Raw genomic sequence first — 144,115 nt, 5'->3', positions numbered from 1 at the left:
ACAGTGCACCAGGAGTGCCAGGGCTTGTAAATACAAATGCTGCTAGTGGGCCTGCAGCGCTGGTTGTGCCACCCACAGAAGCAGCCTTAAAATGTGTCTAGGGTCTGCCATTGCAGAGCCTGCGTGCAGTCTGGTACTGTCATGCTGGCTGGGCAAGTGCACCCACTTGCCAGCCCCTAAACCTTCCCTTTTCTTCATATCAGACACCCCTATGGTAGGCCCAAGGGCAGGGTGCATTGTAAGTGTAAGGTAGGACATGCTCTGATGTGTGTGGCATGTCCTAATAGTGAATTACAGCCATTTAAATTTTTCACTATTGCCGGGGGATCACAGTGGAAGACACTATGCACACATTCTCACTCTACGCCGATGATGTCCTGATATATTTGCGGGATCCAGCTGGAGCGATGCCGGTATTGTTGACGGCACTGTTGGGTTCATAGGGGCGTCTGGCATCCCAGTGAATGCCCAGAACTCACAGATATTGCTGCTTGTGGATCTGGAGGTGGTGAACCCCGAGTTGCTCCAGGAGCTTGTCCTGCAGTGAAGTCAAGAGGGCACCCACTACCTGGGGATCAGGATAACCACTGAGAAACAACGATTCCTGGACATAAACTTTGGTAGGGTGGTCACCGGGCTGCATGCCTCGGTCCAGTTCTGGAGCGATCCCTCCTTAACACTGATCGGAAAAACGGCCATTGTAAAAATGGTGGTGCTGCCTTTACACCTTGCAGGGTGTGCGCTTTAGGAGATCCGTCGACGATACTTTAGGGAACTGGATAGTATCATCATAGATCTTTTATGGTCCACGGAAGGGCATAGGACTCCCCATGTTAAAGCAAACCTGGGACCGGGGGGCGTTGAGCTCCCTAACCTGGAGCGGTATTATATGGCAGCCCATCTCCAGCGCGTGGTCCACTGGTTCGACGAGGAGGACAACTGGGAGCCGAGGTTGTTGGGTGACCCAGGTGGAAGCTAAAAACGTCCGGAGCTCCTCATGTGTAGGCATGGATCCCGAAGACGTATCGATTTCTGTTTCGACAGGTTTTACGAATCTGGGAACGGGTAGCCACAAAGGTCCCACGCAGGGCCCCTTATGCACAGGATTTGGCGATCGAGATGCTTAAACCATTTGCGGACACAGAAAACATCATGTTGATGTGGAAGGGAAAAGAGAGGGGATGGGATGTGTTGGGTGACGTATACCTGGGGCGATAGTTTATTACCCGAGACGACGAGATTGATTAATTTGCACTATGCACTGGTCAATACCTACAATATATTGTCTACAGCCCACGAGATCTGGCCCTGTTTCGTTGATGAACCCATTGACCTTCACCAACCCTCACAAACACTGAACAGGCTATTAGATAAGACCAGGGGTCGGAGACTTATAGGGCCCCTGTATAGCACAATGTGAGAAGATTCCCTGGTAATAACCCCAAAGGCGCAAAATGGATGGGCAGAAGGGTTGGGAGATGAATTGACACCACGTGACTGGAGTAAGATACATGAGGGGACACACACGTGATTTCAAATGCACACTTTAAACTCACACAGTATAACTTTGTGCACCAATTGTGCCTCACCCCCAAGACCCTGCCTGCCACCGACGCTTCGCGATCGGACAGGTGCCCGCGCTGAGGAGCACCAGACACCAACTTCTTATATATTGTATGGATCTGTACAGATATAACACCCTTCTCGATGGATGTGCTGCAGAATAAAACAAGCATTGAAAATGCAATAGGTCTCGCCTTTGATTACGTTAAAGCCCTTTGTTGGTATTGTATAGCAAAGCAAATGGCTTTAACTTAATCAAAGGTGAGACCTATTGCATTTTCAATGCTTGTTCTGAACTGCAATTCCTCTTATGAAAATGCGAAATAGTCTCCAGTTGAATTCCTTTTCTGGTTGATGGAGTGAAAGCGAGCAGCTTTGCAGCAGCGACTAGATCTTGTGGCCAGAGCGATCGGTTTTGCTTGTAAGCATAAACAAGTCGGAGTATGTGCATCTTCACTCCGTTGTGATTTTCAGTTTTGGAAAGGAAAGACTCATTACGCCTCCAAGGCAATACATATTTTTGAGTTCCTGAGCAACTGGGTGGGGCTGAAGACGACTGGTGCAGGGTCTGTCTGGTTAGTGGGGGCTGCCCAATTGGAATGTGGTGACGTCATTGTGACGGAAGCTGAGTACCTGGGTCCCATGGCAGCCTCTCCCTGCGTACAGAGGATTAAAGATGGCATCTACCATACTGCAGAATGATCTGATGCTTTATGCTGTGCTGAAGGAATATAAAATCGATATTATATAATATTGTCGTAATGTATCCCATATATCAATACTACTTTAATAGAAACCCCTTGTAAATACGCTGGGCCTATGCACATCCTAAGAATCGGGCCTGAACTGAACAAACACCATCTTGGTTTCATTTCCCGGGGCCTCTTTCTTTAATTAGGAAAACACGTGACATACAGATGAGAGGAGAGCCTGAAAGGTCGGCCTGGGCTATGAACAGACCATTGATTCTAACTTAGGAAACTCAAGGTCGCATCTGCCTTTCTTGTAGGATGAGCACATTCTTGCAGGCGCCATGCCTGTACTCCCATGCACCAGAATGAAAGGGAGGCACCTTTACTGACCTACCCCCGGAATAACTTTAGCTGAGTTTCGAATCAATCAGTTGTGCCTTATATGGGTTTTCCTGCTGGCCTCACGAGAAGTGGTACTTTTCCATGTACGGGTTTCCATGAGGTATGCTGAAAGTATATATGCACTGTTTTGAATGTAATCCAGCAGTCTCCTCTGCACACCTTTGAGAGCTGGGGTGAGAGGGAGGCTCCCCTATATAGGGCGCTTTTGCAAAATAAACGATTGAACCTTCTCCATTGCCGGCTGACTTATTCTTGGTAAATAAGGTAATGGGCTATTGGTAAGTATAGCTCTATGGTATAATTTTTGGTACTTCAGTTGGCGACTCCGCCGGGACTCCGCGATAGGGTTGTCCCCTCCTGTAAGCAGGAGAAGAGGGACGGGGAGGGGTTCTGGTCGAGGGGGTGGACTGAAAAAGGATCCTGATTGAGAAACCAGTTTGTGGTAGAAAAGGAAAATTCCACTCTTCGGCCCAGTGACCTTCCCAGCTGCTAAATAACCCTTCGCCGGAGTCCTTCGGGCTTAACCCGGGAACAGCTGACCGTGTTGGTCTATAAAAGAAGTCAGCAGTGGAGAACGCACAATCAGACCTGAGTGCACCAGGTGAGTGAATTGTATTGTAAGTCCTTTGTGGATTTTGGAACGAGCACTTTTGAGAAGTGGCTCAGAAGAACAGTTAACTGAGTATGGAATGTAGTGGTTAGTGAACCACAGGGAATCTGGGGGTCTGACGTGGCAGAGGTGTGACTGCACGGGCAGATGCTCCACAGACTTGTTTGGTGATTAGTTGAGACAACATCGGACGCCTTAGTGTTGCACGGGGGGTGCTCACTCGGCCGAATCCTCTTCGGAAAGACCCGCAGGAGCAACTGGGTAAGCGCGGGGTCTGGGGTTGCGCCCATAACGCCCGGCCCAACCAGCACAGGACTGCGGGATAGTCTGTAAGAGGGTTCGTGGTGCGCCTGTCTGACGATCCCAGGGCAGTCTTTGGACTGTCTCTTTTGTGAATTCTTTTAGTGGTCTGGAATCCAGGATGATCGATTCCCCGAACAGGAGTCGACGGGCTCTGTTCGAGTATGAGACATGTCGTATGGAATTGTGAATTCATGACCGGAGTTTTATCGATCGAAACTTATGCACATTAAGTATGTTACATGAATAGAATCGTTTTGAGTTGAACGATGAAAGAGTGTGTGGTGAGTGGACGTGTCCATGAGTGCGACTTCAGTCGGAATGGTATGATTTGTTGAATTCATAAAAATGTCGTGTTTCAGTAAATTGTGCTTTGGATGCTGCCACCAGTGAAGTGGACGGCTGGAAGAAAGACAGCCTGCTCCTCCGGAGGGCAGTCCTAGTTTTGACATGTATATTAAACACGGTATTTCTCCCATTTTGTTTAATACACTGTGGAATAAATACACTAAAGACAATGAAGAATTACAATGGCCTTTAACAGGGTCTTTTGATGAAAGAAAAATTAATTATCTACAGAATAAATTGTTTTTAAGGAGGAGCCGTCAGACTATGTTTGACTCCTTGACCTTATGGTTAAAGGAGGCAAAGCGACGGCGAATACGAGAAGAAAAATTGGGAAAGATTAAAGCAGAACAGACTGTAACCCAAAAAGAGGCAGCGTATGAGAAGGAAAAAGTAGAGAAGAATATTGAGCAATTGGATAGACAGTTTCGATTACAAACAGATAAATGTTACATGACCCGAACCGAGGCAGAGGACGAAATAGAGGAACTATTAGAGGCTCGCCCTCCGCCTCCATATGCCCCCCAGGGTTTGTACCCGGCGGTCCCAGTTGACCAGACAGGAAGGGCGGGAGCAGCGGCGCCTACAGTTGCTACTGCCCCGGTGGCCGTGCACCCGCCTGCTCCGTTGCCCGCTCCTCCTACCCTTCGTTCAACTACCTCAGATTTGATTACTTTATTACCTGGGTCAGTTGTCGCCTCTCCCTTGTCCACAGTACTTTTGACACCCCCAGCTAGAGGAACGATGGTCACCCCTATGGGGATGACCGCTGCCTCCTCAGATGTCACTCCACAACGCCCTATGGAAGGAATGGAAGGTCGACGAGTTTTTACTCGATCGTCCTTAGGAAATGAAGAAAGACGGGCTATAGTGATTCAGGCATCCCAATGGATGCGGAATCCGATTAATACCCTGGAGGACATTTGGAGTACTATGAAAGATTTTGAACCAGTTACACAACAACTAGCATTTGAAGATATGGCAATTAGACTGATTTTCTTATGGGAGCAATGTTTTCAGGAAGCACTGCCCCCCCAGGTATTGTGTGATATCAAAGATCGAGCTTTTAAGTTTGAATTACAGGTTGAAGAAGTATTTCAAAATGTTGAAACATTGATACAATATCGAGATCGAATGAATAGGAGATGCCCGGATGTGGGGGCACAGTACCCTATGAGAGAAGTGCACCCTCTTTTTCATCCAGAGATTCCCGAAGTGTTAGATGGAGGGGGCCAAATAACCAGAGCACGTGTAGAGGCACAGTTTCAAGAGCAGTGGGTCTATACCCCTTGGAAGCGAAGCAAGGTTCTTACTTTAAAAGCCCAACTTCCTGACCCGCGGAAAAACCCCACGCTTATTATAAAGACCTGACAGAAGCCGCGGATTCAGCTGTTATGACTTTAGCTGACATCAAGTTATTTTTCGGTCTTTTGATCCCAGTAGATATATGGAAACAGGTGCATGATTCAGATCATGCTGCCGAACTGGGTGGGACCTGGGACCAAATAAGGACATGGGACAAAGATCGAAAACCGGGCGACAAGCCTAAAGACGAGATTTTAGCTATACCCGCTCGAATTATTACTTATATGCAAACCCTTATTCCTCCACGAAAGGTGGAATGGGATAAGGTAACAGCCTGCAACCAAAAGAAGGATGGAAATGTCTCTGATTTCTTTACTCGGTTTGAAAAAGTGTTTATCGACTTCAGTGGACAAGATTTGTCCACAGAAGGTGGCATACGGCTATTTGTAAACAGATTTGTCACTAATTTGTTACCAGAAATAAAGACGCGTTTACAGGCTGCCGAAAGTACTTGGACCACTTCAATCCCTTCAGTTATTCTTAGTATGGCCCAGTATTATGAACATCGAGAAAATGCAAGCAAGGATAAGTCGAATAAAAAGGTTAAGGAGTTGAAAACCCGAGTACTGCTACAGCAAGTCAGCAGAGGGCAAAATGGTAGAAGGGGGGAAGGGGCCCTTTCCCTAGAGGAGCAATGATGAGAGGAGGAGGAGGTCAGGGTCATCCTGTAAGGATTAACCAGTGTTCCAATTGTAGACAGGAGGGACACTGGCGAGCCCAGTGTCCATTATTAAATGGACGGGGTGGTTTTAGTCGAGGACGGGGAAGAGGAGGTACTGATCGGAATAGTATGAGACGTGGTGACAGGTCCGGCGATGAGCCAGGAAAGAACTATTTTGATGATTTTCAAGGAAGGCAATACTATAATGAGGATTATCGGGAAGACGGCTATGATGGACACAATTATGCATGAGACAGCCACGGACAGAGCAGGGACCATATATCAGTACCAGTTGACCAGCAGGGGCCTTATGTACAGGGGCAATTGATGGGGACATCTGAGAAGTTTTTGGTGGATACTGGAGCAATGAATAGTTCTGTTGCTCATACACTGGTCCCAAGGGCTGCTCTGTCTGGGCAAAATAACTTATCGGTGGGATTTTCAGGAATTCCCGTGGTAAGCCCCGTTTCAAAGCCACTACCCTTTACTATTGACCCTGTTACTGTGGACTCACCATTCTTGCTTACTTCTAGTTGTGGCGAAAATTTGTTAGGATTGGATATACTAAAGAAATTGCATGCTCGTATTTATTGTTCTCCTGATGGTGTGTATCAAACATTGCAGCCTCCTATTGAACGTATGTCACAATGTTTAGTGAAAGATGCACCTCTCCCTCCTGAGTTTTCAGATATACCCCAGACTCTTTGGGCAAAGGGAGACACGGATGTCGGATTGTTGAGAATACCCCCTGTATCTATAACTTTAAAACCAAATGTGTATCTACCACGTATTCCTCAATATCGAATTTCGCCCGAAGGTGAGCAGGCTTTATTACATGTCATCCGTGATTTAATTAAGAAAGGAGTGGTAGAAGAAACGGCTGCAAACATCTGTAACAGCCCCATTTTACCGATTTTGAAAAAGGCCCCTCTAGATGGTGACCCTGATTATAAAAATACTTATCGCTTTGTGATTGACCTTAGAGAGGTTAATAAAATAGTGATTCCTCAATACCCTGTGGTCCCGGATATCACTGCCATTTTGACTATGATTCCCCCTACTGCACAGTATTTCTCAGTGATAGATTTGAAGAATGCTTTCTTTAGTATCCCGATCCATCCTGACAGCCGTCATATCTACGGATTCTCATTATCTGGCCGAAGTTTCAGATTCTGCCGCGCACCTCAAGGCTATACTGAGAATCCTAGTATTTACAGCCAAGCTCTAAAAGCAGTGTTAGATGAGTTAGTCCTCCCTCCTGGTAATGTTCTTGTCAAATATGTGGATGACATTCTGGTGGCATCTGATACAGCAGCCGGTTGTAAAGAGGCCACTGTTAAACTGTTGCACCATTTGGCAGCTAATGGTAATAAAGTGTCCTTGTCCAAATTTCAGTATTGTCGACAGGAAGTGACCTATCTTGGTCATTTACTGTTGAAAGCGGGGAGAAGACTAACTCCTGAACGGATAACTGTTATCACTAACATGTCTGTTCTCCGTACTCAGCGTGATGTTCGTGCTTTTCTAGGCATAACCTCTTACTGTCGCCAATGGATTCCTAATTTTTCTCTTCTGGCTAAACCTTTGTTGCATTTGGTTACCAAAGATGTGCATGAACCCTTGCCCTGGAAGGATGAATGTCAGGATGCTTTTAATTCATTAAAATCATCTCTTTGCTCTGCACCCGTTTTGGGTACTCCGGACTACCGAAAACCTTTTGTACTTTACCTGCATGAGGTGGACGGTTGTTCTCTTTCAGTGTTAACCCAGGATTTTGGCGGAAAGCAACAACCGTGTGCATATTTTTCGGCAGTATTGGATAATGTTGCCAGGACCCTTCCTAGCTGTTTGAGGGCCGCTGCTGTGCGGCTGTGGCAGTGGCCATTCGACAATCGGAGGGGATTGTTTTAAATACTGATCTCACAGTGATGGTACCGCACACTGTGGACATATTATTGAACCGAATAAATACTCAGCACCTCACGAGTGCACGATTGACTGGTTATGAATTAACTCTATTTGCACCCCACATTAAAATTAAAAGATGTGCCACTCTGAATCCAGCCACGTTACTACCCCTCCCTTCGAGTGAACAAAAGGACGATGTCCATGATTGTATATTTCGGACTGAAGAAGAAACGAAGGGACATGTAGACCTCACTGACTCTCCTTTATCTGACCCACAAGGGGAGTTGTATGTGGATGGCTCTTGTTTCAAGTTACCAGATGGCACGACAACAGCTGCTTATGCTATAACCACCCTTAGAACAGTGGTAAAGACCGCTCGGGTTTCTCAACATTCAGCGCAAGCAGCTGAACTAATAGCATTATTAAGAACATGTGAATTGAGCAAAGGTTTAAGAGTAAACATTTTTACAGACAGCCAGTACGCCTTTGGCGTGGCCCATAGTTTCGGGCGGCTGTGGAGGGAACGAGGATTTCTTACCTCCCATGGTCAAAGAATCATTGACACTACAGGAGAGGGAAATGCCTTTGCCGATCAAGTAGCGAAAGAAACAGCACAAACTAAAACGTCCACAATGTTCCCCAGTGTAGCAACCCGATGGGTGGCGGAGACTACAATATTTGATAATACTATTGAAAGTGTTAGAGAATTGCAGAAAGAAGCCACCCCTGATGAATTATTAAAATGGGAGCAGGAAATAGGGCGGTTAGACAAAAATGATTGCTGGATTGACTTGACTGACAGACAGAGATGGCTATTGCCTAATGACCTGGTGTACGCAGTAGTAGTGATGGCCCATGGCACTGCCCACATTGGAGCAAAAGGTATTTGTGCATTATTGGACCCAGTATGGAATAACCTGAATATGTCCAAGACTGCTGCTCATGTGGTTAAATACTGCATGGTCTGTTTACAGCATAATCCCGGTGGGAGAGAGACAGTTCTTAGTGGATGATTATATTCAATTTGATCGAGTAAACAATCTTAAGTATGTATTCGTGGTGGTCTGTGCGTTTAGCAAATGGGTTGAAGCATACCCCACCAAGGATAATACTGCCTTAGCCACTGCGAAAGCCCTGATTAAGGAGTTTCTGCCTCAATTTGGTTTGCCCCGAATTATATGGACAGACAATGGGGTACATTTCAATGCAGAACTCGTTAAATATATTTGTAAAGGGTTGCAAATAAAACAGAAATTTCATGCAGCGCGACACCCGCAAGCTGCAGGACTGGTCGAGAAATATAATGGCATATTGAATTTAAAGATGACAAAGATACAGGAGAGTACGGGTTTGAGTTGGCCTGATGCGCTGCCCCTAGCATTAATGTCAATAAGAGTAACCCCCCATTCTTGGGCTGGGCTGTCACCTTATGAAGTCGTTTTTGGGCGGCCAGCCAATGTGTGGGGTGTCCCAAGGCCTAGATCTTTCCGTGATCTTGATTATCCTATGATGACAGATTATCTGTACGCTTTAACTAAAGATCTGCGTTCCATTCATCAACAGGTGTCAGCAGTACTGCAGCCGCTGCCGGAGGGTCCCGGACATCGTTTGGAACCAGGACAATGGGTCCTTGTGCGAAATTACCAACGGAAATCGAGTCTAGAACCGAGGTGGGGCCGCCCTTACCAGATCCTTTTGGCCACCCGAACAGCAGTGAAAGTAGATGGGAAAAAGCACTGGATACACGTTTCGCATTTAAAGAAACTCCCCCTACCGCTTCTTTCTGATCAGCAGAACCGAGGCGGGGTTCTGACAGAAGAGGTAGAACGAAGGTTGAGCTTTGTGCCTTTCTCGGATGCCATTGAAATTGGGCAAGAGGAAGGATTGTTGATGTCGCAAGGAGACAAATCAGCCTCAGTTTCTGAAACTCGTGGTAAGGCTGATCCCCCTGAGGCTTCTGAAAAACGTGTTGCACCAAATGTCCCTGCTGCTGTGTTGTTCCATGACCAAGAGCAACCTGGCCATCTTCGATACAATTTACGGCCCCGAAAACAACGCGGTACCCCAGTTTTGGATTGTAGGAGACAGGGAAAGACTTGAGTTGTAGGGTCGTAGAAAGTTTTTTTCTGGGGTATTGAGGAAGACACTGGACTGAACCCGTTGAGAGCTTGGAACTGACACATTGCTCTGTTCAAAAAGAAAGACTGTGTTACATAAAGGGCCTAAATTGCAACGGTGAAATTACAGTGAAGATTGTTTCTGTGGATGAATGATAAGAGCCTGCCTGTGAGGCTCTAGACGGACACAGGGAGAAGAAACCCTCTGGCAGTTGGCTTGCACCCTTTTCCCGAGTTTAGTTTGGACTTTTAGTTAGAATGTATCCCTTTGCCCGATTTGCCCTTGAAGACAAGAGACCTCTTGCTCCCAGACCTTTTCTCGAAAATGTCCCCATGCTTTCCGGTTGGGCTACCAGAGTGAAGATAGCCTTTGTAATAACTATTGCAGTAATAATGATAATATTAATGAGTGTGTTTATCTATTTGGAATTAATACCCTATGCATAAGGTATTAGGTACCACCACAGCCCCACCTGAGCATTTCTTTTATACCTTGCCTCCTCATAAAGAGAGACATCGAGAAACCTATGCGAAAAATGTGTTCATAGAAATGTTGCATGAAGCTCATAGCACTACGAATAAGACAAATTGTTGGATATGTGGCCTTTTGCCATCTGTAATGCATCACCATGATTTATTCATTTATTTGCCATTATCACACTTGGCGAGCTGTGAAGCCTGGTTTCAGTTACTATCTCTCATGTATTTACATTATGTAGCTGATCCCAAAAGATATACTGAAAAAAACTATGAAGCTGTTTTAAAGTACTTAGAACAACATCAGGGATTTGATGCCCAGGGGACCAAAGGGGAGGGATCTTTAGATCCAGAGGCCTGTATGAATATGTATACCACTTATGAAAATGCTACTTGGCTAAAAGAAGAAATGCTGGATTTTGAACAATTTAACTCCACGCAATATTTTCAGCATTTCCAGGATCGTAATGTTACTGATGATAAGGCAATGCCAGTTCCTATTCTGAATAGTACTGCTTCTTTTTGTATACAAGGACAAGGTCATGTTAAAGTAGGAAATAGTAGATGCAATTACACCTACACTTTGCATACCCACAGCACCCCGCCTTTAATTACTCCACCTAATGTGTATTTTGTATGTGGTGAGAACGCCTATACGTGGCTCCCCAGAGGTTGGGCAGGGCGATGTTACCTGTCCTTCCTTTACCCCCCGGTGTATATAGCCCCTTCTAATTATCACAAGACACACCAGTTAACTAAACGAAGTTCAGACCCTTACCGAATTAGCAGAAGCATTGATACTGAAGGCACTGATCAGACTGACACAGCTTCTCAGCAGTTTGTAGATATAGCAAAGGGTCTCTTTCCGCTATGGGGTCCTATTTTTACTAGTAGTGATGTTAGACGTCTCTCTAGAGTAGTGGAAAATGTAGTTCAAACCACTACTGGGATTTTAACTAACCTAACTGTAGAGCTTCAGGCTACGAGGCTTGTATCGCTTCAAAATCGGATGGTGCTTGATGTCATCCTAGCTGATCGAGGAGGAGCATGCCGCGTGATTGGCAGCTCCTGCTGTGTATATATTCCAGATTATGCTCCAACCATACATTTGGCCATTCAGAAATTACATCGATTAGCTGCGGAAGTCCATGCTGACACTGGTACTTGGTCTTTAACCGGGTGGTTCTGGGACCTCCTCTCCACTTGGGGCTGGAAAATTTTCATGATTCTGGCTGGTGCACTTGGAGTGGTGTTTGTTTGTTGCCTGTGCCTTCGTTGTGGGCCGGAATGCTGCTCCTATTGTGCTACCAAGCTCACTTCCTCATTGACAGTTTCAAGACAGGCAAAAATTGAAAAGCAGTTAGTGCAAAAGGAGGTTGCTGACCTCATGCAAATAGATGAAGGTGTGTTCTTAGATCAGGAGACATGTTATATTATGTATTAGCTACATCACGCCAAAAGGGCGCTCTGAAGGAATATAAAATCGATATTATATAATATTGTCGTAATGTATCCCATATATCAATACTACTTTAATAGAAACCCCTTACCTGAACTGAACAAACCTGAACCTGAACTGAACAAACACCATCTTGGTTTCATTTCCCGGGGCCTCTTTCTTTAATTAGGAAAACACGTGACATACAGATGAGAGGAGAGCCTGAAAGGTCGGCCTGGGCTATGAACAGACCATTGATTCTAACTTAGGAAACTCAAGGTCGCATCTGCCTTTCTTGTACGATGAGCACATTCTTGCAGGCGCCATGCCTGTACTCCCATGCACCAGAATGAAAGGGAGGCACCGTTACTGACCTACCCCCGGACTAACTTGAGCTGAGTTTCGAATCAATCAGTTGTGCCTTATATGGGTTTTCCTGCTGGCCTCACGAGAAGTGGTATTTTTCCATGTACGGGGTTTCCATGAGGTATGCTGAAAGTATATATGCACTGTTTTGTATGTAATCCAGCAGTCTCCTCTGCACACCTTTGAGAGCTGTGGCGAGAGGGAAGCTCCCCTAAATAGGGCGCTTTTGCAAAATAAACGATTGAACCTTCTCCATTGCCGGCTGACTTATTCTTGGTAAATAAGGCATATGGGCTATTGGTAAGTATAGCTCTATGGTATAATTTTTGGTACTTCAGTGCAACCATACAACAAGCATCCTAACTGCATGGCCACAAGAGATTGGGCATGGTTATGTCTCTAGTTAAAATCTAAAGTACCTTGAAGCTGCAGATGTCTTTGGTGGCTGCTACTTTACTGTATGTTACAGGAGAGAACTCCTGGCGTCTCTTGTTTTCCTCGCTTTTTATTGTGGTACTGAAAATTCTGGACCCGTATTATAAACATCGTCGTACCATAACGATCTTGGTATCAGCGGACCGAGAATGACTAGTATATCATGCACAAGCATTTTCGTCATAGTCGAGTGACGAAATCACCCTGTAATCATAGTTTTCGTCCTGAACCCTCGGGTTCCATTTTGTGGGTTGCCCTCACATAGGCCGATGACTAAGGCCAAAAACGATCCTGAAGGACACATACACCTTTGCTGACTTCTGTGTGACCCGGGCAAGCTGACTCCACTGCCTGAAGCCAAACCTGTTCGGTCAGTTCCTCTCCCAGTGGCCGAATGAGATTAGTATCAAGGCACAACATATCATAAACCTTTCATTGCACACAAACCATGCCTAATCTTACACACACCTGTCCCTGTTTCTTTCTTTATGACTTGCTTTACGAGGAGGAGGTGCCCGTTTTTATTGAGGGTCCGTCGATATCTGATGAAAATACTGGGCCTTGCCGGGAAATTGATTGTGGGCTGGTCAAACTGAAATATGGGCTTGTCATCATGACTCTGCTTTTTCTTTGTAGTGACAATATGTGAATGGTCAATTGTAAAATAAGGAATGTTTGCCTAAAGCATAATATTTTGTATAAAAAGGGAAGGCTGGCTTTGTAAGATTGAGCAGTCTCCTGAGAATATACACCGTGTTGTACTTCTAGGATACCTGTTACTGGCTGCAGCCAATAAATTCGATCTTTGACTTCACCTAGAAGACTCTGTGTTTCTGTAGTCTGAAACAGGAAGGACTCGAAGTCTTAGGGTGTGTTCCCTGGCACCGCTGGGTTCTGAAAAACCCAGTACTTAAGTTGGCGCCCAACGTTGGGCGATTTCAGCGGTACCGGTCCAAGCCAGAGGTTCGTGAGGTGCTTCGTGTGAAAACTCTGGAGGAAGGCCAACCACTTCATCGAACCCTGCATGTCGACGTGGTCCAAAAGTCTTTGCTGCGAGGTTCCCCGCTTCCTGACGGCTACAAAGGACTGCTGCCCTGACTATCGTCCTGTTTTGGACCCTTGATGATTGGTAGAGCGAAACGATAGACGAGTCTTCTGTTGACGTCATCGATACCTCAGTTAAGTATGAGTGGAGCGTCTCCCAGTCCTTAGTTTGGTTCTTAGTTTGGGTATCCCCTTGGGATCTTTGATTTGGAACTTGCAAGTACCAAAGCCGAGGGACTCGTGTATTCACGAGACTATCGTATTCGATAATCCTTTGAAGTTTGAAGCTAGACTAGTGAGCGAAGATGCCTGGTCTTAGCAGACTTGGAAATTTGTTTTGTCTTGGTTGTAATAGGGATTCCCGATTGGAGGATTCGTGTCCGGTTCCTCCAATTGGAACTCCAACCTATGAGCTCTACGTGAAGCACGGCGTGGGCCCTATCACGTACAATGAAATATGGGTTAGGTACACAAGGAAAGACGGTGTCCTAAAGTGGACCCAATATGGTAGTTTTGACATCGAAGTTCTGGATAATCTAGAAGTTAGACTTTTTAAGAAGAAAGCCCGGCCGGCGATGTTTGACTCTTGGCGAAAGGAAGCCAAACAGAAGGAAATTAAATTAGCAAAGAAAAATAAAAGGGAAAAGGGTATTTCGATAATGCAAGCTGCTATACAGTTAAAGATAACGAAGAAGAACAGATGAGTGAGCAGTTGCATAGGCAACGTAAAATGGTAATCGATAAATGCTACCCTGCTTTTCCGCTTCTCCAGCAAGATGCAGCGAAGGAACTTGAGAAAGACCCTTTAATGTCTCATTTATTGAGTTCGCCACCCCCTTATGCGCAGAGTGCTACAGCACCTCCGCAACCTCTAGTTGTGCAACCCCAGGTTGTTGTGCCTCCTGCTCCTCCACAACCGCCAGCACCTCTCCAGCTGGCTCCTACTCTTCCGGTCCAGCCTTCTCAAGGGCCACTGAATCTGTCTGCTACCTGCTCCGCTACCTGTTCCGCCTTCAACCCCTGTACCTTCTTCACCTTCACGCTTTTTCTCCCATCCTGTCGACTTCTCCTTCTGTTCGACAGAGAATGACTGACACTGTTGCTAGTCTTATATTTCCTCTCTTTGGGTCATCTGGTGTGACCCCTGGTTCGGAGCGTAAACAGTCGCGTAGTCAACTGCCTGATTCTCGAGAAAGAGAAATGTTTGACCGTATGGCGCGTAAATGGGTTACCGATCCCACAAGATATGAGTTAGAGTCTGTTATGGATGTCTTCCGACAATGGGAAGCACCGAAGCAGAGATATGTTTTTGAGAAAATGTGTGTTTTTCTTTGTGAGGAATTGGAGGACAATGACTTGGAATCCAATCCGCCTGAGTTGTGCCATGTACGGTTCGAGTTTGCGAAAGGAACGATTGTGGGTTCCGACGTTGAAAAAGCAGTTGCGATGTTGTTGTCGTTTAGGAGTGAGTCTCCTACTCAGTCGTTATTTGAACCTGACTCCTCTGTTAGGAAGAAAGTACGACAGTACCCAATGAGTGAGGTTCCTCCGGTATGGAAGGAAGAAATACCTGCTGGTGCAAATAATAACCCCCCAGCTATACCAGCGCATTTTCAGCGTGTTTGGGTACATGTTCCATGGAAACGAGCTGAAGTATTAGCCCTTAAGCAGACTTTACCTGACCCCCGTAAAAATCCTGCAGGGTATTACAAGGAATTATCACAGACTGCAGGCTCATGCATTATGAATTTAGCTGATATAGACATGTTGTTTGGAAATGTTGTTCCACAGCCTTTATGGGGAAAGATTCGTCATGCGGATCTTGATCAGGAGTTAGATGACTCATGGGCTAATATTAGTGCTGCAGATGGCCGACAAGTCGGTGGTCCTAAACCCGAGCCTTTAGTAGCAACCTTCCTGGTAGGATTATTAATTACATGAAGACTTTAATGCCTGCGATGCGTGTGAATTGGGACAAGTTGTCTGCGTGTAAGCAGAAGAAAGATGAAACAGTGTCTGATTTCTTCACCAGGTTTGAAGAAACGTTTATCGACCACAGTGGTCAAGATATGAGTACAGAAGGTGGTCAACGGTTGTTCGTTGACAAATTTGTGCATAATTTGTTTCCCGAGTTATGTAAGAAATTAAAAGATTCAGAAAGTTCCTGGGCCGTTTCCTCTTCAGCACAAATATTGGCTACTGCACAGTACTACGAAAATAGAGATAAAGATGAGAAGGATAGAGCAGACAAGAAAACTAAAGAGTTAAAAACAAAAGTGCTTTTACAGCAGGCGTATCCGCCTCGTGGTGGTCAGAATAACTATCAGCAACCTCAGCAATTTCAGAGAAACTCGCAAAGGTTCGAGCCTTCTCAACCACGTTTTCCTGTAGGTCCTAATCAATGTGCATATTGCAAAGAAGAGGGTCATTTTAAAAGTAGCTGCCCTGCTTTGTTGCAACGTATGAATGGTATCCCTAGCGCGAGAGGTCGAGGCATTTCTCAAGCCCCTAGGGGTAGAGAGTGTGGAAATTTTCCCCAGAACGCGCGTCCTTTTCCCCCTCAAAATTCAATGAATAGCTTTGACCAGCAGAATAACGCGTCTGGTAGGACGACTCAGTACTATGCTGATGACTACTACGCAGAAGATGAAAATATGGAAGGTAATGATTGCTAGGACAGCCATAGACGAATAGAGGGAGTTGTTTCAGTTCCAGTAGATCAGAGTGGACCTTATGTTGAGGTGATTACATCAGGTGTGTCAGAGCCTTTTCTGTTGGATACTGGTGCTACAAAGAGTTCTATTATGCACTCCAAACTCCCTGGCGCACCTTTGTCTGGCGAAACAAATGTTTCAGTAGGTTTTTCTGGCGCCCCGCTTAGGAACCCAATTTCTAGTCCTATGTCCCTTTCTGTGGGACCTTGTGAATTCGAAGCACCCCTTATTCTGACGACAGGTTGTGGTGAAAACTTGTTGGGATTAGATCTATTGAAAAGATTGTATGCGACTTTGTATTGTTCTCCTTCGGGAGTACAACTTACACTGGGTAAGAAAGTGGTCTCTCCAATGTATTTGTCGAAGGATAAGCTTCCGACAGAATTGTCGTTTCTTCCTGATATTCTTTGGGCTACTGGTCCTAATGATGTGGGTCTCTTGGAGATACCGCCATATGTTGTGACATTGAAAGCCAATGTTAAAATGCCACGTATTCCCCAATATAAAAGTTCTAGTGAAGGTGAAAAAGCGTTGCTAGTGATCATTTACGATTTGATTGAAAAAGATGTGATTGAAGAGACAAGAGGCAATGTTTGCAATAGTCCTGTTCTGCCTGTTTTGAAGCGTACTGATCCTTCCCAGCCACCTGTTTACAGGTTTGTGATTGATCTTAGAGAGGTGAACAAAATCGTTGTGCCACAATTTCCAGTTGTCCCTGATATAACTGCCCTATTGACTATGGTTCCAGGTTCCGCAACCTGGTTCTCGGTGTTTGACTTGAAGAATGCTTTCTTCAGCATCCCGATTGCCGAGGAGAGTAGGGATATTTTTGGCTTCAGTTTAGGAGGCCGAAGCTTCCGCTTCAAACGCGCTCCCCAAGGCTACTGTGAAAGTCCATCGATATATAGTCAGGCTTTAAAGACACAGCTTGATACGATTCTTTTACCTGATGGCGCTACCCTTATTCAGTACGTTGATGATTTGCTTGTTGCTGCAGATACTGAGGAAATATGTAAAGAAGCCACGTTGTCATTGTTGCGTCATTTGTCTGAATTACATTACAAAGTGTCTCTTTCCAAATTGCAATATTGTCGACAAGAAGTGACCTACTTAGGTCATCTCTAGTTGAAGGAGGGAAGGAAACTGACCCCAGAAAGAATTCAGGCAATAGCGAAATTGAGTGTGCCAAGGACACAGAGAGAAGTGCGTGCTTTCTTGGGTATTACATCATATTGCAGACAATGGATACCGAATTTTTCTTTGCTGGCCAAACCTTTGGTGGCATTAACCTGTAAAGATACACCGAATCCTCTTCCGTGGTCTGAAGAGTGTCAGAAAAGTTTTTCCAAATTGCCCCATGCATTATGTTTGGCTCCTGTGTTGGGTACCCCCGACTACAGTAAGCCCTTTACATTGTATGTCCATGAGAAAGAAGGTTGTGCATTATCGGTGCTGACACAGTTGTTCGGAAATAAGCAGCGTCCATGCACGTATTTTTCGTCAACTTTGGACCCGGTAGCTAAAGCGTTGCCGAGTTGCTTAAGAGCCACAGCGGCAGCAGCTGTTTCTATCCGTCAGTCTGCTGGGTTAGTGATGAATAATACATTGGTTGTGATGGTTCCACATGCAGTGGACACATTGTTAAACAGGACCAAGACACAGCACTTAACTAGTGCTCGATTGTCAGGTTATGAGTTGACACTTTTAGCGAGTCATGTACACATAAAGAGATGCAACACGTTGAATCCAGCTACGTTATTGCCAATTGTAGCAGAGACAGATGTTTCTGAACAGCATGATTGTTTTCTCAGAACAGAAGAAGAAACGAAAGGGAGAGTAGATCTTCAGGACACTCCTCTTGCAAAGTGTGATGTACCTTATGGGTGGATGTTTCATGCTTCAAGCTTCCGAATGGAGATACGACTACAGCATATGCTGTTACAACTTTGCATACGATTGTTGAGGCTGCACGTATCCCACATAATTCAGCTCAAGCAGCAGAGCTGATTGCACTTACGAGAGCGTGTGTGTTGTCGAAAGGAATGATAGTGACCATATATACCGACAGCCAGTATGCATTTGGTGTGGCTCACAGTTTTGGACGATTGTGGAAAGAACGTGGGTTTCTGACTTCGCATGGAGCTAAGATACAGCATGGTCAGTTGGTGAATGAGCTTCTTGAGTCACTTACTTTGCCCTTGCAAGTTGCGATAGTGAAATGTAGTGCACACAAAAAGGTTACTGATGATGTTGGTCGTGGCAATGTATTTGCTGATGAAGTCGCAAAAGAAACAGCAAGGGATGTGATGAGTCGAATGTATGTTGCAGGCCCTGCAAGATGGGTTGGTGACGTTGGAATGTGTGAAGACACGATAGAGAGTGTGAAGTCTATTCAAGCTGAGGCTACAGAGAAAGAGGTGGGTGTGTGGAGAGAGAGTAAGGGTAAAATGGATGCAAATGGTTGTTGGGTTGAATTGTCAGAGCATCAGCGATGGTTGTTACCCGATGCGTATGTGCTTGCAGTGGTTACAATGGCCCATGGAATGGCTCACATCAGTGTGAAAGGGATTTGTACGTTGTTGGCTCCGGTATGGCAAAATGCTGGAATTCCTAAGTGTGCGGAGAATGTGGTCAAGAATTGCATGGTGTGTCTGAAATACAATCCTGGTAGGGGAACCCCAACTCCAGCTGGTCATTTTGCGCCTCCAACGTATACGTTCGAGGCTTTGCAGCTAGATTTCATCCACATGGAAAGGTGCAACAATTTGAAATACGTGCTCGTTGTTGTTTGTGCCTTTTCGAGATGGGTAGAAGCATATCCCCTAAAAAACAACACTGCCTTATCCACAGCTAAAGCCCTTGTCAAAGAATTCTTCCCTAGGTTCGGTTTGCCGAGAATGGTCTGGAGTGATAATGGGAGTGAATTCGTGGGTCGAGTGATGAAGAAAGTATGTGAAGGGCTAGGTATCCAACAAAAATTCCACGCTGCAAATCACCCCCAATCAGCTGGACTAGTAGAATGCTACAATGGCACACTAAAACTAAAATTGGCCAATATTCAAGCGAGCTCTGGTCTTAAATGGCCTGACGCTCTGCCTTTAGCACTCCTATCAACAAGAATGACTGTGCATTCGCGAGTGGGACTTAGTCCTTATGAAATCGTGTTCGGCCGTCCGGCCAACATATGGGGAGTGCCAAGGCCAACAAAATTCAGTGAGATCGAACACCCTGTACTGCTTGACTATTTGTATGATTTGACGGCTAAATTGCGTGTTTTACACCAACAGGTTCACGATACTCTGCCTCAGGTCTCTGAAGCTCCAGGACATCCTATCGATCCTGGATCCTGGGTGCTGGTCAAGAATTTTCAGCGGACAAAGAATGACCAGCCCCGCTGGATCGGCCCCCACCTAGTCCTTCTCTCAACAAGATCAGCCGTTCGAGTGGAAGGAAAGAAAAACTGGATCCACGGCGTGCATTGCAAGAGGGTCCCTTTGCCTCTGCCGTACGACCGGTGGGTCCAGGAGGGTGTCGCTAACTAAGAGACTGAAACTGTGCCTCGTTTTCTGCCTTTCAGCGATGCACGTGTGAAAGGAACAATTTCTGAACGAGAAAGTGACAATCTTTTGCAGGAAGCTGTGCCACCGTCAATCCGATTGGACACTACAGAGCCTGAACTCCTGTTCCAAGACCAGACATTACCTGGAAAAAGACGCTATAACCTGAGGCCGAGAACTATGGACTAATAAAAATGTTCCTTTTCTTCGCTATTTTCAAAAGTGCAGCTCTCTCTCATCTGAGAAACTTTTTTATTTTTGTTTTTCGAACCACCATCCGGGTTCAGCTGTAGGGTCGCGGTTGCCCAAGTCTTTGGGGTGCAGCCGAAGACGTTAGGTCGACGGTTCTGGTTGGTCTGAGGGAGTTGCCCTGGACTGACAGAAGCATTCCTTAGCATAGAACACCCTACCATCGCGAGCAGCAATTAGAGAGGATGGAGTTTTTCGAGATGGAGAGACCTGCCAAACAGATGAGATTTAAAGCTAAAATTTGCAGAATGATGACCAAGAAACGTTTTTTGATATTATGCATTTTTATGTTGTTCAGTGTAATGATGTTTTTAATAGGATATGTTTTATTCTCGTTTCAAGTGACACTTGCACCCACTACACAGCCCATACCTCCTCCTACTGTTTCCTCGCATTCTTTCCACCCTTTTCCTGAACATGAGTCCGTTAGGAGATTAGAGTTTATTAATAACTCCTTCGTTCAGCATTTGCACCAACACCAATTAGTAATGAACACGATTGACTGTTGGGTGTGTGGTCTTATGCCTCATACAACGGACAAAGGTATCCCCTATCTGGTCCTGCCTTTCAGCCAAAATGGTTCTGTGTGGGCATACAGAACAATGTTCATCTACGCACATGAAGTCTACCCCCTACGTTCTGTGAAAGATAATCCTAAGAATAGTGCTCTAGTTAAGGGTATAGTAGATATGATTAGGGAAGATACTTTCTATGAGACTATCCCAAGAGATGAGACACTAGCATACATTGGATGGAACGTGACCGGATATGGAGTTACTCTGAGCGAAAAACAGCGAGCTAAGAGATCCTCCCCGATTTGGATTGTACCCCATCAGGCTCACCTATGTCTGCAAGGTACTGGCAAGAATCCCAGGGCTCAGTTAGGGTAGAGCATCTGCACTGAGACATATGTTTTTGCGTCCCAAACTTCCCCTTCGTTCTTAGCAGCTAAGGGTACCTATTTCGTCTGCCATGATAGAGCCTATACATGGTTGCCCCCTGATTTTTCTGGCACATGTTTTGTTTCGTTCCTGTTGCCTCCCACCTACCCAGCTGCAGCAGATTACCATAAGACAAGGATAGTTAGAGGTGTCCTCAGTAAAGAAGACACTGCAGGACAAGAATTTGGAGACTTTGTAAAGGGTTTTCTGCCGTTTTGGGGACCCATGGTTAAGAGCAGAAACATAAGGCAATTGACGAGGGTGGTTGAATCCACCGTAGTTGAAACTGCCGGTGCCCTTAGTAACTTGACTGCTGAGCTCCAGTCGGATCGTCTTATGACCCTTCAGAACAGGGTTGAGTTAGACGTCATCCTTGCAGACCGAGGTGGGGTATGTAGAGTGATCCAATCGAGTTGCTGTATTTTCATCCCAGACAACGCTCCAACAGTGTACCAGGCCATCTCCAAACTACATAAGATCTCTGAATCTATTCATGTGGATAAAGGAGATTGGTCGTTACTGGGGTGGTTCTGGGAACTGATATCCGCCTGGGGATGGAAGATTCTGATGGTCATTGGGATGATCTTAGCCATTCTTTTCCTGTTCTGTCTGTGCGTACAGTGTGCTCCTGCAATATGTGGCCTCTGTGCTACATCGTGTATAAGGAAACCTGTATCGAGGGACGAGGTAAGTAATAGGATGAAGCTACAGCAACATCTCAATGACTTTATGAATAGAGACCTGGACTCAGATTAGCATGAGTATAGGTTATTGCCTATGTAAGGGCAAAAGGAGGGTCTGTGGTACTGAAAATTCTGGACCCGTATTATAAACATCGTCGTACCGTAACGATCTTGGTATCAGCGGACCGAGAATGACTAGTATATCATGCACAAGCATTTTCGTCATAGTCGAGTGACGAAATCACCCTGTAATCATAGTTTTCGTCCTGAACCCTCGGGTTCCATTCTGTGTACGACAGCCATTTTGTGGGTTGCCCTCACATAAGCCGATGACTAAGGCCAAAAACGATCCTGGAGGACACATACACCTTTGCTGACTTCTGTGTGACCCGGGCAAGCTGACTCCACTGCCTGAAGCCAAACCTGTTCGGTCAGTTCCTCTCCCAGTGGCCGAATGAGATTAGTATCAAGGCACAACATGCCATAAACCTTTCATTGCACACAAACCATGCCTAATCTTACACACACCTGTCCCTGTTTCTTTCTTTATGACTTGCTTTACGAGGAGGAGGTGCCCGTTTTTATTGAGGGTCCGTCGATATCTGATGAAAATACTGGGCCTTGCCGGGAAATTGATTGTGGGCTGGTCAAACTGAAATATGGGCTTGTCATCATGACTCTGCTTTTTCTTTGTAGTGACAATATGTGAATGGTCAATTGTAAAATAAGGAATGTTTGCCTAAAGCATAATATTTTGTATAAAAAGGGAAGGCTGGCTTTGTAAGATTGAGCAGTCTCCTGAGAATATACACCGTGTTGTACTTCTAGGATACCTGTTACTGGCTGCAGCCAATAAATTCGATCTTTGACTTCACCTAGAAGACTCTGTGTTTCTGTAGTCTAGAACAGGAAGGACTCGAAGTCTTAGGGTGTACACCTGGCACCGCTGGGTTCTGAAAAACCCAGTACTTCAGTATGTCTTCTGATTTGTAACCTTAGTCACTTGAGAGGCATTCTAAGTTTGTGTGGGTTCCAGTACTTGAAGCTGGTGTTAAGCACATCTAATCTGTGCTTCTGCACAAGAATCTGGGTCACAAGTTCTAATCATGTCGTCAAAAAAAAGAAGAAGGAAAAAAAAGAGAACCTGATAGAAGGATTTTCTTTTACCCTAAATCTTCTTCATTTGAGCATTTACACAGAAAAACCAAGGAGGCAGGCGATGGACTTTTGAACAGCTTGATCCAGGGAGTGTTCCTTTAATTGGGTTTAATGAAACTGTTATGAGCTGTGACAAGCAATATTGAGCATATATTTCACTAATGATTGAAAAAAATCTCCTTCAAAGTAGAAAGAACAGAGAACCAGCTCCCGGCGATAGAGCAGTCGTAGGGCTTGGACCTCCCGTTCATGCGCAGCCGCCCCGCTCTCACACTTTGTGCCCCGTGCATCGTCCCGCCCAAAGTTACCCAGTCATTCATTCATTCATCAGAAACTGGAACTTTCCGGCCGCCGAAAAACTTCCTGCAACCCGCCCACAGCCCAACTTAAACCCGCAGCGCTTTATCTGCCACAGAGAGTGCTGCCCCTACACAGCATGCTTCTAAAGAAGCTTTTAGTGTCCCCCTTACCGTAGAATCGGACCTGGTTCCAGCCTCTAATCGAACTGATGAACCCCAAAGCCACCTTCTCTGACCACTTCCTCCTTCACGGGCCCGCCCTTTTCCCCTACACCCCCTGCACTGCTGGCCACAGCCCTCCACCCTTCCAAGCGGTCACTCCCCCCTCATCTTTTTTGTGCGCGAGACAGTCGTCTGATGAATGAACGCTGTGGTGGGAAAGACTGACCCTCATAGTAACAGCCTGGGAGGGCTCACCCCACTGGATTCCACAACTAATTAAAACAAGAAGTGGGTATTTCAGGGTCTGCTTCTGTGTCATGATTACTTTCTCCATGTTTGTGTGAATTCCCAACACCCACCTTTCAGCTGACTGGACCGATCAAAGATGTAATGAAGTAAATGGAACACCTACTCTTACAATGCTTAGTCACCTGAGTCTTGAAAGGTTGCTAATTACCTTTCCTCCTTGTTCCGGGCCTATCACGAAATACGTGCTGGCTCTGAAAATGCTATTCCTACCTTCATTTTTTACTAGTTTCCTGCAGTGCGCACACATGAGCTCTGGAGCACGCACCGCCATAAGAAACCATGTGTCTTCGTAGGCACAGGAGGCGCACTAATGCGCACAGAGGGAGGCCTAACACGGACGGACGGCGAGAGCGCACTCTTTAAAAGCAATAAAAAACAGCCTGAATACTGCTGCAAGTAAAAGATCCAATCCCAGTGGGCGGGATCAAAAGGAGACAAGGCGGCAACAAGGAGGGACTAAGAAGCCTCTTTACAATCAGAAGCCAGCGTTTTGCATGGGAGATGATGATACCCAATTAAAAAGATGGGCAGGGCTTCAATGCCACCTCCGAGAGCTTCAGAATCAGTATTGATTCCAAGAAGCCCTCGTATGAGGAGAGCAGCGCATGCGCGCTGCTTTCGACAGCCGAGACCTAAAAATGGCCCCTGGCTGGGAGATTGAGGGCCCTCCCTGCGCCGTATTACTGGGCCTCCTCGCTACCCCCGCAAATAAGAAACGGAGCCGCAGTTTCTTGACATTAGGGCTAGTGCTGGCCAAAAGACAGCTAGCCATTAAATGGATTCATGTGCACTCACCTGGATACAAGGGATGGCTGCGAGATATGTCTGAATGGGCAGTGGCTGAAGAGGTTAGGATGGAACATGTCAGGTGGGACGAACGAGTAGAGGATGACCTTATGGCATGGAGACAGATGCTTATAGATCTGCGCGAGGATGAAATGCATCGGACGTAGGAAATGGGAAGGCATGATGAGAGGTAGGTGTGCGCGACGGATCACTGACATAATATCGAATACACAAATATAGAATTACCAAAATATCGAAGAAAAAATATAGAATGCAAAAATATCGAATTCCTATCTACAAACAGGTAAGTACAAAAATATCGAACCAAAAATATAGTTTTAAAAAATATAGTTATTCAAAATATATATTTTTTTTAAATGTCTTAAAAGTAATTTAAAATTAATGAAATAATAAATATAACATTTACTATTCCCACTCCAGTGAGTGCAACAGTAGGGAAAGCGTTGGATAGCGTAGGGGTAAAAATTACTATTCGATATTAAATTACTTACCTTCAATTCGACATTTTTCACCACTATATTTTGTCCATTCTATATTTTGACTTCGATATTTTGGTAATTCTATATTTTGAATTCGATATTTTGTCTTGTTACCGTGAGCGACATATATATTGACTTCACGATTGCTAAGGGCTATTTCAGCTCTCATCAAGAAGTTAAAGTGTAAGGTTGCAAAACAGGACAAATGCAAAGTAAGTCATTTATAAGTATTCCTTTAAGAAACAGGTTTTGTTTATAACCATGCATCGGCTGCACCGGGGGCGGGAGGAGCTGGGGATGTGTTTATAGCAATTATCAAAGAGTCTTCTGTATACTTTACTGTAAGATGTATAGCGAATTTGATCCCTGATGACACTAAATAACTAAGAAAAATATATTTTAATAAAAACAAAAACAGGATAAAAACAACACAAACTAATGAGCAGGGCCACTGGATTGATGCAGCGAGAGAAGGCAAATGATGCAACGCAACACAACGCATTTTGTGATACTATGGCATCTTGTTGGCATTTTTACAGCAGTTAAGGCTGTCTGGATAAAGGGTGCACCTCACCAGTGCCAGTTTAGGACCCAAATACAGCAATAAGCAGCAGACACGAGACCGGTCAACCTGTGCGAGGGGCCTTCAGCTGTGCGGCCACACGTTGCTGCGTGTTTAGTAACTTTTGATCCATCTGAGCTACAATGTTTATTTGTTAAAATCTGCAGATGATGCAGAAGATGAAGGACTGTAGGACATGGGGCAAAACCTTAATATGCAAAAAGTGCTGCAGCCCAAATGTGCACCATTCCAGTGGCCCTGCTAACGAGTGACCACTCACCAGGACCAGTGTCACCGAGAGGCGAGTTAAGGCAGCTGCCTTGAGGTGGTGCAACAGTCGGTCACTGCGCGAACCATCATTCACTTGGGATTATTTGTTTCACATTCGAAGGAGGCGACTGAGTCCAAATATTCAAATATCATTAGATTCAGAGGCAGAACCAATCAGAAGGAAGTCTCCAAGGGAACATGTTGTTGGGATTCCCACATTCACTCCATGGGCAGGAAATCATGGTGCCAAGGGCTTGTGTGACCACTCAGTGCAAATAAAGAAGTGTAAAATACTGTGCAGATGCAGGGATGGTTCATATTCATGGTGAGCTCACTGAAAAAACACAGCTAAACACTGAGGGGCAGATTTACAAGCCCCTTGCGCCTCTTTTACGCCACCGTTGCGTCACTTTGGTGACGCAGCGGCGGCGCAAATCCAGCACCATGGTGCAGGGTATTTACAACGTGACGCCGTCACGTTGTAAAGCCCTGCGCCACAAGAAGACGTTCCTGCGCAGGGGGGGGGGGGGGGGGGGGGGGGGGGTTCCGGTGCAGGAACGCCTCCTAAAAGTGGTCGAGTGTATCTACAAGATTTCACTCAGCCACTTTTGCGGCCATGCTGTGTCAAAACCCTGTGAATGCTTGAAGCAGGCATAAGGATTGACGCAGCATGTTAGAGATAGGGCACCCCCGAGCCTTGCTGGAGCAACTCCAGCAATGCACAGCATTTCCACCGGGGATGCGTCACGCATCTGCCCATCCGAGCGCCACGGTGCACTGCATTGTAAAGGCGGTGCATCAGTGGTGGCGCACGTGTGGGCAGATACGTCACAACTCTTCTGGCGCATCTCTGCGCCAGAAGTCGTAAATCTGCCCCTGACTATTTGAGACAAAAGCACAGAAATTCACCAGCTGTGGATATCAGCGCATACACACCCGCCGTAACGCACACTGACGGCCATGCTGTTCTCGATACCTCATGTTTGTGTTTCTATACCACTGGACAATTGGTGCGTTGAGCAAAGTGGAAGCGCATCTAATCCACTGAGGACACTGAACACCTGCTCCACATAATGATTGGCACATCGAGCTAGGCGTGGCTTTATTTATTGTGTTATTATTAATATTTTTGAGTTGGACCTGCCCTTTTTACGTTCCTGTCCTCAACCTTTTTGCCTTCTTACTCCTATTTTTCGAACCCTCTTTTTGTTGGCTTATGACTCTGGGCACTTTACCACTGCTGATCAGTGCTAAAGTGCATATGCGCTCTCCTAAACACCTGTTTGGTATATTTGATTTACATCTAAGTGCCTTGTAAAGTGCCGTGCCAACAGGGCCTGTAAATTAAATGCTATTAGTGGGTCTGCAGCACTCCTCGTGCCACCCACTGACAGAGCCTTTCAAACCTGCCTCCGGCCTCTCACTGCAGGGCCTGCAGGCGCAGTTTACTGCCACTTTAACTTGGAATTTAAAACTACCTGCCAAGCTTTAAACTCCTCTCTCATTACACATATCTCACCTCTAAGGTAGGCTCTAGCTAGTCCTATGGGTGGGGTAGTGTATAAGTAAAAGGTAGGACATTTGCCTTCATGCAGGGCAGAGTAACAAACAGCTAAGTTGTTTTCTCACTACTGTGAGACCTACGTCTCTCATACGGTAGAATCTGGAATTCCCTTATATGCGTTTAAGTGGTAATTCCTGATCTGAAAGGAGTAGTGTTGCCTTGTTTGGAATGTTTAGACTGGTAGTGATACATTCTGCTTACTGGTGTAGTTGGAGTTTACATTAATATTTTAGGAATGCCTCTTCTAGAATGTGGACATCTCTCTGTGCTTATGACTGTGCTTTGCAGCCTGACTCCAATACATGTCTGAGCTAGGGATATAGCTACACTTTGTACATACTTTCCAGACTGCCCACAACAGAGGAAGGGTTGGGTGCGACAGGGTCACATCTGCATTTGTGTGTATACTGATAGTCTTCCTGGGCTGGGAAAGAGAAAAGCCTGATGTACGTACATTTCTATAGGCTGTAAATCAATCAATCAGGGGAATTGTAAGTGCGTTACTCACCCGAGAGGGACTCAAGGGGCTGAGGGTGGGAGGGGAGGGGGGTCCGCAGATCTGTTAGTTGAAGAGCCAGGTCTTGAGGTCCTTCCTAAAGGTGTTCAGGAAGGGGGCGCGTCTGATGTCTGCCGGTAGTTCGTTCCAGGTTTTGGCTGCAATGTGAGAGAAGGGTCGTCCACCTGCTCTGGCTCTGTGGCTGTGCGGGGTTTCAGCTAGTGCGAGGTTGGAAGATCGGAGGTTCCTTTTGGGTACTTGGGAGTTGATTCTGTCATTGAGGTATTTGGGTCCGTTGTGTAGGCATTTGTAAGCGTGAGTGAGGATTTTGAAGGTGACTCTTTTCTCCACGGGTAGCCAGTGGAGTATTCGTAGGTGTTGGCTGGCATGTTCGTGCCGGGGGATGCCAAGGGCGAGTCTGGTGGCAGAGTTTTGTATTGTCTGGAGTTTGCGGAGTAGGGACTTGTTTATGCCAGCATAGAGCGTGCTCAATAGTCCAGTCTGCTGGTGATGAGTGCATGGGTGACTGTCTTCCTTGACTCAGGGGGAATCCATTTGAAGGTCTTGCGGAGGATGCAGAGGATGTTGAAACAGTTGGATGTAATAGTGTTGACCTGACGGTTCATGGTGAGTGATGAGTCGAGTACGATGCCAAGGTTTTTAGCGTGGTCTGAATTGGTTGGTGGGCTTCCGAGGGCAGTCGGCCACCAGGTAATGTCCCAAGCTGAGGGGGTGGTTCCAAGGATGAGGACTTCTGTCTTCTCGGCGTTGAGCTTCAGGCAGCTGTTGGTCATCCACACTCTAATGTCTTGCATTCCTTTCTGGAAGTTGAGTATGGCGATGGTGGGGTCTTTGGTGAGGGAGAGGATGAGCTGGGTGTCGTCGACATAGGAAACGATGCTGAGGCTGTGTTGTCGTATGATGGCTGCGAGGGCGGCCATGTAGATGTCGAAGATGGTCGGGCTAAGTGATGACCCATGGGGGACTCCGCAGGTAAGTTTTGTGGGATCGGAGAGAAAGGGTGGTAGTCTGACCCTTTGGCTTCTTCCGTTGAGGAACGATCGGATCCACTCCAAGGCTATTCCTAGTATGCCGGCGTTGTGTAGTCTGATGACTAGTGTGCAGTGGGAGATAGTGTCGAAAGCTGCTGATAGGTCAAGTAGAATGATGGCTGTGGAGTGGCCTTGGTCCATGAGGGTGCAGATGTCGTCTGTGGCGGTGAGCAGGGCAGTCTCGGTGCTGTGGTTGCATCGGAATCCGAATTTGGATGGGTCGAGGATGGCGTTCTCTTCGATGAATCGAGTCAGTTTCCTGGTGACTGTTTTCACATAGGCTGTGTACTCCCTTTACACAAAGGGTTGATTTACCCCCTACTGATCGTTTGGAGCCAGGGATGGGATGAAAGGGAGTGTTGTGCACTTCTAAGGTTTCTTTTAAAGTCACCTCCTGAACAAAGACAGTTTTAAGTGTAAGTACAGGGACTCTTACCCCATCATTTTAGACACTGTGTGGAGTTGTAACAAGATGCCGATGGCTCTACATACTGCACCAGAGGACTGCTGTGCTGCCAGGAGGAACCGCCATTTTGGACAACTTGCATTGCTGTGCTGATCTGCTGCCTGCTAAGTTGCTGAAGGGACTGCCACTCTGCCAAGTGACTCTGTGTGCTGGCCTGCCTGCCTACTGCCCCAACTGCTCCCCAGTTGTTCTGCAGGGTCTGAGTGGTTTTCTCCCATCCTGTTTTTGTTATAAGTTTATTTCTTGCGTGTGTTTTCAATTCCTTGATGACATCAGCCAATGGTGAACGCTACTTAAGGCTATAGGATGAGCATGTGGCTGATCCTTTGGTGTTTGAAAAGTCCAAGCGTGGTGAGCCATGCCGCAGGTTCCCTTGATAGTGCAACGGAGTGCTTTTCCTTTTTATGAAAGGAGGGGCAAGGAGCGCATGTGGAGCGTCACTCAACTTAAAAAGAAGCGAGCGTGCCTTGAGCTGATGTGCTCACTACTGCCGCACTGTCTTACCTATACTAACCTTCCTGTTTTTCCTTGCACAGTCTGGGGCCGAAAACCGAAAAAGACTTACCAGGACTTTCTCTGCCCCCTAGTCAGATCCTTTGGTCTGCAGTTTGGTTTACCCCCGCCGCCGCCACAGTTGGACATCGCGAGCGGCCGCCGAGAGGGGGAAATTACATCACCCACAAGCCCTGAGGACCACGCCCACCCCATCACGTGCCCAGTGCTGCTCAAAAGACCGCAAGCACTGCGGCAGAGCGGGTTCCTGTTTTTCATTGCACAGTCTGGGGCCGAAAACCGAAAAAGACTTACCAGGACTTTCTCTGCGCCCTAATCAGATCCTTTGGTCTGCAGTTTGGTTTCCCCCCGCCGCCGCCGCAGTTGGACATTTCTAAAACCAAGTTTCCCTTAAAAGAACTATGAGGGTTAATTGCCATGTACTTGGTTTTGCTGGTGTTTATCTCGAGGCCTTTTGCATCACAGTACGAGTGAAAAGTATTAAGCAAAGTTTGTAGCCCTCTCGGCGTTTGGGATATCAAGATGGTGTCATCCGCAAATAGTAAAGCTGACACTGTTTCACCCCCCAATTTAGGTGAATCATTTTTACACTTGCTTAGGAAAGTGGGCATATCATTATCGAACAGGGAAAAAAGGGTTGGGGCAAGGACACAGCCTTGGCGTACCCCCCTTTTTTTGGTATTGCTTTGGTGAGTTCGCCACCTGGATCCCAACTCACTTTCGCAAAGTTGGTATGGTGGAGTCTTTGTACCTGCTCCAAGATGTTTTTTGGTAGTCCCTGCTTAGCAAGCGCTTTCCACAGCAAGTGTCAGGGGACGAGATCGAATGCGGCTCTAAGGTCAACGAATGCCACATACAAATGGCCCTTCCGCAAATTAACATCCTTCGCGGGCAGCTCAATTTTGACCGGAAAGACCACTGGAGGACTTGCTGTGCCCATACCCTAGGGGCCCCTTCTTTTTCTCCACTGCTATCATCATAGTGAGCTCTCTAAAAGGGGCCCACGTGGTGTTGAGTTAGGAACATGCATTGAAATTACTGTACTACTACAAATAGGCGTTCAAGTGCAGGACTAACTTTCCTTTGTACTCGTTACCATATAAACACACTTGCTTTTGTGCCACATTGTACTTCCACAGGGAACCAGCATATGTTTTCACATTATGTTCTTTTCCTGGGATTTAGTCTGAATACCACCAATAATGTAATCCTACTATTAGGAGTGCAGGGCTTCTTGTACCCAGGTGCACCGTTTTGTCACTGGGGTACTGTTTCATTGTACTACTGAAGTGCTGCGCCCTATTCTAATCCCATTACCTGCCGAGTGTTTATGGGTGTGTGATGATTCACACCGAGTCCTTTGCCTTACCAGCACCGTGATTCCTGATCTTGTTTTTTTAACGTAGAAAGCATACAGGGGTTCTGGAATCTATGTTTCCTTGTTGTTACTGATGTGCTTGTGGGGAAAGTTGGTGATTTATGTGTCTCCCGAAATAACTGCTGCATTTCAGGTCCTGATATTACAATGTATGTTGCTTCGATTCTTGCATTGACAGGGTAGCGAGTACTGTTTCGGTAATTGCATGATATGCACAGTACTTATGATTCATGTCGTTTTGATCTTGTGCAATGTACAATATATAATGTATTTCTATATAATTCTGTGTGGAGTCTCTTTTGTGGTGTATTCATTGTGTTTCTGCGTGAGTGTGTTGTACAAACGCTTTACACATTGTCTCTGCTGATAACACTGACTGCTCTGCACCAAGCTGCCAGAGGGTGAGCACAGGTTATTCTTGGTGTTTAAATTACTTGCCCTGACTAGAGTGGCGGGATCTGCCTGGCTGAGGTGCACACCCTAGCCAACAAACAACCCCATTTCTAACATTGTTATTATTTATTTTTTGATTTGTGGATCGCACTTTGGGACTGCAAAACCAGTGCAATTGTCACACTTAAGTACCACAAACCAAGGGAAAGTTTGGTCATGTGTTTCCTGCATGGCTTATTTTAGTTTTCCCTTTGTTAGTCTAACTGTGCACGTTGTAGGACTAATTTTCCTTTGTACTCGTTACCATACAAACACTTGCTTTTGTGCCACGTGGTACTTCCACAGGAAACCTACATATGTGTTCACATTCTGTTCTTTTCCTGGGATGAAGCCTGAACACCACCAATAAGGTCAAACAACAATATCCCTTGTTATTCTTTCTGGCCAGGCACTAGCACGTAGACATGAGATAAGAATGCAGCCGTTATGTATTTGCACACGTCTTGTCCTATAGAAGAACACATAAGCCAAAAACAAACATGGAATGAGAATAATCAGACAAGAGCTCTGCGTCTGCTGTGAGGAACAGCGTCCATCTGTGAATGCTGAGGGACGGGGTCCGCCACTAATTCCAGAGATCTTTGATATACATTCATTTAGCTTCAGTAGCAGGAGAGGGGGGCTTAGGCTACCCTGTCCTATTAAATGACAGCGCTTTTCATGTTATGCAGATTATTAACCATGCTAACAGTTTGTTTAGTATGCATTCGTTTTCCATTTGTGGCCCGTACACTGCATTTCAGAGCACAAAAGTTTAAATAAATATTCTAAACTTCCTTTGTATCTCTTGTTTATCTTATTGTGGACAAGTACAAGAGAAAGGGTGTGTCCTGTTACAGCGATCCCTGAGAGGGTGGAGAATGTTGTGTTCTTGGGGTGCCCGTTCACTTGTTTCTCTGGTGTGTTTAGGAGGGCAAGTGAGGCACTATAGCTAGTCGGACTCATTGATACCGAGATGGGACGGCGACTCAGTCCCTGCATGCTGATGTATGATGGTTCCAAGCAGAGCTCCGTTCCAGAGCAGAATCCCTGCCACATGGCGCTCAATGTGGGATTTTGGACCCAAAACATAATCCGATAAATTCATGTCTTCGTAAAGGAGAGAAAGATGCTGTTTCACTGCAGACAGTGTCGAATGTTCCAACCATTGTTGACATAACTTTCACACCGAATAGGTAGTAACAATACCAGAATGTGTTGACTGAAAGTATCCGGGATCAGGTCTGCTGGATTTAAACCCTGGCGTGGAATTAAGAAAACAAGCATGACAACCATTTAAAGTCAACGGGCCACAATAACCACCCGCCAGGACTTGACAACAAAGAACCAAATGTACCTTTCTGCACCAGGCTAGTTAATTGTTCTCTGTGCAATTTGCCAGACTCTGCCGATTATCAAAACAGGCAACAGAGGGCATGGTTGGAACATTTCTTTCTTTCACTTTAGCCAATCCCAGACAAGTAGGTGGCTGGATTGTTTAATTCAGGGAAATCATTTGTGTGAGTATTAAACAGGCTGAAAATAAGGTTTCCGTGATCCTGAACATGCCAGGATTTCATACTTCAAATCAATCAGACCCCCCAGGATATAGCGGCATGGATTAGCAAATTTAGCGGCACAAAAATGGAAATTTAGCGGCACAAATATGGAAATTTAGCGGCATTTTATTTGGCCATTTTTCCTACAACAAACACAGATATCTTGTTTTTTTTTGTTATTTAACAACATGAAGCTATGTATATTTGGTTTATTTACAATGTAGACACTTTGTTTCCCTCGAAAAGCAAAAGACTGCCCGCAAGATCGCAGACATCCACAACCGCTTCAACGCCACGACCGCCCCAACAAACACTGAGACCTCCGCCCCCACGACCACCACCAGCACCAAACGCATACTCTCCTGGACCAACATCAACGACGACGACGACACCATCACGATCATGTACACCATCCACTCCGGATCTCCGTCAGACCCATGCCCACACCACATCTTTACGAAAGCCAGCACAGCCATCGCACCCCATCTTCGGAAAGTCATCAACACCTCCTTCGAGACAGCAACCTTCCTGGAGAGCCGGAAGCATGCCGAGATCAACGCCTTACTCAAGAAACCCAAGGCGGACCCCAAGGACCTCAAGAGCTTCCGGCCCATCTCCCTGCTCCTGTTCCCGGCAAAGGTCATCGAGAAGACTGTCAACGAACAACTGACCTGCTACCTCGAGGAGAACAGCATCCTGGACCCTTCCCAGTCTGGGTTACGCAGCAACAACAGCACTGAAACTGCACACAGGAGGCAGAAACAAGGATAGCAGGGCTGAAATCAATATTGTGCTTCTTACCATCACGGCCTCAAGCCCTCCGGGCAGGAAACCCATCTGCAAACCAATTCCACCTCATACTCAACAACCTGGAGACAGCACCTGGCGCTAGCATTTACTTACCTGGGTGGGAACAAGCAAATTATGGGGATGTGCGGTATACCCAAGGAAGAAAGTGTAAGTAAAAGTCTGGGCACCTGGAGAGCAGATGAGGGAGTTGTGGGTGGGATACATCAGGTGTGTTCGTCGCCCACTGACAAGACAGGGCTCGGGGCATTTTGCTGCATGTTTGCAGCTTCGTGGGCCGACATACATAGCTGCCAAGGTTTCAGATTGCATATGTGTGACATTTTCATAATTTTACTATAAATATGAGTGACATTCAACGACTATGAGTGACACTTTCTCGGGAGCAAAATAAAGCAATGACCACAAGGAAAACATATAAATATCAGAAATTACACCAACTTGAGCAACAAGAAACTTTAGGAATATCTTAAAACTGCTGTAAACCACTAGAAATGGAAGGGCAAAAACTAAATAAGAAGCAGTAACTCACAGCTAATTCTCATAAAATAGAGTTTTGAGAATAAACGTGGCTCATATTCTTATGGGAAAACTGTCACTCAATAAAAGCTGCTCTTGCCCCAGCCCTCCATCATTCACCAGAGCTATCTTGACATTTGTGTTAGTTGCATGAAAACTCCTGGGCAAACGAAGAATTCAGCTCCACTAACGTTGGTTTTAACTTCATGTTATTGAAACGGATCTCATGATATGTGTGCTTCTCTAATCACTGCAGCAAGGCTGACACAAAAAGTGTTTTTGGCCGGGACAGTCTGGGTGGGTGGCCCATGGGCTGCAGCTACAGTGTGGTGATAGGGGCCTGACGCGCCGGCCTGCAGGCCTACTTGTGATTTTCTTAGCCTTGTAACCTTCTGCAACAGGCCGTTTCAATGACGGTGCTCAGAAAAAGGCTTTTTATGTTTTCACTCGTTGCTGTCCGCCCGCTTCCAGATTCACCTTCACTCCCTTGCGCCATTAATTATTCAAGTCTAATGCCCCTAAATACGTAAATAAATGTGCAGCCCAGCCCGTGGCCTTTATTGAGCAGGCTTAACTGTAGATAACAGACACGACCCTATGATGAATTAAAAAATATTATCCAAAAAGAATGATAAATACCTGTTCATGAGCAAGCCGCCACTGTATGAAGGGCCAGCCGCCACGACTTCTCTGGCCCCAGACCCCGATGCAGGGACCCGCGGGTGGCAGCACACAGAGTCGGCTGGGTGAGGTCACTCTGAGGCACCAACGAATCAGGGCACAACGACTAACAGTGTGACTGAGCGAGCAGCACGCAACTCTTTAGCTGCCTAACCTCGGAGTTAATCCCATGAACTGGATTACAACCATTAGACCCCCAGGATATAGCGGCTTTTGTAAAAATGCCGCGATTTTTACTAAAGTGCCGATTTCGCGGGCACTTTGGTAAAAGTCGCGGCATTTTTAAAAAAAGTGCCGATTTCGCGGCAAATCGCGAAATCGCGATATCCTGGAGGGTCTGATCAATGGTGTACTTACAGTAATCATAGCCTTCAACGACCAACTGACTGACAAAGGCAGCAGTATATATAACCTTAGTGAGATTAAGCATATATTTCTTTGGTGGAATTGGAGTTAATTTAAAATAACATGACATGGGGTCTGAAGGGTCATATCCCGTGAAATGTATATGCTTTTCTTTTTGGAACTCTCTGGAGGGGGAGTTAGACAATGTTTCCATTGTGTATAATTAAAACAGGAACGCTACCTGTTCTATGTAGAAAATGGTGTCCATAATGATAATAATAATAATAATATAATAATACTGTGATTTATTAAGCGCGACAGCTACCCCTAATACAGGGGTGTCCCGGCGCTAGAAACACTAGGTAAATGAAGCGTCAAAGGCAAGAGTGCATATTTTCAGGTCTAAAAAGCTGCTGTCCTGAAGAGCCATGTCTTCAGGGATTTTTTAAAACAGGCTTCTGACTTGGCACTTCGCAAGGAGGCTGAGAGGGTGTTCCACAATACGGCTGTTTTGACCATGAATGCTCTTCCACCCAGCCGTGATTTCTCAAAACGCGGAGTCTGAAGCCAGTTGAAGGAGTTAGAACGCAACACCCGGTTTTGTTTGTAGGGGCGAAGTCTTTCCTTCAGATACTTCGGGCAGTTTCCGTTCAGAGCCCGATAGGCCGTTGTCATGGCCTTAAATATGATTCTTTTTTCCACTGGTAGCCAGAGGAGTTTGTATAAATGCGGAGACACATGTTGTCGGAATGGGATCCGGCAAACCAGTCTCGCAGCCGCATTTTGAATCATCTGAAGGCGATGGATTGCACATTTAGGGAGGGCAAGGTACAACTCATTAGCATAATCTAACCTTGATGTGACTGTAGCGTGTACAACTGTTTTGCGGCAATCTTCCAGTAAAAAATTCAAGATTTTCCAGAGATTTTTTAACTTACTAAAACAGGTCGCAGAGACTTGTTGTATTTGGGCTGAGAAGGTCAGATTTGCTTCCCATTTCACTCCTAGGTTTCGGAAAGAGGTGGTCGGGGATGGTGGGGTGCCCATTTCTGCTGGCCACCAAAGTTCTGACTCGGGCACATTTCCTTGCCAAAAAAACAGAACCTCTGTTTTTTCCGCGTTTAGCTTTAGTTTATTAGAATTTATCCACATAGCTATATCGCGAAAGCACCCCTCAACATTTTTTAAACCATCCACCGTCTGCTCTTTAAAGGAGAAAACCAGCTGGGTGTCGGCAGCATATGAAATAGCTTTCACCCCCCAGTTGGCAATCAGGGAAAACAGAGGAGCTAGGTAGAGGTTAAAAAGTAAAGGACTCAGTGCTGAGCCTTGGGGTACCCCACACCAGAGTTGTTTCGGTCGGGATTCATATGGCGTGAGGGCGACTTTCTGAGTGCGTCCTCTCAAATAAGAGGTCAGCCATGAAAAAACATTTCCCTCCAATCCGACTTCTTTTAGGCGCTCACCAAGGAGGGTGTGGTCCACGGTATCAAAAGCTGCCAACAGATCCAGGAGCACCAGCAACGCCGGTGCTCCTGAATCCAGTGACCACCTAATCGACTCTGCCACCTCCAACAGAGCAGTCTCTGTACTAAATCCTGCTCGAAAGCCAGATTGAGTATTGTGCAAAATCCCATTCTGCTCAATGAAACTCGTCAATTGGCGTCGGACCAGTTTTTCCATCATTTTTCCTGGAGCGGGTAGTAGCGAAATAGCTTGCAGGTTTTTTAGATCGCCCGGGGTTTTTTTCTTCAATGGGAGCAGTGTCGCATGCTTCCATTTATGTGGAATGATGCCAGTTTTCGAAGAGGAGTTCCAAATATGTCAGAACCCATCCACCAATGAGGATGCTAGCACCTTCCATAATTTGGACGGGCGTGGATCATCTGGGGCTCCTGAATGGCATCTCTGAAATTCAATTAGAGCATCCTGTGGCAGAATTGGTGAGAATTCGCTGAGCCTAGGTATCTCCCCACGGAGCGGAGATTTGTCCTCTTTCAAAGTAGCCTCTGAGTCCCGAAATGACTCGTAGACCTTTACGATTTTGCTGTTGAAATAGTTCGCAATCTTATCGCACAGGGCTGGGGATGAGGTTACTTCTGTCTCCAGTGTCCTGGGCTTAAAAAAGGATTGAACAACCTTAAAGATCTCGCTGCTCGACCGCTTAGCATTTCGGATGCTTGACGCAATATAATTTCGTCTAGCTGTTTTTAACTCCTTATGAAACACTTTTAAGGCTTCTTTATAATTTGCCTTCATTTTCTCACAATAACCCGCCCTCCATTTGCGTTCCAACTTTTTGCACCTGCTCCTATGTTCCCGAAGGGCTTTAGAGAACCATGAGCCAGTGGGGGATAATCTATTTGATTTCCCTACTCTGCCTGGGGCTACCAACTCCACTGCCGAAGCAATCCAATGGTGTAATGAGACTGCATCGGCATCTGGATTGGCTGAAAGGCAGGGAGGGTTGTCTAGCAAAATGGGGCTTAGTGTTGTTTCAGTTAAATTATTCCAATTTCTTTTAAGCGTAAGGCGTGTTCCTTTAGCTTGCCCTGAGTTTGGTAAAGAAATAGAAAAAGGGACCAAATAATGATCCGACCATGTCAGGGGGACGGACGTCTCCATGACAATGACGGGACAATTGGAGAAAACTAAGTCCAAGGTATTCCCCGCTACATGTGTGGGGCAGGAGACCCATTGTTGAGGTTGGCCGCAGCTAATAATGTAGTTAACTGCGATGCCTGCGGACAACTTAGTATTACCAAAAGGGGGTTATACCCAAAAGTCACTGGGACCTGGGTGCTAGAATGTACATATAAAGAGGGGTCCCAGGAAATAAAAATTCAATTTCCCAATGTGCTACAAGGCATAAAGAGTCGTCGACGTTTCGACCCCAAAAAAAACGTCGACGACTCTACTCATTTTATCATCCGGCACTATCCCTGATTTAATTATTGAAGACTGTGACCGTTGAATGATGTGTTTAGTAATGTTATTGTAACTTGGGCTCAAAGAAGTTTTAGCTTTTCGTTATACACAGTTTATGCCTTGTAGCACATTGGGAAATTGAATTTTGCTTGCCTGAATCCTTTCACTCTTTTTATCTTGCACCCCTTACTTTTTCACTCCTTCTCTATTTATTGGGGCTTTGTTTGCTATAAAATGTATAGTTTGTAATTGAAATGAATAGCACATTGCTATTAATTGACAATGTCTGCGTTGATTAAAATGATGAATTCCTTTCTAAAATGATCTGATTAACAGTATTGTGTGCTTTGATGACACATTTTTATTTCCTGGGACCCCTCTTTATATGTACATGCGGACAACTTAGATCATTCACATGCAGATTAAAATCTCCCAGGGCCAGAAAATTAGAGTACATAATTGATTTTTGAACAATTAAATTACAGATTGTATGAAGGGCGAGCACTGCACTATCAGGTGGCCAGTAAATAAGAATCCCCCCCAAGTGCAGACGTGGGGGTCGGTTGTAGACAGAAATTTAAACCTTCTATGCCCTGAGCAAAAACAGGAGCCGAGGACACCAACTCCCGTGTGTCTCTGAAAATAATGGCCACCCCGCCTCCCCTTTTACCTCCTTCTCTGTTAACATGGCACATTTTAAAGCCTGGAGGGATGGCTAATGTAGTTGTTGTCACAGTGTCCATATTAAGCCAAGTTTCCATCAGTAACAGAACATCCCAAGTGCCTTCAATTAAAATTGACCAAACATCATCAGTATGTTTGGTTAGTGATCTACAATTTATGAGACAGGCCTCGATTATAGCACTGCCTACCGCTACTTGGTCTCGGGAGCATGCCTGCTTTTTCCTAGACGTCATAGTATGGGCTAGAGACTGCCCGCATTCCCTGCACCTGTATGGGAGTGGGGTAGTGGCTAGATTAATCTGGTGTGGAATCAAGCAGCCAGGACCGTGGAGAATCAGTAGCTCATCTCGCGTCCAACAATGAGACTCACCACTCCTATTTTTGGGAGCATGGCCGGCGCCGGCCGCGATCCGGTCACGGACAGGCGCAGACGGGCTTGCCTTAGGTGCAGCTTCGGTGCGCCAGCGGCGCGGCCGGCAAGACATCCGCCTAATGAACCCCCTGGCAGGAAGTGTGTCAGCCAGTGTGGGCGGAGTCACGTCTGTCCCTCCGCTCAATCGGCACTGTTTGCCGTGGCGGACCGGGGACGGCGACACCCTGAGTGTAAATAGCAGCTTTTAGAGATACTAAGAACAATGTAAGTCTATTTCAAACTAAAAACAATATAAAAAACAGCAGTTTTCACGTTTTGGTAAAAAATGTGGGGATGCGGGGATGTGCAAAATGCAAACAACAAAGTGCAAGCTGAGCTGAGAACCAGCAATTAAAATAAAAAACAAGCAGCAAAAGCCTTGCTGCGCGTAATCACCCAGTAATGATGGTAGCAGAACCTCTCTGCGTAATTGGCAGAGTTACGGTATAGATCTTCTGATTCAAAAACAGTAATACTTTAATGCAGAAACCATAGTATTTACAGTATTAACACCCTAATCACCCGACTATAACCCTGGAACTATTACATCACCCATAGAAACTTTGAACACATAAGGTATATGCAGGATTTCCATCAGACCGAATATATCGAAAGGAAGTTTATCCCAAACAATTTCATCTGTCACTGAAAGGGCTGAAATATTTACGAGGGACAAGTCTCTTTTCAGTTTATGCGATGAAGAATGGGGGGGCCAACAACCCATCCACCAGTATTATAGCAGAATGTTCCGGGAGGTAATGCACAAGATCTGATGGCTTGTCAACTACACCAGAAGGTCTCCCATGCAACTCATATTAAAGGTCACCTTCTTGACCCAATTTTTTCTAGTTTGAGGGAACTAAAAGGGAAAGCCCCTGTCCCCATACCACGGTCAGACCATTTTGTAATCTGGTTTGTCCGGGCCCCACCTACCCCCGTTTCACACACCCAGTCAACACGAATACAAATCCCTCCCTGGCCCAAACTTCCCAGGAGGGGTGGATTCAGGAACTGGAAAACTCCAAACCTAACCTGGATCTCAATCAAGTCACGGATTATCAAAGGTTCACACACTGGATTGAGGAGTCACTGAACACAGTGCTCCCAAAGAAATCAATCCAGAAGAAAGTGGGACGTAATAAGTCTGCATGGTTCTCCCCTAAGCTACATAACCTAAAACAACAATGCAAAAGACTGGAAAGGATCTGGAGGAAAGATTTCTCACACGTTAAGAAACAGGAATACAGGGCGGTCATTGGAATATACAAGGCAAAAATAAAACAAGCCCAGGCCACCTACTATGAGGAACAAACTACAGCAGCTGCCAACTCCTCTAGAGAGATTTTTCTCATTGCCAAAAAGCTTCTCAAAGTCCCTAATCCTCCAGGGGCACCCAATCCTTCGGGACACCGCTGTAACGAACTTGAGGAATTCTTTGCCACTAAAGTTCCTAATATTCTTAAGCATCTTCCGTAAAGAGACAATGACACAACCGAGATTACGGTCGCAGGCCAGCATGGAAATAAACTCCATCTGGAGACCTATATCCCATTGACTCAGGAGTCATTTCTAGCCACCTTAGTTACAGTCAAATCTGGATCACCACTGGACCCTGCACCACCTAACATTTTGAAACTGTTAGCATCTACAGTTGCTCCTATCATTATTAGCCTGATTAATGCCTCCTCCGCATCAGGTATAGTCGCCCCTGAGTGGAAAAGGGCAATCATAAAAAAACATAGACCCTGTTGACTTGGGCAATTATCGCCCTATTTCGCTCCTTCCGAGAATAAGCAAAATCGCAGAGAAACATGTTAATCACACGCTCTCTGCGTTCCTTGAGTCCCATAACCTAATCCACCCCACACAAACTGGGTTCCACCCTCGTCAATGCACTGAGACCGCCTTATTAGCTGTGGTGGGGGAAGCAAGAAACATTCTTGATTCAGGAGGCACGTTGGCCATAATACTCCTTGATCTAAGCGCGGCCTTCGATCCGGTGAATCATTGTATCCTGGCTCATTGTCTCAGCAGCATAGGAGTGTCCGGCAAGGCCTTATATGGCTCCAATCCTTCCTGGAAGACAGGCGTTTCCAGGTTTTTGAAGGTGACACCTTTTTACAACCTATCCCCCTTAGTTGTGTAGTCCCCCAGGGCTCATCCCTGAGCCCAACCCTTTATAATGTCTATATGTCCCCATTGGCGGATATTATTTCCCCCTTTGGGATTCATATAGTAACATATGCCGATGACACACAGCTGGTCGTGCATTGAGCCTGGCCGACCATACGCCCTCTGATCTCCACTCTTGCCTTGAGGAAGTCACCAAGTGGAAGAGTTTGTCCCATTTAAAACTAAATGGGGATAAAACCTAGCTCATGCTTCTTGGCAACCAGCTAAATTTCAAATCAAGTACCATGTGGTCTGTCTATATGGGCCAGCTACCATCCCCGAAAACGGAGAAAAAAAGCTTGCCGTCTAGTGAGATCAAGACCTTACTTTTAAAGTCCAAGCCAGGAAGTCCGCTGCTTCATGTTATGGCATGTTAAGAATGATTCGCAAAGTGTTGCCCTTCTTACCGGACCTGGCGCTCATTCTCTCCAGGATTTATTATGGCAACGCCCTCTACCTGGGCACCCCAAAGGCAGTGACCACTAAACTGCAGATCGTACAAAATTCCGCTGCAAGACTGCTCACGGGAACCCAAAATCGCTGTTCTGCAAAGCAGGCACTACGCGCCCTTCATTGGCTACCGGTGCAGTAGATAATTAATTTTAAAGCCTTTTGCGTGGCCCATAAGTCTCTAGGAGGGACTGGACCGCCCATCATTAAATCCATGATTTGCCCTAACAAGGCCAGCAGAAGACTCAGTTCAGACGAGCTTTACCTAGCAGTGGTACCTTGGATTAAGAAGGCCAAAAGTGGTGGACGGCGTTTTTCATATAATGCCGCGAAACTCTGGAACAGCCTTCCGCTGCATCTTCGTAGGGACTCCAACCATCTCTCATTCCGGAAACAGCTAAAGACCTGGCTCTTTCCATAGAGGTCCTGCTCGACTCTAGTAACCACTACAGCGCTGGGATGCTCCTGGGTAGCCATGTGCTATACAAAAACCTTTCCATTCCAATGGCCATTAATCAGTAGGAAAAAAACCTGTCACAAATCCAATCCACATGAACAAGAAAACCAAGAAAAGCATGATCCAGGCATATATCCAAGGAGGAACTAGATAAGTGTATTTTAACCATGAAATAAAAACACAAATCCATGCTAGAGGCAGATCCAAAACAGAAGAACTGTCACAAGAAAAATCATCTTGATCTATATAGTACCCGAAGGTACTCAGCCAAAAACAAGAGGTTGGGACTCAGCAGTACGACTGGAAAAAGCCGACTTGGGTGGACTTGGGTGGATTATTATAAATGGCATCTGTTGTAATGGATGCAATAGTAGAAACAGGCAGTGTCTGGGAAGTTGGTGACGGAGGACTCGGCCTCCCCCTCCCGCAGCCTGGGAATATCCACATTGGTGGTGCTCACAGGCTGTAAAGAGAAGTCTTGAAGGAAACAACTTCCATGGCAAACTATGAAGAATCTGACACACGGTGTAGTTTGACGTGTTCAATGGAGACAAAGTGCCTGGCCTTATAACCCAGGAGAGGTGGAAAAATCACTGGTTGTGCACCTTGAACGTCAAGGACTGGAACAGGAGCAAGGTACGTTGGGTTGAATTACTTTTTTGATAGCCACCTTGTCTTGAACTTGATCTCCGATTTTTGGAAGCCAGCCGGAAACCGGAATTTGATCCGCAGAACTGGAAGAGTGAGACTCAGACAAGTGTTTGTGAGATTGAGCTTCATGGAATGTTTGCAGTTCCCGTAAGACAGCACAATGGTAATCTACATCAAAGGTTGCAGCGGCCGACATAACGTCTGGACAATCAAGGTCCGGAACATACATCCTGATGCCAAAAAGCACTTTGTATGTGGTCGCCCACCCAGAGATCTTTTACGGAGGTTATTTAATGCTGGTTCAACCAACCACATACTGTACCTAATACCCTAGTCGCTAAGGATTGCTTTAAGTCACAGTTCATTCTCTCTACAACAGAAATACACTCAGGTCTATATGGAGAAGAAAAATGTACGTGCACATCAATGGACTTCATCAAATCATGGTATGCTTTAGAAGCGAATGCAGACCTTGGTCCGAGTGGAATGTGTAACAGGCCTATGTCCCGATGAAGACTCAAAAGTATTTAATAACAGTTTGAGTGCCAGCCGAGTGCAGTCACCAAACCCAGAGGAATCAAGAATCGACTGCAACCAAAATATATTTGAATGTAGTATCAGACAATGACCCAAGTAAATGCAGCCAAAAGGCTGGTTAGAAATAAACAGATGTGTCTGTGGTGGATGAGACACAGTGGTACTTTTGATTTGTTGAGAGATGTCACAAGTTAAAAAGAATATTCTTGTTTTTTGGTGTAAACCTTGTCACCAAAAGCGTTGAACTAAGAGCAAAATAGTGGCAGTACACTGGCATTAGCGGAAGCCGATTCGTGTGCTGCCACAATTAAATCATGTCTGAAATCAGCGTTGGGAATCACATGATCACCGACACCTGGAATAGTGACGAAAGGAACAGTCTGGTGATTTAAATGATCGGAATACTTAGATGGAAGGCCCTTCAGCAAAGCAATGACTTATTCAAAAGCAGTCACGGCAGCCAAGATAACAATATTGATACGGGATTTAGAGTGTGTTACTGCTGCTATTTTAGGTGTGGTTACTGCAAGTTTGGCAGCTTTATCAGCCAATGACTCAATGTATGTATAACATGAGCCAGTGGCCACTTATCCTTAAGATCAAAGCAGTGTGTGCTTCATTTTGCTACCCTTGGAGTCCTTAAAACCATTTTGTTAGAAAAAAAGTGAGCTCTCATTAAAGGAATGTACACTATAATATGAATCACAGACAACAAGGGTGGGGAATTCGGGATCCATATTTTCAAGTGCAAAAAGTAAAGCCTTCAATTCAGCAAACTGCGCCGTACAGTCCCAAAGGGTCTCTGTTCACTCAGTTTGTGGGTGAAAGTCGGCATCGGACATCGCGCCAACAACAATGGCACATGGGGCAGAATATTGCTGGTTGGAACCTATAGCAGGTTGAGCAGAACCATCAGTATAAATGATGGATTTATAACGAACAAGGGGCCGAATCGAAGAAGGCAAAGGATATAAATGTTTATATTTCAAAAATTCTTGTGTTTGCAAAGAAGGTTGAAAGACGAAGTCTACAGTTACGGCTGTTAAGGACGTAGCCCATTGTATCCATCCGGGATGGAGGGCTTTCATAGAAAAAGACTTTCTCTGAACCATGACTCTCCCTTGGGATTCACAGTTCCAAATTCCTTGACCACGAACCCTTGCATGGTGGGTGATACATGGGTTTTTGAGGTTTTGCCCTGGGTTTGGTTTGCAGTGCAGTGCAGTGCAGGAAGTTCCCATTGTTCAAGTATGAAACCTTCACCTAATGCTTCATACCTCCCACTTGAGGGTGTTTTAGACAATATTGAAAGTGAAAAGTGGAGATTGGCAGAGTTATGTAGACATGGATTATCCAATCTGAGGATGCTAGTTCTGCCACAGAATAAATTAATCTATCTAGCTTCTCAATGTGTAACATTGTGTATTTAGCATCTTCTTGTGCCATAGTCATCTGTTGTTCTGAAAGGTGGTATGGTGAAAACAGATCCGATATATTAATATATTGCCATGCCATGTGGGACTGATCATGTTGTAACTCAGACTAGTCTAGCTGAAGCACATCTATTGTGGATGAGACAATGTTACCCAGGGATTGCATTCTATTTTTTTTTTTTTACATATTTGTATTGCAGAGTCAGAAACAAGACCTCAGAATGGGCCAACCAGTACACTTACGGCATCATACAAAGCTGAACAAAGGTATGGTACACAGCCATTTAGCCCACATCCCAGAGGCTGGGCGGCGCGCCAAGTCTTCTGTTTCCGAGAGGGTGCCTCAGTGCACGCCCTTTCTGGGCGTCCGGTTAGCTTCACATGTAGTATCTGCTTTTACCCCCCCTAAAGCCCCACCCCCCACACACCACCAAGCTAACACAGATTGCTCCTAGGGACGCCATGAACAACTCTCACCCGCACCAATACCGTTCCCCCCCGTCATTCCCGAGAATTCTTCCCGGATCCCCTCAGCAGTAAATCCCGGTTGCCTATCCGCGGTCTACTGGAGCCCCTTGCTTCGTTGACCCACCCTACGCCCTATCCGCTGGGTCTCGTAATCCGTGCCGCGGTGCCTAGCTATTCCCTTTAACACCCCCCCCCCTCAACTGCTGTTGATGCGGGCACCCACGGTCCGTACTAATGCTGGAGCACGCCACCCATCAGGAGTTACTTACAATCATTTAGCCTACATGGAACCCTATACAATCACAGTTCCTCCTCCACATCCTCAATCAAATAGTCACGCAATGCCTGGACCACCATCTCCCAGGCTCTCGCCATGTCCAAGCATTTCTCATTGCCAGTTCTAGTAGCTTGCCGCATTCTGATAATACTTTCACAACCTGACCATTTCAGCAGCTCATTCATCCATCTCCTTACCGATGGGCCTTCCTTGGACTTCCAGTGCCAAGTTATCTCCCTCTGAGCCAATATGAGTCCCAGGTCAATAAATTTACTCGTGCTTTTTGTCTTCTTAGTATGAGGGAACCAGAGCAGCCGACATGCCGCCATGTCAAAGTCCACTTCCCTGTCTGTGACCGCATTCAGGAGTTCCCCCACTGCCGGCCAATATGCCCCTAATTTCGGACAACCCCATAACAGGTGATCCAGGTCAGCCTCGGGTGCCAAGCATCTCGGGCACACTGCGTCAGACACTTGAAAGTACCGTTTTATCCTCTCCGGGGTCAGGTACGCCCTATGTACAATAAAGAAGTGCACCTGCTGAAATCGTGCATTCCTCGTACCCTTCCATGTCCGTCGCAACACCTGGCTCCAGACTGTGTCCGGAATGGGCTTGCCCAAACTGTCCTCCCATCGCGACTTCAGCGTTAGCAGTGGTATCAGTCCCTCATTCAGCATTCTAGTGTGAAGGCAAGTCACCGCTTTAACAGTGCCCGCGGCCATCACCACATATTGGCACGCCAAGGTCACCTCCGGCTCGGCCAGCCCTTCCCTCCAATGCTTTTGCATCGCCGCCACCACCGCCGCATGCAGTAGAAACGTCCCATCAGGCAGACCAAACTGCTCCTGTAACGTCTGATAGGGGACCAACGTCCCATCAATATACAGGTCCCCCACCATCTGAAAGCCCAAGTCCTCCCATTCCAATAGCTGGGACCAATCGCCCCCGTGCGGCAGCGCGGTCAGCATCCCCAACGGCATCTCTGGTGCATACGGCCGTTCCCTCTTCGCTCTTTTCAAGCTTCTATTCCAACATAATTTAAGCGTCCTTTCTTCTATCGTGAGATCCCTCGTTTCCAGTTTCTGCTGCATAATAATATATGACAAGACATATCTCTGGATACCAATCCCACGGTCACATTCAGGACCCCTGAATTCTCTAGCAACATTCTGTGTCAATATCTGCAGTCGTGCCGCCAGGTAATATAGTTCAAAGTCGGGGACTACCATCCCCCCTTCAACCTTAGGTCTAGTCAGGGTACCCAGTGCCACCCTACGCCTTCGATGACCCCAAAGGAAGCCAGTCACCAACATCTTCAGTTCCCTAAAGACCCGCTGCGGGATCCATATTGGCAGTGTTCGGAAATAGTAGAGCAGCCGCGGGAGTGCCACCATCTTCAATAATGCCACTCGGCCCAACACCGACAGAGGGAGGGAGGCCCAGAAATCCATGCAACCTTTCAGCGCGCGAATGCAGCGCCCCACGTTCCCCTCTAAGAGGTCCGCAGCCGCATGGTAAATGCGCACATCCAAGTAGGTAAAGCAGGAGGGTTCCCATACCACCTCTCTCGTTAGTGGGGGGCAGGGCGCACCCGCCCGCAATGGGAATACACAGGTCTTGGTCCAGTTTACCCTAAGGCCCGACAACTGCCCGAATCTAGCCAGCATATCCACTGCCCCTTCTAGGGACTGCCCAGGGTCTGCTAAGTACAATAACAGATCATCAGCATACAATGATATGTAATGCAAGTCCGGCCCGTGCCCGATCCCCTGTACACTGCACCCGATCGAGCCTGTGCTGCCAGCGGTTCCATCGCCAACGCGAACAACAGGGGGGATAAGGAGCAGCCCTGTCTCATACCCCTACAAACAGGGTAAGCCGAAGACACAATCGGTCCCAGACGCACCCGCGCCCTCGCCGCCGAGTAGAGCACCTTTGTCCACTTCCTGAACCCCTCCCCGACTCCGAATTTCAGCAACACCCTATCCAGGTATTCCCATTCGAGGCTGTCAAAGGCTTTTTCGACATCGACCGCTAACACCACAGGGTCAGGAGCCGACGCCCCCACACCATCCAAAACTCGGATCAGACGACGTATATTCATCGAAGTATTCCTAGTCGGGATGAATCCCGCTTGGTCTCTATGCACAAGCGTGGTCATGTGAGGCAGCAACTTGGTGGCCAGGATGCGACTTAAGATCTTATAATCCACCGTCAACATAGACAGGGGTCGGTAAGACTTCACATCCAACGCATCCCTGCCTGGCTTCAGCAGAGGCACTACCAACAGCCTCCCTCATGTACTCCGGCAAACACCCTAGCTGTTTCGCCTCCGAGTATACCACCAATAGTTTGGGCGCTAGTACATCAACAAATTTGGCATAAAATTCTATCGGTAAGCCGTCCACCCCCGGTGTTTTATTCCGAGCCATCTGTTTAATAGCTATTCTGATCTCAGCTAGCGTTAGGGGTCCCCCCAGTTCCTCCGCAACCTCGACGTCCAGCCCCGGCAGTGGGATCGAGTCCAAACCCAGGGATTGCATTCTAGATAATATGGTGGTCATACCGTTGTCCACTACTGCCAGAGCATGTTCTACATTAGCCCTGTCAATCCACACAGCCTTTCAGCAGCTTCTTCTTGAGATAGTTTCCATACCTGGCTATAGACAGCATATAGGAAGCATTTTTGATGGGGTTTCCGAGGACCTAATAGAAAGTCTCACAATTCCAGGTCATCAGATAAAGGGGACAAGTGCTGTTTTACCTGGGACAGTGGTGAGGCTTTTAGCCAATTAAGGTACAACTTCCAGACACTAAGTCGTTACCACTCCTGAATGTTCATTTTGCACATAACGCATGTCAGGCCTACGGGAAGTAAATCCCCGATTTTACCTAGTAATCTGTCATGACATTTTTGTCGAATGACTATACGAACCATCCCTTCCAATTAGTATCTGATGAGTTATGTCTACTCTTACGCAGCATGGTATCAATAGTGTGTTCATCGTATGATGAAATTTGCTGCCAGTTGTCTAATCCTGTAAGAATGGGAAACCATGGTGTGTTCAAGTATTTTATCTTGGCTAGGCCAAGACACGTGGTTTGTTGCACAGTTTTGTTCAGGAAAAACTTCTGCTGTGGTATTAAACAGGCCCTAAATAAAGCCTCAGTTCCCTGAACCAGCCAATCTTTAGTCCCCCAAATAGATTTTACATCTACTGTGTCCCTCCAAAAGTCGGTACAGAGAGTTGGGAAAGAAAGCAAGCAGAATATATCAGCTTAGCATCAGTTAACATATTTTTCTTTGCAGGTGATGGTGCAAGCCTCTAACAGAATAAGGCTGGGTCAGATGTGTTATAAGCAGAAAAAGAATCAAACTTTTGTGCAAACTCGTTTGACCTACCTTTCAGTGGTGCAGGGCAATGTTCCCATTGAGTAAAATTAAAGATCTCATGAGGTGTACTAGCTTTATGCAGAAAATGGTGACCGTAGTGTTGATAACAGAACTTTTCCTCAAAATTAACTGTACCATCATACAACTCATCAGAATGCTCAAGAACTTCTAACATTTGATATACAGTAAAAATGTTCAAATCTTCAGAAATGGTGCTAGGGGTGACAATGTCATTCAATTACATTATAAATAAATGTCGAATTTATAACAGTTCAGTGGGACCTTACACATCAAAAGATAACTTGTCCCATAAAATCCCATCTAGAACTAGAACAGCTGAAATGTTCATCAGGGTCAAGTGTTCATGATATGATGATGTATGTGGCTTTAGAACCAAGTTTACGGTGTGTACTGCAGAGCTTTCTGGGACAAAGGGCCATATGTAACAAAAAGTCATTTTGCGATTCTCAAATAGAGATTTTTTGCGAATCGCTATTTGAGAATCGCAATATGCTATGTATGTAGGATTTGCAATAAATTTTGCGAATCCTACATATTCCTTCATTGTGAATCGCAAATTGCAATTCGCAATTAAGGAATACCTCCCCATTCATTCCTATGGGCCTAGAGACCCTTAGGAATGACTGGGAAGACATTCTCAATTTGCGATTAGCAATTAGCGAATCGCAAATTGAGAATGCAATTTCAAGGGTGCAGGGGAATCAAAAGGACACCCTGTTGCACCCCTGAAATAAGCATGGGTACACCTGTGGCGCACATACATGCCCTATGGACATGTATGTGCTTCACATCGCACTTTGAAAAATGCAAAAAAGTGCATTTTTTAAAGAAATCTCAAATTACCACCAACTTGAAGTAGGTGGTAATTTGCGATTCCTTAAGGCCAAAATGCACTTTTTTGGTGCTTCTTACATTGCATTTAAGGAATCGCAAAATTTGTGATTCCTTAAACGCAATCGCAAAATATGGAATCCCAAATTTTGCGATTCCTTATTTTGCCTTAATACATACCATTTGGCAAAATTGCATTTGCCGAAATTCTGCGAATTTTGGCGTTTGCGAATGCAATTTTGCTTGATACATATGTCCCAAAGTGTCCATTGAAAAGCAAGTGTTCCATCAGGTCATCGTCTGTTAAGTATAAGTAATCGACATATGATAATGCCTGATCATCAAAGTTCTCAAATAATTATGTGACTGGCTGAACACAGCCCGGGGCAATTCTATTAACCCTGGGGAAATCGGCAGAAGTGTTCAGAGAGCCTGGCCCCGTGAAGGCAGTCAAATATCTGCTTCCAGGTGCTATGTTTTGGCAAAAGAATTCATTTGAGATATCAAGGGTTGTTTTGTATTATTTCTGCACAATGTCATTCAATGATGCAACACTTTGTGAGTAGCTGGGTTCAAATGTCTAATCTAATACTAGACAATATGATTGATCTGGTTTCATTACTGGAAACAGAGGATTATTAATTGAAGAGGTGCAACTTCCAATCATACCCTGATACTCAAGTTGTCTTAGGATTTCCCTAACTTGTTCATGTACTTCCTTTTTAATAGGGTATTGTCTTTGAGGTTGTGGGGTTGTCTTCAATGGTATATCATGATAAGGTGAACCATCATCCCACCCCACACGGTTGCCGTAGCTACACAGGAGCTAGTTCTAAAGCCCACTCCCTGGCGTATGAGTGTTTTTATTGATTCTAGAACGAGGTCGGAGAAAGCTGGTAAAATTACTGTTTCCCCCTTAGGGCAATCCATCACGAAGTCAGGTGGCCAATCTCATTCGGTCAGCAAAATGCAATAACCCTGAGTGGGTTCCTCCCAAAAGAGGGCATTTATAAATATGGATACGTCCCCTTCCAACCGAAGCTGGATTTTGGATAACCGATACAGGATGCTTTCCCTGGTATTGTATTGTATTGTATGGCATATTTGTCTAGCGCAAAACTGTCACCCAAAGGGTATCCTGGCTGGTATCAGGGGGTTCCACCATGATATATTCACTCAGCGACACTCCCACCGGACAATCTATCAGGTTCTGGCAAACTATTGTGACTTCTGCCGTGCTGTCCAGCATTGTCAATGTCCACTCTACGTTCAGAAGCAGAGTCCTCAAAGTCTGGGGCATGCCTGAGCTTAAGTATGGCTACCTCCTTCTTTTCAAATTTAGGTTTCGATATTTTAAGTTTCTCTTTCTTCAGATGAGCATTGTGGGTCCTTTCTTTGTTTCACATACTCTTCGGAGCACCCTCTGACCGTCCTCCTCTCTCAGAGTGTATGTTGGATGCATCCTGAAAGGAAGGTGTATCAGTATCCTGATAGTTGTCAGATGATTTAAAATGATCACGGTTACGTAAGTCGTAACGTTTTTTATTATGTTCCTGTGTAAGAGACTGTTGGACCTCTTGGCTGGGTCATCCCTGAACTTTTTGCCTTCCTCCAATATTCTCTCTGACCTGTTTTTGTTGGTTTAATGACTCTGGGCACTTTACCACTGCTGACCAGTGCTAAAGTGCATATGCTCTCCCTGTGCAAAATGTATATGTGATTGATTTCTATGAATGGCTCATTGGATTTACTGTCAGTCCCCAGTAAAGTGCACCAGGAGTGCCAGGGCTTGTAAATGCCAATGCTGCTAGTGGGCCTGCAGCGCTGGTTGCGCCACCCACAGAAGCGTATTTGGGCTGCATTCTACTCCCGTTCTATGACCGATGTGCATAGATACACGAGAGTGAATACTTCTTTGATTCCTCTTGACCGCAACTTACGCTGTGGTATTGGCGAGATTCTTCCTTTTCAAAAATAAGATTGTTGGATCGCCATAACTTTTTCCGGAAACCATATTGAAAACTCATTGGATAGCTTTCCACATCGATACGCTAGACTTCTGGGCGTTCGTCCTGATATTCACGACTTGCGAATGAATTCAAATTTACATATCTACCGAATCTACCGAGGAGTTTTTTCTACTTAAAATAATAGGAGCGGTAAAGAACCGATCGCTTCCACTCAAAAGGCGCTAATTTATGCACGTAAGGCTATCATCAAACTGATCAAGATTACGCTGGTCTTTTATACAGTACACATATGACTTCTGTCCTGAAGATGGTCTCACAAAGCATCATTTAAGAGACCGAAACGTCGACTTTCACCTCATCTATTTCTTGTTTTATTTCATATTGATTTTAGATAGGTGTATTTAGGTTTTGTTGAGTCTCTCCACAATTAATTTGTTTTGTACCTGCAAACCTAAATATCTCTGAATGAATTTCACCTGTATACCAAAGCTCTGACCATTGAACTTTTGATAAATTCTCTTTTTTCAATACACCTTTGTGTTCGTCCTTCATGTTTCATGTGTTATATTCTTTGTTGGTTCAATTAATGTTGATGAATTAAGTTCACATTGGATTTTTTAGTTAATCCTATTAAGTCAGTTTTGAATTACTAAGTATTACTCAAACAAATTCCCTTGACGGCACATTTACCCTTCTACCCACAGAAGCAGCCTTTTAAAAATGTCTAGGGTCTGCCACTGCAGAACCTGCGTGCAGTCTGGTACTGTCATGCTGGCTGGGCAAGTGCACACACTTGCCAGCCCCTAAACCTTCCCTTAACTTCATATTAGTCACCCCTATGGTAGGCCCAAGGGCAGGGTGCATTGTAAGTGTAAGGTAGGACATGCTCTGATGTGTGTGGCATGTTCTAATAGTGATTTACAGCCAAATTCGTTTCTCACTATTGTAAGGCTACCTGTTCTCTTAGGCCAGATGGGCTGATGGAATTATTACACTCTATAATCCCAGCAGGCTCAGGGAGCATGGTAGAAAGTAAAGTTTAGTATGCCTAAATTCAGAATAATAAAATACTTCTTTTAGTAAAGTTTATTTTAATATCCTGCGTTTGCAAATGCTACTTTTAGAAAGCTAGCATTTGCTTGCCTAACCATTTCCGCCCGCCTCTGCTAGTATGTGTATCTGACTGTCTGGGATATGTGAGTGACAGGGCTGGGGGATGACAGGTGGTGAATACGAGGATTACACCTTGGTGGGGGGTGGGAGTGCCCCATGACTCTTAATAGGGCTGTGCTCTGCCACCACAATGCTGGCTCCGCCCCCTGGGGAGCGACTGATGACTCAGCCGGCACCTGGCCCAGGAACGGCGAAGCACTGTCATCAAGCTACTCCTGGCTGCCCCTGTCCACACAATGCTGGCTCCACCTCCTGTGGAGCGTCTGATGTGCCTGCCCCTCACACTGAAAGCAGAAGCCAGAAGTACACCCAAAAGTGCTCAGAGACTGAATGAAGTTATGCAGAGGCCCCCCTGGCCTGTGAGAACAAAGGAAATACAGTATAAAAGTAGGTGCCCTGCTCCTTGTAAATCAGAATCCTGTTTCCCACAACGAACCTCTTCCCAACTAGAAGGAGAAGACGACACTGGAAGGACTGGCCTGCTGCTTGCCTTGCTGAGGAAGGAGAGGAAAAGACTTTGAAAAGACTTTGCTGACTTGTGCTTTGAAACATTCTCCAAGGGCTTGATTGAGCTTGCCCCCTGAACTGAACCCCAGGACCAGTGGGTTCTCTTGTGCTTTGGCTCGTCCCCTGCCTGAGGCCGAGTATTTCCTCCCGCCGGAGGTGAAGCCTGCCCCCTCTCGCCCTCTCCTAGGGCCGTGGTACCCGGGAGCCAGCCTGCCCTCTTGCCCTTGAGAGCCTCGCTCCACTCGGAGTCGCTCTCTGCCCCAGGGCTAAGGCCGTCCGCTCCTCTACCCCCGCCTGCTTCACAGAGCGCCTGAGCGCGATTTCAGCCCCTCCCGCCGGATTCCCGGGGACGCGAGCAGCCTGCAGCTTGGACGGACGCCCGTGCATTCCATTGCACCCGGCCGCCCCGCTTTGCTCTGCCCCCAGGAGAGGCCGTGCCGCACTGTGAAGGGAGCCCCCCCTCTGTACCGTCTGTACTGAGGGCTCCCGTGCTGCGCTTTGCCTCCCGGAGATCCTCCGCCCTAAGAAGGGACCCTCTTGCACTGACCGGACCAAGTCGCGCTGCTCGTGCCGACTCTGCCCAAACACCGAAGGAAAAGAAGCATTCCTGAAGACAACACCGGGCTGGGGGCCCGCACCGTATTATTTCCCCTTTGTCTCGCCTCAACCGCTCCGTGTGGCCGTAAGTCGACTGTGCGCATTCAGCTCCAAACGCTTCACCTGACCGGAGCCTAGATCAGCTGGGCGCCTCCGAGACCTCCCTGACTATCTGGACGGCCCGCGTGGGAAGTGGTAGTCGGGGCGCATCAGGGCTGAGAAGAGATCCGTGCCCCTCGAGGCTGACAAGTGGTGCGCCTCCCTCTCCCCTGCCGAAGCCGGACGCCGCGTTGGTCCGCTCACGCGGGAAGCGTGAGACGTGGTAGGGCCCGGGGTTTTCTTGCGAGTGAAGCCAGAAGGAGCGCTACGAAGCGCACCGGAGGCTAAAGGCTGGTCTGAGGTCCCCCGTACTTTTGCAAAAGGTGCTTTGGAAGTAGCTGGGACAAAGAGAACTATTTTTGAAAGTAACTGGAACTGAGAGAACTGTTTTAGTAGCGAATTAACAAGGAACTCTTTTTAATTCTGAACGGTAACAGAAGAAAAGCTTGCCTATTTACAACCTGTGGCCCAACAAAAACGTTATTGGTCTTGTAATAAGTCTGAACTGCTCATATATATATATTTTTACATAAAGGAACGTATTTTTATATATTCACAGCCTGGTGTCCATTTGTGGGGGGATTGGTACATTTTACTGTGTGTGTTATTACAAATGCTTAACTCCATAACGCCTGAAGAATAGCCTTGGCTGCTCACGCCACGCACCTAGAGGGTGAGCAAGGGTAATTCTAAGGGGTCATCCTTCGCCCTGACTTAGAGGAGAGGGTCCCTGCTTGTCACAAGTGAATACTTGCGCCAGCCAGAGACCCCCAATTCTAACAGAGACCCACCCCATGATTTTTTTATTTTATTATCCCACCTCTTTGTCGAAGAGTCGGGTGCTTGCTTACAGTTTTCCTTTTCAGAATTACTCACCTGTGGTTTCCTTGGCCTGGCTACCAAATTATCTCTACCCAGTGTAGCATAGGTTTGTTCAATAATTTTAAGAAATTCACACTCCTGTTGAGCAGGAGGCAAATCCCTTAGGCGTTGGCATATAGCTAAGGATCCTGCTTCCCCTTTAATATTACTCAACATTATGGCAGATACTGCGGCAAAATTGCCTATCAGTTTCATCCCTAAGTCCAGGGCAGGTGCTGTCCCACGCTCATTCTGTACCTGTAGCCAAACCTCAGGTAGAGCCACCAAAGAAGGATTACCATGTGTTCTGGTATAAACTGCAGCAAAGTGGCACAATCTTCTATTGAGTATCCAACCCCATTGGCAAGCAAATTGTTAATATGCTATGCTTTTGCTGCGGGCCCATATGGGGAAATACTGCTTCAGGCTGGTTTGTTTTTTTGTGCAATCAAAAAAGGAATTGGTTTCCTTTCGGTGGGAATCTTTCCCATCACTGCATTTAATGTTTGAGGGCCGATGCCTGGTGTAGCTAATTGTGGTGTATAAAATATTATGAAAGCTGGTTGAATAAATAACTTGTAGGTTTATTAGCAGAATATAATATTGGAGCACAGCACGTCCGTTATCTTCAGGTTTCCAAACTAACTGTTAAGTATGGAACTTGGAACCTAGGATGTAAGATGCAGGCACGCATCCCACATTCCAGGTGCCAGATGCACACAGGTTAATGCACATGTAATTAATGGAATGTAACACATCTCACCCCTAAACAAAAGAACATTAAACAAAAGAACATTAATCCAAATACCTGCTAGGAACTACCTTTTGTCTATTGCAAGCTTTCACTCTGGAAGCAACAGATAAGTCACCTTGAACCAATTTCTGCGAGTACTTTGAGGAATCAATATTTGGTCCACCTTGGCCATTCCCAGGAGCAGCAATAGGAGAATTTTGTACATTGCTTAAATCTTTACATCTTGCCACTCTACGAACATTCCATACTCTACCATCTTGCGTGACCACACTACTTTTAAAAACTTTGACCACTTTGATGGGAGGAAAGAACTTGGAAAAACCTTTAACAAGAAAACCAGGTTTTTTAATTCGCACCCATTCCCCTACCACAAAATCATTTACCTTGGATTTCATCCTGGAATCAAACAGAGTCATCATTTTTTGTTGTTTGTCTTCCACACGTTTGGCCACACACGCAAGATCCACCCCAGAATTATGTCCTTGGTCAAGTTTTTTTATCCACCAAGGGCATATAACAGATGACGGTTCTCTTCCTTTAAGAAGTTTGAAGGGACTGACACCAGTGACAGAGTGAGGTGTGATGCGATATGTCCATAACCTTTTCCTTACAACATCCAGCCATCTATCATCCGAGACATGCATACCACTTATACAATCCTTAAGGACACGATTAAAACATTCAACTTGACCATTTTCTCTGGGTTCATACAAGGATGTAGTGTAGTGCTTAATACCACAACCGCTAAAAAATCTTTCAACATCAGCAGAAATAAGTTGAGCACCATTGTCCGTAACGCAGGTCTCTGGAGCACCTTCCCTCGCAAACACCTCTTTTAAGAAAAGAATAACAGCTTGAGAAGAAGCTGTACTAACAAATTTCACCTCGGGCCACTTTGAGTGGTAATCCACTAGTACCAAAGCATAACGAGCATTGCAGGGTAACTGTTTGAAAGGGCCAGATATGTCAAATGCCACTTTCTGCCAAGGAAATTCTGGCCAACTCACAGGCTTGAGGGGAGCGGAATTCAAATGAAGCATTTTATCACTATTGACACAGTGCGAACAATCCCTTACTAGCCTGTCGACCATCTTGTCAACACCCGGCCACCAGAAATTTTCTCTAATAAGACGTTTCATTGAAGACATTCCAATGTGACCCTGATGAGAGAGTAGTAAAAAAAATTTTTTGTAGTGACTGGGGAGGAATAAGTTTGCCAGCTTTAAATAACAGACCACTAAACTCTTCAATCTCAGTAGACACCTGACCATACGAAGCTAAGTCAGCTGAGATACTTCTATTAGCTGGCCATCCTTTTCTTACAAACTCAAAAATTTGTTGACAAACCAGATCCTTACTCAATTCAGCAAACCATTCTTCTTCACTCAAAATAAGGAATTCCTCAGAAACACAATCACCTACAGAAGCTACCACGTCAACTTCATCATCCACACTATGAACATTGTCACAGGGAAATCTCGACAAAGTCAGCTGTGACATTGTTTTTACCAGGAACATATACAATGTCAAAGTCATATTCTTGAAGACGTGAGGACAAACGAGCTATACGCGCTGTAGAGTTCCATCCGCCCCCAGGAGACAGGATCCCTACCAAAGGCTTATGATCGGTCCTTAGTGTAAACCGATTTCCCCACACATAATTCCTGAAGTGCTCAACAGCCCAAATACAGGCAAGAAGCTCCTTTTCTATGACTGAGTATCTTCTTTCCATAGGAGACAAAGTCCTTGAAGAGAACGCGACACACCATTCATCCTTACCAGAAGACTGACTCAAAACTCCACCAATGCCATATAAACTAGCATCAACGGTAATGATGCATTTCCTATTAACACAGTAAGATTTTAAAGTAGGTGCACTAACAATCTCCTCCTTAATTTGCTTAAAAGCTTGTTCTTGTCTCTCCGTCCAAATAAATTCAACAGAATTCCTTGTTAACTCCCTAAGAGGTTCCATTTTACTAGCAAAATCCTGAATAAACTTGCTATAGTATTCACATAATCCCGCAAATGAGAGTAATTTTTCTTTATTATCCGGAGAGGGAGCTTTCACAATAGCATCCACAAGATTTTTTTTTGGCACAACACCTTCTCCAGAAAGAGAATGTCCTAAGTACTCTACAGTTTTGCAAAAAAACTTACACTTACTGGCCTTAATAGTCAAACCATATTTCTCCAACTTGGAACACACTTCATTAAGATGAATATCATGTTCAGCAACATTCTTAGAAAATACCAGTATGTCATCCTGGAAACACTTAACGAAAACACCTAGATCCTTAAATATGTGATACATGGCCCTTTGAAAGACCGAAGCGGCCGAGGCCAATCCGAAAGGCATTCTTTTAAACTGAAACAACCCATGAGGAGTTATAAAAGCTGTAAACTGCTTTGAGTCTTCCGTGAGTTCGATCTGATGATACGCAGATCGCAGATCTAGCGTAGAAAACACACATGCGCCATCCAACATACACAACATTTCATTTATATTAGGTAACGGGTGACAGTCTGTAACCAAACACCTGTTCAGAGCCCTCAGGTCCACACACAACCTAATAGTTTTGTCAGGTTTAATTGCCAAAACAATAGGCGAAACCCACTCTGAGGACTCTACCTCCTCAATGACACCATCCTTCACCATAGTATCCAACATAACCCTAAGTTCCTCTCTAACACTAATAGGAACACCCCTTAATTTTTGTTTAACAGGGACTGCATTGGGTTTGACTTTAATTCTATGAGTAAAACCCCATAACTTTCCAAGTTTGTCAGAAAAAACTTTAGGGAAAGAGTCAGAAATTCTTTTAGACATAGATAAAACATCACATTCTCCATCTGATATTGCAAGAACAGATACTGGATCTTTTAATCTGGGATTCAACGTAATTCCTAACTTCGCTTGATCCCTCCATCCTAATACATTCACACCTTCCCATGCAACATACATTTTGATAATAGCAGCTTTACTTTTTATCGTAATGAGAACCTCCTTGAATCCTATAACATTTATTTCTGATTTGCTAAAATTGTAAGCAATGATATCTGGTTCACTTAATGAATTTAGATCAATCAAATCTCCAAATGACTCTAGACAATAATCACGAGTGATTATAGTCCATGGTGAACAAGAATCCACCATGAGTTCAAGGACTTTACCCAAAATGTTTACAAAACTTTTAGGAGATGGTAAGTTATCAGCTTGTGTCACATCGAATGGAGTTTGTACAGAAACTACAATCCCAGGTTCTACAGAAACTACAATTCCAGATTCCTTAAAACCAGAATCACCATCCTTCCCTTCTTCATTAACATAGGATACATTCCCACTGTAACGTTTAGGACTCGTAAAAGAAGGCTTTTTATACTCGTTAAAAGATCTGTTAGGAGTTTTACACATTTTAGAAAAGCGTCCAGATCTTCCGCATTTATTACATTGTCTGTTGATAGCAGGACACTGTGGAAAGGAGGCAATATGATCGGGATTCCCACATCTGAAACAATAAAATTGCTTTCCCTTGTTATCATATTTATTAGGGCCCTGAGTCTTTGCTCCTTGTGTATTAACAACACAAACTTCACTGCTAGAAGTAGAAGGAGCAGTATTAGCCGAAACCTTATCTAAAGATTTGATCCACCTATCTGATTGTTCCAGAGCTTTAGCTGTACTTATAGCTGTTTCTAAACTAGGATCCCCCAAAATCCACAACTGTTCCTGTACCTTTTTGTTTTTCACATGTACAACAATTTGATCTCTAATCATCTCATCAGTTATCAGACCAAAATTGCAATGTAAAGAAAATGCACGTAAAGCAGTTAGGAAATCGTCAAAACACTCACTTTCATCCTGTACTCTAGTATAGAATTTAAACCTATTTAAAGCAACACTGGTTACAGGTTTGAATCTACCCTCTATCCTTTGTACCGCTTCATCATACACAATGTCACCCCCAGACCTGACATGAGGTAAAGTTCTAAAAACAAGTTGTCCTTCTGACCCGAGACAATGTAAAAATATATATTTTTTTCTCTCTGCTGACATTCTTTCTCCATCCATAGCTTTAAGGTATGTAAAAAATTCTTCTTTCCATCTCGTCCATGGAATTGGAGGGTCTCCTTTTGTTTGCAAAAACTTGGATGGAGGATCGAATTGCATGTTTATTGGTTAAAATCTTAGCTTATAGTATGGATATCGTCAAAGTTTAAAAAAATGAATTAATATAAATTGAACTGTATGTATTGGTATAAATAGCACTGTAAATTGAAATTATTAAAGTAGAGGGAGTTCTTTCAAAATTACTCCAGTGCAAAATTATAGCATATAGATCCACAAAATGAGTCACGTAAAAGAGTTGAGATCCAAAATGCCAGAAATTTTCCTCAAATGAATATTCCAGTTATAAATCTTAAATGCCTTTAAGTAAATAGTTTCTCGGCGTGTGACACTTTCCACAGCACAGTACCTTTTGTTTGATGCGCACCTCACGCGCTCCACAGCACAATACTTTTAATTTGATGCGTACCGCATACACTTCAATCCGGCTTCACCATCTCCGGTAACTCTGAGATGATTGTTACCATGGAGATCCAAAATGGCGTTGTCGCGTAGTGCGCAATGGCAGAGACGCGCGATGCGTATTGAAACGTGAAGAAAGCGTCGTCAGGGACAATGACGCGTGTCGTCACAGGCAATGACGTTCCGTCTCGAGCGTTTCAAGTCTTACCCGTCTCGAGCTCTCAACAGCGCTAAAAGGGGTAAAGTACTTTAAAATCCATAACTTTGGTTTACTTTTACCTCTCACCGCTGGAGTTAAACGTCCCTTGAGAGTAAGACTCCGCCTGGCTTGCGAAGGTAAAATGGGTCCTTTTCAATCCTTTTTTCCGTTTTGGGTTCGTGAATATTTTCCGTTTCTGCTTCTGTGCTCCTATAAACGTGGCAGAAGTAGTACGATGTCCTCGTCGCCAATATAAAATATTATGAAAGCTGGTTGAATAAATAACTTGTAGGTTTATTAGCAGAATATAATATTGGAGCACAGCACGTCCGTTATCTTCAGGTTTCCAAACTAACTGTTAAGTATGGAACTTGGAACCTAGGATGTAAGATGCAGGCACGCATCCCACATTCCAGGTGCCAGATCCACACAGGTTAATGCACACTTAATGTTTGAGGGCCAATGCCTGGTGTAGCTAATTGTGGTGCTATTGCTTTAACAGTCTGCGTAGGAGTGTGTTAATGTTCACATCACAAATTGTGTAAGACTTCTATATATTGTTACTAGATTATTATATAATCCCCGTATCTGGCCTGCAGTCAGACGATCAACATTTGGATGTGGAGTGTATCCAGCTAGGACTGGTCATTTCGCCCCCTCATTGCTAGGCGGGCCCAGTCTCACATTTTGTACACAATGGGGATGGGTGCCTTGAAGCCAGCTGGTATGTTCTTGGTAAGTTAGAGTTATTTCTACCTACTCGTAAGGAAGGTATTCATTCTGGGTGTCGCCTACTTCATATTTGTGAAATAACCACGCATCATCATCTACAGCAGGGAATTTTACCCAGGAGTAAAATAACTCCATTCTAAATGCCTTGTGTGCCTCTGCCACTAAGGTAACATGTCCATCATCCGGTGTGAGGCCATGCTGAAGTCATTTCTGAGTGACTGTATGTCTGCAGTTCTAAGACATTTTCTGTGACATGTTTTATATAAAAAATGTATTACAGAGTTCGGCTAACACAGCAGTACCAATATCATTTCAAGCTTGAATTAACCAACAGCCAATACGTAGGATATACCTACTCAGTAGAGGAGACTGTTCCCTACCACCACAGATTTCACTGGTTCTTAAAGGTGTGCAGGGATCTCGGAGGAAGCACGACTGAACAACTCCCAGCTTTCCCTGAGGCGTGTCGGGTGAGCTCACAGTACAACTCATAGGGCCGTGAGGTTACAGCTAGTATCATAGTTCTCCCCATGGTACCCAGCTTCCCTGAGGCGTGTCGGGTGAGCTCACAGTACAACTCATGGGGTGGTGAGGTTACAGCTAGTGTGATAGTTCACCCCATGGTACCCAGCTTCCCTGAGGTGTGCCAGGTGAGCTCAGAGTACAGCTCATGGGGTGGTGAGGTTACAGCTAATGTGATAGTTCTCCCCATGGTACCCAGCTTCCCTTAGGCGTGTTGGGTGAGCTCACAGTACAACTCATGGGGCGGTGAGGTTACAGCTAGTGTCATAGTTCACCCCATGGTACCCAGCTTCCCTGAGGTGTGCCGGGTGAGCTCACAGTACAAATCATGGGGTGGTGAGGTTACAGCTAGTGTCATAGTTCACCCCATGGTACCCAGCTTCCCTGAGGCGTGTCGGGTGAGCTCACAGTAAAACTCATGGGGCGGTGAGGTTACAGCTAGTGTCATAGTTCACCCCATGGTACCCAACTTCTCCGAGGCGTGTCGGGTGAGCTCACAGTACAACTCATGGGGCGGTGAGGTAACAGCTAGTGTCATAGTTCACCCCATGGTACCAGCTTCCCTGAGGCGTGTTGGGTGAGCTCACAGTACAACTCATGGGGTGGTGAGGTTACAGCTAGTGTGATAGTTCACCCCATGGTACCCCGCTTCCCTGAGGCGTGTTGGGTGAGCTCACAGTACAACTCATGGGGTGGTGTGGTTACAGCTCGTGTGATAGTTCACCCCATGGTACCCAGCTTACCTGAGGCATGTCGGGTGAGCTCACAGTACAACTCATGGGGTGGTGAGGTTACAGCTAGTGTCATAGTTCACCCCATGGTACCCAGCTTCCCTGAGGTGTGCCGGGTGAGCTCACAGTACAAATCATGGGGTGGTGAGGTTACAGCTAGTGTCATAGTTCACCCCATGGTACCCAACTTCTCCGAGGCGTGTCGGGTGAGCTCACAGTACAACTCATGGGATGGGGAGGTTACAGCTAGTGTCATAGTTCACCCCATGGTACCCAGCTTCCCTGAGGCGTGTCGGGTGAGCTCACAGTACAACTCGTGAGGTTACAGCTAGTGTGATAGTTCACCCCATGGTACATTGCTTCCCTGAGGCGTGTTGGGTGAGCTCACAGCTCATCGGGTGGTGAGGTTACAGCCGGTGTGATAGTTCACCCCATGATACCCTGCTTCCCTGAGGCGTGTCGGGTGAGCTCACAGTAGAAATCATGGGGTGGTGAGGTTACAGCTAGTGTCATAGTTCACCCCATGGTACCCAGCTTCCCTGAGGTGTGCCGGATGAGCTCACAGTAGAAATCATGGGGTGGTGAGGTTACAGCTAGTGTGATAGTTCACCCCATGGTACCCTGCTTCCCTGAGGCGTGTCGGGTGAGCTCACAGTAAAACTCATGGGGTGGTGAAGGTACAGCTAGTGTGATAGTTCACCCCATGGTACCCTGCCTCCCTGAGGCGTGTCGGGTGAGCTCACAGTACAACTCATGGGGCGGTGAGGTAACAGCTAGTGTCCTAGTTCACCCCATGGTACCCAGCTTCCCTGAGGCATGTCGGGTGAGCTCACAGTACAACTCATGGGGTGGTGAGGTTACAGCTCGTGTGATAGTTCACCCCATGGTACCCTGCTTCCCTGAGGCGTGTCGGGTGAACTCACAGTACAACTCATCGGGTGGTGAGGTTACAGCTAGTGTCATAGTTCACCCCATGGTACCCTGCTTCCCTGAGGCGTGTCGGGTGAGCTCACAGTACAACTCATGGGGAGGGGAGGTTACAGCTAGTGTCATAGTTCACCCCATGGTACCCAGCTTCCCGGAGGCGTGTCGGGTGAGCTCACAGTACAACTCATGGGGTGGTGAGGTTACAGCTAGTGTGATAGTTCACCCCATGGTACTCAGCTTCCCTGAGGCGTGTCGGGTGAGCTCACAGTACAACTCATGGGGTGGTGAGGTTACAGCTAGTGTCATAGTTCACCCCATGGTATCCAGCTTCCCTGAGGCGTGTCGGGTGAGCTCACAGTACAGCTCATGGGGTGGTGAGGTTACAGCTAATGTGATAGTTCACCCCATGGTACCCAGCTTCCCGGAGGCGTGTTGGGTGAGCTCACAGTACAACTCGTGAGGTTACAGCTAGTGTGATAGTTCACCCCATGGTACATTGCTTCCCTGAGGCGTGTCGGGTGAGCTCACAGCACAACTCATGGGGCGGTGAGGTTACAGCTAATGTCATAGTTCACCCCATGGTACCAGCTTCCCTGAGGTGTGCCGGGTGAGCTCACAGTACAAATCATGGGGTGGTGAGGTTACAGCTAGTGTGATAGTTCACCCCATGGTACCCAGCTTCCCTGAGGCGTGTTGGGTGAGCTCACAGTACAACTCATGGGGTGGTGAGGTTACAGCTCGTGTGATAGTTCACCCCATGGTACCCAGCTTACCTGAGGCATGTCGGGTGAGCTCACAGTACAACTCATGGGGTGGTGAGGTTACAGATAGTGTCATAGTTCACCCCATGGTACCCAGCTTCCCTGAGGCGTGTCGGGTGAGCTCACAGTACAACTCATGGGGTGGTGAGGTTACAGCTCGTGTAATAGTTCACCCCATGGTACCCAGCTTCCCTGAGGCGTGTCGGGTGAGCTCACAGTACAACTCATGGGGCGGTGAGGTTACAGCTAGTGTGATAGTTCACCCCATGGTACCCTGCTTCCCTGAGGCGTGTCGGGTGAGCTCACAGTACAACTCATGGGGCGGTGAGGTTACAGCTAGTGTGATAGTTCACCCCATGGTACCCTGCTTCCCTGAGGCGTGTCGGGTGAGCTCACAGTACAACTCGTGAGGTTACAGCTAGTGTGATAGTTCACCCCATGGTACATTGCTTCCCTGAGGCGTGTCGGGTGAGCTCACAGCACAACTCATGGGGCGGTGAGGTTACAGCTAGTGTCATAGTTCACCCCATGGTACCCAGCTTCCCTGAGGTGTGCCGGTTGAGCTCACAGTACAAATCATGGGGTGGAAAGGTTACAGCTAGTGTGATAGTTCACCCCATGGTACCCTGCTTCCCTGAGGCGTGTCGGGTGAGCTCACAGTACAACTCATGGGGTGGTGAGGTTACAGCCAGTGTGATAGTTCACCCCAAGGTATCCAGCTTCCCTGAGGCATGTCGGGTGAGCTCATAGCACAGCTCATGGGGTGGTGAGGTTGCAGCTGGTGTGATAGTTCACCCCAAGGTACCCAGCTTCCCTGAAGCGTGTCGGGTGAGCTCAAAGTACAACTCATGGGGCGGGGAGGTTACAGCTAGTGTGATAGTTCACCCCATGGTACCCTGCTTCCCTGAGGCGTGTCGGGTGAGCTCACAGTAAAACTCATGGGGTGGTGAAGGTACAGCTAGTGTGATAGTTCACCCCATGGTACCCTGCTTCCCTGAGGCGTGTCGGATGAGCTCACAGTACAACTCATTGGGTGGTGAGGTTACAGCTAGTGTGATAGTTCACCCCATGGTACCCTGCCTCCCTGAGGCGTGTCGGGTGAGCTCACAGTACAACTCATGGGGCGGTGAGGTAACAGCTAGTGTCCTAGTTCACCCCATGGTACCCAGCTTCCCTGAGGCGTGTCGGGTGAGCTCACAGTACAACTCATGGGGTGGTGAGGTTACAGCTAGTGTGATAGTTCACCCCATGGTACCCTGCTTCCCTGAGGCGTGCCGGGTGAACTCACAGTACAACTCATCGGGTGGTGAGGTTACAGCTAGTGTCATAGTTCACCCCATGGTACCCTGCTTCCCTGAGGCGTGTCGGGTGAGCTCACAGTAAAACTCATTGGGTGGTGAGGTTACAGCAAGTGTCATAGTTCACCCCATGGTACCCAACTTCTCCGAGGCGTGTCGGGTGAGCTCACAGTACAACTCATGGGGCGGTGAGGTAACAGCTAGTGTCCTAGTTCACCCCATGGTACCCAGCTTCCCGGAGGCGTGTCGGGTGAGCTCACAGTACAGCTCATGGGGTGGTGAGGTTACAGCTAGTGTGATAGTTCACCCCATGGTACTCAGCTTCCCTGAGGCGTGTTGGGTGAGCTCACAGTACAACTCATGGGGTGGTGAAGTTACAGCTAGTGTCATAGTTCACCCCATGGTACCCAGCTTCCCTGAGGCGTGTCGGGTGAGCTCACAGCACAACTCATAGGGCGGTGAGGTTACAGCTCGTGTGATAGTTCACCCCATGGTACAGGGCTTCTGTGAGGCGTGCTGGGAGAGATCACAGTACAGCTCATGAGATGGGAAGATTACAGGTAGTGTGAATGTTAACCCCATGATACACAGCTTCCCTGAGGCTTGTCAGGTGAGCTTACAGCACACAGCTTAAGAGATGGGGTGAGTACAGATACTGTGGAAGGTTACCCTCGATTGCCACCTCTTCAATGCAGGAATATTAGGTGACAAGGTTTAGGAACTCTGTAAACCATTCGCTGGGCGTCGATATGAGTGATAAATAAATGACATTCATTAGGTGTCTGTGTGCTGGATAAATCGGTTACTCATTGCAGATCACACTGCCTGGACTCTCACCCTTCAATCCCTTCCCAGCTCAGATAACACACGGACAGCGAGCAGTGATTAGACTCTCGTTTATTACACATCCAGGTACAATATTCATATAAGTTAATTCCTTGTGCATATGTATCTATGAACCGTGAGAGACACCCACTGCCATTGCAGTCCACACACTGGAGTGGAGAGCGAAGTTGGATGCCCACCACCATCTTAAATAAACTAAAATCTCCGACCATATCCAACAAAGTCCAAATGAGCCCTGACGCGGCACAATGAGTAGAGCACCCCCTTCAGGTCCGGTGCCGCCCCTACATGCCCACAGGTGCTCGCGCCAGAACGCGCGACTACCTCCGCTTGCCCGGACCGCTCTTGCTCACTTTGCTGGCACTGCTACTCGACTTGCTGGAGGACTTGGAAGTGAAGAGCTTGGTCATGAATTCAGACACATCCGGGAGTTCAGGGTTCGAATTCAACATGTTCATCGATTGCTCCATTTCCTAGAAAAGGTACAAGAAAAATCATTACAATATTGCACAAGAAGCCAAGAAAACAGTCCATTAGGAAGGACTAGCGGCTCATCCCAATTAAGGCACCTCGTTAAAGTCAAGTCGTACTCTCCACTTTAAGCGCACCCTTCAGAGTCCCCGAGCCACGATTAGTGGACTCGCTACAGCCACATCACACGTTTCAAGCCATGATGGACTCTTCCGTTGTCGGGCCCATCGAAGCTGCTCACGCCTTGCCACACAGACCCTACACGTTGCATGTGTGAGTCTTAGACAGTTACTTCACCATTTTTGTCCTGGGCCACTGAATTTATTCCCATTACATCCCCCCCCCACCCCCCAACATTCCTTGTGATGACATTCCATTCCATTGTAAATTATTGTAGTGTTACTCCTGAGCTTCTCCCCTTAGTAGTCTCTAGAAGTAGTAGCTGTGTAACAAAGAAACCCACAAGCTGCAGAGCTACAAAGAGAAGCAGATCTCCAAACACAAAACGCAGAACACTTGTCCCCTGAGTAAGAGTCTCCGTGTTGCATGAATGTGTTTATGTGACACACCGTTGAGTGCCCCCATGGCATGGTTAGGTGGTTGGTGGGTGCTCTCGTGGGGCAGTAGACAGTGTGACTCAACCGGTCTCTTTATTCAAACTGACGTCAGAGGCTCCATATGAAATTCTAGAACACAAATCCCCATGAGCTGCCTGTGCATTTCTTGCTCCTGCCTTCAACTATTTGTGAGTTCCCACCCTCATTCTCCAGGGATTGTGGGGTGTCTCCATGTTTATGGCAGCTCCTGGGAGGAGGAGGGATGTGAATTCTGACATGCTTTCTCCTTGGGACTGAAATTCTTATATTGCGCCCATACGTTGGTGTGTCAGTGCCCACTGGTGAGTGACTGGGCTTCCTGTGCACTGAGAGGAAATGGAGCATATCATATGGTGTGGTTGGCCGACCTCACTGTATAGTAAACTTACCAACCCCTTTAGGCCCAGTAAGTTTCTTCAGTAAAATCCTCAGTTCAACACTGGGCAGCTGACACTGAGAAGCCAGGTTTACACAGAGGAACAGGTGTAAAGTAATCAAACAGCACCAAAGCAACTGAAGAAGAAATCAACAGGATACCAAAGAAATCCGAAACCGATTTATAAAATAGACTGTTTCCATGTAGATGGAATACCTGATTCCTGCAGTGAAGCATTTAGGAGGTCAGTGATCACCGAGAGTGAAGAAGAGCTCAACTGTTTTAATACTGAAACGGGTAGTGGATCATTTGGAGATCCGGATTTAATATTGTTTAAAAGTATTAAGTAACGGCCAAGTCGCAAGAGTGGTCGGGGAGTGCAGATTTTCCTGCCTGAATTATGGGTGAATCAGCTAAACCGAGGGAAAGTTGCGATGGAGAGGTCGCGGAAGCATGTCTGGTCTATTAAAGGACAATGTCTTGGTAAATTTTATCAACGTTTTGAACGAAAAAAAGAGACCAAGGCCTCACAGTTCGGTTTAGTCAATGTGGGAGGCTTTGCTTGAGTTCTGGAGCCTGCAAGTTCCTTAACAGTATTACAAAGAGCCTTGGAGCAGTTAGCAGCTTCTTCAATGGTAGTAGAAACAAAATCTGCTCATGCTAGTTTACATAGTTTGTGGTAGTGTTTTAAAGCATTTTTATAAACAGATTTGGATACGAAGTGTAGTTCTTTCTCCACTTTCTCTCCAAGATTTTACAGTTAGCTTTTTTACTTTTCAAAGCTTGATTGAACCATGGGGCAGGTGGTCGATGATTATCATTTTTTTTTATTTCTGAGGGGTAGACAAGTGTTTATGGCGTCGAAAAAACAGTTTTGCACGGATGATGATAGCTGGTTTACTTGTTGGGAGGGAGAAGGTTTGTGGAAGTCCAGAAAGCTATTAAGGGCCATAAAATCTAATTTTTTTCAATTTCTAATTTGTGGCACCGGCATGTTGGTAATGGATGATAGATGTGCTGGGAATGTTACGTAGAATTTGATAAGATAATGATCGGACCAGCTTGTTGGGAGGGCCTGAGAGCAAGATATCTCTGCTAAGTTGGAAAAAAATGGGGTCTAAGAACTGCCCTGCTACATGTGTCGGACCAGAGTTTAGTAATTGAAGATTCAAGGAGGCCAGATCTGAGATAAGATTTAAGCTGTTTTTACATGCTGTATTTTCTAAATGGAGATATAAGTCTCCAATAAGGGAGAAGTTGGCTGTTTTTGTAGCATATGGAGCTATGAGTTCAGTAAAAGTTGAGATCCAAGCTGAGGAGGGGTTTGGGGGGCCGGTAAACGAGTATACCAGAATAGGAGAACTTAGGGCAAAGAGTTCATTTGAAAAGAGCGGCCTCACAGTTTGGGAAAGGGAGATGTTCAAAATCGAATTTAAAATCCTTCTTAAAAATAACCGCTATCCCAGCACCTGTTTTCGAGTCGCGATCCTTCCTCACTATGCCGTAATTACCAGGTGGTGCTGCTGCAACATCTGGACCTGAACTCTCATGGAGCCAGGTCTCTGTAAGAAAGATCGCATCAGGTTGGTTGTTCAATAGTAGGTCGAAAATGTCCGATTTATGTTTGGGTAAAGAACGACAATTAATACTGATGAAAGTAAGAGATTTATTTTGTGGCGTTGATGGGTTTGGACTAGGAAGTGGGTAAACAATCTTAGCTTCCAGACTGGGAGTAAAACGAGAACCATAGTTCACGCAGAATTTGTAATTTTCTATGCAGTGTACTCTAGTACAATTGTACCAGGTGTATGGAAAGTCCTTAGTTGCTCAGAGGTATATTTAAGTCTGCTAGCTAGTGCCATGGTTTCCAGTCACTGGTTGTGAGAAAGCCCTGGATGTCTGAAAAAGGGAGCAGGGTTTCTGGCCCTGGGCCCGGACCAGGCGCAGACTTTAGCCTCTTTAGCTGCTCAGGATTTCCAGTGACCGTTTCCGGATTTACACAGGGCTTGTCCTGCAGACAGCTTTCAGCTCTCTTGAGAAGATGTGCTAACTACTCATAGGAAAGGACACAACAGAGGCCAGTCTCTTGAGGAGGAGTTACCTCTCCCATGCAGGAAGCCACACAAGTCTCATCCCAAAAGGCGAGCTCCAAGCAAAGCAGACTTTGAGGAGCAAATGGAGAACACATGGGAGAGGGGCTGCTCTGGTTAGGTAGGAACACAAAAAGATGGACGGAATGCTGAACATTGCCAAACATTCACCCCAGTCATAGGTTAGGGTTAAATCCATTGTTCTTTAGCTCACTTCGCCACCCCAATTTGGACCTGGCCATATGCAAATCAGTCTTGAACCAGCTCCCCCATAGGATCGGTGCAGCCAAACGGCCAAGCCAGATCCTCCCTGGACCAGGCACCAGCCTCCTGGTACTGGTTTTGGGATATCACACCTCATCGGCCAGGCTAGCTTGGATTCAGTGACAGTGAGCACAAGACCCATGTCGGTTTCCATGAGCCGCAGGGTCAAGACTGATTTGCATATGGGTGGGTCCTAACTGGGGCAGTATACTGAGCAATAGAACGATGGATTCAACCCAGATCTCCTGACTGGGTGCGGGTGGATGAAAAGTTTCAGCACTCCGTCCATCTTGTTGTGTCTGCTACTGTTTAGGTAGACAGGCTGGCACTAGGGACAGGAGAGAAGCCAATTGTCAAACCAGCGATTCCAGGGGTGTGTAGCCCCTTGGTAGCCACACCTTTGGAGTAGACCAAGGAGCTCCGAGTGATGAGAAAGAGTGGTCTTGCCATCTTGGGAGTCGGCAGAATGGTGCATCCTGGATAGCCAGATGCCAAACTCCACAGGAAGTAGTCACCAGGTTGGAGGGGACTTGGTAGCCCATTTGTTAGAAACTGTATTCTGCCCAGGGGGCATTTTCCAAGTGTAATGGCCCTCCTGGCACCCTGATCTCACCAGACATGGAAGAGGGACTGAAGGAGGACTGCTCTGCTGCACCCAGGGACCAGCAAAGAGAGTGCACCTATTGCACTTTGTGGCTACCGGAGAAAGGGACTGTGCAGGCTGTGTACTGCTCAAGGAGAAGCCGCCTACAACAGCCCACTCAAGCCACGAGAACTCCAAGCGCCAGCTGAATGGCCTCCTGTTTGCAGCAAAGGGACAACAGTTGAAGAAGCCTGCTGGGGCAAGTTGGTGGCCCAAAGTCTTCAAGCTGCTTCCACCGCCGCCGTGCAGCACCAAGGTCCAAACACGATGCACCGAGCTGCACCTGAGCTCACTGAACTCGCAAGTCCTGCTGGAGTTCCTGGGACCCTCAGAAGGGAAGTTACCGGCCCAGAAAGGATTGGACTGTGACAACAGGCAAAAGGTAGTCCAGTGGTGACTGGACTTTGGCCAGACCGGAGAGGACTTGCGGGAAGACCCTTGTCAACTGCGTCCGATCCACAGCATCCTTAGAGCATCTTCAGCATCCTTCATCCCTTGCATCAGGACCACTCCATGGGAATCCACTGCAAGAAGACCCATCGACCGAGTCACATCCACAGCATCTTTAGAGCATCTTCAGCATCCTTCATCCCTTGCATCAGGACCACTCCATGGGAATTCATTGCAAGAAGACCCATCGACCGCGTCACATCCACAGCATCCTTGTCGTATCTTCATCATCCTTCCATCAATTGCATCAGGACCACTCCATGGGAATCCACTGAAAGAAGACCCATTGACCGCGTCACATCCACAGCATCCTTGTCGTATCTTCATCATCCTTCCATCAGTTGCATCAGGACCACTCCATGGGAATCCACTGAAAGAAGACCCATTGACCGCGTCACATCCACAGCATCCTTGTCGTATCTTCATCATCCTTCCATCAGTTGCATCAGGACCACTCCATGAGAATCCCTGCAAGAAGACCCTTGTGAACCGCGTCAGATCCACAGCATCCTTGTTGTATCTTCAGCATCCTTCATCCCTCGCATCAGGACCACTCCATGGAAATCCATAGCATCGCAGATAAAGAACCTTGAACTGCTTCTTCAGCAGAAGCAACTGTTCTCGAGGACCTTGTACTTCTAACCGACTGAATTGACACAACAGTTTTCTTTGAAAAAGTTTCCAAGTGTCCATTTAGTGTAATTTGCCCAGGCTCGTTTGCGGATAAGTGAAATTACTTTGATTTATTACGGTTTGTAAAACCTATACCTCCAGAACCCTCCAGTGGATCTTTCTGTTTTGAGTGTCTAAATTATTATAGAAATACAGTCTGTTTTTTAGACATTGGTGTCCGATTTGAGGGTTATGTTTATTTCTTCATTAATTGTTTTGGTGCCATTTAACCCCTTCGCAGCTGGGCAAATTCCCATGCTGTGCTGGGGGGTGTGCTGGGGGGTGCGCGGTGGGGGGGGCACAGGGTGGGGGGGGAGGGGTGTCTCGCACAGCGTCCCTTTGCACATGACAAGGTCAGCTCGTCATTAGCCACGGTGGTCGTGTGCTCATGACGCGCTGAGCTCGACATGACCACACCAGTTTCTTTAGAACGTTCGCACAGCAGGAGAATTAGCCCCGCGTACGAGCGTTCTAAAGGTCATGCCGAGCTCAGCTCGTCAAGAGCACACGAGCACCGTGGCTCATGACGAGCTGAGCTCGGCATAAGTTTCGAAGGTGTTAAATGTTTTACTTTTATTCCTCTGTGTAACCCTCGCTGCTCAGAGCCACAGCTGCCCAGGGTTGAGCGGAGGGTTTTACAGATGAAACCTACTGGGCCTTAAAGGGTTGGTAGGTGTACAACTTGGTGAAATCTCACACCAGCACCATATATAGTTGTAGGAAGGGGGAGTCTCTGGTTGGCGCAGTGCAACACTGGCGACAAGCAGGGCCTCTCTCTTCCTCGTCAGGGCTGAGGGTTACCTTCAAGACAACCTCTGCTTACCCTCTAGGTAGTGTGGCTTAAGCAGTCTTAGGCTAATCTCTGGGGCATGTAGGGTTAAACATTTGCAATATTATACCATCACAACCAACCCACCACACAATGACACCAAACGGTATTTGTAAAAATATATTTCTTTATATAAGTTTCAAGCAGGCTTGTAAATACAGTCTTGGTTACTCTCTTGTATGCTGGTTCCAGTTATCTTTATCAATAGTCACAGTTCTTAAACAAACGCACTCGTTCGGGCCTTCTGCCCAGCTTTAAGGAGGTTCAAGGGTCTTAGAGCGCTTCAAGGCGCTTTCCGCTGTCTCAGCTTCAGAAATGAGCTACCCGGCAGGGCTTGACTCGGGAAGAGGGGGCCGCGGGCCTCAGAGAGCGTCACTCGGGAAGAGGGGGCCGCGGGCCTCCGGGAGAGTCAGGCGGGGCCTCGGGGGCCAAGAGCAGAGCGAGCCTCTGCTTCAGGGGCGGCTCGCGCTGCCAGCAGCCAGCAGTTGCGAGGCTCCCGGGGTGCCGGAGATCAGTCAGCGCGGTGCGAGCTCGGGTTGCAGGACGCTCGCACCGCGAAGGGCAAAAGACAGTACCTTGAACTTCTTGGGGTGATCTTTGAAGAGGACGGCTGCAGGGGGGGGAGCTGTCCCACGTCGCGTTGCTTCCTTGGCGGGCGAGGCGAGCTGCGGCTCGAGGCAGCAGGTCACGGGTCACCCGGGGCGGCGGTGCTCGATGGGGTCTCAGGTCCTTCGCTCAGTCTCCTCTTCAGTCCTGACGGCGGCGGCTGGGTGTGGCGCAGTGGCAGTACGGTCCCCAAGTGCGGGACGTACCCAGCCAAAGTGCCGGTCGCGGTGATGCCCTTTCAGCGGGGCAGTCGGACAGGACGCTGATAGCGGGGGAGGACAGCAGGGCGGCAGTCCGTCTTTGCGGGGAAGTCTACGGCGCTTGCCCAGTAGACCTCGATGCTTGGACCGGACGGGTCCTCCGTTACTTTGTTCCCGTGGGGCGAAAGGCAGACGCCGTCGCGGTGCTCGGGCCAGCGGCGGCTGGACCTCACGATGCTAGGGCGGCTGGCTGAACTCACGGTCACGGTGTGCAGGGGGGTAGATGCCCTCGTCCTCCTCAATCAGCGCTGCAGCGATAAGCAGCACACACAGCAGATGCTTTGGTCAGGGGTTAGCGCTCACTGTTCCTGGAGCGCTGGTCAGGGGGCAAGTTCCACAGCAAGCCCTTGGAGATCTTTTCAGCAGAGTTTGGCACAAAGTTCAAAATAAAGCAAAAGTCTCTTGTAGTCTTTTTCTCTTCCTCTCCTTTGGCAGCAAGGCACCAGACACAGGCCAGAGTCAGCACTCCTCCTTGTAGTCCTTCCAGGTCCTTCTCTTCGGGCAGAGTTTCTCTTGTAGCACAAACAGGATCTAATTTACAAGGAGCAGGGCTCCTTCTTTTATACCCAGTTTCTTTTGTTCTAGCAAGCCAGGGGGGCCTCTGCATAACTGCTCCAGTCTCTGAGTACTTGTTGTGGGTACTTATGACTTCTGCATTCAGTGTGAGGGCAGGCCCATCAGCCGCTCCCCAGGGGGGCGGAGCCGGCATTGAGAGGGCAGGAGTGGCCTGAGTACTTTGTTGACAAGCTTCGGTCCTTCCTGGGCCAGGTGCAGGCTGAGTCATCAGTCGCTCCCCAGGAGGGCGGAGCCAGTATTGTGGTGGCAGAGCACAGCCTGATGCATCATTCAGGGGAAACTCCCACCACCCACTAAGGTGTCATCTGGCTATTCACTACCTGTCAACTCCCAGCCCTGTCACTCACACACACCAGACAGTCAGATCCATATCCAAGCAGAGGCGGGCTGAAATGGTTAGGCAAGCAAATGCTAACTTTCTAAAAGTAGCATTTGCAAACACAGGATATTAAAATAAACTTTACTAAAAGAAGTATTTTATTATTCTGAGTTCAGGCATACTAAACATGAATTTCTACCATGTTCCCTGAGCCTGCTGGGATTATAGAGTGTAATAATTCCAGCAGCCCATCTGGCCTAGAAGGGAACAGGTAGCCTTACAATAGTGAAAAACGAATTTGGCAGTAATTCACTATTAGAACATGCCACACACATCAGGGCATGTTCTACCTTATACTTACAATGCACCCTGCCCTCAGGCCCACCATAGGGGTGACTAATATGAAGTTTAAGGGAAGGTTTAGGGGCTGGCAAGTGTGTGCACTTGCCCAGCCAGGGTGACAGTACCAGACTGTACGCAGGTTCTGCAATGGCAGACCCTAGACACATTTTAAGGCTGCTTCTGTGGGTGGCGCAACCAGCGCTGCAGGCCCACTAGCAGTATTGGCATTCACAAGCCCTGGCACTCCTAGTGCACTTTACTAGGGACTAACAGTAAATCCAATGAACCAATCATGGACATCAATCACATGTACACTTTACAGTAGGGGGCACTTGCACTGCGGCACGGGTTGGCCGTGGCGCAGTGCCCTGAGTCGCAGACACCAGCAAAACATTTGAGGCACAACAGCAAAAAGTGGAAGGGAAACCCACGCCAAGGTGCCAGGTCTAACACGTGTCCCCTCCAGCTGAAATGTGGGGAGAACTACCCTTCCCCAGGGAGTTCCTCATCACTAAGGCGGAAAAATCTGGACAGACCATCAGCGTTGGCGTGATCTGTGCCAGGGCGGTGTTCCACCGTGAAGTCCATACCCTGTAGGGAGATGGACCACCTCAACAGTTTTGGGTTCTCACCCCTCATTTGCATTAACCATCTGAGGGGCCTGTGGTCCGTCTGCACCCGGAAGTGAGACCCAAACAAGTAGGGTCTTAGCTTCTTCAGCGCCCAGACCACAGCAAATGCTTCTCGCTCTATTGCACTCCACCTACTTTCCCGTGGAAGTAACCTCCTACTGATGAAGGCTACGGGTTGGTCCCAGCCCTCCTCAGTCATCTGTGAGAGAACAGCCCCTACACCATGCTCTGAAGCGTCTGTTTGCACTATGAATTCCTTGGAGAAATCAGGAGCCAGGAGCACGGGCGCCCCGTGCACATGGCAGTCTTCAGGGTGTCAAAAGCCTTCTGACAGGTGTCAGTCCAAATCACATTCCTGGGCTGCTTCTTAGAAGTCAGCTCTGTCAAGGGGGTCACAATAGTGCCATAGCCCTTGACAAACCTCCTGTAATACCCAGTGAGCCCCAGGAAGGCTCTCACTGCAGTCTGGGTCTTGGGGGGTTCCCAAGCCAGGATGGTCTCAATTTTGGGTTGCAAGGGTGCCACCTTGCCACTCCCCACTTGGTGTCCCAAGTACACCACGGAGCCCTGCCCAATCTGGCACTTGCTTGCCTTGATTGTGAGGCCTGCCTTGCGCAGCGCCATCAACACTTCCCAGAGGTGCTGCAGGTGTTCTGGCCAGGTGCCACTGAACACTGCGATGTCATCCAGGTAGGCGGCACTGAACTCATCCAGCCCGACCAACACCTGGTTGACCAACCTCTGAAAGGTGGCAGGGGCATTCTTCATCCCAAATGGCATCACCCGGAACTGGAAATGCCCATCTGGTGTGGAGAATGCTGACCTCTCCTTTGCCCCATCGGTTAAGGCGATCTGCCAGTACCCAGACGTTAAATCAAACGTGCTGAGGAACCGGGCAGCCCCTAGCCGATCAATGAGCTCATCAGCTCTGGGGATAGGGTGCGCGTCAGTCTTGGTGACTGAATTGAGTCCTCTGTAGTCCACACAGAACCGGAGTTCAGGTGTGGCTCCCGGCGCAGCAGCCTTTGGGACCAAGACCACGGGGCTGGACCAAGGACTGCTGGAAGACTCAACCACCCTAAGAGCAAGCATCTTGGAGACCTCCTCCTTGATGCAGGCCCGGACCCTGTCAGTTACCCTGTAGGCCTTATGCTTCACAGGTAAGCTGTCTCCTGTGTCCACATCATGGACGCACCAATCTGTGACACTAGGAACCAGGGAGAACAGGTCTGGAAACTGCCCCAGCAACTGGCGGCAGTCTTCCTGTTGCTCAGGGGTCAGGGTGGGTGAGAGGTTAACTCCATCCACTGACCCATCCTTCTCACAGGCCACTAAGAGGTCAGGAAGAGGCTCAGACTCCTCTTCCATTCCATCATCAGTGGCCAACAGCATGCCCACTTCGGACCTTTTCAAGTGGGGCTTGAGGCGGTTGACATGTAAGACCCTTAAAGGATTCCTGGGCGTCTTCATGTCCACCAAGTATGTCACTGAGCTCTTGCGCTCCACAACCTCAAATGGGCCTGTCCACTTATCCTGAAGTGCACAGGGTTCCACTGGGGCCAAGACATACACCTCTTGTCCAGGCTGAAGCTCTACCAGAGTGGCATTCTGGTCGTACCACCGCTTCATCTCCTCCTGGCTGGCTTCCAGATTTGCCTCAGCAAGTTGTCTGAAGCGCCTGGTTTGGTTTCTGAAGGCCAGCATGTAGCTATATACATTCTGGGGAGGTTTCCTGGGAGATTGCTCCCAGCCTTCCTTTACCAAACTCAGTGGTCCTCTCACGGGGTGACCATACAGCAGCTCAAAGGGGCTGAACCCTAGAGACTTCTGTGGCACCTCGCGGTATGCAAAGAGCAGGCATGGTAAGAGGACGTCCCACTTACGCCTCATTGGACCTTCCAGGCCCATGATCATGCCCTTCAGGGTTCGGTTGAATCTTTCAACCAACCCATTTCCTTGGGGATGGTAAGGTGTGGTGAACTTGTAGGTTACACCACACTCTTGCCAAAGGGACTTCATATACTTGGATATAAAGTTGGTCCCCCTGTCGCTCACCACCTCTAGAGGGAACCCCACTCTGGAGAAAATTCCCATTAGTGCACGCCCCACCACGGGGGCCGTCACTGTCCTCAGAGGGATGGCTTCAGGGTACCGGGTGGCATGATCCACCAAGACCAGGATGAACCTGTTGCCCATGGCTGTCTTGGGGTCCAGAGGCCCAACAATGTCAATACCCACTCGTTGGAATGGAGTACTGACCACAGGGAAGGGTTGGAGGGGAGCCTTGTTCTTCCCTCCGCTCTTCCCACTTGCCTGGCAAGTTGGACAGGTCCTACAATGAGCATCTGAGCTCTTGTGCATTTGGGGCCAGTAGAAGTGGGTGACAAGCCTGTCATAGGTCTTGTCCATCCCCAAATGTCCTGCTAAAGGCACATCATGAGCCAGTCCCAGTAGGAAGGCTCTGAACTTCTGGGGTACCACCAGCACACGGGCTGACCCAGGTTCAGCAGCCTTGGGCTCTGAGTACAGGAGGTCATTCTCCCAGTACACATAATGTGTTTTGGCCTGAACACCATTGGCCTGGTCTGCAGCCTGCTGCCGCATACCCATGAGAGAAGGGCATTCTTTCTGCTCCCTGCAGAATTCCTCCCTGGAGGGGCCTCCTTCTTGCTGCCAATGGGTCAGCTCAGGCAGGTCCCCCAGTTCGGCAATCTGTTCCCCAGTAGGATCCAGGGCATCCCCCTCAAGGTCTGCTTCCTCCTGGACCGTGGGAACTTCAGGGGCCGGTTTCCCGCGCACCCTGCGCCTTCTCCCTAAGGCCGGTTCCTGGGCCTCTCCATCAGGCCCCAGGACCTCTTGATCACCCCTACTGGCTGCCATTGACCGGGTGGTCACGCACGCCCAGTCAGGTAGACCCACCATCTTCAGGTGAGTCGTTTTCTCCACCTTTTCCCAAGGGGAGTCCTCCAAGTCATTCCCTAGCAAACAGTCAACAGGCATGGCTTTCCTCACACAGACCTGCAGAGTACCAGAGACCCCCCCCCCACTCGAAGGGAACTTGAGCCATCGGACACTGACTCTCTGAATTGTCAGCGTTGACAACCCTACAGTAGGCATGGGGTACAACCTGCTCTTGAGACACCAGGTGATGCCTCACTGCAGTCACACTGGCTCCTGTGTCTCTAAGAGCCTCAGCTTTCTTACCATTGATGGTAACCACCTGCCCATATTTTTTAGTATTAGAGGGCAGGTAGCTTGTAGGGACCATCTCACTGTCTCCTAGTGAGACTAGGGTCATCTGAACAGGATCTCCACCCCCCGGGACCATCACTTCTTCTCCTAAGTGAACACTGGTCACTTGTCGGGGCGGAGCACCAGTGGGTGCTGGTTTTCCAAACAGGCGACACTTGGGGTCACTGGCTATGTGCCCCGGGTCACCACATTTGTAACAATTGAAGGGCCCCTTTGGAACAGGTCGACCTGTCGGGGCCCCATTCTGCTTAGGGGGTGGGGGAGGCTGAGAACCTTTCTGCTGGTCCCCTTGGGGATTACTTTGGGGGCCTTTTTGGAACCCTTTCTGTTTTCCCTTGTCCCCCCCACTCTTCTGCTGGGGACCCTGCCCACCCTTGGCGGAGTCTCCCACTGGACCCTTGTGGACCCTGGTGCTGAGCCAGCGGTCCGCCTCCTCAGCAAGTTTCCTCGGGTTGGACAACCTGCTATCAATCAGGTGCTGGCGTAACTCAGGAAAACATTGATCAGACAAGTGCTCCCATGCAATTAAATCAAAGAGACCTTGAAAATCATTCACTTTGTTACCCTTCACCCAACCATCCAGTGCTCTGCAAAAAAAAGTCACAAACTCCACATACGTATTCCCAGGCCGCTTATTACACCCCCTAAACTTCTGTCTATACATTTCAGGGGTAAGCCCATACCTGGTCATTAAAGCTTCTTTCATAGGGGGATAGGATCTCTGGTCTTCAGTGGGCAAATCTAGCAGGGTGTCCCGCCCTTCGCTAAGGAACCTTCCCCATAACCCCGCTCCCCAATCCCTCTCAGGGACCCGGTGGGAAAGCATGGCTACCTCATATGCCCTAAACCACTGTCCTATGTCATCCCCCTTAAAGAACTCTTTAACTACATCTTTGGGGATGTGCACTCTTGACTCTACCTGCACCGGCGTTGTGCTGCCACCAGAGGGAGGATGATCCAAGGTTTTCTCTTTTAGACTCATCTCCCTCATTTTCACATCATACTCCAACTGGAGTTTTCGCTCTTCCAGGGCCATTCTTTTGCTTTCAAGCTCCATTTGGCCCTTTAAATTCAATTCTGCCATCTTTATCTCGTGATCCCTGGTTGCCTGTCTGTCTGCCAGCTCCTCTGGCGACAGGCCTCTGCCAAAGCTAAGAACGCTGTCTGGTTTTTCCAGACTCACAGGATCCACAGGTGCATTCTGATCCTCAGGTGCCTTCCTAGATTCAAGCCAGGCTCTCATGGCCTTGTAGAACTCAGGTTTGTTTCTGCATCCTGCGTGTGGAACCTTGAGTTTCCTGCAAAAATAACTCAACTGCTTCTTTGTGTAGTCATCCAGCTTTGATGCATCCCATTCTAGCCCCTGCGCACTAGAGGCTATGGACTCTCCTCCATCAATGCTGTTTGTGCCAGGCATGTTTGCAACACTAGGGATCTTCTTCTTTAGCAAAATTAAAAAATCAAAAAGTCTGTGGCTAAGTTACTGGACTGTAATCACTATGCAATGGTCAGTAGCTAAGGTAAAACACTGCAAATGTAAATTCGCGAATCATCACCGCTGCGTCCAATGTAGGAAGGGGGAGTCTCTGGTTGGCGCAGTGCAACACTGGCGACAAGCAGGGCCTCTCTCTTCCTCGTCAGGGCTGAGGGTTACCTTCAAGACAACCTCTGCTTACCCTCTAGGTAGTGTGGCTTAAGCAGTCTTAGGCTAATCTCTGGGGCATGTAGGGTTAAACATTTGCAATATTATACCATCACAACCAACCCACCACACAATGACACCAAACGGTATTTGTAAAAATATATTTCTTTATATAAGTTTCAAGCAGGCTTGTAAATACAGTCTTGGTTACTCTCTTGTATGCTGGTTCCAGTTATCTTTATCAATAGTCACAGTTCTTAAACAAACGCACTCGTTCGGGCCTTCTGCCCAGCTTTAAGGAGGTTCAAGGGTCTTAGAGCGCTTCAAGGCGCTTTCCGCTGTCTCAGCTTCAGAAATGAGCTACCCGGCAGGGCTTGACTCGGGAAGAGGGGGCCGCGGGCCTCAGAGAGCGTCACTCGGGAAGAGGGGGCCGCGGGCCTCCGGGAGAGTCAGGCGGGGCCTCGGGGGCCAAGAGCAGAGCGAGCCTCTGCTTCAGGGGCGGCTCGCGCTGCCAGCAGCCAGCAGTTGCGAGGCTCCCGGGGTGCCGGAGATCAGTCAGCGCGGTGCGAGCTCGGGTTGCAGGACGCTCGCACCGCGAAGGGCAAAAGACAGTACCTTGAACTTCTTGGGGTGATCTTTGAAGAGGACGGCTGCAGGGGGGGGAGCTGTCCCACGTCGCGTTGCTTCCTTGGCGGGCGAGGCGAGCTGCGGCTCGAGGCAGCAGGTCACGGGTCACCCGGGGCGGCGGTGCTCGATGGGGTCTCAGGTCCTTCGCTCAGTCTCCTCTTCAGTCCTGACGGCGGCGGCTGGGTGTGGCGCAGTGGCAGTACGGTCCCCAAGTGCGGGACGTACCCAGCCAAAGTGCCGGTCGCGGTGATGCCCTTTCAGCGGGGCAGTCGGACAGGACGCTGATAGCGGGGGAGGACAGCAGGGCGGCAGTCCGTCTTTGCGGGGAAGTCTACGGCGCTTGCCCAGTAGACCTCGATGCTTGGACCGGACGGGTCCTCCGTTACTTTGTTCCCGTGGGGCGAAAGGCAGACGCCGTCGCGGTGCTCGGGCCAGCGGCAGCTGGACCTCACGATGCTAGGGCGGCTGGCTGAACTCACGGTCACGGTGTGCAGGGGGGTAGATGCCCTCGTCCTCCTCAATCAGCGCTGCAGCGATAAGCAGCACACACAGCAGATGCTTTGGTCAGGGGTTAGCGCTCACTGTTCCTGGAGCGCTGGTCAGGGGGCAAGTTCCACAGCAAGCCCTTGGAGATCTTTTCAGCAGAGTTTGGCACAAAGTTCAAAATAAAGCAAAAGTCTCTTGTAGTCTTTTTCTCTTCCTCTCCTTTGGCAGCAAGGCACCAGACACAGGCCAGAGTCAGCACTCCTCCTTGTAGTCCTTCCAGGTCCTTCTCTTCGGGCAGAGTTTCTCTTGTAGCACAAACAGGATCTAATTTACAAGGAGCAGGGCTCCTTCTTTTATACCCAGTTTCTTTTGTTCTAGCAAGCCAGGGGGGCCTCTGCATAACTGCTCCAGTCTCTGAGTACTTGTTGTGGGTACTTATGACTTCTGCATTCAGTGTGAGGGCAGGCCCATCAGCCGCTCCCCAGGGGGGCGGAGCCGGCATTGAGAGGGCAGGAGTGGCCTGAGTACTTTGTTGACAAGCTTCGGTCCTTCCTGGGCCAGGTGCAGGCTGAGTCATCAGTCGCTCCCCAGGAGGGCGGAGCCAGTATTGTGGTGGCAGAGCACAGCCTGATGCATCATTCAGGGGAAACTCCCACCACCCACTAAGGTGTCATCTGGCTATTCACTACCGGTCAACTCCCAGCCCTGTCACTCACACACACCAGACAGTCAGATCCATATCCAAGCAGAGGCGGGCTGAAATGGTTAGGCAAGCAAATGCTAACTTTCTAAAAGTAGCATTTGCAAACACAGGATATTAAAATAAACTTTACTAAAAGAAGTATTTTATTATTCTGAGTTCAGGCATACTAAACATGAATTTCTACCATGTTCCCTGAGCCTGCTGGGATTATAGAGTGTAATAATTCCAGCAGCCCATCTGGCCTAGAAGGGAACAGGTAGCCTTACAATAGTGAAAAACGAATTTGGCAGTAATTCACTATTAGAACATGCCACACACATCAGGGCATGTTCTACCTTATACTTACAATGCACCCTGCCCTCAGGCCCACCATAGGGGTGACTAATATGAAGTTTAAGGGAAGGTTTAGGGGCTGGCAAGTGTGTGCACTTGCCCAGCCAGGGTGACAGTACCAGACTGTACGCAGGTTCTGCAATGGCAGACCCTAGACACATTTTAAGGCTGCTTCTGTGGGTGGCGCAACCAGCGCTGCAGGCCCACTAGCAGTATTGGCATTCACAAGCCCTGGCACTCCTAGTGCACTTTACTAGGGACTAACAGTAAATCCAATGAACCAATCATGGACATCAATCACATGTACACTTTACAGTAGGGAGCACTTGCACTGCGGCACGGGTTGGCCGTGGCGCAGTGCCCTGAGTCGCAGACACCAGCAAAACATTTGAGGCACAACAGCAAAAAGTGGAAGGGAAACCCACGCCAAGGTGCCAGGTCTAACAATAGTACAGCCCACTTCCTCACAGTGACCATCTGTCAATCTCATTCAACAGAAAGACCTCAGACTTCACATCTGAAGTACCCCTTTCATTGTCATGAGAGGGCTTCTTCAGGGATATGTATAAGCTTGGTATGTTCCCCCGACCCACTAAAAACTGCCTATGTACGACCCTTACTCTTAAAAGCAGACACAGACACCAGGCAAAGTATCTTAAACCCATAACTGCTTTATCCTTTCGAACAAAGATTCTTAAGGAATGTGTGGCTGTTCAACTTAACAAATTTATCAACAAACACCAACTTTTAGACCTTCCTAATCACGCATCCTTGGTGGGCATCGTACAGAAAGGAGCCTCTTCATGATTGTAGATGACTCTCCGCGACTGTAGAGGACTACCAGTTACCACTTTTACTCACCCTATCCACACATGCAACACCATCTACCCCGGCATTCTCCTTCTCCTAGAGTGCAAGGGCTAGGACCTCAGTGGCCTGAACTGGTTGCAGTTCCATTTCTCTAACTTCCTTTAACAAGGGAGCGTTGTTCAAACATGGAAGGGAGAGTTTAGATGAACCACTGACTCTATTCCAGCCCCCATACTGTGTATTCATCAGGTCGAACCACTAGGTGACCTTCAGCTGGAGCACAGTATGTTTGCTATTTCTATAAAGTAAACCGAGCAAAAAGGCAACAAAGCGCTCTACAGGGTCAAAGACAATGTCAACGAGTGATCGAAGAAACTGGTTTGTGTCCCGTTAATGCTCTTTAAAGAGGAGCGTCTTTAACCCTTTAGTAAATTGGAGCAGTGGTACTGTCCTGCTGGACAAGGAGATGTTCCTGGTTCTTAGGGGCACAGATGGACAACAGTGCATCTTTCCACCAATATGCAGATTAGCCCAGCTAATTGAAATGTTCAACTAGGCTCCAGGCGCTAGCCTCCCTCATCTCAGAAATCAAGTCCTGGGTTAACAACCCAAATCTCAAACTAGACTCACATCTAGAAACGTGGCATGGTTATACGCCTGCGCAAAACCGTACGTACCAAAATATCCGTTAATGCACAAGTTTTAGGTGCTCCAAGGAGTGAAGTTAGCCACCAAATCCTTAGTTTAGGTCGGAGACAAAGCTCTCTACAACAATTGCATAAGTTCCTCAGCACCTAAATTCAAGAAAAACTCCTCTTCAGTCTTGATAAGTACACAGTATTCTTTAATTCAGTTTATAAGTTTCTAAACAGGTCCAGAGAAATCACGGTAACAATGTAGCCAACATGTGTTTCGTCGTTGTGGTTTCAGACACCACTGACTTCTTCAGGGCTAGGAGTCTGCGAAGTAATTCATTAGTTCAAAATATATCTCAATCAATAATCATGCGTATAATGTAAATTTCAATCCGATTCTTGTTTCATAACCAGTTGTGTGCATGTGTGAATTATATTCAAAGGTGTACTCGCACTAAATATATAGTGTAGTGTTGGTAAGCACTCCGAACAACACATGGATCCGTCAGTGTCTGACGGACGACGTGTTATTGCTGACAGAGACACGTGTTGATCAGCGTACTCACAGATACTATACACTGTGATTACAGCTTTGAAAATACTTCACACATGTGACAAACTGGTTACATAACACAAACTGGATTCAAATGTATTTGCATGATTGATTACGATATATTTGGAACTGTTGAAACGCTACTCAGACTCCAAGCCCTGAAGAAGTCAGTGGTGACAGATCCATGAGGACGAAACACATGTTGCCTACGTTAATGGCTACATTGAGTTACAGTGATTTCTCTGGACCAGTTTGGATTCATATGAACGAATGAAAGAATACTGTGTACTATGGACTGATCAAGACTGAAAGGGAGTTTTTCTTGAACTTTGGTGTTCAGAAACTTATGCAACTCAAACTAGATTACCTTTAAATCCCAAACAAGCTACTAAATGAATAAACCAAGGATCTGAACAAAAAAGGTAACATCTGATTTAATGTCACTGATGAGTAATGAAACCTCAAAATAATCTCCATAGCAAAATATCCTCCAAAGGCTGCCACTCACCAACTAAGAATCCTAGGACACAACAGACACTTCCTCACCAGCTAAGAGGTAAAAAATAAAAACAATGGTCCAAGTCTCAGTCTATTATCTATCAAATCCGGCTCCCCTGCTGATCCCGGTCCTCCCTCCATTCTGGATATGGCTTCAGACAGGGTTAGCACGAATTTGGCCCAGCTCCTGAATAACATTCTTACGTCAGGTATCTTCCCCACTTCTTGTAAGAAAGCTTGTATATGGTCCATTAAAAAAAGCCCTCACTAGATCCATCCAAGGTCAAAAATCATAGGTCTAGATCTTGCTTACCCCTCCCGGGTAAAATTCTAGAAAGATCATCAGTAGCTGGCATACTACTTAGAATCCAATGACCTCTTTGACACCACCCAACATGGCTTCAGACCACACCGCTCCACAGAATCAGCCTCAGTCAAGGCCACCAAGGAGATACACGAACAGCTGGATGGTAGGGGAGGGCTGTCCTCATCTTACTGGACCTCTAGCAGCGTTTGATACTGTTAACCAACGGGTACTAACGCTGAGGCTGAAGTCAGTCGGAATTAAGGGGACGGCTCGAACCCTGCTCACCTCCTTTCTTAGCTCTAGGGAACAGAGGTTGTGCTGGGGTAACCTTACATCGGAGGCCTCTTCACTCCCTTGTGGAGTTCAGCACTGTAACCGACCCTGTCCAACATCTACGCCAATCCTCCGGCTAAGTTGATCAAAGCACATGGGTTCTCGTCGACAACACTCAAATAGTCTTATCTATATCTTCTAGTGCAGAAATAGTGGCTAGGATGTTTCACATCTGTCTGAAGCATATTATTGGGTGGATGCATCCGAATTATCTTAAATTGAACACAGATAAAATGATGGTGGTGGGGTTTGGAAAAGGATTATCACTATGGAATCCTCTGTGGTGGCCGGCAGAGGCAGGACGTTGTCCTGACCCCATTGCAAAGGTCAAAAATTTAGGAGACATGTTTGATGAGCAGCTTAATTTTGCAGGTCAGAACAATCTCCTGACCTCCTCCGTGCTTCTTCCTCCTAAAGATCCTTTGCAAAATTCTTCCATTCATTCCTCATGAACTCAGAAAAAAAGGCAATATAGTCGCCTTAATTCTTTCTAGAATTGATTATTGTGACGCTCTCTTTCTTGGCATTGACAAAACGCTAACTATGAAAACTTCAGTCTTTGCAGAAAAATGCAGCAAGGATGCTGCGCCACATCCCGAAATTCCCACCTATCTCCAACAGTATTCGGGACCTCTATTGGCTTCCGGTCCAGCAAAGAATTGAATTCAAGGCTCTGTGTCTGATGCATAAAGCACTATACGGTGGGGGGCCTCAGGACCCACAGAAACCTTTCCTGGCATGTCCCTCGGTGGAACCCAAGATCAGCCAGTAAAGGACTGTTTAGGTATCAAAAATTCAAAGGGTGCGATTGATGGGGGTAAGGGGTCGGGACCTGGGGGGAGGAGGGGAGGGTTTTCGGGGTGTGGAGAGAAGTCTCTCCCATTGGGGAGCCAAGCTCTTGAATACGCTGCTGGTTGTAACTAGGTTACAACCAAATATACTTCCGTTTAGGAAAATGCTTAAGACCTGGCTATTACTGTCCAAGAAAGAATGTAATACTTCCTTTTCTGGAGAAGCTCATCGCAACTTGTCACATTTAGCGCCAAGACACCTCGGCATTCGCGCACTTTACAAAGGTCTTACTTACCCTCGATTGAGAACGAGGATTGAAAGTAAAGTTTCTTTACCCACTGTGGGATATTCACCAAAGTTCATGAATAGTAAACAGAACAGCAAACTTCCATCCCAACGCTAGGAGAGTAAAGGAGCGCATGAGAGCGATTCTAGTGCGGTTTTAGGATGAGCAGAAAAGGAGGGCCAAAGGATTTGTAACACAAAATTAAGATCGTACTGAGGAGAGGAGGTGGATTTCTGTATCATTACAAATCCTTTACCAAGTCCCTCGATAACTAGTAAATCACTGTAGTCAGTAGAACAGTAAAGAAAAACACTTGTGTGGGGCTTTTCCTGTGTGACCAATGGAGGCTACAGGCTAAAACGGACCTGCAGGTAAGACTTACGGCAAATCCATTTTTTCTTCACACTTCGATGGAACTGAGGCAGAATATCTTGTTTGTTTGTTTGCAGAGTTTTATATAGCGCGAACTAGACCCGAACTGAATCAGGTATCAGAGCGCTTTACATATTTTTCCAGTTACGCTACATTTTACGTTTTCCAGTTACTTTCATTTTAGGCACGGGGAGATTAAGTGATTTGCCCAGAATCACAGGAGGTTTTGGCGTCGTTACCGAGCCTCGAACCCAGATCCCCAGGTCGAGCGCCCTAGCCGTTAGGCCAACTCCTCTCCCCTATATCTTGAAGGGAGAAACTCTAAAGGCGGTCTCTTCGATAGTTTGTGAAAGCCCACACCGTTCTGCTAGAAGCTTGAGTGTCCACTCCAAAGTAATTCAGGAGGCAGATAGTTCAATGATGAAACATTGCGGTGCAAGATCTTGCCCCACAGTTCCTGTGCGGATGTTCTAATAGGGAAAGCACATCCATATATGAACCGGCAAAGGCCAGTCTATTCCAAAGTAAGCAATATTGCTTGGGATATTTGAGCTATACAGTCGCTTTTGATCTTTGAGGCACCAAAGGGGAAACAATTAAAATGTCCCTAACCAATCAGGGTCTGTCCAACAAGACTGGCACATCGATGCAGAGTTTTGGAAGTGGATAGGTTCGATCACTGCAATTGGTTCTATTTTGTGTTTACCCCAAAGGTCAATTAACAGACGCCATCATTGAGGAAGTATCCCTCTCCCCCGAAAGGTGAGACGGTGTTCCTGTAGCAGAGAACATATGTTTACATCGGAAGGGTTACAGACCTCGGACTTCCTTTACTATTCAATTGTCCAACTGCAACCGTGCCCGCTTGTAAGGAAATGCCTCTTTTTGTATCGTTACTCCCCTATTTTTCGACTGATGATGCTGGCTTTTCGACTCCAAGACTGCACTGACGCCTACTATCTAGACCTCAGGCCCAGTGCCCTGACGTGCATGTTGAATTGGCTATACCCAATTGGAAACGACTAACTTATCTGTAAGTCCCAAGTGAATGGTACCCTCATACCGTGGGCATGTAAGATAGAGGGGTACACCCCCGGGCGTGCAGCACTCATAGTGCCAACCAGGAGGTGCCCCAGGTAAAACAAGTGCCCCAGGCCGCCAGTGCAGACTGGCAGTAAAATGTATATCATATTTGAAGCGAGAATAAAGGCTCATATGAGGCAGTGCAAACTCTCCCTCTGGAGCAGAACACCTTCCATACCCACTAGCCGAGCACAGCCATTTTAGCTACTTCTGCACACAGTGTAGGTCATACCTAGAGGACCGCTGACAGAAGGACACAAGGGCCCACTATTTTGCAAAGCCGCTACTTGACACTTGAGCACTACGGGTGACTCGATCCTCCCCTTGCAGGTGTGTTATTGGCGCACTTTATGACATTGACGCATAGAATTTACATAATGCAGATCTGAGGAATTGGAAAGTATCACTTATTGTGAGAAAGTGCCATCTTTCTTGCATGGTATGCCCCCTCTTTTTGCTGAATGGCTGATATACTTTGACTGAGTGTGCCCTGGGTTCCTGCCAACCAGGTACCCTGGGCCTGTGTTCCTGCCCTAAAACTGTGTTGAACCATAAACCCAATTGGCATCTCTGGCCACCTGTCAGCCCCTGGTAAATGGTACCACAGGTACCCAGGGCACTGTGACCAAAGAAGACCCCTAGGGGCTGCAGCACTTATTCTGCCACCCTTAGGGGCCCTGTACCTTAACACACACACACACTGCCTTAGCAGGCTGAGTGACTCTGTGCAGAACTAAACAGAAAGTCGACATGGCACACATCCCTGTGTGCCATGCCCACAGACCCACTGCTCTGGCATACCTCAGTCACCCCTCTAGCTGGGTGCCCTATGCCAGTGGTGTGGGCACAGGTGCATGAGCCCTGTGCCCCTACAGCACCCAGGGCCATTCCTGGGCACTGCAAGCGCAGTGATGCCATTAAGAGTATATGGTGCTGGGAGGTTGTCATTACGAACTCCTCAGCACCATCATAGCTTCAATGAACACTGACAAGTTTGATATCAAACTTCTCAGCACATTAAACCCACACTGATGCCAGTGTGGGATTTAATGTAAAATGCACTACTGAGGGCATCTTCGAGATGCCCCATGAAAACTAACCTACAATCCATGTCTGGGCTGAGTGGCTGCAGAGGCTGCCACACAGCAGACATGTTGCTGGACCTCTGGGTGGAGAGCCCCGCGCTCTCCTGGGCCTGCAACAAAGCACATCCTGGGACGAGGTGCCAAGCCTCATCCCCCAGGATGGGCAGAGGAAGCTTCCAAGGCATGCCGCCTTTGCGAGCTTCTCCAGGTCACTTGTTGTACTCAGCAACTGGCCCCCACCAGTTCTGACCCCTACTCTGGCAGGAAACCCTACGTGAGGAAAGGGGGTTGACAGCCTGTGCCAACTCCACCCCTCAGGTGGGAGAGGGGAGTTGAAGCACAACTCCGGGCTCCGGCCATCTTGAGGATGGGGAGCCCTGGCCAATCAGAGATAGGCTCCTGCCCCCCTCCCACAGGAGAGGAGCCGGATAGGGGGTGTACTCACGCCAGGACAGGGACCCATTGGTCCCCGCCCTTATCCTACCTGTAATGCCCCTAAATTTAGTATTTAGGGGCACCCTGAATATTCCTTCCTCAGATCCAGATTCGAAAACAAGAAAGAAGATCAAGAAGAAGACCCGCCGTGCAGATGCTAACAAGGACGACACCAACAGACTTGGCCCCAGCCCTACAGGCCTGTCGATCCTTGAACCTGCTCCTGCTAAATCCCAGCATCTAATGCGGACAGCAACATTGAAAACCCCGGAGGACCTGCCTGCCTTGAACCTCTTAAAGACTGGGACTCACATGAGCAGTGGTTCTGCTCAAACAGCAATACCTCTGGTGCCAGCCAGGAACCGCAAATCCAGCACACACTGCACCCGCCGAGCCCGGCCTGTTCCTGAGTGGACAAAGACCCGGAGGACATCCCCCTGGTGATTCTGATCTGGAATCCAGTGCCCAAGGACCCTCGACGACGACCCAGACAGCACCTACAGTCTCAACAGGAGACCCCTCCAACCGCAACCAGCAGAGGGAAAGATTTCCCCGACGTCAAAAGACACCCCTGCACGCAGCACCCCCCGTCCCCAACTCCTGGGTATCTACCTATCCTCCGAGATCCCAACTTACCCCTCAAAGTGTTGGTCGCTCCTTAAGAGTCGCCGTCGTCGAGCCTGCAGCCTTTGTTCACCGTCCAAGATCTCCATTCCGTAACATTGAGCGCTCGACGGCTCAAAAGCACCCTGCACCCAGCTGCCCGAGGGGCCCTGGCAGTGCAACCTTTGTCCTAATCCACTTCCCCATTCGCCCTGAGCAAGTGACCCGGAGCCCAGCTCCCACAGCCGCGTGGCCTGCTAGCCAGCAGCCACCAACCGCAGGCCCCCTGCCTCTCATAGGATAACCTTGGGCCTAACTACCTCTGCACCCAGCTGCCCCTGTGCCTCTGAGGGTGTAGCAACTGTACCAACCTGACCCTGGGAGACCCCCGAGTCTATGCCTGGAACCTTAACTCTGCCAGTCGAAAACTTACCCCAAAGCTGAGAACTCCCTTTCCTTCCATAGGGTAAGATTGACTGGTTTCACTTGGAAATTCTATTAAGTGTGGATTTCTGGAACTTTAAAATATTCACCTAAAATCAGCTGAACGACGAATTCCGATTTACTCACCGGTTATCAGAAGAGAACCCAGTGCTGCATCTTTTAGCCCAGCACGGACCCTGAAAAGTAATTTCAACCGTACTTATCTGATCAGTAACTTGTATTTCCTTCCATAGGAAACCATTGTCTGGTTTTCACCAGAAAAGTTTCCAAGTGTCGATTTTCACAAACTACAAATATTCCTTAACCATCGCCTGTATGATTTAAACGCATTCTTTCAACTGTTTACAGGAGATGCATTCAGGATCCAACTCAGAGTAAGAAAAAGTAACGATAACACTACTTACCTGCTAAGTGAATTTCCTCCCATAGGATAATATTGGTGATTCTATGTGAAAAAGTTTCTAAGTGTCAACTTTTAAAATACAATAATATTCCTTAACAATCACTACTGTAACCAAAACGCTTTTACTCAACTGTTTACAGGAGATGTCCCAGGACTGAATCTAGGATCCAGTCCTGTGGTTAGAATTGTAATCCATAAGGTAATTAATTGCATTTAACTAGCAATTCCCATTGAGCTCAATGTGGCATTGTGTTTCAAATTGTGTTGCCCATTGCAACAACTGTAACTACTGTACTTAAAAGTCTATTGCCTATTTGCAAAGTATTTAACTAAAGTAACTCATTCTGAGAAAGTATATTTTTGATACATTGTTGGTTCTAAAATAAAACAACTATATATTTTGATACAAAACAATTGGCCTAGAGTTCAGTTCTTGAGTGTGTGAGACCATTTGCTGACTGAGTGTACATCAAATGCTTTACACTGTCTTCTGATCAGGCGCGCAACACCCATTGGGCTCACGGGGCTTCAGCCCCCCCCGTCGTGTGTGTCAGCCCGGGCTGACACAGTTTCGCGGGTTGGGGCTGGCGAGCATCTAATTGCAGCCACACCCGAGTAGTTAACAGGTCTTTGAAAGACCATTTACTTGAAAATGAGGCTTTTGAGAAAGAAAACCCGACGCAGACCTGCTTACATATGGCAGCTCTCTTACAATTAGGAAATGACGTGGGTTAGGCACGCTCTGCCATAAAAGTGGACTTGTTCATTTGGTGAGCTAAACGCACAGTGACGATTTCCTCCTTGAATATGCAGCGCATCTTGGTAAATATTTGATGGCGCTTTGGTTTCACTACAGTAGAAGGGCTGACACAGTTTCCTTCGGCAACTGTTTTGTCTTTGGGGCATTTTAATTGGAAGACGCGGGGGATGAGGTGTAAATAAATGACAGTATAATCTGTGCTGTGCCTGCCAAAACATCACATGAGCGCAGGAATGTAAAACTTGCAATCTTAGTGGCTGTACTAGATGAGGCAAAGCCTTTGCATTCATATTATATGTGAAGTGTTTGAAGTGTTAACCGTGACGTAATATTGGGAGTAAGAATAGCTCTTGTTTGCAGTCAGAGTGCTGCCACATGGGAATTATGGACTGTATTTCTGTATTTATTTTTCAATTTGCTGCAGCATGAACCAGGCCCTGTTAGGCATCAGAGCTCTACTACCATTTACACAAGATGGCATCATTGTGCCTTGGGGCCTGTTTCTTGCTGTTGTTGTGCCCGGGCAGTTAAGTGCTCGAAAATAAAACTGCAACATCAAGGCCGCTGTTAGATGTCTGGGTCTAGACAGAACGTCACAGGGAGGAGCCGGTGCATTGCCATCAGCGTCACCATAAGTGACACAACATATCTGAGGAGTGTCTGTAGCAGTGAGACATTATTCACCGAGATGATGGGGGTCCATGTCCTGTGCCGCAGTCGTGCAGATCCAAGATCACGAGGAGTGGACACGCTAGCAGTGGATAGTAACATTTCTGAGTCTTCCGCGCAGTGCTCAAACATTTCCCGCTCTGACAACACGGAGGGAATGCTCTTCTATAGCACACACTGCATATTAAGTCACATCTCGGCCATTCTTATTTGTATAATAAAATAGTTAAGGAAACATTGGCTGAGAGAAGCGACGTATTGATCGGTTAAAGGGTTTCTAGTGCGCCCTAATGGGTTTGGGCTGGCTCGCTGACTGGTCTGTGTGATGTATTCACAAGGCCCCGTGGCAGCAGAAGGAGTCTCGTATGCCACCTGACATAATATAAGGACATTGAAAGAGATCTCTCCCTGTAGGAGAAATTGACAAGGTAGCGGGGCTCATACATTGGCCTGCTTCCTCTCCCTATTGCTACCACTATCTACAGCACTCCAATGCCTTACTAAATAAATGCACAAAACAGAAGAGCTTTAAAATGACTAAACAAGGATTTCGTGATATGGTGTTCTCCTTTCTCATAAGGGGTCAGGTCATTCCATATTGTGATTGAATGTGGTATCTCTCGCTGCTTGAATCCTGCCTGCCTATCAGGCCACTTCTCACACAAGCACTTCTACAAAGGGGACTCTTTGTGCGGGTCTTATGTGGGTCCGTAACACCAGAATATGTGTTTTTAGTGCCTTCTTAAAGCAAGTCAAGTTGGACGGATAGCTCAGCAATTCTCGGAGAGAGTCCAGATCTTACGGAGTTGATTGGCACGGTCACTCTCCTCAGAGCGTTGCAACACTGCTTACTGAAGTAGCTGTGAGCGCTTCATATATGGTCTCAATCAATCCATCAGATAGAAGGGCCTGGGGCAGAAAAAGCTCTGAAGCCTTAATGTTAAAGTTGACTTGTGGGACTTTCAAAAACAATTTATCCTGAGTTACTAGATTTTTTATGTTACAGTAGAGTGAGATTCTGATGGATAGATAGAGGAGGACCAAGTACATGTATTCATCCTACAGCAGTGTATACATGTATACATCCAGCAGTCCAGTTTGAATAGGATCCCATCTTATAACTGGTAACCAGTGAAGGGCTTTAGAGCTGCTGCTGTACCATGATCGCTTCTACCCAACGCTGAGACAGGTGAGACATTCTGGCCATCTGACACCGATTGCGCCGTGAAGCTGGAGGGCCATTGTAGATGCAGTTATATTAATACAGTCTGAAGTTAATAACAGCCCCCGCAACTTCAAGGCAGAAGAGAGTGAGTGCATGACGTGTCTCACCTTTGCTTGTTGGTGGCAGCAACTCTTAATTACAAGCCCTTGCTGACCTAGAGGCATGATTTGCGTCACATTTTGGCCTTAGATACTGTCTCTGTCTTTTGCACTCTGTCTGTTTGGGGAAGTTGCGAGGAGGGTGGCTCTCTCCTTGGTTCCAATTAGGATTATAAATGTCTGGGGATAGATGGAGTTCACAAAGACACACAATGCAGTAGCATACGAACCCATATTTCACAGGGATTGCCATTGAATATAGATTTCATCATCAAAATGATATCCCCCCCAAACCACTCTGCGGAGCTTTACATTGTGAAGAGTATTAAGAGTATGTGGCTTGGGGACCACATTATGCAGCAAGGTTATCTAATTTGTGTCTAAAAAATTGCAATTTAGGTGGCACATTATATATATATTTTTTAATTTTTAGAGTTTTATATAGCACAAACTAGACCCGAGACATCGAGTATCAGAGCGCTGTACATGAGCACCAGTTTCGTTACAGATGTACACATTCATGGTTAGGCACTGGGAGATAAGGTGATTTGCCCAGAATCACAGGATGTTTAGCATCGTTGCTGAGACTTGAACCCGGTTCCCCAGGTCCAAGGTCCACCGCTCTAGCCGCAAGGCTACATCATCATTAGCTAGAAGCAACATTCTTTGTTAATTCTAAAGAATAGGTAGTAAAATGATATGGCAACTGTGGTAAATCTATAATTATGTGGTAAACCCTGCAGCCATTGTATCACATAAATCCGAGGTCCCTCGCCATTGCCCACTGTTACATCAACAATTTATTCATGCAAGTACATAAAACCTAAACATTTTAAACAGGGTTTTCAAGCTAACTACCCAACACCAAGATGTAATATAAAACTACATAACACTAATGTGTAATATGTAGCCATCTCTGGGCTCTCTCCAGGCGGGCAACGCCCATTGGTCTCAAAGGGCTTCAGCCCCTCCCCCCTGTCGTGTGTGTCAGCCCGGCTGAGACAGCGTCCCGGGCACAAACACAGCCACACCCGAGTACTTCACAGGTCTTTAAAAGACCATTTGCTTGTTAATGAGGCTTTGTTGTTTTTTCACCCCTTTTTAGAGAGCCCCTGCATCTCCACTCTGCATACTGCTGGAAGAATTAGCCCCACCCGAAATTTTTTCTTAGCCCCCCCCGAAATTTGTCTCTAGTTGCGCCTCTGCTTCTGATAGTGCCTCACTGCTCGACCAAGCTACCACTTTAGAGAGTAAGGTCAGATTGGACTTTCGCCACTGCCAAACCTCTGGGGACTGCCAACTCTGTACACACTGTACCTTACTTTGGTCCAGTATATACAGAGCCACTTTCTTACACTTATTTTATGTTGTTTTTAGGTCTCGCCTACGCATTGCGCATGCGCTGCTTAGGAGACCTTTAGCCGTCGTGCAGCTCTTTTTCAAAGCACATACTCGTGCTTGTGGCGGCATACAGCTTGCGGGAGTGCGCAGCGGCACGCCACAAGCACGAGTAAGTGCTTTGAAAAAGAGCAAATTGCTCGCCCCAGCGTGCACGCACCACTTGGGGGTACACCCCTTCGCCTCCTCTCTCCCACTGCAGCCTGCACGCCTTTTTTGTAATCTTTCAGCGAAAGGCACACGCGCTTGTCTCTCTGAGCTTACGTTTCACCCCTCTCACTCTCGTCATCTTTCACTTTCCCTCTCTATTTCTTTCGTCTCTGCGTATGTCTTCTTCCTGTCTCTTTCTCTGTGTCTTTCCTCTTATCTGTCATTCTCTCCGCCTGTGTCTTTCACTTCCTTTTCTCTGCCTACTTTCCAATCTCTCTCTTTCTTTCTCTCTCTAGCTCTCTTTGCTCGCACTTCCTCTTTTCCTCTCAGGCACGCTCTACTGCAGTCAGTCACATAAGGTGCTCCTGGTACTGCTCGGTCACCTAGTGGTTTGTAGGTGGCCTCTGTCGTTTCTAAAGAATACAGTTTATGGGCTTAGACGCTCCTGTTTTATTCTCTCGACTGCTGCTGCGGATGGAAGAGGTCTCTGCTGTGGCCTCGGCGGATGGTGGCGGCTCGTACATGCTTTAGGTATTAGTCAATGTGCTTTAGTGAGAGTCTACTCCAACATTTCACTCTTGTGAAGACCACATGCAAATCTATCATAAAATGGTTTCTTTAGGCAAAGCACACCCTTGAATGTTAATGCAACCATTGTTGTGAGAAATTTAGAGTCAAGCTACTTCTTCATGCTTTCAATTCTACAAGAAGCAGAGGGTGCTGTAGGGAATAGTAAAAGAGCGGCTAAGTGCCTAACTTTTGGATGAATAGAAGTGCGGACCCCTGTTAGAATCCTTGGCTTGTTTCCATTCTGCAATCCTGACCTTAGCCACTTGTCATTGGTGTCACTGCCCCCCGGGTCCGGAGTGGGCACACCCCGCTCTCTCATCTGTTCTTTATGCCCATACTGCTAATAAAGGGTAAGCTCATTGCATGAACCCAAAGCTTGCACTAACGTCTCCCCTCCATCATAAGACAAATGCTTGATTTACTAAGAAGAGTCCTATGGGATTCAAAAGAATGTGATTTGTACTTGATCTGGTCAATGGAGACTCATTCCATTTACACTCTTATCCAAGTTATTGATGTCATCTCATGACCTAGAATCACTTTCTTAACTGAAACTATTCTTCAACCAAAAGGATCTAAGATGCCCACGGAAATAAATAAATAGCCTGTTCAATCATATAATCAAGATTATTACTCCTATCACCGTGATCCCTATACCTCCAATGCCCAACACCCAGCCCTAAATGAAAAATACCACGTCATCCTTCTTGCCCAGTCCTTATGCCACCGAGGCCTCCCTCCCTTTAAAAAGGCGCTTGGTTGTTTCATTATTGAAAGTAAATAGTAACCTTCAAGTCACTGAAGGAGAGCGCATCAGCAAAAGAGAGCTGTGGTTTGAAAATACAGCTCCGTCTTTTACTGTCAGCAGGTCTTGTGCTTACTTCTTAGCCTTGTGGCTGTGCCTTTGATACTGCATGGAAACAATGGCAACGTCTCGCTATCATGTGCATGGGGCCAGTCTCCCATGCAAATTAAACAAGCATTGGCATAGCAATAGATCTCGCCTTGGGGACCTTATAAGTATTTAGTTATGCAGCACAATATCCTTACTGCAACAACATTAACTGTTGCATGGCTAAAAACGTATAAGATCCCAAAGGCGAGAACTATTGGCTATGCCAATGCTTGTTTGGTAATGCAAACATAAGTGTAAAAGACCTGCTGTTTTAAAATACTTTTCTATTTTCTTTGTAAGTGTAATGGTTTTTATTTACTACGCACTTTAGTAATAAACTTGAATTTGAGCACAATGAGGGCATGAGAGCAGGCCAGGTGCTTCTTGGACGCGGGGTACTGATAGGAGAGGGTCAACGTCATGATCGCAGAGTTAAACTAAAGACAATTTAGTAAAATGTACAAACTATTGACCAAAGAGATCTTTAAATGGCCTCAAAGAAGAAGGGACCTGCCGCCAGTTGAACAAACAAAAGAAAAACCTGTCTAACACTTTGCTTAGACTGGATTTCAAGCGGACAATCCGTGTAATGGCTTCACGGGCATGAAGTAATGGGGGCTCAGATTAATACTTACAATCAGTTATTTAAACCTGAAATAACAGAAGCACTGTTCACTGAGCAAAACAGGAGTGAATCTGTTACTACCGAAGGATAGCTGGAGACCTCCGTGAAAGCCTGGACTCCTTCAAAAACAGTAAATAAAGCTGTTGAGCATTTGAAAAGGTCTGTAGCCAGGAAGAATCGTGCGTTCATAGCAGACCCTTTGGCGTAGAAGGACCATCTACAACACTGTTTACTAAGACACTCAGTAGATCAGTCACAGCACTCACCCGTCTCATCTCAGGATCACTCGTGTTCACCACTTTAGGCAGCAGCACGAAGATGAGCAGCGGAAGCACCATCATCATCACCTGTCGGGAGAGAAGGAGAGTTATTCCAGGCATCGCACAGGGGCCACACTTCTCATTCTACGGAGATAATACAACATGCAGGATAAAAAGGACCACAACTACAGCTCCAATGAGGAGAGACGGGGAGGAGCTTCTGGAGGCTGCACAGGCAGCAAAGAGCACGCTGGAAACAGCAGCACGCGCAGGGCAGACAAAGTATTCGTCTGTGAGCCAGGATGTAACAGCACCGCGTGATACAGACAGGACAGGCAGCAAAGAGCACGCTGGAAACAGCAGCACGCGCAGGGCAGACAAAGCATTCGTCTGTGAGCCGGAATACAACACCATCATGTGATATGGACAGGACAGGCAGCAAAGGGCACACGCTGGAAACAGCAGCACGCGCAGGGCAGACAAAGCATTCGGCTGTGAGCCAGGATGTAACAGCACCGCGTGATATGGACAGGACAGGCAGCAAAGAGCACGCTGGAAACAGCAGCACGCGCAGGGCAGACAAAGCATTCCGCTGCAAGTCGGGATACTACACCACCATGCAATATGTTGAGGACAGGCAGAACATAAGATTCAGCTGGGATACAATACAACCATGTAATATGTGCAGGACAGGTAAAACAAAGGATTCAAATACAACACAGCCATATGGCCAGGACAAGCAGAAGTATGGATTCAACGGCGAGTCTGGGATTCAACTCAGCCATCAACAATCCATTCAGGCAAAAGAAAGGATTCAATCGCAATTTAACTTTATTCGATTACTTGACCATTAAAGTACGTAGTAATAAATAAATAAAAGCATATAAAAAAATGATATTCATATTAGAAAGGATTCATGTAACATGGGCAGGAGAGGCAGCACTACGGATCAAGCTGTGGGTAGATCCCGTTATCAGCAGCCAGTCTCTGGTCGAGATATGGCTTGCAGTTGTGATTTAATTTAGGCGTTCGGAATTCAAGACCAGTAGTCTTGAGGCCAACACAAAGGATCCCAAAGGTTACCTTCTCTTGTAGAGACAGGCCATGTGAGGCTCAAATGGGCCCACATTGTGGCACGCTTTCTTGTCCTAGACTACTCTTGCTACTTCGCTCTTCATTTGTTTGCGGAACTCTTGCCAGAATCCCTACTTGTCTGCACTTGCTGCCTGGGGGGACCACGCCACGGGGATGTGCCTGCCCGCCTCCCGCCGCCTTACTCCTGATTCCACCGCGGAGTTTGGCAGCCGAGCGGAGAGTGGGCGGGGCAGAGGACCACAATCCCCAGCAGCCCTAGCGGCACCCTGACACAGCTTTGCGCGCCAGGAGGCGCTTAAAATCAACGCTATCCCCGTCTCGCGGGACGCCGGGCAAAGGGCGGGCCCTCTACGGCCCTCTGAGGCTGGGCTGGGCCACCCCCCTAACTTCACTCTTACACCCTAGTAGGTACTTCTTGACTGTTACTAACTTTTGCATGCACCGATTTCCCCTCATTTTATGCGAGTGGACTAATGCTAGAACCAGCTACGAATAGATACTTTCCAAGTGCCACCAATATTTTTCTGACTCGACGTAGCATGAGGAAGGGAACCAAAACCACTAGGATGCCCACCCTACGGTCAAATACCAAACAAAAGGTGGTTGCCCCTCAACCAGTTCCCACACTCACGGCAATTGATATAATGCTGCAACAGACCATAGGGGCAGTATCCACTGCAATAGCCAACACAGAAAGGAGGATGTCTTTACCACCGACAACACTTGAGCGTGATTCACAAGATGTAGTAGATGATCCCTCGGTAACAACCATAGACGTTACTGATGAGCTAGATCTAAGTCTCGGTGTTACTTCCTCCTTCGCTGAGCTCCCGTGTGCTCAGCCCCTCACTGAGTTAATAGGGGACATAGAAAATACCCAGCCTAATTCATGTTCTTCACAGGATGGTGGGAAGTTGAACCCAAGTAATACAGTGCCAAAAAAAGCTAGTGTAGCTTGTGCAAAAAAAAAGGCCCAACACAACACGCTAAATCACAATCTAGTGGCCCCAATTACCAATTCTACACCAGGCATACCTTGCTGGGTAGCAAATATGGTAGCTGACCTCAAGGCAGACCTTGAAGATATGATCATCGCCCATATTAAGCCACTTATGTCAAAAATTGACAGATTGACATCCCTAATAAACACTAAAGGGACGGGTCCCAATAGGCAAACGGGAAATGATGGCATACTACCTAAAGGGGGGCTAAAAGGGGGAATTACCAACAATCCATCAAAAGACAAGGCTATACAACTCACCCATTCCTCAGCTAATAAGTCTAAGGAAGCAACGCAACAACCCGTTCTGATTGGGAAGAAAGCCCCTGCAGCCCCGAATCCTAGTGTTGCTAGTACCATTCCGCAGGCCCAACCGAAGTCAGGAAATGGAAATCCCCCAGTCTCAAAAGATAAAACTGGCCAAAATTAAAAAAAAAGTACAAGCACAGCCACTCCTCAAATAAAAAACAAAGAGGAAAAGGAAAGGCTGGTACGCTTTAAGACAATCAATCTGCCGCCTGAAGCCTTGCCTTTTGTGGCTGTATTGACAGGAGTGCCACCCATGAAGGAGGGAAAAAAGGAAACCCAAATTGAGCTAAAAAATAAATGCGTACAATGGTTACAGCTAAATAGAACCCTACCTCCAAATATTTCTGGGGAAATACTCACGGTCAGAAGAGGGGAATGGATAGGCAGAAGCATAAAAATAATATCAGGGGACATCATAACTATCAACTTTAGAGACACAGCGGCAGTGAACTATATATGTAATGCACCCCCCAGTGGAACCAATACACAAATCCACCCTTTGCATCTTTCATGCTTCTACCCGTCCATACCCCAAAGGTAAAACCACAGAAATAGAATACCTATAAGCAGGGCCTATCAGCAAGTACCCCAGCAGAGTTTCCATCAATGGCAATCACCCTGGCAAGGCACCCTTGAGTTTGATCCTTTTCCATCTCAGATCGCACACTGGAATAGGTTCTGTGCTCTGGATGAGGTGGACTGACTCACATTTGAGAAAACTAACACCCTGTTATCGGACACGAGACTGGGGGAGGAAGGGTACAAGATGAAGGAAACTTCAATCTTGTGCCCCTACCCTACCTCTGCTCCAGTGTCCAGTAAAGTTCAGCCCATACCTCTAACTGCATCTTTGCTCTTAGTTGATTGTCTGGGCCCCCAAAATAATAATGGTCATGACTCCAAGGGTTTACTAAAGATTCTTAGCTGGAACCTAGCAGGTATTCATAGGAAACTGGGCTCACCCGAGTGGAATGATCTAGTGGAGGCGCACAAAATCTGCTTGTTCCAGGAGACCTGGAGCCTAGAACCACTCCATCTTGTGGGATACGTTACATACTTTGTGCCTGCAGTAAAAGCCAAAAACGGGAAGGGACGCCCTTCGGGGGGCCTGCTCATCTGGGTAAGCATTTCCCTCAATTTCCGTACAACACCTAAGCAGATTAACAGTCCAGATATCCTAGGAATTTCCTTGAGAGGTTCCCGTAGGGGGTTAACCCTCGATTTGTACAATATTTATGTTAGAGGTACTAAACATGGGTCCATGTCCCCGATAGTAACTACTCTTGAAGCAGAACTTAGAGAAAATGTTGAGGGTGCTGAAATTCTAGTTGCGGGAGATTTTAATTGTACTTATGAGCCACTCTCCACGGATGACATCATGGACCTGGGTGAGGATGACGCTAGATGGGGTATTCCAGCTCTAACCATTCCCCCGATTAAAAGATGGTCTCATAGTGCAATCCAGTTAAATGCTCTGACACTGGAGTTTGGCCTAAGAGCCACAAATGGCCATACAACTTCAGACCGCTTAGGTGCTGCCACATTCAACAGAGTTAATCACACTTCAAGGATCGATTATATTCTGTTGGATTTTAAATTATGGGGATTAGTGCAGGACATGGCAGTTCTACCTACTGTGGAAAGCGATCACAATTCGCTTTCTTTATCCCTAATAAATCCTTGGCCCAATAAATCAGCTGTATTGCCCCCTAAACAAGTCCACAAAATCTCTGTCTCCTCCTGTGGAAGACGCCTGAAGTGGAATAAAATCTCTACTGATGAAGCCAAACTTGATATTATTAATGAACTACTCATGGCCTCACAAACGGAACTGGATACTATCAATCCGGCCTTGCTAACTGGAAGGGCAACACCCATCTTTGAGGCAACGCTTAGGTCTATAGGGGACGTATTCCTGAAAAAGGGGTGTGCGGGGAGGAATATGGTACCCCGGAATCCTAGGGGTAAGCATGACTGGTATACATCTACATGTAGGCATGCAAAGTCTCTATTGATTAAGGCTGTTAAAGGCAAATCTCAAACCTTGATACAGGATGCCAGGAAAGTGCCCAAGCGAATACTGGCATGTGCAAAAAAGGAGTGGGAAGAAGAGTACTGGCGTATTCTAAAAAAGGCAAGCACAAAAAAAGACCCAAAGTGTTTCTGGGACACAATTAGAGCTAGAAATAGACCAGACAGTGACCTCATGACATGCAACATCACTAGCCAAGCGTGGGTTAACCATTTCTCTAAACTATACACTCGCCAATCAGGTCATAATACCATAGATACACCTAAGGACGACCAGGGATGGGAGATGGCCCCAATTATGACCCAAAAGGATCGGGAGGCACACTTAGTAGATTCAGACTTCTCAATAAAATAAGTAGAGTATGCCATTAGTACCATCATGCCCCAAAAGGCGGCCGGTCCGGATGGCATTCCAGGGGACCTGCTGCGTTCAGACATCCCGAAATGGGGGAAATTTATCGATTGCCTGCTTACTGCCATCTGCAGGGGTGCACCGATTCCCACATCTTGGAAAGGGGCGGAGGTCGTCCCTATTTTTAAAAAAGGTGCTAGGGACGACCCGTCCAACTATAGACCTATAAGCTTGTTGGACATAAACCAAAAAGTAGTCGGCAAGGTTCTGCTGGTTAGAATATTGGAATGGATTAACGATAATAATATCCTCTCTGACGAGTAGGCACTGGCACAATAGAACAAGCCTTCAGATTGATGCTAGTGTACTGGAAGGTGGTGGTTATAGGCAAAGGCAGTCTTTATCTCGCATTTATCGATTTAAAGACTGCCTTTGACCTTGTACCCAGGGAGACCCTCTGGAGAGTCCTTGCTGATATGGGGATACCACACTATATTCTATCGTTACTCGTAAGGCTTCACGAGAATAGTTTTGCCCAGATAAGATGGGGAACAGAGGGAGAGAAAACCAGCAGTATCCCGGTAGAGAGAGGGGTTCGCCAGGGATGTGTTCTAGCTCCCACCCTTTTTTCCCTGTATATCAACAGAGTGGTCGAGCACCTGCTGAAAGATCCTTCAGATGAACCATCCCTGGCGGGGGAACGTATACCTACTCTTCTCTTTGCCGATGATACGCTCTTGCTATCTTAATCCCCAATGGGTCTTCAAAAACTCCTTAACAACTTTCAGTCCTTTTGTACAGAACGGGGCCTGGTAATCAATACCGATAAAACAAAATATCTTGTGATGAATCCCCCCAAAAAACCTGCATGTCCCCCGAAGTTGAATGCTGTACCTTTGGGGAGGGTAGAAGTATTTGATTACCTAGGCATCCGCTTGTCGCACAATTTGCAGTGGGCCCCTCACTTCGATAAAATGCTGTTAGCCCACAAGAGGGTAACAGGGGCTCTCCTGAAGGAACAGCGCTCTTGTGCTATTAGACCGGATGTATGACGTTACAACGCATACTTTTACAACGACTACCATTACCACGCAATTTTTACAACGCAGGATCCATTACAACGAAATACCATTACAACGCATGTATTTACAACGCAGATACCTTTACAATGCATACAATTACAACGTAAGTATTGGTAAGTTTATAATATTTTTTTTAATGTAAATTAATTACAATTAATATAATTTATTTTAATTTAATTAATTTTATTTAATTAATTTATTTTAATTTAATTTATTTTAATGTAATTTAAATGTAATTGTACTTAATTTTTACCCTGTACCCCTTGGCCCAAAAACTAAAAACTGACCCTGAACCCTAAAAATACCCCTTTACCCAAAAACTAAAAACTGACCCTGAACCCTAAAAATACTCCTTCACCCAAAAACCCAAAACTGACCCTGAACCCTAAAAATACCCCTTTACCCAAAAACCCAAAACTGACCCTGAACCCTAAAAATACCCCTTTACCCAAAAACCCAAAACTGACCCTGAACCCTAAAAATACCCCTTTACCCAAAAACCCAAACTTATAATATTTTTAATAAAATTATATACTTACCAATACTTACGTTGTAATGGTATGCGTTGTAAAGGTACCTGCGTTGTAAATACATGCGTTGTAATGGTATTTCGTTGTAATGGATCCTGCGTTGTAAAAAATGCGTGGTAATGGTAGGTCGTTGTAAAAGTTGCGTGGTAATGTTTGTATACCTATTAGACCTATAGCCCCTGTTATTGAAAATCTACACAGCAAGGGGGGTTAGCTCTGCTCTTTATGGGGCAGAGCTATGGGGCTCATGTATCACCAATGAACTGTCAAGATCTGAGAGGAAGTTCTGTAGGGCCATCATGTCACTTCCCCAAGGCACTCCTATGGCCCCATTAATGCTTGATCTAGGATGTCGACCTATTGGAGATCTAGCTAAGTTCCGGCCCCTACTGGTATGGGCCCGGCTGTGGCGTGTCCCGGAGCTTGCTAAATATGCGCAAGGGCTCTCAGAAATTATGTCATCACCAGGGTGGCACAGAATCAAATGGCTAAGAGATATGAAATCCCTCTTGCGCAATTTGGGCCTAAGTGAAGCCTGGGTAAATAGATCTTCTCCCCCAAAGGCAACGCTCAAGAGTCTCTATTGGAATTGGATTCTGACCCAACGGAGTACCAACTGCACATTGGGTAGACTCACGAAGGATTTTTGGAAATTCAAGGACCTACCAATTCGGGAACTCTATTTAGACATTATTGAGAAACCATTTGATAGGGCCCTTTATTTTAAATTTATTTAGAACTGGAACTCTTCCTCTGTATGCTTTCACATCTCGGTGGAAACCGCCAGCACAAACCACAGAGTTCTGCCCAATATGCATATCTAGACAAGAGTCAGTGGCTCACTTTATGTTTGAGTGCTGGGAGTATGCCCTACCAAGAAGAAAATGGCTTAAGCATCTGTGCCGCCTGTTGGGGACCAGGCACCATGTGGAGGCACTACGCATTTTAATATAAGACTCTCGCCCGCTGTATGTTTGTACTCTCCCTAAATTTTTATCATGGGCCTGGTGTATTAGAAGTAAAAGGCTTAAAGCAATTGTTTAATTCCTTTTTAATTAATCACCTATGAAAAGCTTCTTTTATATGAAAATCAATATTTTTTAAAGCTGATTGTAATTAAATTGTTGTATGTTCCTTCTCTTTTTTAAATCAAATGAATTTATGTATTTTTACTGTGAAGCTTTTATGATAATTTTTATCGAAATAAAGCCTTTTTGACTTGACTTCGTGTTTCGACCAGTAGGGGCTGACAAACACTCCTTCCGGAGTCCTTTGTGTACATGTTACCAATAACTGAGGCAAGGCAGTACCAATGAGAGGACGAGGTGCACTACAATCCTAACCCTGTTGTGACTGGTAATCATATCATAGGGCGAGCGCTCCTGGTCACTTCGCTCACTTGGAGTGACCAAGAGCGTAGGATCAAAGAGGACTCGGAGGTTTGTTTGCCTGAGTACTGGGTCAGAGTATGGGGCAGCCGTGGAGGGAGTTGGCATGGATTTAGCTTTCACAGGAGAATAATCTCCGTTTAGAAAGGAGAGGTTGCTTTCCCTCATCCATTCCAATTCATCGGTGAGAGGTTGCGGAGCCCTCCTCGACGGATCATGGCCTGTGCATCAACTGTGCAGATCGGACTTGGCAACTTTAACTCCTCAACAGCATCCGGAAGAGGCTTGAAGTATGCATTCCTGGAAGACCCTGCACAGTATTTTGTGGGCTGCCAAAGTAAACTGATCCAGTCTTGCAGTGTACTATGTGGGAATAAATTAATCAACTCTAGCACAACACAAGCACTGCAACACGTGGTCTTGAAGTCAATGGAGTCCGACGCAGCAAGAGCTGAACTAACTTAAGGTGCTTTGATCGACAGGCGCCACTTTTGATACCCAATCGAAGATACTACGAGACAAGAGGTGCAGCAAACGCCATCCAGAGCAGCCTGTCTTAGTCACCATACTTAGTAACCATACTTAGTACATCATACCAGAAATCAAGAAGTCAGTTTGGCCCCATAAACAAGTTCACATGCAGACAGACTGGCTAGGACAAACAGCTGGTTTGGTTTTGTCCAAACCTCACCGTTGTGTGGCCACAAAATTCTTCAAAATCTTAAAAGACAAATCATCTGGCGATATAAAAATTGGAAAGATAAAGTGAGCCTATTTCTGAAGAGCAGCCGTTCCTATAGGAGAGGTTTAAGAGTGCGAACAGGAGAGGCAAAAGTTACAGTGAAGCCCTTCAGCGGCCAGGCCTGTGCAGGGCTGCTAGGAAGATCTGGGGGTCAAGGGGGCCACAATCGCCTCAGGGGTTTGGAGTGCAAGTTCTGAAAGAGAAAAACTTTTGATATTCTGAAGGTGATTGACGTTTATCAGTCACAACAATCTTTTGCTAATTTTCTCCAATCTAATCAATAAATAAGGTTTTGGAGTCATTACGGCGAAGTTGCGAAGACTGGGAGTAAGATTGAGAGCAGATGAGGGAATACTACAAGTTCTAAAGAGAATCTTGGATTTTTTTCTGTACTTTTGCTGCAGTAGCGTTGGACAGCCCTGGGAAGATTGGATATCTGGAGCACTCTACATGTGATTGGTTCACTGCTCAATCATACACAGATCACTGTGAAGTGTCCCTTAGTACTCAACTCCTGAGGCCTCTCCCATCTTTTAATGTTCAGAGTTCTCAGCGCCAATTGCAGAGTCTCAGTACTTTTAAACTTACTATTAAATGCAGTTTTGTGAATACTGAAAAAGCATAAACTTACACAAAGGTGTAAGTCTACCTTTGTGAATCCTGCTCTGAATGCGGTCCGCCTTGAACCGGAGAGACCATTATAAGATCTGATGCCAGACACACAGAAAACGCCCAAACCATTTGTCTGGCAAATTATTTTAGCGTTGCCATCAAATATCTGGAACGGTCAAGATCACACCACACCCAACATTAGGCAAAAGAAAGCCTATTCTACCTAAAAGGAGAAAAAAAAGAAATCTAAATTATGGGAAGAAAAATCCCGCTTCTCTGCTAGTTACAGGTCATCTTGGCCCAGGGCATACTGGCACCACTGCTCAGGAGGCTAAAACCCAGGGTACCCCGTTAAACTTAAACCTCTCCTTAATCAACACTTCTCTGCTGGTTAAATGTCCTCCTAGTCTAGGGCACACTGGCAGCACTGCCCAGGAACTTCAAACCCAGGGTACCCTCTTAATTTCAAACCACTGATTAGACAACATTGCTTCTCTTCTTGTTAAGTGTCCTTCTAGTACAGGGCACACTGGCACCACTGCTCAAAAAGTTAAACCCTGGCACCATCTTCAACTCAAACCTCTCATCGGCCCACACCACTTCTTCTCTAGTTAAATACCCTTCTGGTCTACGGGTAAGATTTGGACTGACTGGTCATGTTTGTTAGTGATTCACGAGCTGCATGCGACACTCTTCAAATAACGCTTCAACTGAAAACTGCGTTAAGCGTGCTTATTTACTGCAGAAACCCCACTGCTGTGGCCTGGCCTACCTTACCATTTATGGTGCACTGAAAGCAACATAAGATTCTTACAATTGAGTACCCACTGTACTCGCAGGACCGAGAGCTGCCTTAGCTCTGAAACAAAGAAGACCTTTGAGGACTGCCAAGGATGCCACTTGTGCCAACCTCTGGTATGCCTAGTCGGCGATGCTTGATGGAGCTAATATTTATAAACTTCAAGATACCAAAGAGGTCAACGATAGAAAGGATGCTCCACAGAACCACCTAATCGAGTGCACGCTTGAATACTGCATCGGTACGACCCAAGAAGGCGTATTATATATAGTCCAGACAGACAGAAAAAGTGAGCACGGAGCGTCATTTGCTGCTGCACTCTGAGCTTTCCAATGCGGTGCCCTCTTTCTTTTCCACACTAGACTTGTGCGTTATTGCCAAGCGTGAAATCTTTCAGCACACTACTTGTTTGGAGGCACGAGTGCCCGCAAGCATCATCAATGATATACTACATGAATACAAGAGGATTCAGCATCGGGATTGTGCTAAAGGATACAAGTGAAACCGATTAAAGCCCTGTGTCTTCCAACATTAAACGATGGTCCTGTTTCTGTATGAATGTGGAACACCAAGGGTTACCGCACTGATCAGAACCCCTAAGCCTCGAGCGAGAACATGTTAGAAAGTTCACATAAATTTATCAGCAAAATGTTAGAATGGGTACATTAAATAAGATTTATTTGCATGCTTTTGAAACATATATCAAAAGAAGAGAGGGGGGGACCAAGGAGCTAATGAAGGTCCAGGGTCCGTGCTCCTAATTTCAATGTTTAACCAACAAGGAGGACAAAGTTCCTGTGCCAGGGTGCAAAAAGTCACCCATGCATTGTGGTGCAAAAAGTCACCCATGCATTGTGGTGCAAAAAGTCACCCATGCATTGTGGTGCAAAAAGTCACCCATGCATTGTGGTGCAAAAAGTCACCCATGCATTGTGGTGCAAAAAGTCACCCATGCATTGTGGTGCAAAAAGTCACCCATACTTAAAAAAAATGGAAGGCAAGAAAAGGAAAAGGAGAACAAGGAATTCCTAGGTGTGAAGGACCCAAACTTATGAGAGGGAAAGACACTGTTTCCTCTGTTGCCCTCACACACACCGAAGAGTGTCATGCTTCATCATCGGGCGTTTGCTCCTCGTAGGGCCGGCGCTGCAATTCCCTACGGGTCCCCCGAAGGGTCACTTTATCGGAGATCTTTTAGAGGAATGCCGGATGTTGCATGCGGGTGTGCGGGTTATGGGTCAAGAGGAGGGTAATGAAAATACGTGCCAGTGTGATAGATTAAAATTAAAGCAAGGGTAAACATGCTGCGACATGTTTAATTTAAAATCCCGGCTGCTCAAAAACCTTGCATCATGTTCCTAAAGCCCCTTGCTTCCAACATCTTGCTAAATATCAACAGGGCGCCGATGCTCACTGCTCTGTTACTGTGCAACCATCATGTCACGGCTTCATTCAGGAGTGGCTTCCACCTATTTAGCTGTGACCATGATAAGGGTATACAGGTCCTACGCCGCCCTGATTGAGATAAGAGGGTAATTTTTACACTCACTATATCACGTGCACTTTATATATTTTTTACTTGACGGTCCTGACGAAGCGCTAACGACCTATGGGCAACGGAAAGCGCGAAACATGTTGACCTTGATAATTGACACCTAGGCAAAATATGCCTCGTGGGTCAATATTTTTCAGCAGTATTGACTGCCAAGGGTATACTTTTAAACCTATCGCTGCATGTTGACCCTTGCTTTCATTTTAATCTATCACAATGGCACGTATTTTCATTACCCTCCTCTTGACCCATAACCCGCACACCCGCATGCAACATCCGGCATTCCTCTAAAAGATCTCCGATAAAGTGACCCTTCGGGGGACCCGTAGGGAATTGCAGCGCCGGCACTACGAGGAGCAAACGCCCGATGATGAAGCATGACACTTCGGTGTGTGTGAGGGCAACAGAGGAAACACAGTGTCTTTCCCTCTCATAAGTTTGGGTCCTTCACACCTAGGAATTCCTTGTTCTCCTTTTCCTTTTCTTCCATTTTTTTTAAGTATGGGTGACTTTTTGCACCCTGGCACAGGAACTTTGTCCTCCTTGTTGGTTAAACATTGAAATTAGGAGCACGGACACTGGACCTTCATTAGCTCCTTGGCCCCCCCCCCCTCTCTTCTTTTGATATATGCTTTTGAAACAACCATCCTTTCTTCACAGAGCCCCAAATGAAACATTTCCGATTCTCTTATCTGCACCGAATGACTGCGGGATCCGTAGAAAAGCTTATTCCTGGAAGTGAATCGCAGAGTGACTTACTTCAAAAGCCAATTTAGACATTCATATCAGAGAAAAGCCAGCGTGGTCCCATTCTAGAGAACTTCGAACATGTGTCCTAATAAACGCCAATTCATTTATCACAAGAGTACGAAGGTCATATTCCGTTATCTCAATAGTATAGCAAATGAAGAAACACCAATGATTCCTTTGTGGACTCCGAGTTACAATGATTTTCCACTGTGACAGTTGTGCTACAAGTAACAGAGCCTGTGCACAGTGCTGTCCTTTCACGGCTATCATTTAACTCCCGGAACACCGGTTTGGGTTAAATATCTTTTGTTATATGTTTAACATGAAAGAGCAATCAGTGCACCACCACATGAACAATATAACAAATTGCAAGGTCGGCGTCCAAAGTTGTTCTTCAAATCCTCTTTTTTATTTAATCACAGTTTGATTTGAACAGATCATGCAACATGTAGAGACAACCAGCCTACGCGTTTCGTCCAATACCTTGGACTTCTTCAGGGCATATGCAAAGTATTCATACATATGGAGCCAGTGTATCTATGGCAAATGCAGAAGATCAGCGAATAATCATAAAACTGGAAACGGGTCCGATGAATCACTCTGTATATGATATAAAATAATCGTAAGCGGCTATGTCCTAGTATCAGATGCTGGAATTCCACGGTGCATCAAAAACTAATAAGCCGCCTGGTTACATGCAATGAAGGTGGCCCAAAGCAGATAAAGCCATCAGCTCAGCACAATGATACATGCTGAAAACGAGATGAAAGGGGAGTCTCCTCCTGGTACGTGATCGAAAAAAAATATCAATACTAATATAATAAAGAGAGAGCCCAAACCTTTGAGGCGGGTAATCTCAGGAACCACAGCACCAACCGGAGCACCGCATGCAGCATTGGAAAGGACAGTTGCAGCAGAAGGACATAGACTATACAAATGGCCACCATATACATTACAATGGTAAAACAACCTTAGGGGTAAAGTAGTCCCTTATGGGCGTGGGCGTTGTGCTGTCAGTGATGGGCACGGCAAACAAACCTTCACAGGACTCCCTTGTGGGCGTGGGCGTTGTGAGAGGGGCGTGGACAAACAGCAAACACCAATAGGCGCGGCATTCACGGGGAGCGGGGCGCGGCATTCACGCGGAGCAGGGCACGGCATTCCCCGTCATTACGGGTAAAAGCGAAAACGGCATTGTAAACAAAAATCTTCACATTACCCCGTTGTGGGCCTGGCCGTTGTCAGAGGTGCATGGCAAAACCTAAATGGGCGCCGCATTCACGGGGCGCGCCTCCTGGACGTTGTCAGAGGAGTGTGGCCAAACACCAATGTGCAAGGCTTCACGGGCCGCGGCATTGCTACGGTGCTCACGCAGGGGCTCAAGCCACTCAGCCTAACAGCGGGGATCACAAAGCTTTGCATGCTGCTCCGGTGCTCACGCGGGGGCTCAAGCCACTCAGCCTAACAGTGGGGATCACAAAGCTTTGCATGCTGCTCCGGTGCTCAGGCGGGGGCTCAAGCCACTCAGCCTAACAGCGGGGATCACAAAGCTTTGCATGCTGCTCCGGTGCTCACGCGGGGGCACAAGCCACTCAGCCTAACAGCGGGGATCACAAAGCTTTGCATGCTGCTCCGGTGCTCACGCGGGGGGCTCAAGCCACTCAGCCTAACAGCGGGGATCACAAAGCTTTGCATGCTGCTCCGGTGCTCAGGCGGGGGCTCAAGCCACTCAGCCTAACAGCGGGGATCACAAAGCTTTGCATGCTGCTCCGGTGCTCACGCGGGGGCTCAAGCCACTCAGCCTAACAGCGGGGATCACAAAGCTTTGCATGCTGCTCCGGTGCTCACGCGGGGGCTCAAGTCACTCATCCTAACAGCGGGGATCACAAAGCTTTGCATGCTGCTCCGGTGCTCACGCGGGGGGCTCAAGCCACTCAGCCTAACAGTGGGGATCACAAAGCTTTGCATGCTGCTCCGGTGCTCACGCGGGGGCTCAAGTCACTCATCCTAACAGCGGGGATCACAAAGCTTTGCATGCTGCTCCGGTGCTCACGCGGGGGCTCAAGCCACTCAGCCTAACAGCGGGGATCACAAAGCTTTGCATGCTGCTCCGGTGCTCAGGCGGGGGCTCAAGCCACTCAGCCTAACAGCGGGGATCACAAAGCTTTGCATGCTGCTCCGGTGCTCAGGCGGGGGCTCAAGCCACTCAGCCTAACAGCGGGGATCACAAAGCTTTGCATGCTGCTCCGGTGCTCACGCGGGGGCACAAGCCACTCAGCCTAACAGCGGGGATCACAAAGCTTTGCATGCTGCTCCGGTGCTCAGGCGGGGGCTCAAGCCACTCAGCCTAACAGCGGGGATCACAAAGCTTTGCATGCTGCTCCGGTGCTCACGCGGGGGCTCAAGCCACTCAGCCTAACAGCGGGGATCACAAAGCTTTGCATGCTGCTCCGGTGCTCACGCGGGGGCTCAAGCCACTCAGCCTAACAGCGGGGATCACAAAGCTTTGCATGCTGCTCTGGTGCTCAGGCGGGGGCTCAAGCCACTCAGCCTAACAGCGGGGATCACAAAGCTTTGCATGCTGCTCCGGTGCTCACGCGGGGGCTCAAGCTACTCAGCCTAACAGCGGGGATCACAAAGCTTTGCATGCTGCTCCGGTGCTCACGCGGGGGCTCAAGCCACTCAGCCTAACAGCGGGGATCACAAAGCTTTGCATGCTGCTCCGGTGCTCACGCGGGGGCTCAAGCCACTCAGCCCAACAGCGGGGATCACAAAGCTTTGCATGCTGCTCCGGTGCTCACGCGGGGGCTCAAGCCACTCAGCCCAACAGCGGGGATCACAAAGCTTTGCATGCTGCTCCGGTGCTCACGCGGGGGCTCAAGCCACCTCAGCCCAACAGCGGGGATCACAAAGCTTTGCATGCTGCTCCGGTTCTCAGGCGGGGGCTCAAGCACCAACTTCAATAAACAGGTACATAACGACGTGTAAGCTTAATGATAAATAACGGTCCGAAATAATCTTAAATTTTTTGATACTTACCTAATGCTGCTAACCTCACGGTTTACTTTTTTCCAATGACTACAATGAAAAGGCTTTCAGAGGCACAGTTGCTCCCACTTTCATTATAAATCACGTATGTCACAGGAGGCGGATTGTAAGTGATGTGCCACATTCTATTTCTGCCCCGGACAACGCAGGGACGGGCTGCTAGTATAATATAAAGAATAGGAAGACCTTTTATTCTTAGCCACAGAGCAAATGGGTGTTTCGTCGTTGAATGGGATACTCCTGCGACTTCCCCAGGGCTAAATAAATACACAGGTAATGGCCCCATATGTAATTATTACATTTCATAATATAGCTAGTATACCCTCACTCTAGTGACATTTATGAAAGTTTAATATATAATGGAATTATTCATGATTCGTGACCGTTCAGTGGGGACCAATGCAAAGTCATCAGTATTTCTAATACTAAATATTTCAACTGGGTTATTTCACAATTCCATTCCTTATATTATCATAGTGTAGAGAGGTCATAGAATGCGCACGTGTTCTATTACGTAGTGTTCTTTGTTAGAATTCTAAATCTATCAGTTGAAGAGCACTTGAAGAGGATGCTCTGTGCTGGAGATGTCACTTAATAAAATACAACTAAAAGAAACCTTGAAGGCTCTTCTTTTCATGGCGACGATTTTCCTGTGCAGTGATCAGGTACCGACATCTTCATCCCTGCAATGTTATGAGTGAAGATTTGGTTTTCATCTACTGTGAGTAACCTCCTTTCTCCGACCTGGGCAATTTATGACTTTGACAAGAAAGAAAAGAAGAATTCCGATGGTTTGGGGGCCAGCGCAATTAAATTTTTGTATAATTCATTGTTTTCATCAAATGACGCTGTGCGGCATAGAACGTTCATTTCTACCCGCGTGGTTTACATTTGACTGGTTGCCAAGGTAAATGCTTTGTCGAAATCCTGCACGCGTTGATTTGTTGCGAAGGCATCAGTTTTTTGAGCTTGTGCGTGCGATGTCTCGAGCTTCTGCTTCCTACATGGTCAGGTCATCAAAGCTTGTAATTTAGGGTGACCAGTCGTCCCCGTTTTGCCAGGACGGTCCCAGTTTTTCACCAGCTGTCCCATCAAATTTCAAGAAATTCAGCTCATGTCCCCGTTTTTTAGACAGGGTCGACTGAAAACGGTGGGAGGTGTTTTTTATGTTTTACAAAGCAGGGAAAGTTAGCAGTTGTTTCAAGAAAGCAATTTAATTATCAGGCAAGCTACTGGGCTTAAAAATTGCATTTTCTGTATGTTCTTACTGCCTGTTCTGTTATTCTCTGGTGAGGAGCGCTCTCATCGCTTGAAGTAACAAGCATTGGCATAACCAATAGGTCTCGCTTGTGGGACCTTATAAGTATTTAGTTACAAGGATATTGTGCTGCAAAACAAAATACTTATAAGGTCCCACAAGCGAGACCTATTGGCTTGAGCACTTTGGATTGAGCACTTATTGCAGGACTATACCTCAAATTATACTCTGTTTTCTCTTATAACTGCACACTTGTCACTTTCATTTCCTCTTGTGCACTTTTGACTACCTCATGTATTTTGGTTGCTCACAATTTTTACTCAAGTATTTTGTTTGCTCACGATTGTCACTATTACCTTTACTACCTCATGTATTTTGGTTGCTCACAATTTTTACTCAAGTATTTTGTTTGCTCACGATTGTCACTATTACCTTTACTACCTCATGTAATTTTGGTTGCTCACAGTTTTTACTACCTCATGTATTTTGGTTGCTCACAATTGTCACTATTACCTTATGTAAGTAACGTATGTTTTTGCAATCTGTTCTTTTGTAATGTTTCTCATTATGTTTCATTCCTGTTCCTAATGTGAAGCGCTCTGACGCCTTCGGGTAAAGTCCGCGCTATATAAAAATGCATAAATAAAATAAATAAATAAATGCCAATGCTTGTTTTTTAGTCCCAGCTCTCCCCGTTGAGCTGGAGGGCTTCGCCACCGTTTGGCTCCTCTGCCTAGAACTCGACTCCCCCTCCCCTCTGCAGCTCCAGCCTCAGCTTGCACCGATGCAGGATGCAATTCCAGCCGGTATATGCTGACTCTGCCGGATACAATTGAGGACCCCTGGAAGCCGTGCTGGGCAGCTGCGCGCCTATCCCGTCGCAACTGCAGAGCGGCAAGACAACACGGTGAGCCCGAGGCCCCCACCACACAAGCCCCGTGTATGACAGAGGGGCTGACGCAGAAGCCCACAAGAGAGCGAGTCACATTTCAGACACCAGAGAGGAGTTAGCTTGTGGCGACACACGGACAGTAAGACAGGGACAGGCATAGATAGGTGGGAAAAGGCAAACAAAAGGAGGAGTGCTGCTACGGGCTGGGGAGGGGGAGGAGAAATGAAAGGAAAGGCTGTGTTTGCGGGGAGAGAGAGGGGAGGTGCTGGTGTGGGAGGGGGGAGGTGCTGGTGTGGGAGGAGTGCTGCTACGGCAACTGCTACGGGCTGGGGAGGGGGAGGAGAAATGAAAGGAAAGGCTGTGTTTGCGGGGAGAGAGAGGGAAGGTGCTGGTGTGGGAGGGGGGAGGTGCTGGTGTGGGAGGAGTGCTGCTACGGCAAGGCTGTGTTTGCGGGGAGAGAGGGGAGGTGCTGGTGTGGGAGGGGGGAGTTGCTGGTGTGGGAGGGGGGAGTTGCTGGTGTGGGAGGAGTGCTGCTAGGGGAGGAGAAGCCCTGGCCGTGAATGCTCGTGCATGTTCACGTGAACTGCAAGAAAACGCCGGGCTGAAAGCCCTTAGTTTGAAGAGGATTTTGCCAACATGAATTCTCGCTCCGCTCGATGCGCATGCGCGCATCGATAGGTTGCGAGACCTAAAAATGTAGTCCTTCTATTTTTGTGAAATGTCCCGGTTTGTGGCTTTAAAAGTCTGGTCCCCCTATTGTAATTGCCCTGAGTCCCTGGTGTTTCCTGCTCAATCACTGCCCAGTAACTGTTCGACTACATTTCCTCATTCCTTTGACAACTGAGCTGGAAGATGGCAGTCTACTGCCACCTCGTGGATTTTAATTGAATTTCCTCAAGTTAAAATTCAACTAATAAATATTACTACCACCATTATACATAAGGAATATAAAGAAATATGTAAAGAATATAAGGGAAGAATATAAAGAACATAAGGAATATAAAGGTGAACATAGGAATATAAGAGAACATAAGGAATTTAAAAAAGTAAATGAGGAATATAAGAAGAATTACATACAAAGAGCACAAGAGAAGAATTGTTTAAAAATTGTATTTTGAATTATTATTTTAGATTTTTATTTTAGATTATTGTTTTAGATTATTATTTTGCAGGTATTATGTCTGATCAAGGTATGTCCTCTCCTCCTTTCTTGGCAACACCAGGTGACCCGCTAATTCAAGGGAAACATTGGAAAAAAATATTTAGAACTTATCTGTTGGCAACGGGTGGGGACAAATATGGCCCTGTGAGACGACAAGCAATACTTCTTCATCATCCTGGTGTTGAGGGAAGAAGGATATATGAAGACTTACCAGAAATATCTTTAGGAATGGGGGATGGAGAGCCTAACAATGTATATGATGTGTCAGTCAAGATTTTGGAACTGCATTTTACTCCGAAGACAAATGTTGTATTGGAACGTCACAAATTGTTTTGCAAAAGATCAGATGAAGACATTTCCTCATACGTGTCTTCTTTACGAGGTTTAGCATTAACATGCAATTTTGAACAATTTATTGATTATTTAATAAGAGATCAAATAGTTAGATGTACTAGTAACAAAAAGATAAAGGAAAAATTGTTAATGAAAGAATATACTTTAGACAAGGCTGTTCGAATAGCTAAAGGAATTAAACACTGTTATGGATTAAGGAGATGAAAATTCCAATCTTACGAAAAGTGAGAAGGTGGAAGTAGTTGAAAAAAACATTTGAGAATAAAAAGATAGATGTTAGATCTGGTAGTGATTCAAAAGGATCACAAATAAAAAGAAAACTTTTCAGGTAGAGATATTATTAAATGCTTCCGTTGTGGGTCACCGGGTCACATTGCATCAAGTTTAAGGTGTATGGTTAGAAGTACTCTGTGCAGAAATAGTGGAAAAAGAGGGCATTTTGCACCAAAATGCCAGAGAAAAACAAAATAGAAGAGGTAGATGATACTTGTGAAAACGTGGATGAAATTGTGTCCACAATTGATGATGTCATTAAATGTTATGAAAATAATACTGCAGAAACGATCACACTGGATTTGGGAGTAAGAATGGAGAGTCCAGATAAGTTAGAGAAACCCCACTGCAAAATTTATTTAGAAGAAAAGGAAATTAAAGTGCTAGCAGATTCTGGGAGTTTATACACTCTTATTTCCAATGCATCTTATGTTCAAAATTGCCCAAAAGGAGATTGTCCGCCTTTGTATAATTAAGATATTCGAGCTGTAGGTTATGCAGGTAAAAGGATTGAAATCAGAGGAATGTGTTGGATGATTATTAAGTTTAAGGGAGAAGCTGTCAGAGGGAGAGTTTAGATTACTCATTTCGGTTCTGACCTTTTAGGTTGGCGGCATCAGAAATATTTAAATATCATAATAGATCCTAATGCTAAAGTACCTGTAATACATCATTCCTGTGCATTGTGGGCTTTTTATACAACTGTATTTTGTGCAATAAAAACAACCAAGGACAATGTATGAAATATCCATCTATAACCCCAAGTAGATCCACAGATCTCGGCGCTTCTACGCAGCTTTCACGTATCAACATATGATGCTGAAGATAAAGCTACTTTAAAAGGCAAAACATGATTGGTCTCAACGCTCCCAACCTTCTCCACAGATTCTGAAAGCAATGCATTTAGGAGTAATCTGGGCTCCATGCCAGCAATGGGCACCGGGGGCCACACGCCTTAGAAGGGGCCCCGTACATACCATTGGGTTCATCAGAAAGTCGCTCCATCCCCAGGACTCCCTCTTGATGAAGTAGGACGGAGGACCAGAGGATTTCATTTGCAGAGGGTATGGGAGACGCACAACCTCCGAGGTCTTGATGTAATTCACAAACCGGGCCCTAGAAGGAGGAAGATAAAAGATCCATGATTGGAGCTGTGCAGGAGCCGGGAAGCAGAAGGAAGCGTGGAGTCAGGCTCTGGACACACAAACACAACACACAAACCCACCCACCCACCGCCTGATAACTTCCAGGACACATTGGAAGCTAAAGGAGCATTCTGCTTGTGGGTGGATGGAGCAATTACTGTCTCTTGGGGCTGCATGTCCCTGAGCCTTATCAAACTCTGCTCAGTCTTAGCAGGGATTAATGCCCTTACATGGACAATGGTTAATGGACTGCCCACCAATTATAGGCCTGAGTCCTCCAATTAGCCTGAGCCACGTACGAAACTATACACTAAAGGGAAGACATTTAAAAGCATTAACACCCAACAGTATATTGGCAAAAAGTCCATTAGCAGCCACCCACAAGCAGACATGGCACAAGGCCCTGCTTATTATAAGCACTTGTTTCACATCTGCTCTGTGAGTAAAACGCAAGCAAGCACCCTGCAGCAGTTGGTGTCGGCAGCTCAGCACTGCATCAAAGACACAGATAAGGACGTCAGCTTGACAGTCACATAGTTCAAGAAGCAGCATGAATAACGTTGCAGCATCTAAGCTCAAGGTGAGGTGTAGAGTGGACATGGACAGGCTCAGCACGTGGAAGGAGCGTCGCTCCTAAAGTAAAGCAAGTTAAATGCAGTGGCTATTCATGTGACAAACGCATTCCGGGGGCTACGATAAATGCATGGGTTACTCATGATGCCGAAAGAGGCACAGACGCCTACGGAAAATGTTCCTTACCGGTAAGCATCCGTTTGTGGCATGTGGTGCTGTAGATTCACATACTGTGCATACTTTCACAATCTAGGGTCGGGCTCTGATGTTACAGCTTACTTTTCTTCAAAGGACATATTTTTGGGTCACGGGATGTAGTGACTCCACCTATTGGTGGTATTGCGCATCGACTCCACTGTTAGATTCTTTTTCCCCGACATGGAGGGCACGACTCGAGATGGATCATAGATAATACATTAAAAGATAATAATGCAAGAAAAGGACGCAAAAAGAATAGAAACTGCAACAACCTCAGGCGACGAGGGTGGGCACGTGTGAATCTATAGCACTGCAGGTCACAAACAGATGCTTACAGGGTAAGTCACATTTTCCGTTCGTGGGATGTGTCGCTGTAGATAAACATGCTGTGCATCAGCTGTAAAGCAGTCCTCCTAAAAGCGATGTTGCAGAAGACTGGAAAAATGTATGTAGGACAGCTTGGCCAAGTCTAGTTTGCTGTCTGGCCAGAACGTCCACACAGTAGTGTTTAGTAAAGATATGTGGGTAGACCAGGTCGCTGCTTTACAGAGGTTCGCTACTGGTATGTTCCCCAAGTTCACCTTTAAAGCCCCTTTCTTTGGAGTGGAATGAGCTCAAGGAGAGGCAGGAAGTCTTCTTTTACCTTTGGTATAACAAGTTTGCATGCACTTGACTAACCAATGTGCTCGCCTGCTTTAGAAAGAGCACGACATTCGCAGCTTGGAGTGCGACAGTTGTTGGGTCTTACAAAATAGTTTTGTTCTATCAGTATAGTACAGCAGTGCTCTTTTGACATCAAGAGAATGCAGAGCGTGTTCTGCTACAGATTCCAGATGCCGAAAGAAGACTGGCAGTTAATCATCTGATTAAGGTGGAAACTGGAGGCCAATGTAGGAAGGAATTAGGAATTCGTTCTAAGGACCACCCTGTATGTCACCGACTCGTCTTAAGGAAAAGATGGCCACAAGGAAGGCCACCAGAAATGCAGTGGACAAGAATGAAGGGCTTTACAAGGACGACCCATGAGCCTGGTGAGAACAAAGTTTATGTTCCAAACCAGAGCAGGCGGTGTCCTGCGTAGAATACCTCTTTTAAGGCCTTCCAGTAGTGTTCTAATAACAGGTAATCTTTTTTAATTTTTCCTCCCCTTCTTTTGCTGCTTCTAGCTTCCAGTCGGTCCTTCTGTTTATCCGTGGTTGGATGAACGCAAATCATCTCAAACTCAACCCGGATAAGACAGAACTGATTTTGACTGGGGGCAGCGACAACCCTTGGACATCTTCCTTTTGGCCCGTTTCCTTTGGTCCCCCTCCAACCCCCTCCCACTCGGTTAAAATCCTTGGGATCATGCTTAATCATCAGCTGACACTTCACACTCATATTAGTTCTGTTTCTTCCTCCTTTTTTACTTTACGCATTATCAGGAAAGTTTCCCGGTTCTTTTCTCCCTCTGTCCTGAAATTGATCGTTATGGCCATGATTTTATCCAAAATCGATTATGGTAACATCATTTATAATGGCACACCGGCCTATGCACTCCACCGCCTCCAGCTGGTGCAGAACCAGGCAGCTCGCCTGGTACATGGCCTACCAAAATTCCATCACTCCTCCCCTTTGCTCATCGCCCTCCACTGGCTTCCAATAAAGCAAAGAGCCCTTTTTAAACTCGGCTGCCTCACCTTACAGGCCCGGGCTGGCACCGCTCCTGCTTTCATTAACGCAGCCATCACTAACTACATTCCCGCCAGAGACTTGCGCTCTTCTTCTAAATCTCTGCTAGTCATTCCTCGGTTTAAGAAGAAGCGCTCCAGTGGCCAGAAATTCTCGGTGCTCGCCCCCACTTTTTGGAACTCCCTTCCACCTTCCCTCAGATCCCTGTCTTCCTATACAGAATTCCGCAGTAACCTCAAGACTTTTCTGTTTCAGCAAGCATTTAGTTCATAACTTCCCCCCTTTTCTCAGTTTAATTCCTATAGCGCCATGAAACTGCCTAGTGAACGTGCGCTTACAAATAGCTCAAAAAATACTCTGAATAAGGAAACCTGTTCTTGTTCGTTCTATAGGTAGGCAGCTATGGGAGTCAAGTGTAATCGGATAGAGGTGTAGGCTAGGCCTGATTTCTGAAAGTGCTGAAAGGTAACAAACCAGATCCTGTATTGGTGCCATTAGAGCGTTAATGATTTTTGGGAGGCAGTAGTGCACAAACGTTTCCATTTGGCAGCGTAACAGGCTCTGGTGGCGGAGCTACGCGCCTCTTTGAGAATAGACACACTCATCTGGTAGGTTGAGGTTACCAAATTCTAAGACCTCGGGAGTCAGATCGCAGGCAGGCCTCGAAAAATCATAAAAATGCTGCACTCGCATATTCCGAGGTGTCTTATGAGTGATCATGAAGAAGGTGGCAGCTTAATAAAATATTTGCCTGGGATCCCACAATTTGAGACCGGTTTACGGGTCAAGTACATTACAGTTAGGTCGAGTAGATTATTGAAATTAGTAGACCTGCAAGTCTTAACATTTTTATGATTTTTCGAGGCCTGCCTGCGATCTGACTCCTGAGGTCTTAGAATTTGGTAACCTCAACCTTACTACTTCCCCCATTTTTTTTTTATAGGCTAAATGTTTGCTTCATGTATAATAAGAATCAGGCTTACGTATAGGGTAATTATGACTCCTGACTTGCCTCTTAGTTTACTAATCGCATTATCAGGGCGGGGCAGGAAGGTTGCTCATTGCATGTTTAAAAAATCCCTTTAATACGTATATCACTAAAGCATGATGTGGTAGTGCGCTGTAATTTACAGAACACACATTTGCCATTGAAGAGGCCACAAACCTTCCCACTATCGTGCAGTTTTACTGATAAAAGCGATATAGCGTGCGATGTTTCGGAAATTGGGTTTCAGCTAAAATATTTATCACTTGCACATCATCAATTAAAGTGCTCAGATTTGTTTTCATCCGATAAAAATACTATTTTCACCACACAAATACAAAAATATGCCTTCATAAGTACTGAAATATATTTTGAAAGGTTTGTACAGTTCACTTATTAGCTATTTCAATGTTCCGTTAATATAACAGCCTGCCATCTTTGACCAATGGGGAGATTCGAGATTTCTAGCAGCGTGACGTACCATGGTTGGAGTGCCCAGGCTGGTGCCACTACAATGAGCGTGAGGGATGTCTGGATCTCCTCACAACACACTGCAGGAGTGGGAGGCAGAAAAGTGGATGCAGATATCCCTGATCAATTCATACATAGCGCTTTCCTTGGCTTGTGGGTGTGGTAGCCTGGCAGCAAAACCTGGGCAATTTGAATTTTCTGCCGTGGCGAACAGATCTAGAAGTGGGAACCACCTGAGCTGGAAGTACTGGATTAGGACCTGGTGGTGCTACTTCCCATTCATGTACTTGTTGAAGCATCCTGCTGAGCAGGCCCGCTATTTCGTTGTCCACCCTGGGAATATGTTCTATGAGTAGGTGTAAACTGTGATGAACTCTCCGCCGCCAGATCATCTTGGCTACTCTGGACAGTTGCGGTGAATTAGAGGCAACAATTCTATAAGATCCACTTCAAAGTTTTTTAAGACAAAATTCCAACAGTCCGCATTTAGAAGTGTTTTCAGCTGACGTCATTTAAATACTATTTAATCGTGATTTCTTCATATAAAAAACAGTTAAGGCGTTTTGCTCACACAAGAGCTTCATCAGGGCTGGAACATAAAAAATTATCCAGAGCACAGTGGATGTTAGTGCTGAGATAATCTTCCCCTCTGCCATTAACTGTTGCCCCTTCTTGCGGTAGTGTTCCGAGAGATGCTCTACCAGATCTGCCATTTGATCTCATGTGCACGGTCATACCGGAGAGCATGCCAACTGAAATTGCAATTCCCCAATGGGTTGCAGACTGCGCCAGCACGCTTTGCCCTGCATCAATTTACGTGCCCTCTTGGTCGGGAGCGGGTCCATCACTTGTGTCCTGGGTGCTGGCGCATTTTCTGCATGTATGATGAACCACAAAGAGTCGGGGTAATTGGCCACGGACATTTAGAGCATCACTCCCTCATATGTGATACTTGGTCCCCGTGTAAAATAACTTTATAATGCCCACAAAGTGCACTGGTGACATCATAAACCAAGAGGTTCAGTAGTATGTAGGGGTCAAAAGGATGGAGAGATGGTAAAACAACACCATAGGTCATCAGTTATGTACTTTTTTAAATTACACGTGCTAAAGAGGTGCCTTTAACTCCGGAGCCGAAGCAGCGGCTGGAGCTTTGAGGCTTGTAGTGGCTTGGGCAATGGGTCAGTCTCCAAAAGGTCGGTGGCTATCATGGCCGGAAAGCAGTGGTGCACTGGTGGCCTCGTAAGCAACTTGGGAGCTACAAGCTTGTGCCTCTGGTTGGTGAGTTATGGGAACATCCATACTCAGTGGGACCTTCTGAGGGCACAGGATTGACAGAGGCTCTTCAGACTCTACGTCTGCTTTGAAACTGAGGTTTCCAGGTGAAAAAGGCGCCTCCATTGCGATGCCTGAAGCATCCACTTCCTCGACACTGGACTTCTCCTGTTCTCCAAAGATGTCGGAGTCTCCTTCACCTTCCATCTATGCATCGTGGCAGCGGAGGCAACAACGGGCGTATCTGTTCCAAAGAGTGTTCTTATTGCGGAACCCACGGCAGGCCAAACAAATGTCCTCGCGGTTGTCGGGAGAGAAAGAGGTTGCAGACCTCATGGAAGTCGGATTTCAGATACTTTGCCCGACCACTAGTACAGAATATGGACCATTTTCGACCTGAGTAGTTGGAAGTCAAGGGCGTTGGATCGACACAGAGTCAACACCGACGAGGTTGCAGGATTGCCTGTAGGTACGAACATGAGGATGGATTCGAGGGCCCCACAAGAACACTACGAGGAGTTGAACCAGAGCTTTAAATAACACGTCTGAACCTGATGGCAGAGGAAAACATCTAAACAGAGTCTATGCCCATGCGCAATACCACTAATTGGTGGAGCCACCAGACCCCGTGACTCAAGACTCCCTTCAAAGGAAACAAGTTGTACACGTCCGAGCCCTCCACTAGATGGCGAAAGCATGCATAGCATGTGAATCTGCAGCTGCACATGCCACAAACATATAGTCATGTGCTGCAGAAAATTATATGGAAATGATGGATACAGTCACATGTTAGAAGATGTCAGTCACATGTTACAGGATGGATGCTGCAATCACAGCCGTGTCGTGTAGGACATGAAGGATGAGGGGTGGATGCTCAACACCAACAGTGGTATCATGTTATGTGTACTTGCAGAATGAACTATCACCAGAGGGTATTCTGGCATGGAATGTCTGAGCTGCAGTCCCATGGTGCAGGGCAAATTAGTAATATTGTGACAAATTAAGAGGAGCATGATATGGCACAGATTTACTGGGCGCAGTCAGGTGGTTCAAGCGCCTGCCACATGGGTCAAGATGTGGAATGGATTCTATATTTAGAATGATGCAACAGTACTGATGCCATGTCTTCTCTTACATGTTGAAGTGCAGAGTATAAGACAAAGATCATCACCGCAGCCCCTTGGACGAAGCCTCAGCATTAATAATGCCATTATGTGGGTCGGAATCCAAGGCTTTAGTAGCCATGGAAGACGCAGCATCATTGTCAATTTACTGATACCTCGAACAGGAGGGGAAGTTTTATTTTCAACAACCCTCACAGAACACAACAAACAGTTATCAACACCAGGCAAATCATGTCTGCACCTCAGCAAGGGTCAACCAGGAAGGGACACCAGCACAACTTCACCTTCAACTCAGACCATCAATTATTTAACTTTAAAAGCACACCCCTGCTTCTTCGTCACAGAGATATCTTGCAATCGTATCAATAGAGGAGAGGGTACAACTTGACCTTGCTGGAACAAAGACATACTCCCACCGATCTGACCTGCTGGTCACTTACCTTTCCTCTTGTAACACCCTCATTTGTAAGCTCAGAGGTAGAGGGGAACTTGTTTTTCTGTTGTCGCTTGGGACACGAATGCCAACCTAATCCCCTGGACTCCTAGATATACAGGGCGGCCTGACGGGTCTTACCTCATTTTGCCTTTTGAAGTGATGTCCACACGAAGAGGCTCAAATCGGTACGCTGGGGACACAACTTCAACAACATAGGAGCCAGAAGGAACATCATGGACCACAAAGCTGCCATCGGTTCTTAAAAAGAAAATAGATTTCCGGTTTCAAAATTATGTCAGAAAACACAGGCTCATTTTCAAAGCAAAAAAGTGAAAGCGGAGGCAATGCTGTGGAATAAGGAATCAGTTCAGCTGCCTCAAAAACGCCTCCAGGAAGGGGAGCAACCAGCAGCTACTGTCTTTATAGAAGAGGAAAAGTTAATACCAGTTCTTAAACTATTGTCAGTAAAAAAAACTGTTACCATCTGCCAATCCTCATGTGTTCCATATAGAGGGATGCGTGTGATCAATGGACCATTGATAACATCCCCAAGGCACTCAATCTGGTGTTTTTCCTCCAAAAATTCAAATGAGAAATTGATATTTGGACATTCAAAATGTATTTATTTTCATACGTTGATTGTTTGTCAAATTAGTATGATTTACTAAATCAAGCCGAATATTTCATTCATATCGTTATAATTCATTTCTGACAAAACCATTCCTGGTCAGAGGTATATTTCTATTTCAAACGTTCGAAGACTTAGCTCCAATGCATTTCGGGCTATGGCCCTTCATCGGGGAGCATCTATGATAAAAAACAATGATAACGCTATTGTAATATTCATGTGTAACTCGGAAGTTGAACAACAATACAGTCACCTGAATCACGCAAATATAAACCATTTAAAAATAAAACAATTTAACTTGACTGTATGACGTACATTCATTAGCAGATATAAAATAAACGATATAACATATTTGCAGTTGAAGTCACCCTAAAGGACTGAAGTTAAATTCCTGGCCGCTAACAATGTTATGCCTGCGCGTTAAAAAACGATGCTGCATGTTTAACTTACATATCTCCGTGTTTCATGGAATTCCAATGTCGCGGCTCGACCAAATTCAACCGGAAGTATTCCGGCGGTTGTAAAACTACAGCCGGGTTAGGCTGGGTGATATCCTAGTATTAGAAGGACTGTGGTGTCCAGACACCTATGGAGCTAGAAGGCAGACTCCATGTGTGCGCACGGATCTGAAAACTATACTCAATAATGAAATGAATATGCAATAGTCAAATCTGATAGCCAAATTATACATGAATACGAAGCAAAAAAATAAAAATTAAAAATGAAATAAATATTACACATAATGAATTACATGCGTATGCAACAAGCAGAATTAGCGAACAGATAAGCACTAGGATAGTGCATTGTCTCAAATAACAGGCAAATTCCACCCGTTCATTGAGCCCAAAAGGCTTAATCGAATTCAGTTTGTAAATGCAATAATTTTCGCGTTGCAGTAACATCCTGTTATTGTCTCTGCCTTCAGCTTTGTGGATGATTTCTAGTGCCATAAATTTCAATTGAGATATATTGTGATTCATGTCCAAAAAGTGTGTTGCCACTGATGATTTGAGATTTTTTGTTCGTATACTAGATTTATGTTCATTTAAACGAACCTTAAGTTTCCGTTCAGTTTTACCTACATATACTTTTCCGCAAGGACATTTTAAAAGATATATGAGGTTGTTGGAATCACACGTAGCTGTAACATTAAGATGAATATTAAATCCTTTCATGGGGTGTGGAATTGTATTTCCTGTGATGACGTTATGACAATTGTTACAGTTATTGCAAGGTCTAGTCCCTTTAGCCGGGGGATGTTGTTCCATAGGCTGTTTGAGTATCTCTCCTAGATTCTTGCTCCTAGTGTGAGCAAAAATGGGCTTCTCTTTGAACATATCATGAAAGTCAGTTTCTAACTCTAGCATTGGCCAATGCTTTAAGATGATTTTTTTGTAGCTGTTGCTGACATTGGAAAATTTAGAAACAATGACCATCCGGTCACTAGACTGGTCTTTCTTTGACTGCTTTAGCAATTTTGATCGATCCATTTTGTCAACTTCTTTCTTGGCTGATGTCAGTATTTCCTCTGGATATTTTCTCTCTTGAATGAAATGATCAACAGATTTCAAGAGAGAAAATATCCAGAGGAAATACTGACATCAGCCAAGAAAGAAGTTGACAAAATGGATCGATCAAAATTGCTAAAGCAGTCAAAGAAAGACCAGTCTAGTGACCGGATGGTCATTGTTTCTAAATTTTCCAATGTCAGCAACAGCTACAAAAAAATCATCTTAAAGCATTGGCCAATGCTAGAGTTAGAAACTGACTTTCATGATATGTTCAAAGAGAAGCCCATTTTTGCTCACACTAGGAGCAAGAATCTAGGAGAGATACTCAAACAGCCTATGGAACAACATCCCCCGGCTAAAGGGACTAGACCTTGCAATAACTAACAATTGTCATAACGTCATCACAGGAAATACAATTCCACACCCCATGAAAGGATTTAATATTCATCTTAATGTTACAGCTACGTGTGATTCCAACAACCTCATATATCTTTTAAAATGTCCTTGCGGAAAAGTATATGTAGGTAAAACTGAACGGAAACTTAAGGTTCGTTTAAATGAACATAAATCTAGTATACGAACAAAAAATCTCAAATCATCAGTGGCAACACACTTTTTGGACATGAATCACAATATATCTCAATTGAAATTTATGGCACTAGAAATCATCCACAAAGCTGAAGGCAGAGACAATAACAGGATGTTACTGCAACGCGAAAATTATTGCATTTACAAACTGAATTCGATTAAGCCTTTTGGGCTCAATGAACGGGTGGAATTTGCCTGTTATTTATGAGACAATGCACTATCCTAGTGCTTATCTGTTCGCTAATTCTGCTTGTTGCATACGCATGTAATTCATTATGTGTAATATTTATTTCATTTTTAATTTTTATTTTTTTGCTTCGTATTCATGTATAATTTGGCTATCAGATTTGACTATTGCATATTCATTTCATTATTGAGTATAGTTTTCAGATCCGTGCGCACACATGGAGTCTGCCTTCTAGCTCCATAGGTGTCTGGACACCACAGTCCTTCTAATACTAGGATATCACCCAGCCTAACCCGGCTGTAGTTTTACAACCGCCGGAATACTTCCGGTTGAATTTGGTCGAGCCGCGACATTGGAATTCCATGAAACACGGAGATATGTAAGTTAAACATGCAGCATCGTTTTTTAACGCGCAGGCATAACATTGTTAGCGGCCAGGAATTTAACTTCAGTCCTTTAGGGTGACTTCAACTGCAAATATGTTATATCGTTTATTTTATATCTGCTAATGAATGTACGTCATACAGTCAAGTTAAATTGTTTTATTTTTAAATGGTTTATATTTGCGTGATTCAGGTGACTGTATTGTTGTTCAACTTCCGAGTTACACATGAATATTACAATAGCGTTATCATTGTTTTTTATCATAGATGCTCCCCGATGAAGGGCCATAGCCCGAAATGCATTGGAGCTAAGTCTTCGAACGTTTGAAATAGAAATATACCTCTGACCAGGAATGGTTTTGTCAGAAATGAATTATAACGATATGAATGAAATATTCGGCTTGATTTAGTAAATCATACTAATTTGACAAACAATCAACGTATGAAAATAAATAAATTTTGAATGTCCAAATATCAATTTCTCATTTGAATTTTTGGAGGAAAAACACCAGATTGAGTGCCTTGGGGATGTTATCAATGGTCCATTGATCACACGCATTTTTCTAAGTTTAGTCATTCGCCCGAGGGTGATGGGTGAAGCCTAAGAGCACCTACAAAATTTCTAACTTACTCAGAATATAAGTGTACATGCAGTGCGCAGCTCTTCAATCAATTATTCCATATAGAGGGACCAGAACCCTATTGCGGAAATAGTCTGGTAACGGCAAGATTCTAGGAATCTAGAATTATATTGTGTATCACACCTATGTATAAAGCTAAATCTTTTGGGTTTTCTAATATTTAGTTTGTTTTACAAAATGACAGCTGAGATAGCCGCAATAATTTACATTATTCTAATACATAGGGTTTATGTGATGACTGAACATAATAATCTCTTACTGTAAAATAAAAGCTGTGTGTGTCTGCTCCCAGAGGCCCGAGTGAGGTTCAAACATAAAACTATATTCTTCTATATAGAAAGTTTCTCTGGGAGGGGTGTGGGACTCACAACGCTCTCAATCTGGATGATCCCAACTCATCATAGAGAAGATTGAGAAACACCCATCTGTTCTTCTTTTCTCCTGGCGGGCATTCTTTACTCCCTTGAGACTAAGCAGATCTAACTTGGTGTCCCCTCAACAAAGTAGAAGGTTTAGGACAGATCTGCTTTTCTGCGTCAAATGCAACAAACCACTGAAGTTTGCTAGTTATGATAAGCAATGCACACAATACACGCCACAACTTGTGCCAACCGCAATGTTCCAAATACCAATTTACAAGAGGTACAAAAACTAAGAAAAGACCGAAGAGAGTAAGTAACATGGCAGGTGGCCCAAGCTATGACATGAGTGGCCACCATAACTAAAACTAGTAAATATCAGTGTTTTGTCATGTAGGAGCCAGAACCATAACTACACCTTATTTTTCCACTATATGTTTTTTTATTTATTTAGATTTATAGAGCGCCTCATCACCCAGGGGTCTCTAAGCGCTTGTCAGAGAGCATACACTGGTTCAGTGGAAGAACAAGGAGCTACTAGGACATACCCCAGGCATCCCGAAAAAGTGTGGTTTTTAGCTTCTTCCTGACGGGTAGACGGTTCGATTCCTTGCGCAAGTTCACTGGCAAATTATTCCAGGCCACAGGAATTGCATTGGAAAAGGATCGCCCTCCCATGGCAGCTAATTTAAAGCGAGGGCAGACCAAGAGGGTGGCATCTGCTGATCGAAGGGTCCTGCCAGGAACGTAGTGGACTAGGCATTCCTTGATATACTTGGGGCTTGTCCATGCAGGGCTTTATGATTGGTGCAGAGGGCCTTGAACATGATTCGCTGCCTAATTGGGAGCTAATGGAGCTCACATAGCAGTGGTGTAGCATGTGCTCGTCTAGGTTTTTTAAAAATTAATCTTGCCGCATCGTTCATGACTATTTGTAATCTGGCCAGCAGTTGTTGTGGGAGAGCAGCATACAACGAGTTGCCATAATCCAGGCGCGATAAGATCATAGCTGATACTGCCCGTCTAAGAGTAGCCGGGGTTAGAAGTTGTGATATTTTTCACAGTTGTCTTAGTAGACCTACGCAAGTACCGACAACTGAAGAGACTTGTTTTGCCATTGAAAGTTTGGCATCTATATGAATGCCCAACCTTTTCACAGCCGCCGCTGGTTCATGAGAGGGCCCTAACTCATTTGGCCAGAGAAGGTCATTCCAAGGCTGGACGCTGTCGTAATCGCCAGCAGCTCGGTTTTGTCCGGGTTTATCTTTAGTGAATTTGTTGACATCCAATTAACCGTAAATTTTACTATATTTTGTAGCCTAGTATATGCCGATGGTGAATTGTCAATTTGGATAATAATTGGAGAATCATCGGCATAGTTGTACAGCCGGCACTCCATCTGATTTAATGCTGAGATCAAAGGTTGCAAATAGGCATTAAAAAGAAGAGGTGAGAGTGCAGAGCCTTGAGGCACTCCACATGAAAGACCTGCTGGGTTGGAAACCAAGTTTGCCAGTTGGACTCTCAGAGCGGTTTTTAAGAAATGAAGTTAACCAGGCGTGCATGGTGCTCTGAATATGTTCACACGTCACGAGTCAGAGCAACACCAAGTCAGTCTTGTATTGCGACATAAATTATGGAAAACAAGAAGTAGAGATCTCTGGGCAATTCCCAAGTTTCAGGTGGAGAGCAGCTCCTTATTATAGTGCTCTCTACAACACCAGTGACATACTAATACTAACCACCTCAAACGTCTGCTTTTCTAGCAGAGCTTTTAGGAATAGGAGTATCAGGCCACACTAAGCTAGAAAAGTGACTAACTGTTTTGTAAAAAAAAATCTTTAAACATAGGATTAGCCAGTGTCATTCAAACCAAGCTGAAAAACGACAAAAGCGTTTCACCACCCCGGCGCAGTGTTCCAGCTTTGGATTGGTAAAATGCCATACAAGCCAAGGGGAATGAAAACAAGTAGTCTCTGACATGTTTCACTTTTGTTAGAACTCCTCCGAGAGACACAGTTGTTTCCAGACAAAGAGCATCAAAAGCAATCCTCTTTCAAGCTTAGAGTGCTGCATAATTATGCAATAAAGGAAGAAGGGAACCCTAGGTAATTCCTAAGATTTAGGTGGCAAGCAGCTCCTTCATATAGGGCACCTCAAACGTCTGTTTTGCGGACAGGTTTTAAGCACACGGTGAGTGTATGGTTATCCACATTCATTCAATTTGATGACCCATCCACGAAAACAGAAGAGTATGTACCGTTCTGACTCGAAAATACAATAGCTAATATGCCATACAACCATCCTCCACGTATACTGGATGCAAATCCTAGTTCACTTGGCAACTATTTGATATAATTTGGAAGGAAGATTTACTTAAAACATCACAAAGACCAAACCTTCAAATCACTTTATGGAACTTATCACTGGTAACATAGCTAAAGATATTTAGACACATACACTCCCCTACAAAACTGGTCAAACTCTCGGCCAAGGGACAGTTCACTCAAGATGGCAGAACTTCACGTGGAGAATTGAACATAGGTGTTCTTGCAGTCTGTCGTTTATCTCCAGCATACAATTTATAGCACAAGGAAACATCTTGTTTCTGCATATCAGGTGTCATACCTCAGCCCAAGATGTCTGCAACATGCAGATAAAGCAGCGGTTTAAGTCTTACAATTGTTTTAGATACTTACTTCATGTTAATTTAAGCACAACTTTGTCTCACTCACTTTATATTTATTCAGGTCGGAGATTCCCATGGACACTGCCACCAGACACCCTTTAAAGTATTGTGTGCCCCACATTACTGGTAGATTGTTTGCAGTTTCACGGGTAGGTTCAATACCCAGTTTTGCCAATAGAATACTATTGTTTTCACTTCTATGCAATGTATGGTTCTGACACTTACTATTTCTGTGACATGTTCATGTATTCCTCACCATGTGCTGACAATTCCTGGGCAACGTGTCTCCATAATGCTCATGGGCGAGAACGCTATTGAGACTGAAGTACAATACTTATCAAGTGTCCTCACACACATCCTTATAATAATAAGTTGCCACCACACACATTTGTTTACGTTGGGATGCCCCTGAACTATATAAACGGTAAACTGGCTGTTTTACCTTTAACCGAATTCAACCATTTTTTGGGACTAATTGATGACCCGAGGATCCTGATCCCGGATTCATCATTCACTTCACAGCAAGCATTCTCCCCTTCTACTTGGTCGAGTATTTATCCATTATATTTATTTATTAGTACCTATCACTTTTAGGGTAGTGTTCTAGTCTGAGTTATATTTATATCGGCCTTTCTTGGAGTTCATCTCCGATTACCCTTACTTATCATTTTGTTTGGGTACATACTGGAGGAACCAACGCTCTGAGGATCTCCTAATGCAGGATTTCTAACACTTCCTCATTTATCGCTATTAAGTATTTTAAGTCAGTGCTTTAGGTTTGATATTTTCATATGTTTCTGGCATGTGCATTCCCTGAAATGCAATGTTTGTGTGGCCCTCCCCTCAGGGGTCTCTCTGTGGGGCTGTCTCGGGGGAGTGTGTCTCTTCTGAGGGGTCTCAGTGTGGGGGTGTCAGAGGGGGGGAGGGCTCTCTTCTCAGGGGTCTCTGGGCTCTCAGTGTGGGGGTGTCAGAGGGAGGGAGGGCTCTCTTCTCAGGGGTCTCTGGGCTCTCAGTGTGGGGGTGTCAGAGGGAGGGAGGGCTCTCTTCTCAGGGGTCTCTCTGGGCTCTCAGTGTGGGGGTGTCAGGGGGGGGCTCTCTTCTCAGGGGTCTCGTAGGGCTCTCAGTGTGGGGGTGTCAGAGGGAGGGAGGGCTCTCTTCTCAGGGGTCTCTCTGGGCTCTCAGTGCGGGGGTGTCAGAGGGAGGGAGGGCTCTCTTCTCAGGGGTCTCTCTGGGCTCTCAGTGTGGGGGTGTCAGGGGGGGGCTCTCTTCTCAGGGGTCTCTGGGCTCTCAGTGTGGGGGTGTCAGAGGGGGGGGCTCTCTTCTCAGGGGTCTCGTAGGGCTCTCAGTGTGGGGGTGTCGGAGGGAGGGAGGGCTCTCTTCTCAGGGGTCTCTGGGCTCTCAGTGTGGGGGTGTCAGAGGGAGGGAGGGCTCTCTTCTCAGGGGTCTCTGGGCTCTCAGTGTGGGGGTGTCAGAGGGAGGGAGGGCTCTCTTCTCAGGGGTCTCGTAGGGGTCTCAGTGTGGGGGTGTCGGAGGGAGGGAGGGCTCTCTTCTCAGGGGTCTCTGGGCTCTCAGTGTGGGGGTGTCGGAGGGAGGGAGGGCTCTCTTCTCAGGGGTCTCTGGGCTCTCAGTGTGGGGGTGTCGGAGGGAGGGAGGGCTCTCTTCTCAGGGGTCTCTGGGCTCTCAGTGTGGGGGTGTCAGGGGGGGAGGGCTCTCAGGGGTCTCTGGGCTCTCAGTGTGGGGGTGTCAGAGGGAGGGAGGGCTCTCTTCTCAGGGGTCTCTGGGCTCTCAGTGTGGGGGTGTCAGAGGGAGGGAGGGCTCTCTTCTCAGGGGTCTCTGGGCTCTCAGTGTGGGGGTGTCAGAGGGAGGGAGGGCTCTCTTCTCAGGGGTCTCTGGGCTCTCAGTGTGGGGGTGTCAGAGGGAGGGAGGGCTCTCTTCTCAGGGGTCTCTCTGGGCTCTCAGTGTGGGGGTGTCAGAGGGAGGGAGGGCTCTCTTCTCAGGGGTCTCTGGGCTCTCAGTGTGGGGGTGTCAGAGGGAGGGAGGGCTCTCTTCTCAGGGGTCTCTCTGGGCTCTCAGTGTGGGGGTGTCAGAGGGGGGGCTCTCTTCTCAGGGGTCTCTCTGGGCTCTCAGTGTGGGGGTGTCAGAGGGGGGGAGGGCTCTCTTCTCAGGGGTCTCTGGGCTCTCAGTGTGGGGGTGTCAGAGGGAGGGAGGGCTCTCTTCTCAGGGGTCTCTGGGCTCTCAGTGTGGGGGTGTCAGAGGGAGGGAGGGCTCTCTTCTCAGGGGTCTCTGGGCTCTCAGTGTGGGGGTGTCAGAGGGAGGGAGGGCTCTCTTCTCAGGGGTCTCTGGGCTCTCAGTGTGGGGGTGTCAGAGGGAGGGAGGGCTCTCTTCTCAGGGGTCTCGTAGGGCTCTCAGTGTGGGGGTGTCAGAGGGAGGGCTCTCTTAGGGGTCTCTGGGCTCTCAGTGTGGGGGTGTCAGAGGGAGGGAGGGCTCTCTTCTCAGGGGTCTCTGGGCTCTCAGTGTGGGGGTGTCAGAGGGAGGGAGGGCTCTCTTCTCAGGGGTCTCTGGGCTCTCAGTGTGGGGGTGTCAGAGGGAGGGAGGGCTCTCTTCTCAGGGGTCTCTGGGCTCTCAGTGTGGGGGTGTCAGAGGGAGGGAGGGCTCTCTTCTCAGGGGTCTCTCTGGGCTCTCAGTGTGGGGGTGTCAGAGGGGGGGAGGGCTCTCTTCTCAGGGGTCTCTGGGCTCTCAGTGTGGGGGTGTCAGAGGGAGGGAGGGCTCTCTTCTCAGGGGTCTCTGGGCTCTCAGTGTGGGGGTGTCAAAGGGAGTCAGGGCTCTCTTCTCAGGGGTCTCTGGGCTCTCAGTGTGGGGGTGTCAGAGGGGGGGCTCTCTTCTCAGGGGTCTCTGGGCTCTCAGTGTGGGGGTGTCAGAGGGAGGGAGGGCTCTCTTCTCAGGGGTCTCTGGGCTCTCAGTGTGGGGGTGTCGGAGGGAGGGAGGGCTCTCTTCTCAGGGGTCTCTGGGCTCTCAGTGTGGGGGTGTCAGAGGGAGGGAGGGCTCTCTTCTCAGGGGTCTCTGGGCTCTCAGTGTGGGGGTGTCAGGGGGGGAGGGCTCTCAGGGGTCTCTGGGCTCTCAGTGTGGGGGTGTCAGAGGGAGGGAGGGCTCTCTTCTCAGGGGTCTCTGGGCTCTCAGTGTGGGGGTGTCAGAGGGGGGGAGGGCTCTCTTCTCAGGGGTCTCTGGGCTCTCAGTGCGGGGGTGTCGGAGGGAGGGAGGGCTCTTCTCAGGGGTCTCTGGGCTCTCAGTGTGGGGGTGTCGGAGGGGGGGAGGGCTCTCTTCTCAGGGGTCTCTGGGCTCAGTGTGGGGGTGTCGGAGGGAGGGAGGGCTCTCTTCTCAGGGGTCTCTCTGGGCTCTCAGTGTGGGGGTGTCAGAGGGAGGGAGGGCTCTCTTCTCAGGGGTCTCTGGGCTCTCAGTGTGGGGGTGTCAGAGGGAGGGAGGGCTCTCTTCTCAGGGGTCTCTCTGGGCTCTCAGTGTGGGGGTGTCAGAGGGAGGGAGGGCTCTTCTCAGGGGTCTCGTAGGGCTCTCAGTGTGGGGGTGTCAGAGGGAGGGAGGGCTCTCTTCTCAGGGGTCTCTCTGGGCTCTCAGTGTGGGGGTGTCAGAGGGAGGGAGGGCTCTCTTCTCAGGGGTCTCTCTGGGCTCTCAGTGTGGGGGTGTCAGAGGGAGGGAGGGCTCTTCTCAGGGGTCTCTCTGGGCTCTCAGTGTGGGGGTGTCAGAGGGAGGGAGGGCTCTCTTCTCAGGGGTCTCTCTGGGCTCTCAGTGTGGGGGTGTCAGAGGGGGGGCTCTCTTCTCAGGGGTCTCTGGGCTCTCAGTGTGGGGGTGTCAGAGGGAGGGGGGCTCTCTTAGGGGTCTCTCTGGGCTCTCAGTGTGGGGGTGTCAGAGGGGGGGAGGGCTCTCTTCTCAGGGGTCTCTGGGCTCTCAGTGTGGGGGTGTCAGAGGGAGGGAGGGCTCTCTTCTCAGGGGTCTCTGGGCTCTCAGTGTGGGGGTGTCAGAGGGAGGGAGGGCTCTCTTCTCAGGGGTCTCTCTGGGCTCTCAGTGTGGGGGTGTCAGAGGGGGGGCTCTCTTCTCAGGGGTCTCTCTGGGCTCTCAGTGTGGGGGTGTCAGAGGGGGGGAGGGCTCTCTTCTCAGGGGTCTCTGGGCTCTCAGTGTGGGGGTGTCAGAGGGAGGGAGGGCTCTCTTCTCAGGGGTCTCTGGGCTCTCAGTGTGGGGGTGTCAGAGGGAGGGAGGGCTCTCTTCTCAGGGGTCTCTGGGCTCTCAGTGTGGGGGTGTCAGAGGGAGGGAGGGCTCTCTTCTCAGGGGTCTCTGGGCTCTCAGTGTGGGGGTGTCAGAGGGAGGGAGGGCTCTCTTCTCAGGGGTCTCTCTGGGCTCTCAGTGTGGGGGTGTCAGAGGGAGGGAGGGCTCTCTTCTCAGGGGTCTCTGGGCTCTCAGTGTGGGGGTGTCAGGGGGGGAGGGCTCTCAGGGGTCTCTGGGCTCTCAGTGTGGGGGTGTCAGAGGGAGGGAGGGCTCTCTTGTCAGGGGTCTCTGGGCTCTCAGTGTGGGGGTGTCAGAGGGAGGGAGGGCTCTCTTCTCAGGGGTCTCTGGGCTCTCAGTGTGGGGGTGTCAGAGGGAGGGAGGGCTCTCTTCTCAGGGGTCTCTGGGCTCTCAGTGTGGGGGTGTCAGAGGGAGGGAGGGCTCTCTTCTCAGGGGTCTCTCTGGGCTCTCAGTGTGGGGGTGTCAGAGGGAGGGAGGGCTCTCTTCTCAGGGGTCTCTGGGCTCTCAGTGTGGGGGTGTCAGGGGGGGAGGGCTCTCAGGGGTCTCTGGGCTCTCAGTGTGGGGGTGTCAGAGGGAGGGAGGGCTCTCTTCTCAGGGGTCTCTGGGCTCTCAGTGTGGGGGTGTCAGAGGGAGGGAGGGCTCTCTTCTCAGGGGTCTCTGGGCTCTCAGTGTGGGGGTGTCAGAGGGAGGGAGGGCTCTCTTCTCAGGGGTCTCTCTGGGCTCTCAGTGTGGGGGTGTCAGAGGGAGGGAGGGCTCTCTTCTCAGGGGTCTCTGGGCTCTCAGTGTGGGGGTGTCAGAGGGAGGGAGGGCTCTCTTCTCAGGGGTGTCTCTGGGCTCTCAGTGTGGGGGTGTCAGAGGGAGGGAGGGCTCTCTTCTCAGGGGTCTCTGGGCTCTCAGTGTGGGGGTGTCAGGGGGGGAGGGCTCTCAGGGGTCTCTGGGCTCTCAGTGTGGGGGTGTCAGAGGGAGGGAGGGCTCTCTTCTCAGGGGTCTCTGGGCTCTCAGTGTGGGGGTGTCAGAGGGAGGGAGGGCTCTCTTCTCAGGGGTCTCTGGGCTCTCAGTGTGGGGGTGTCAGAGGGAGGGAGGGCTCTCTTCTCAGGGGTCTCTGGGCTCTCAGTGTGGGGGTGTCAGAGGGAGGGAGGGCTCTCTTCTCAGGGGTCTCTGGGCTCTCAGTGTGGGGGTGTCAGAGGGAGGGAGGGCTCTCTTCTCAGGGGTCTCTCTGGGCTCTCAGTGTGGGGGTGTCAGAGGGAGGGAGGGCTCTCTTCTCAGGGGTCTCTGGGCTCTCAGTGTGGGGGTGTCGGAGGGAGGGAGGGCTCTCTTCTCAGGGGTCTCTGGGCTCTCAGTGTGGGGGTGTCAGAGGGAGGGAGGGCTCTCTTCTCAGGGGTCTCTGGGCTCTCAGTGTGGGGGTGTCAGGGGGGGAGGGCTCTCAGGGGTCTCTGGGCTCTCAGTGTGGGGGTGTCAGAGGGAGGGAGGGCTCTCTTCTCAGGGGTCTCTCTGGGCTCTCAGTGTGGGGGTGTCAGAGGGAGGGAGGGCTCTTCTCAGGGGTCTCGTAGGGCTCTCAGTGTGGGGGTGTCAGAGGGAGGGAGGGCTCTCTTCTCAGGGGTCTCTCTGGGCTCTCAGTGTGGGGGTGTCAGAGGGAGGGAGGGCTCTCTTCTCAGGGGTCTCTCTGGGCTCTCAGTGTGGGGGTGTCAGAGGGAGGGAGGGCTCTTCTCAGGGGTCTCTCTGGGCTCTCAGTGTGGGGGTGTCAGAGGGAGGGAGGGCTCTCTTCTCAGGGGTCTCTCTGGGCTCTCAGTGTGGGGGTGTCAGAGGGGGGGCTCTCTTCTCAGGGGTCTCTGGGCTCTCAGTGTGGGGGTGTCAGAGGGAGGGGGGCTCTCTTAGGGGTCTCTCTGGGCTCTCAGTGTGGGGGTGTCAGAGGGGGGGAGGGCTCTCTTCTCAGGGGTCTCTGGGCTCTCAGTGTGGGGGTGTCAGAGGGAGGGAGGGCTCTCTTCTCAGGGGTCTCTGGGCTCTCAGTGTGGGGGTGTCAGAGGGAGGGAGGGCTCTCTTCTCAGGGGTCTCTCTGGGCTCTCAGTGTGGGGGTGTCAGAGGGGGGGCTCTCTTCTCAGGGGTCTCTCTGGGCTCTCAGTGTGGGGGTGTCAGAGGGGGGGAGGGCTCTCTTCTCAGGGGTCTCTGGGCTCTCAGTGTGGGGGTGTCAGAGGGAGGGAGGGCTCTCTTCTCAGGGGTCTCTGGGCTCTCAGTGTGGGGGTGTCAGAGGGAGGGAGGGCTCTCTTCTCAGGGGTCTCTGGGCTCTCAGTGTGGGGGTGTCAGAGGGAGGGAGGGCTCTCTTCTCAGGGGTCTCTGGGGTCTCAGTGTGGGGGTGTCAGAGGGAGGGAGGGCTCTCTTCTCAGGGGTCTCTGGGCTCTCAGTGCGGAGGTGTCAGAGGGAGGGAGGGCTCTCTTCTCAGGGGTCTCTCTGGGCTCTCAGTGTGGGGGTGTCAGAGGGGGGGAGGGCTCTCTTCTCAGGGGTCTCTCTGGGCTCTCAGTGTGGGGGTGTCAGAGGGGGGGAGGGCTCTCTTCTCAGGGGTCTCTGGGCTCTCAGTGTGGGGGTGTCAGAGGGAGGGAGGGCTCTCTTCTCAGGGGTCTCGTAGGGCTCTCAGTGTGGGGGTGTCAGGGAGGGCTCTCTTAGGGGTCTCTCTGGGCTCTCAGTGTGGGGGTGTCAGAGGGAGGGAGGGCTCTCTTCTCAGGGGTCTCTCTGGGCTCTCAGTGTGGGGGTGTCAGAGGGAGGGGGGGCTCTCTTCTCAGGGGTCTCTGGGCTCTCAGTGTGGGGGTGTCAGAGGGAGGGAGGGCTCTCTTCTCAGGGGTCTCTCTGGGCTCTCAGTGTGGGGGTGTCAGGGGGGGAGGGGGGGCTCTCTTCTCAGGGGTCTCTGGGCTCTCAGTGTGGGGGTGTCAGGGGGGGAGGGGGGGCTCTCTTCTCAGGGGTCTCTGGGCTCTCAGTGTGGGGGTGTCAGAGGGAGGGGGGGCTCTCTTCTCAGGGGTCTCTCTGGGCTCTCAGTGTGGGGGTGTCAGAGGGAGGGAGGGCTCTTCTCAGGGGTCTCTCTGGGCTCTCAGTGTGGGGGTGTCAGAGGGAGGGAGGGCTCTCTTAGGGGTCTCTCTCGGCTCTCAGTGTGGGGGTGTCAGAGGGAGGGAGGGCTCTCTTCTCAGGGGTCTCTGGGCTCTCAGTGTGGGGGTGTCAGAGGGAGGGAGGGCTCTCTTCTCAGGGGTCTCTCTGGGCTCTCAGTGTGGGGGTGTCAGAGGGAGGGAGGGCTCTCTTCTCAGGGGTCTCTGGGCTCTCAGTGTGGGGGTGTCGGAGGGAGGGAGGGCTCTCTTCTCAGGGGTCTCTGGGCTCTCAGTGTGGGGGTGTCAGAGGGAGGGAGGGCTCTCTTCTCAGGGGTCTCTGGGCTCTCAGTGTGGGGGTGTCAGGGGGGGAGGGCTCTCAGGGGTCTCTGGGCTCTCAGTGTGGGGGTGTCAGAGGGAGGGAGGGCTCTCTTCTCAGGGGTCTCTGGGCTCTCAGTGTGGGGGTGTCAGAGGGGGGGAGGGCTCTCTTCTCAGGGGTCTCTGGGCTCTCAGTGTGGGGGTGTCAGAGGGAGGGAGGGCTCTCTTCTCAGGGGTCTCTCTGGGCTCTCAGTGTGGGGGTGTCAGAGGGGGGGAGGGCTCTCTTCTCAGGGGTCTCTGGGCTCTCAGTGTGGGGGTGTCAGAGGGAGGGAGGGCTCTCTTCTCAGGGGTCTCTCTGGGCTCTCAGTGTGGGGGTGTCAGAGGGAGGGAGGGCTCTCTTCTCAGGGGTCTCTGGGCTCTCAGTGTGGGGGTGTCAGAGGGAGGGAGGGCTCTCTTCTCAGGGGTCTCTCTGGGCTCTCAGTGTGGGGGTGTCAGAGGGAGGGAGGGCTCTCTTCTCAGGGGTCTCTCTGGGCTCTCAGTGTGGGGGTGTCAGAGGGGGGGAGGGCTCTCTTCTCAGGGGTCTCTGGGCTCTCAGTGTGGGGGTGTCAGAGGGAGGGAGGGCTCTCTTCTCAGGGGTCTCTCTGGGCTCTCAGTGTGGGGGTGTCAGAGGGAGGGAGGGCTCTCTTCTCAGGGGTCTCTCTGGGCTCTCAGTGTGGGGGTGTCAGAGGGGGGGAGGGCTCTCTTCTCAGGGGTCTCTGGGCTCTCAGTGTGGGGGTGTCAGAGGGAGGGAGGGCTCTCTTCTCAGGGGTCTCTCTGGGCTCTCAGTGTGGGGGTGTCAGAGGGAGGGAGGGCTCTCTTCTCAGGGGTCTCTGGGCTCTCAGTGTGGGGGTGTCAGGGGGGGAGGGCTCTCAGGGGTCTCTGGGCTCTCAGTGTGGGGGTGTCAGAGGGAGGGAGGGCTCTCTTCTCAGGGGTCTCTCTGGGCTCTCAGTGTGGGGGTGTCAGAGGGAGGGAGGGCTCTCTTCTCAGGGGTCTCTCTGGGCTCTCAGTGTGGGGGTGTCAGAGGGGGGGAGGGCTCTCTTCTCAGGGGTCTCTGGGCTCTCAGTGTGGGGGTGTCAGAGGGAGGGAGGGCTCTCTTCTCAGGGGTCTCTGGGCTCTCAGTGTGGGGGTGTCAGAGGGAGGGAGGGCTCTCTTAGGGGTCTCTGGGCTCTCAGTGTGGGGGTGTCAGAGGGAGGGAGGGCTCTCTTCTCAGGGGTCTCTCTGGGCTCTCAGTGTGGGGGTGTCAGAGGGGGGGAGGGCTCTCTTCTCAGGGGTCTCTGGGCTCTCAGTGTGGGGGTGTCAGAGGGAGGGAGGGCTCTCTTCTCAGGGGTCTCTCTGGGCTCTCAGTGTGGGGGTGTCAGAGGGAGGGAGGGCTCTCTTCTCAGGGGTCTCTGGGCTCTCAGTGTGGGGGTGTCAGAGGGAGGGAGGGCTCTCTTCTCAGGGGTCTCTGGGCTCTCAGTGTGGGGGTGTCAGAGGGGGGGAGGGCTCTCTTCTCAGGGGTCTCTGGGCTCTCAGTGTGGGGGTGTCAGAGGGAGGGAGGGCTCTCTTCTCAGGGGTCTCTCTGGGCTCTCAGTGTGGGGGTGTCAGAGGGGGGGAGGGCTCTCTTCTCAGGGGTCTCTGGGCTCTCAGTGTGGGGGTGTCAGAGGGAGGGAGGGCTCTCTTCTCAGGGGTCTCTGGGCTCTCAGTGTGGGGGTGTCAGAGGGAGGGAGGGCTCTCTTCTCAGGGGTCTCTCTGGGCTCTCAGTGTGGGGGTGTCAGAGGGAGGGAGGGCTCTCTTCTCAGGGGTCTCTCTGGGCTCTCAGTGTGGGGGTGTCGGAGGGAGGGAGGGCTCTCTTCTCAGGGGTCTCTGGGCTCTCAGTGTGGGGGTGTCGGAGGGAGGGAGGGCTCTCTTCTCAGGGGTCTCTGGGCTCTCAGTGTGGGGGTGTCAGAGGGAGGGAGGGCTCTCTTCTCAGGGGTCTCTGGGCTCTCAGTGTGGGGGTGTCAGAGGGAGGGAGGGCTCTCTTCTCAGGGGTCTCAGTCTGGGGGTGTCAGAGGGAGGGCTCTCTTCTCTGGGCTCTCAGTGTGGGGGTGTCAGAGGGGGGGGGGGGGCTCTCTTAGGGGTCTCTCTGGGCTCTCAGTGCGGGGGTGTCAGGGGGGGCTCTCAGGGGTGGGGAGGGGGTGCGTCAAAGGGAGTCAGGGCTCTCTTAGGGGTCTCTCTGGGCTCTCAGTGTGGGGGTGTCAGAGGGAGGGAGGGCTCTCTTCTCAGGGGTCTCTGGGCTCTCAGTGTGGGGGTGTCAGAGGGAGGGAGGGCTCTCTTCTCAGGGGTCTCTCTGGGCTCTCAGTGTGGGGGTGTCGGAGGGAGGGAGGGCTCTCTTCTCAGGGGTCTCTGGGCTCTCAGTGTGGGGGTGTCGGAGGGAGGGAGGGCTCTCTTCTCAGGGGTCTCTGGGCTCTCAGTGTGGGGGTGTCAGAGGGGGGGGCTCTCTTCTCAGGGGTCTCTCTGGGCTCTCAGTGTGGGGGTGTCAGGGGGGCTCTCTTCTCAGGGGTCTCTGGGCTCTCAGTGTGGGGGTGTCAGAGGGAGGGAGGGCTCTCTTCTCAGGGGTCTCTGGGCTCTCAGTGTGGGGGTGTCAGAGGGAGGGAGGGCTCTCTTCTCAGGGGTCTCAGTCTGGGGGTGTCAGAGGGAGGGCTCTCTTCTCTGGGCTCTCAGTGTGGGGGTGTCAGAGGGGGGGGGGGGGCTCTCTTAGGGGTCTCTCTGGGCTCTCAGTGCGGGGGTGTCAGGGGGGGCTCTCAGGGGTGGGGAGGGGGTGCGTCAAAGGGAGTCAGGGCTCTCTTAGGGGTCTCTCTGGGCTCTCAGTGTGGGGGTGTCAGAGGGAGGGAGGGCTCTCTTCTCAGGGGTCTCTCTGGGCTCTCAGTGTGGGGGTGTCAGAGGGAGGGAGGGCTCTCTTAGGGGTCTCTCTGGGCTCTCAGTGTGGGGGTGTCAGAGGGGGGCTCTCTCCTCTCAGGGCCCTCCTAACATGTCTGGGGGCCTCTCTCAGGGGCTCTTCGCAGGGTTGTCTCGGAGGTCGTTTCTCGGGGGTACAGTCCCCCTCCTCCCCCTGTGCCCCCCCCCGGTGCCCCCTGTGGCCCCCCCGGTGGCCCCCGGGCCCCTCACCTGATGAAGCCCACGTGCTCCTCGCCCTCCACCAGCACGCGGGCGGCTCCGATCCAGTCCTGCGGCCGCGCCCCGGGCACCACGGCGCGGCCCTCGATGCGGAAGCGCTCGGGGCCCCCGGAGCCGGCGGTGAACTCCGGCTCGAAGGCGCGCGCGGCCCCGAGGAGCAGCAGCGGGAGGAGCGCGGCGAGGAGGAGGGCCATCGCGGCGGCGGCGGCGGGGGGGTCCGGGGGGGGCTCACGGGCTGAGGGGGGGCCGGAAGCTGAGGCTGACGGGAGGCTCCGTTCACGTCGCACCGGCTCTGTCAACACTCTCCCGTGACGTCAGCGCGCATCGGTCACCCTGGGGTCACTGTCGGCACAGGAAGTGCACAGCGCGCATGCGCGTTTATAACTTGTCCTGATGGCAGCCATCTGCAAGTCAGGCACAGTATATGGCGCGGAGCCTGTATGGATGTACGGAATACGAACGCGCATACGTTGGTCGTTATTAGCCCCAGTGACGACAGCACGCATAGTTCACTCCGCTGTCACTGTGGCACATGCGCAATCGGAACGTGTCCAGGCAGCAGCCATCTTTATATCAGGCACACATAGCTCCCATGGTTTCAATCATATTGCTTCTCTTATGTGTGACATTTCCATAATTTCAGTGTAATTATGAGTGACATTCTACGACTATGAGTGACATTTAACGACTATGAGTGACACTTTATCGCGAGCAAAATAAAAAATGATGGAAAGCGATAAATATTAGAAATGACAGCCTTTTGTCAATGGGA

At 47.7% G+C, this 144,115-nt stretch overlaps 1 protein-coding gene across 1 annotated transcript; it reads right to left on the bottom strand.

Moving 5' to 3' along the window:
* Positions 1-66,982: 66,982 nt before the first annotated feature.
* EMC7 (ER membrane protein complex subunit 7) lies at positions 66,983-143,679 on the bottom strand. Its single transcript, XM_078659342.1, has 5 exons — positions 143,335-143,679; positions 125,652-125,771; positions 118,613-118,751; positions 98,413-98,493; positions 66,983-67,421 (listed from the first exon to the last, which is right to left on the bottom strand). Exons 1-5 carry the CDS (start codon positions 143,535-143,537, stop codon positions 67,269-67,271), a joined length of 696 nt encoding a protein of 231 aa, XP_078515468.1. The 5' UTR covers positions 143,538-143,679; the 3' UTR covers positions 66,983-67,268.
* Positions 143,680-144,115: the final 436 nt, after the last annotated feature.

Source organism: Lissotriton helveticus, chromosome 9 (assembly GCF_964261635.1).
Source record: "Lissotriton helveticus chromosome 9, aLisHel1.1, whole genome shotgun sequence".
Classification (NCBI taxonomy): domain Eukaryota; kingdom Metazoa; phylum Chordata; class Amphibia; order Caudata; family Salamandridae; genus Lissotriton; species Lissotriton helveticus.
This window is presented reverse-complemented; position numbering and strand designations above follow the sequence as displayed.

What these genes read in the sequence shown, in the direction of transcription:
- EMC7 (XM_078659342.1), bottom strand. Translation starts at nt 143,537, where the DNA reads ATGGCCCTCCTCCTCGCCGCGCTCCTCCCGCTGCTGCTCCTCGGGGCC. An exon ending in ACTTCAAAAGGCAAAATGAG is followed by an intron (nt 118,752 to 125,651) that starts GTAAGACCCGTC and finishes TCCTCCTTCTAG; the next exon opens with GGCCCGGTTTGTGAATTACA. An exon ending in GTGATCCTGAGATGAGACGG is followed by an intron (nt 67,422 to 98,412) that starts GTGAGTGCTGTG and finishes TACCTTTTCTAG; the next exon opens with GAAATGGAGCAATCGATGAA.